The 144,179-nt window shown below is 39.7% G+C and overlaps 5 protein-coding genes across 11 annotated transcripts in view; 3 read left to right on the forward strand and 2 right to left on the reverse strand.

Annotated features, from left to right (window-relative positions):
- Positions 1–1,397: 1,397 nt before the first annotated feature.
- eef1a1l3 (eukaryotic translation elongation factor 1 alpha 1, like 3) lies at positions 1,398–3,196 on the forward strand (the record flags this gene model as incomplete). The annotated part of the gene is made up of 7 exons (XM_079260050.1): positions 1,398–1,541; positions 1,608–1,787; positions 1,881–2,177; positions 2,242–2,392; positions 2,460–2,716; positions 2,779–3,013; positions 3,087–3,196. The coding sequence occupies 7 exons, from the start codon at positions 1,398–1,400 to the stop codon at positions 3,194–3,196; spliced, it is 1,374 nt and encodes a 457-aa protein (XP_079116176.1).
- A 1,478-nt stretch (positions 3,197–4,674) lies between these two features.
- Positions 4,675–74,724, reverse strand: asap1b (ArfGAP with SH3 domain, ankyrin repeat and PH domain 1b). Of its 4 annotated transcripts, XM_079259559.1 has the most exons (29): positions 74,114–74,724; positions 52,768–52,840; positions 46,926–47,071; positions 43,439–43,513; positions 43,001–43,050; positions 42,695–42,824; positions 36,784–36,869; positions 35,314–35,389; positions 33,575–33,661; positions 32,593–32,693; positions 32,418–32,487; positions 28,184–28,271; positions 27,907–27,955; positions 21,553–21,719; positions 19,926–20,059; positions 19,626–19,717; positions 19,359–19,545; positions 16,530–16,615; positions 15,785–15,900; positions 15,624–15,691; positions 14,932–15,039; positions 13,917–14,145; positions 11,562–11,630; positions 10,855–11,016; positions 7,899–7,977; positions 7,688–7,752; positions 7,072–7,610; positions 6,113–6,235; positions 4,675–5,987 (listed from the first exon to the last, which is right to left on the reverse strand). In XM_079259559.1, the coding sequence occupies exons 1-29, from the start codon at positions 74,237–74,239 to the stop codon at positions 5,913–5,915; spliced, it is 3,456 nt and encodes a 1,151-aa protein (XP_079115685.1). In that variant the 5' UTR covers positions 74,240–74,724; the 3' UTR covers positions 4,675–5,912. The 4 variants fall into 4 exon arrangements, with proteins under 4 accessions (XP_079115685.1, XP_079115682.1, XP_079115683.1 ...); XM_079259556.1 differs by lacking the exon at positions 11,562–11,630; XM_079259557.1 differs by lacking the exon at positions 10,855–11,016.
- A 3,297-nt stretch (positions 74,725–78,021) lies between these two features.
- On the forward strand, positions 78,022–90,048 carry nfx1 (nuclear transcription factor, X-box binding 1). The gene is made up of 23 exons (XM_079259848.1): positions 78,022–78,222; positions 78,984–79,907; positions 80,156–80,317; positions 80,600–80,677; positions 80,830–80,935; positions 82,379–82,450; positions 82,578–82,717; positions 82,815–82,914; positions 82,993–83,210; positions 83,875–83,972; positions 84,061–84,091; positions 84,182–84,264; positions 85,475–85,583; positions 85,775–85,894; positions 85,976–86,055; positions 86,175–86,405; positions 86,819–86,892; positions 86,975–87,067; positions 87,290–87,427; positions 87,506–87,572; positions 89,291–89,436; positions 89,534–89,638; positions 89,776–90,048. The coding sequence occupies exons 1-23, from the start codon at positions 78,204–78,206 to the stop codon at positions 89,849–89,851; spliced, it is 3,270 nt and encodes a 1,089-aa protein (XP_079115974.1). The 5' UTR covers positions 78,022–78,203; the 3' UTR covers positions 89,852–90,048.
- Positions 90,049–105,512: 15,464 nt separating this feature from the next.
- On the forward strand, positions 105,513–136,246 carry smarcd3b (SWI/SNF related BAF chromatin remodeling complex subunit D3b). 4 transcript variants are annotated; one of them, XM_079259395.1, is made up of 14 exons: positions 105,513–105,788; positions 115,177–115,397; positions 120,287–120,376; positions 121,881–121,923; positions 123,500–123,622; positions 123,863–123,988; positions 124,666–124,761; positions 127,690–127,791; positions 128,029–128,190; positions 130,556–130,653; positions 130,926–131,061; positions 133,013–133,135; positions 133,741–133,842; positions 133,936–136,246. In XM_079259395.1, exons 1-14 carry the CDS (start codon positions 105,711–105,713, stop codon positions 133,987–133,989), a joined length of 1,554 nt encoding a protein of 517 aa, XP_079115521.1. In that variant the 5' UTR covers positions 105,513–105,710; the 3' UTR covers positions 133,990–136,246. The 4 variants fall into 4 exon arrangements, with proteins under 4 accessions (XP_079115521.1, XP_079115522.1, XP_079115523.1 ...); XM_079259396.1 differs by having other exon boundaries at positions 123,866–123,988; XM_079259397.1 differs by lacking the exon at positions 120,287–120,376.
- A 3,934-nt stretch (positions 136,247–140,180) lies between these two features.
- Positions 140,181–144,179, reverse strand: part of chpf2 (chondroitin polymerizing factor 2) — a 4,723-nt gene continuing 724 nt past the window's right edge. The window contains exons 1-4 of the mRNA XM_079260235.1: positions 143,689–144,179; positions 142,671–143,235; positions 142,367–142,549; positions 140,181–141,995 (exon numbers count right to left, since the gene is read on the reverse strand). The exon at positions 143,689–144,179 is cut by the window's right edge and continues 724 nt beyond it. Of these exons, the coding sequence (XP_079116361.1) occupies positions 140,724–141,995; positions 142,367–142,549; positions 142,671–143,235; positions 143,689–143,960 (2,292 nt within the window). The 5' untranslated portion in view covers positions 143,961–144,179 and the 3' untranslated portion in view covers positions 140,181–140,723. The remainder of the gene's footprint in view (positions 141,996–142,366; positions 142,550–142,670; positions 143,236–143,688) is intronic.

Below are 144,179 nucleotides of genomic sequence, written 5' to 3' on the forward strand. Positions count from 1 at the left end.
TAGTAGACTGGACATGGGCACCCCTGGTTTACACACTTACACAAGTTTAACACATCCTAGAGAGCAGTGTTTCTTAATGCAGGTCCTCAGGACCCATTGCCTAATTCAGATTAGTCAGCTTTCTAATCAAGTTCTTTGCAAGCTTGTTAACATGCATTCATTTAATACAGATGGGTTAAATTAAGGTTACCTCTAAAAGATGCAAGGCAGTGTATTTAAAGTAATCTGTCTTGGTCTTCACCTGTAATCAACCCATAATTTGAAATTATTTTTCATTCGAATATCCGTTTCATCCAATCATACACAGCTCATGACTGATTCTGTCTTTGATAAAGATTTTTGTTGTTGTTTTTGTGTAAATCCTTCTTGCTTTAGGCTATTTGTTAGAGTGGAGTCACATACAATGAGCTCATTCTTTTGTTTTTTACTTCAGTTTAAATTTCCTATTTATTTTAACGCACATTGTTTCCCTCTTTTTGAATTGGAAGCTTTCTGTGGTCCATCTGCATGTTGCCCTTCTGATACCTTCTTATTTAATTTTTACTTGCTGGCAGTGGGGAAAAAAACAGCTTTTTTCTTCTTTTTTTTTAACCACAATCTGAGATAAATTGCATTTGGAAATTACTAAACTTCCTTTCCATTGTTTCCATTAGCAGCTCTCTTGATGGGACCATGTTTTTTTAAATCATGTGCATCAGGACAAATAAGATCTCCAAGAACACTGGAAAAAATGGATTACTTTCAGCATGTTTTATAAAAACAGGATGTTGTGGTTTTGTTTCATATGTTATATTTTTCCTATGATCAGCTAAATGAACATCCCCAGCAGTGTTGATTCGCAATTTTTTTGACAGAGGTCATTTGTTTTAACTGCGCTACACAATTATGTCAGGTCTCCCTTTCTTTCAGTCATATCAAAATTTATAAAGAATCCAGAAACAAAAATAAAAAAACATGCTTTGCAACGATTACTGCTTTGTTTGATGAACACACACAGCCTGCTCATTAGGGTTAAAAGGCTTCCACCTTCAGATGGCACAGCTGGTTGTAATTTCAGATTATAAACTGATTCATGGTGGGAAAATACAGTTTAACTGCTGCTTGTTGATCAAAGTTCATAAGATAAAAGTGCAAAGAATTCCTAAAGCTTTTCTGCTTTTTACTCAGTTTTTAGACCTGATTACTGTTTAACAGTTGATTTTTAATAAATGACTGACCAAACCCAATAAAGCTTCAAGATGCTGCACACCTGTCTCCAGTTGTCTGTGACGCAGCCTATAAAGGCACTCCGAAGTGGCAGTGTTGGTCTATTTGATAGAAAAATACTGGAAAAACAAGTGTTAGGTTAGGGTTAGGTTGTATCTGGAAACTTGTTACTTAACAATCCATCTGTAACCATGGTGAAAGAGAAGACTCATGTTAATGTGGTCATTATTGGCCATGTTGACAGTGGTAAGTCCACCACTACTGGACATCTGGTCTACAAGTGTGGTGGTGTTGACCAGAGAAAACTGGAGAAGTTTGAAAAGGCTGCAGCTCAGGTAAGGAGGAAGTTTGTGTTGAAGGAAACTTGTAGTTGCACTGTAACTAAACTCTTGTTTTATCAGATGGGCAAAAGTTCTTTCAAGTTTGCCTGGGTCCTGGACAAACTAAAGGCTGAGAGGGAGCGAGGGATTACCATTGACATCTCTCTGCTGAAATTCAACACCCAAAAATACTCAATGACGATAATTGATGCTCCAGGCCACCGTGACTTCATCAAAAACATGATTACAGGAACATCACAGGTAAAGTGTATATTACTTTTTTTTTTTTTTTTTTTTTTTTTTTGTGTGTGTGTGTGTAGAAATCTTGTATTTTATAGTGCATGTCCTTTTCAGGCTGATGTTGCTATTTTGGTGGTCTCTGCGGCTAAAGGAGAGTATGAAGCCGGTGTGTCCAGAAGTGGTCAAACAAGAGAGCATGCCTTACTGGCTTACACTCTTGGTGTCAAACAAATCATTGTCTGTGTGAACAAGATGGATCTAACTGAACCACCTTACAGCCAGAAACGCTATGAAGAAGTAGTGCGGGGTGTGAGTGGGTTTCTGAAGAAGATTGGCTATGACCCCACAGCTGTGGCATTTGTCCCAATTTCTGGCTGGACAGGGGAGAACATGATCACTGCCACTCAGAAGGTAAAAATTTTAAAGCTTTAAATGATCCTGTTACAGAGCATGTTTAACTGTAATGTCTGCGCAGATGCCGTGGTACCAAGGCTGGAAGGTGAGACGAAGAGAAAGTATTGCGAGTGGGAAGACTTTACTTGAAGTTCTGGACTCTATTCACCCACCTATCCGCACCATCAACAAGCCTCTGCGATTACCTCTGCAGGATGTGTACAAAATTGGAGGCAAGTTGTGTTCATTAACTGACACTAGATTTGACAAGGACAAATGTTAATGGATGGTTTCTTGAAGGAGTTGGGACGGTACCAGTGGGCAAGATTGAAACTGGGGTCCTCAAACCTGGCATGATCCTGATGTTCTCCCCTGCCAAGCTGACTGCAGAAGTAAAGTCCATTGAGATGCACCACCAGGGGCTGCAGACGGCTCTGCCAGGACACAACGTCGGCTTCAACATCAAAAATGTATCTGTGAAGAACCTGCGGCGTGGGGATGTGGCTGGCAATGCCCAGCAGGATCCTCCCTCAGATGTCTGCAGCTTTGAGGCTCAGGTTTGTGCAACAAAGTGTTTTGTTTTTTGTTTTTTTTTTTGTTAAACTTTCTGATCTTTCAGGTAATCATCCTGAACCACCCAGGAAAGATTAAGACTGGTTATTCACCAGTCTTGGACTGCCATACCACCCATGTCACCTGCCGCTTTGCTGAGCTGAAGGAGAAGCTTGACCGCCGTACAGGCAAGAAACTGGAGGACCACCCACAGATCCTCATGTCTGGAGATGCTGCGACAGTTAAGCTGGTCCCTATTAAGCCCATGTGTGTGGAGAGCTTCTTCACGTACCCACCTTTAGGTAGAGTACAAACTCATTTAAGGGTTTTTCTCGCAATGTATCTTTTTGTAAGAAGTGTTTCTCGTGTCTGCAGGGCGTTTTGCAGCAAGAGACCTCAAGCAGACGGTTGCCGTGGGGGTTATCAAGTCTGTGGAAAAGGACCACGGGTCAAAGGCTCCACACAAAGCCCAAGTGTGTAAATAAGTTTAGTTCACAGTATTCTTGTAATGAAGGTAAAGTTTGTTTGGTAAGATTGAATTTTTGTGTTAAACAAAATCCTTATGTTGTATTTAAAGTGTATAATATTCCTGTGTTAATAGTTTGGAAGTTGTGGAATTTTTGGTTGAACTGAGTTTGTCAATAAAATCTATGTCTCAAACTTTTTTTTTTTTTTTCTTTTTGAAGGAATTTTGGATCAAATGCAGCTGTACAAAGAATGTCGTCTTAATACCCTTGCCTAAAATGTTTTTACTTTGCAGTTTGAAGAGCTTTTTTTTTTTTTTCTGTGCATATGGAAATTCAGGGTTTTACTTTTGATTATTTAGCTGGTAATTTCAGAACTAAATCTGTCAACCAACATTTACAGTAACACTTTAGCCTCCTTTTAAAATGGTGACTTGTGTAAATCTACATATTGCTTTCATCCATTCATGGATATTTAGTGTCAGACTGGTCCTGAGTTCTCTGGCCTTTAAGAGCCAGTGTCTTGCAGGTTGTTTCACTGCTTGCACTCTGAATTAATGGCTTGGATTGTGCAGAACCCAAAAACTAGGTGAACTCTGCTTGATTTGAATCTGGTGTGAAGCAGGAAAATGACTAATTTGTACAGCACTGGCCCTTGGACTGGAGCTGAACTTGGCTACTGGAAGAAAAATGCATAAACTATGGAACTTGCATGAGTTGAAGATTTGAGGAGCTGTTAACTTTTGATTTTTGTGAATTTATCAAAGTTGAACAGAGGAAACTGATGTTTCCTTAATTTCTTTTGCATGGACCTATACGATGCATGGTGGTACATTTAATCAATTTTGCTCCCAATATTTAACATTTCTCAATGAATTTCAGGATTGAAATAAAGTTCAGTTTAAAAGGCACCTTCTCAGTCATCCTGGCAATGGTAATCCTGAGTGCTTTAAGTCATTTAGACCCACTAACCAAAAGGCTTCTTCACTGAAGTTTTGCCTTGTAACAAAGAACAATTTGTTAGTCATGGTGACTGACTCATCTGACCTGCTGGATATGAATGACAAGCTGCTTCAGTCACTAAATTAAGTACAGATAAAAAGATCAAAACGAAGCCCAGGTTTGTAGCTTTATTTTTAGATTATCCATATTTGTGTGGAACCTATAATCAATATTCTCAAATGTCTCTACCTGAATTAAATGCTTATTTTAATCAGATCAATAAAATTTACAATTCTGTCCTAAAATTTGCTTTAATCAAAGTAGCATAAATGACTGCATATGTAAAGGATAAAGTTTCACCCTTCTTGGGTGTACTTGATGTAAAAATCCCTGTTTATCTCCAATAAACTTCTTGGGAATGACTTTAGCCTGTAATGGAGAGCGTTAGAAATTCTAAAGAGGCACCACAGTAATTCCTCTGAACTACAAATAAAAAAACAGCAGGCTCAGGATTTAAGTACAGCACTTTTAATGATACAATGGGTTGATGGGTTTGTTCCTTAACATGGGAAGAACTGCAAGTCAGTGAGGACCAGGCAAAAATACAGAGGCTCTCCAACCTTATACAAAGTCCATCCTTCATTTCTGGTTCACAGGCAAACCTGGAAATGTACTGAATCCAGTAACATGGAATGATATTACATGATTCAAACTAAAACAAATTTTTAAAAAAAGTTTCAAGCTCATGAGGTTTTACAAGACACTGAATTGTGAACACAGGTTGTTGTGAAACTTCTAGCCTGTCAGAGAATCAAGTTATTGCTAAGCTGTCCTCTTGAGTTTCCCATAATTGTGGCTAATAGTGGCTTCGACAACCGGATACCATTTTGTGGAGTCCTGTAAAATATTCATAGTGGCTCTGCAAACCCTGAGGTGAGCGTGTTTGAACGCAGCACTCCACTCATTTCCAGTCATTGTTACACCATGCACAGAAAAAGGTCAAAGGATTGTGGAGATGGCATTGAGTTTGCACACAGAGCACACATACAGTGAACAGTGTAACAAGGAGTAAATTAGTGACCTACAGTGAACCACAGGCTTTGATATTCCACCACACAGTAGCAGCAGGTTTCTATACGGTAAAACAATCATAATACGTGTACACACAAAGCAAGCAGAGAACAAGGAGTACATTTAATGAAAACTTTTCGTCTCGGGAAGATCAGTGAGAGACTCTTGCCTCTTCGGTCAACTATGGCGGTAAACAGGGATGCAAGACACAAATAATGACATGACCTACTTCACATTCTGTTTCATATTTGTCCTTTTTCCAGAAATATAAGATGATAATTACTCGAGGGCCAGTAAAATTAATACAGATAAAATTCAAACTCTACCACCCTGACGCTTTATCTGACAGGCAGAGAGTAATGGTACATGTTTTGTACAATAAAACATGTATATACACTCACACAAATATATATATTTACATACATATATACACAGGAACAGCATAAACATAGACTTTTAGGTAAGTGCTAGGGTTTTGAGAGTGGCTTCATCTCAGCCATGCTATAGGGTTAAGATAATACTGGTAGAGGAAGAATACACACATTCTTTGTACAGCATGGATGTGGCTTCCATGTCTAGATGAGCCGTCTTGGTTTGCTTCTTTGTTGCTTTTTTTTCTTTTTTCTTTAGGACGCTTGTCGTGTGACAAGGGGCGTTACTGTATGATAGGTATTTACACGACCTCCCGATTTAGGGAGAGACATAGTGCAAGTCTGTCTGGCTGTCAGTCACTCAGGATGTGCACAAAAGACATCGGGAACACCCCTTTTCTTTCCGGCTCTCCCTCAATGTGCCCGATCTGGAGGGAAAAAAAGGGAAACAAAGCATTTATGAAAAACTGCATCAAGTGTATTTCCTGTTTGTGGTGGATGAGTTCATTGCGAGAGATCCAACCAGTGGTAGAAATATTTAAAGCGGACTCACCCACCACTCCTGGTCCTCCTCCCCTGTAACTATGATCACCTCTCCTTCAACAAATGTAAGTTCATCATCGTTGTCAGCCTGGCAGTCGTAGATCGTTTTCACTCGACGGGCTTTATTCTTTCCCTGAAAACAGAGGAAAAAAAGATGTCAGATCAGCTTAAATTCTTTTAGCCTAAAAGTTAGAAATGTGTTGTTTTTTTTCTCTCTCTTTATGGTGTGTGCAGTTAGGATCTTCACAGTCAGACTGGTGATGAAATTACAGGTACAGTAAGAAAAGCCAACCTAGGAGCTAACAAGAAGGGAAAAAAATGTTCCTTTAAATCTAAAACAACTTTAATCAAAAAATTGTTTAGTTTAAGTTGAGCAAAAGCCGTACTGTAGACATTCATACTGCTGTGACTCCTGGTCAGTTTTTCAACACTGCAACTTGGGCTGTTCACATGAAACTGCTCTGTGTTTGAGCCTCTTTATTTAGATTGAAAACAATTAACTCCTCTAATGGCTCCATTAGCTTTGCGCACACAGACACACATACTCACACGCACAAAAAAATCCTCCTTAAGGAGCACTCGGATTGCTGTAAATGGCAGGTAGGACACTAGCGGCTAAGAAGAACTACACAAAACCTTAGTTCAATAAAAAAAATAAATAGATAAAAAAAAATCCCTGAAAAGTACAACCTTATTTTCTTATTAAATTCTGGTAAAAAAAAAAACATTCATAACAATTTCACCAACCATGTAAGTGGTACTACCTGAAAATATGAGAAGGTCCCGAAAGGATATTAACATGAATAAATCTTATTAATAAACTCCTATCAGGTATATTTGAGTCGGTGAAGAACTGATCGTGTTAAGTGTTTATTTTGTATTTGCTGCGTCTTATTGACACTGTAGTTAAATAAAACTGTTACTGTGTTAAAAGAAAATCTTTATGAACAAGAACAGGCATGTCCATACTGTGTTGATCTTCCTTGGGAGGGGCACAGGTGTCTCTGCAGTCCCCGTCGGGGTCCCATTTGTGTCCTCGGCAGGTTGTTGAGATGTGGTCGCGATGGTCGGCTGCTGATTAGGCGACGGCGAGTCTTGAGGCTGTGGCTGAGCTTGAGGTGGAGGCGGAGGCTGAGTTTGCGGCCTTGGCGTTGACTCTCCTGGAGGCGGCCTCGGACTGCCAGAATCAGCCGTCCCAGGTTTTGGGGGGATGTCTGCAAGATGAGGCTTGGGAGGGAGGTCCTTCAGGTGGGGTTTCGGGGGCAGGTCTCCAAGCTGAGGTTTAGGAGGGAGATCAGAGAGCTGTGGCTTCGGGGGAAGTTCTCCAGGTTTGGGGGGAAGTTCGGACACCTGTGGTTTTGGCGGCAGGTCACCCAGCTGAGACCTGTCTCCCAGAGGACCCTTCGGCGTGGTTTCAGTCGCTGGTGGGGACTTCTGGAAGACCTCTGGAGGAAGGCTGGGCTTATCCATAGATGGATGGTGTATGGTGTCAATCTTACGCAATGCCACTGCAGAGATAACCAGGAAGAAGCGTGTAAATAACCTCTTCCAACATCTTCAAGCAAAAATATGACAAAAACTGTACCTTTCTGAGGTAGTTTGGGTAGAACCCTTGGACCAAGTGTAGACTTTGTGTTGCTTGAAGTAGTGCTGCAAAAAGAATTTTATATATCAAGTAAAAAAAACAAAAAACACAACTTGTATGCTCTTCTCATTTAGACATTTTATGATGATGGGCACACACATTACAGCCAGAACAGGCTTCTGTAAGCACACAGAGCTCCTGTCTGTCATACCTTTGCTGTTGAGGAATGCCTTCAAACTTGTTGGAAACAGGAGACATCTTATTGACCGGAGGAGGGGTCGAGTCACTTCCTGAAATATTCATTTTAACGGCGACAAAAACATTACTTGACACCGTGTTCAGAAGGGTAATGGAGGAAATAATTTCATATAAATGTGGAAATAAATCAACATGCTGTGATGGTTAAATAAAACAATGAGGGAGGTGTAAATCTGGCTGAGCTCTCCATAAGCTTGTTATATTTGTGCTGGCATTTAATTAGTGGTTTGGTGTTCATGAACTGGTGGTACATTGCTCAAACACAACACAGGACAAATGATAATTAGTGGAAGTAAAATAAATCATTCAGGCTTGTTTTTCTATGTATTTGAATAATAACTAACTGCAAGTGCATTGTGGCAAGCGGATTTGTGGGGGAAAAAAGTAATAATAAAAAAATGAGAAATCTATCTTTCATCGTTTTTACAGCATGGTAGTCGCAGCAGCTTCCTCATGTCTTTATATTTTGCTCCAATCAGCCAGACTTTTTAAAAACTGATTAAAGTGGTCTTCATTGACAGTTCTGGGACATTGGTTGCCTTTTCACCAGTTTTTAAGAGGATATACTAGTTGTTTGTTGAACCTCTAAAACACTGACCTACGAATCACTCGAATACTAAAAAGACAACAAGCTCATGGAATAAACCAGTGATATGTCTACATTTATGAGACAACTTGGAAAAGATCTTTGGAAATTTTGTTAGGAGCAAACTCTTGTAAAGACACTATTTGTTTCCCTTTAGTTGCAGCTGGAGCCTAAAAATAGTGTTTTTGCCCCGTCAAGATTGCAGACGAGCTCTCAGCTGAAAACTCCTTAAAATTTTCAGCTGAGTCCTTAAAAATTTGAGTCAAGGTGGATCTGACCCATCTAGTGTCCACTGAAGCCTTATCAGAAATGGTCTCTATGGCAAGACGGCCGTAGTGAAGCCAAATGATGCAAGAACTGGATGGAAAAACAGTTTAATCAGATTGCTTAACGCTCCCCAGAGCTCAGGGGCCGTATTTATCAAACTTCTTAGAATTACTCCCAAGAACACAGCCAAGAGTAAAAATAATTTCCCGCTCAAAGCTACACTTGAAAATAACTTGTCAAGAGTCTCACTCACATTATTGATGAGCTGCACTGAACTTTAAGTGTTAGAGCACGGTTACGACAATTTCTAAGTGCCTGAATGTAATTGTAGATGACGTCACTTCAAAGTCCACTGTACTGATCACTCAATGGAACCACATATCTAAGAATATAGAAATATCTTCGAGAAATATCTCAGTGAATCATTGAATAGAAAATGAGAATGTATACTTTTTATTATACATTTTATATTTTTCCATAACAGAGGTCAGACCTGCTCTGTCCAAACCACAACATGTGATCAGCTACTTGGTGTCAGATTAGTGTTCAACTTCTTCCAAAACCCTTTTTGAACTTAAGAAGCTTGTTTTGTTTGTTGTAACCAATATTTGTTATCTTTTTAAGTCTTTTTAGTTCTGAATATATTGTAATAAATAATAAAATAAAATAAAATAAAATAAAATAAAATAAAACAAGACCTTCGTCCGCTCCTGGAACATAAGTGTACATCTCTCTATTGCCTCTGCCATCCTCTGCATAGAACTGGTAACCACTGAGGACACCTCTGCAGGTCTCTTAAATATTTGGAGGAGTAGGAGTGATTAGGAGTGATTCTTAGATTTGAAAAAGTAGATAAATAGCTTTTATTGTCAAATTTGAGAGTAGGATTAAATTCCATAAATTCTCAGCACTTAGATTAAATTAGTCCTCTACGATACTCTACGATAAATACGGCCCGAGAACTCAATACAAAAGGAAGAATAAATCTAAAGAAGAGTTTCACAATGTCCTTAAAGAAGTCTGGAAACTATTCCTGAAGACTACTTGAACATTTACAAGAAGGCTTGAGTGAGAGAGTTCAGGCTGTGCTGAAGAATAGAGATGGTCTGACTAAATACTGACCATTAAACTATAAACTGTAAACTGACTTGTAAAAACTCAGATATTGCATTATATTTTCTGTATCTATTAATGCTTTTACATGTTTTAATAAATCAATGTAGTTATTTTCCTTAAATAATTACACACACACACACACACACACACACACACACACACACACATATATATATATATATATATATATATATACATATATATATATATATATATATATATATACATATATATATATATATATATATATATATATATATACATATATATATATATATATATATATATATATATATATATATATATATATATATATATATATATATATATATATATATTAGTGTATACATATAAAAATATAAAAAGAGATGAGGTCTGGCTAGAAATATCTGCACATTATCTAAAGCTGAACTGAATTACTGTGATCTATTACCAATGAAATTAATTTCTTTAGTTGTTACTAGTAATTATAAGTGTTTGTTTTTTCAAGATCGTATGTTAATATTAATTAAGTATTATCATCATTAATATTACATGCAGCCTTACACATGTTTACAATGTTGTTAAAGTCATGTTGAAATCCTCAACTGCAAAAAAGACAAAAAGAGGAACGAAATTTGTATAAAGCTGTCAAATAGCACGGAATGATTTTTTTCCCCCCATTTTCAGACACTGTCTCATCAGATAATGTTTTGACAAAAAAAAAAGACAACCTCAGCCCACATTTAAGCTTTTTTTTGTAGCTTCAAGCCGAATGTCATGGTATTTACTATCAGAGAAAGTTTGCACATGGAGTTGTTACGTGGATAATGAATGAAGTTCTTGAGGAAAAAAAAAAGACAGACGTGGACTTTGAGTTGATAATATTTAGTCATTTTTGGAAAATCCTAATCCGCCTGAGGGAAACCAGCCCTACTGCAGTGGTGTGCTTGCGTCTCACCCCCGGTTAAGCCCCCTTTACTGTGTGGACTGTGAGAGAGCGGGCTGGGTGGGTCAGACAGGGTGCGTTTGTGTCCAGGAGGGGGGGGCGGAGGTCTCTTCTTGGACAGGGTGGAGCTGCCTCCTGGTGTGAGTGTGGAGGGAGGGCCAGGTGGGGGAGGAGCTGGAGGAGCGATACATAAGACACATGAGGTGATGAGGTCCATCCAAAAGAGAGTAAATAAACAAAAATCACTGCTGAAACTCAGAACACGGAGAGAAAAACGGACAATAAGAGACATGGAGGGAGAAAGAGTGGGGGTAGACAGAGTGCAAAAGTGAAAAGAGAAATGACTGAATAAATATGTCCGAAGTGTGAATGGAAATGTAAAAATAATGAAAACCTGCACTAGTTTGGGGTGCAGACATGTTTACTGGAAGGTTTATCTACCTGTGCTTACTTACTGTCCACAAATGTAGAAAAGAGTAAGATGAAATCGGATAAAAAAGAGAGCTCAGCCAGAGAGAAATCAGCTGTGGTTAAAAGTTTACAGCTCAGGGATGGCAGGACATCATTCCAGCAAGATTATTAAAAAAAAAAGGAGAAACAGCTAGCCTACGTGGTGCCGCAATCAGGCGAAAACTAACGCCACCGTCCTGCACATCTGAGCTGTAAAGGAGGAAACAACTGAAGGGTAAGGGGGGGAAAACATAAAACAAGATATTCACTGATGTATGGTCGGGTGCCAGCCAGAGTGGCGTAGTGCGAATGAGAGCCAAGGAATGCCAAGTGTGGAGCTGAAAGAATAGAGAAACAAAAAAAGAGAAAGAAAACAGAGCGAGATGAGGAGTGTGGGAGAGAATCTATAAGCATGTCGGTCTCATAAAGAGCTGCTCCCACACACTGGAAAAATAACAAGATGAAATCTTATCAGTGAAGAGCAAAGCAAAAAGAGCAAAATAGTGTGAAGCTGGCCCCGAGGAGCAAGCTCCTCAGCACCTGCTGAGAAGGAGCGCTGCTGTGGAGCATCTGAAGGGTAAGCATGTCGTCTGAAATGCATGTATGCTGTTTATCCTCTTATTCTGACAGTAAATCTTATTTTTACAAAAAAATCACACCAAACAATATTCTTGTTCCCAACAGCATAAATATATATAAAAAAAGTGCATGCAGACCAGATTAATAACATTCATAAATATTGGCTTCAGGTACCAAAGGGTTTAAACTGAGCTTTTGAGAGATTGTTCGGCTAGTATCTAAATTGAAATGTGTCTATGAAGCTTTACGCAAACGGAAAAGTGTATGCAGTGAAAGAGATACTTCATACCCAAATACTTTGTTGTCTTCCCACCTGCTTTCCAAAAATGGAAACATGAACAGAACTGTAAAGAAGTGGATGAAACATTTTGCCTACCTGCTCTAACATATGCTTTAAATGTTAGCTTCCTTCATCTATAACATGTCCTTTATTTCGGAGCCAAGTATAACCGGATTAGTTAACTTAATGATTTTGTTTGCTGCCTTACAAAGAGGCCTGTTCAAGGCTGGAACGTCTACTGTGAGGGAGCCAAAACGCTGACAGAGTCAGATTAAATTTAAAGCTAACATTAGCAGCAAAGTGCTGCTTTTCATTTGATTTTAGCACATTCATGCCTAAGCAACTTGAGCCAAACGTACTGATAGGCTGAAATTAAGTTAGTAAACTAGGATTTCTAAATCGATAACTCAGAAAATGTGGTCTGATCTTCAATTTTCTTTTACATAATTATGAACTTAATCAAAGAAATAAAACCAAAACTGTTGTATTTCTTGAACTTTCACTCATTGTGAGTGGCATGTGACACCTTAGGCCAGAATTCCTGATCTGGCAACCCAAAAGCATAAATTTATTTTTTAATTTATGCTAGCTTTGGGTCATGCTTTTAATCATGGATCATTAATGCCCTCAAAGTCTCCAGCTGAACGTTTAAAAACTATTGATACTCCTTTGTTAAATAAGAAGTTGTTGAGGTCCAGAAGTAGAAAAAGGTATCTTCAAATCATAATGCTCCTTCCACTATGTTTTTGAGTTAGGCTAAATTTCTAGCCCATAATAAAGCATTTTATCTTGTATCTCGTGTGAAAATTGGACACCGTTGCAGGACTTCAAAAAACTGCGTTTTTATCTGAAGGGTGGTCATTTTCCTCCTACTGTCCCTCCATAGCTCCCAAATAATTCACTCAAATTAGCTCCAAATTTCCTCTCCCATTTAGAAACAAAGACTTCACAGCTGCAGTGCTACAATGGAAATCTGGACAATCTTAGCACTTGCTACCAACGGTTTATTTGTTACATGCTCTCTTACACATTTCAGAGCTCTTGCTGAAGGAAAAATAGGATTTTAATGTTTAAATAATGGATGGAATGACATGTTGAAATGGATGCTGCAGCATTAGCAATATGTGGCATTTTCAATCATTTGTTAGATGACTGAAGTTGTTGCAGATCAGCAGAGGGAGGAGTGTTATTTTTAATTGCAATACTGCAGAGGCAGCACGCCCACAGTATCCTCTGTGTGTCTACACTGTGCTGAGACTAATGATAAAGTGTGTATCCAGCTTCCCTTTCACACGCCTGACTAACAAGTGCCACCCTGCCCTCTCCTGCGGCCATGTTTTCCTTAAGGTTTACTTTGTAAGCAATCTTAATGGCACCTACTTCCCACTCTCTGATCTGTGTGCTGACAAATTGCATACCACTGGCGGGTGTGTAAATGTGTGTGCGTAACAGAAACACTGACTGACAGCATTGGAAGGAAACTTTTCAGAAAAGGGATTACGAAGCATTCCTCTGCACCTAATTCTGTCCTGGACGCAATCAAACATTAGCGGACATAATGGAGTCAGTTTCACAGCTTATTTTCTCTCACATACTGTAGAGGAGACACACAATCTTTTGACCATTTTGCATTACCAGTTCATGTTTACACAATATTAGCAGAGAATGATCACCTTAATTGACCAATTATCGCTGTTATAAGCTGCTAAAATTGAATAAAGGCTGGAAAATGAAAGTAAAGGCTCTTGGAGCAGGTATGTCTGACCTTTGCCCTGGTTCCTGGGCGGCAGCGGCGGCCCATCAGCCACGGGGGAGGAGCTGAGGTCAGTGGAGGCGCTGTACATCTGGTTGGTGAAGGCGCTGTAAGAGAGACGCTGCTGCTTGTCCCTCTGGCTGATGAAGCCCGGCAGGGAGAGCTTGTCGTGGGGGGAGAGGCTGGAGGAGTGACAGAAGCTCTGAGGCCTCGGGGAGCGGTCTTTCTTGATGGGACTGGGCTGAAGAGGGACAGGATAAGGAAAGCATGAGACTGATCTGAGTCCGACGGATATGGAGAGCTGATACTGCGACATGACACACAGAACTTAAACAACTTGAATAAAGTCACGTTTGATTTAAAGTTTGAAAAGATGCCTCCTTTCCAAAAGAGTTATGTTTTGAAAATCTGTTTTGCATAAAAATGTATAAATCAAATACAACAAAAAAGCATAAAATTCAGAGAAAATGCCTGGATGTTTTCCAGTTTGGTCTTTCCCAAACGACTGCTCCAGACTTCTCAAGGTAACTCCAGGCTTTGCCTGATGATTAACAAATTTAACATACAAATTTAGTATTTCTATTAGGGCTGTAAAAATGAACAAATTACTGTAAAGAGATTAAACTCTTAGTGAATATAACATGTTAAATTTTTAACACAACGATGCATAAACATCAAAGTCACAGACAAAACAAATCACACAAACAGTGTTTACAAGGCATTCACCATTTTCCTTGAATCCACTGCAGACCATTAACTTGACAGTAAATGGTTCTTTGTCCCCTGCAGGGACATTATCAGGGACACTTACCTTATTGTGTAGCATAACAAAGCAAGATCTGCATCCACTACCTCATTTTTGCCACTTTTATGTATGATGGTCAGTAGTAAATGAGAAACTGCTCCATCACATCATATAAATGTAGCAAACAACAGATATAGCAAGACATGCTGGAAAAATATAAATATAAATTCCTAAAAAAGCACATAATCTAAACTTTGAGCTGTAGAAGAACTCAGCAAGCACCTTATCATCCAGGTCATCATCGCTCTCATCCATTTCCTCCAGTCTGAGGCTCCACTCGTACTCCACATGGATGTGAGGGTTGAACTTCCCTTCTGCAGCCTGCACAAGCTGACACATACAGATTAATCTTTTATCATCTATTTAAATTGGTAGAAGATGGTATCAAGGCAAATGACATACAAATACTTGCTGCATAAATAAATAAAGACAAACCAAAACTGCCTGAACAAAAAAACAGAGAAGTAGATGCAGAAGGTTACAGAAATATCATGAGCTGCAGATTAGTCTTTTTTTTTTCTGAATTTCAGTAATTATCCACTTTACAGAGTAGCCGTAGGGGAAAATATATGTGTGAATCCATTTATACATGAAATCATACAATGCATTTGTTTGAACCCTTTTGTCTGCTTGTTCACATTTGCGTTATTAACAAACACACACAAACGATTACTTCCACTTTGCTGTTCCTGTCGCCTGAGGCTGGAGTTAGACCTTTGACTGCCATCTAGTGTCCTCGCTAAACTGCAGAATAACAGCTCAACACATGCCAAATCAAACACAGTCCAAGCTCCAGAGTCTCTCATTTAATTCTTCTAACTCCTATGTATTTTCCTAGCTTGTGTTATTGTTTTAGACTCCTGATTATCTGCTGTGATGTCCAGCAGCTCCAAATGGTTGGTTCCTGCACTTACTGCCTCTTCACACTGAGTGTTCCTCAGTCGCCTGGCAACATCCAAGGCTGTCTCTCCATTCTGATTGGCTGAGGGGTGAGAAAGGATAATCAACAGTTATAGGGTGATGGTGTGCGTGCAGCCGACATAGAAGAGAGGACGAAACCTGACATGTGACTCACTGATGTCAGTGGCCGGCTTGCCCCTCAGGAGTAACTTGAGGCACTCGGGTTTTTCGTACATGCAGCAGTAATGGAGGGCGGTGTTTCCCCACTCCGTCTGCTTATCCAGGTTACCGCTGTGAGAGTGAGGGAAAAAAAAAAAAAAAAAATCACTAACGGGCAGGACACAGGTTGAATGCCTGAGGAGGTTTTCCATACACCTGCAGCGTTAGGTTAACATGTTATTAACCAGGAGATCAAGATTTAGTAAGAAAGAAAAGGTTCTCTTTCAAACAGTGATGAAAGGTGAGCCATTCTCACAAGATGTCTGACATTGTAATATATATATATATATATAAAACAAGACAAGGAACACATGCTTTTAAAATCAGTTACAGCAGACGAATAATCATTTCAAGGCGGAGCAGAACATTGTGTGAGCATGACTATTAATTAAAGGGTTCGACGTCTTCTGTGGCGGCAGTCTGCAGCTGGAGCAGTGGTGGGTAAACAATTGAAAAGAGAGGAATAAATTAAGGCAGAACGCAAGTGCTCGACCCATTTCTGTTTGCCTTGTGGGAATCCGAGTGGTGCAACGTTAAGCTTTCCTTTGCTTTATTGCAGACTCGTGCACAGAACAAGGACGTCTCGCAGCAGACAGATCAAATATGATGCGGTGTGCTTTCATAAAACCATGCTGCTAAACACACATTTCTTTTTTAAAAAAAACACAACAACAAAAACAATATGGCTCTTCAAACAGCACCTGTTCTGCACAAGGAAGTCCACCAAGTGCAGCGAGGTATGGTCAGCTGTCCGTACTGAGTAGTGCAGTGCTGTCTCTCCGGCTTCCTGCAGGGGGCCATCAAACACAGCAAAGTCAAGGCAAAGCACTGGGGAGCATCCATTCTGTATTCTGCTCTGTGTGTATGTGTGTGTGCGCGCGTGTATGTGTGTGTGTCTGTGTCTTTCAGCATTTAAACAAACAGCAGCAAACAAAATGGCTGCTAAAAATAACATTTCTGTAAGGATGATGCTGAGTTTTGGCCATTTTTTGGGTGACTGTGTGCTCCTATAGTGGAACTACATCTTACTGAAAAACACATGAAGGACAACGAGATGAAAAACATGGCAACAGTCGCGTTTCCTGCATATGCCACTGAATGTTATCTATAGGGTAGAGAATAGGCTTTATTTTATCAGGGCTCAACATCTTGGATCGAGGGGGTTCAGATGTCACTTTGCAGTCCTTCACATGTGCTGACAGCAGTAGATCAGATATCGGTGAGTCAGACTTCATAGTGCAGACAGCTGCAGCTACAGCAGCTCCCTCTGCCACCAAACCATATCCTATTTTATCCCTTTATTCTGCTGCAGCATTGTACACTTAATTTTTCATCACAGAACGACCATGTTCGCGTTATAAAACCCTGACCTATTTACGTCAGATTAAGTTTGATCGTGCGTGTTGTTTATGGCACGGTTTCCACCATCCACTGCTTGTTATTTAGCTTTCATTTATGCCTAAAGCGGTGCCACAAAAGGCACGGGAACAAAACAGATAAACAAGCAGCGCCACAAAATGCAAACCAGACAGATGAGCTGAACCACCACAGATGTTTCTATCCAAGTAAACATGGATTCAACACAGAGGATGGCCCACAATATGGCAGCAGTTTGCTGGCTATCACCACCTGCTGGTGATGCTATTTGGATGACTCAGAGTTTTCCAACAGTAACACCCATTTCTATCCTGCAACTGGCAGAAATGTGTTGCTCTGATGGAAGCACTGCATAGGATAGGACTGCCTAGGATAGGATCCTGTCATAGGCTCATTCTGTGATCTATGGAAAGATCCGAGTGTGCATTCAAATGTTGTACACCAGTGGTGTCTTACTCAAGCCTTCAGGAAACTTAGTCCTGTCAGGGTTTTTTTTTTTTGTTTGTTTTTGTCAATCCTAAGGGCTTGCTCATTTGTGTTTACTCATTTTGTCTGCCCTCTCTTGTTGTGTTTTATCAAGGTATCCTCAACAAAACACTTCAATTCAATTCAATTACTTTCAATTCAATTCAATTCAATTCCAATGCCACATGTGCATGAGATGGCATATTTTCACTTTTGTTGCAACTCTTATTACAATTTTCTAACTTGCAATAAACATATCAACAATAAATCAGATGATATGTGTTTTAAATATGTTTGAGTCATAATTTTACAACTTTTAAAACATGTATCTCCTGACAGTTTTTTATGCACATCTTTTTAGTGATGTTATTCTTGAACGAAATAACACAAAATTTTAAGCACGACCTGAGTTAACATTTCAAACTGTCACTTATCTCAGGAGGCTTACTTATTGGTTTTTACCAATTCTCTCGAAAAATAATTAAAGTGTCACATTCTTTTACTCTTGGTGTTTTTTATATGGAAGAACTGAAAAAAGTTATACAAAGTTATTTCTTTAAAATTGTCACTAATTCTCTTTTTTTATCAGGAATCACAAAATCCCATGGAGGTAAATAACCCAAGAGACGACAGTGTCCATCTTGGATGGTGTTCATCATCTTCTGTGTCCATCTTTTATCATTCAAGCCATACTTATTTTATCAACTTAATATTGAAACACTAATATTTCTTTATACTCTAATGATTTAAAATGTTTAATCACAAAAAACATATTCCATATTTTTCTCACAATTTGATGTAGCACTACTGAACTTTTTACATCCCTCTGTCAGGATGTGATGTTTCGTGTTCTCTTTAGTTCTAGATTCCTGTTTTATGTTTTATATACGGCTTGGTTTCTGTTCCTAGTTGCTGGATCATTGTGTGTTAGTTCAGTTTAGCCTCCTATGTCCTCTGTCTTTCAGTTCCTAGATTAAAACTTCTTAGTTCTACATCTCTGGCTCCCGTCTCCTGTATTTGGATCCGCACCTTATGACACCCTCAGCCCCCTAAATGAAAGCTACATGACCCATCTTGCATCTCGTCTCTTCTCTGAGCTCTATCTAGTAAAAGTCAAGTCCAGTGCTGACACTTATCATCTTTTTTGCTATGTCCCTTTCTTTTTTCTTTGTATCCCCTAACAATGTTGTCTTATGTATTTCTATTTGCTGAATCAGCCATGATGCAAATCTAAAACAGCCAGTGTGTTGAAATCCAGTTACTTGCATGTGATGTGGCACCGTAAAGCAAAATGCCACTGTAAAGTAATGCTCTGGGATTGAAAAATAAGCTGTGAAGTGTGGTTTCTCAGCCTTGGGATACTTCAAGGCAACAACGGCTCAAGGAATGTACATACTAAATGACCACTAAGAGTCCAAATATGAACAATTTTTAGAAACTTAAAATGGAAATCCTGAATATACTCCCAATTAATGAGGTAGAAAGTCTTGATGAACTATTTTTCACTTGACAAAAAAAAAAAAAAAAAAAGCCCTAATTTGATGATCTGTAAACTAAATCATGGATGTAATTCTCCTATTTAAAAATATATTATCCTTGTGATGACACATGCAGCTGTGTCTGTAGATCTGGTTTAATCAGATCCCTAAATCTATGTCAACACTTTCTGACTCAAGGGTCAGACTCACCGGTCCAGCCTCTGGTAGCGGCTCCATAAGCTCCACCCCTTCCGCGTACACCTGAAGTAGAGCCAGCAGGTCCCGAGTCTGGACTGCCTCAAACAGCTCGATCATCTTAGCAGCCGCTGACGTGCATGTCTTCCTAGCGTACTTGTGGTCCACATACTTAGCGTTGATGAACTCCTTCCTCACTGTCCTGAGGGCAGAAGTTTGGGATTTCAAAGTGTGTTTTTACAGAAGGTGGATGTTTGGGTGTGAAACTTGAAGAGCACTTACATGTCACTGGAGGGGGTTGGCTTTGGTGAAGGGGAGGGGAGGTTTCCCTCCATGATCTCATTGAAACTACTGTTCCCTATATTCTTGGCCAGCTGGGGGGGGAAAGAAAGAAACACGAGCATCAGTTAATGTTAAATTAACAAATCATGTGCTTGCAGAGGAAACCACATCTGCTCTTGAAGGTGCACTCCTGCTGGCCCAGCAGTCAATCTCTGCTTCCTCCTGTGTCCTCACTGCCTTTTCATTATTTCTAATACTTCACTTGAGACCAAGACGCTGCAGACCGTGTGTGTGACTCACCAAGAGTTCTGAGGTTCCTAACTTGTCCAGCTCCATGGACTGGATACGGGAAACGTGCACCCCCATCTCGCGGTGGATGCCAGAGCACTCGATGCAGGTGAGGATCCCTAGGTTGGTGGACAACCACTTAGGATCTGCAAACAAAGAGAAAATCTGTTTTGTTAAGCACACACCAGACTGAGTTTAATCTTATTGAGCAACTTGGATTTAGGTCGGGTAACACCGAGCGCTGCCAGGCCTTATTAGAGGGAACAGTAAGAAGTCAGTTTCATCGTGGATGAATGAAAAGAGGTGGGTGCAAGTAAGCTCTAATTCAAAACCCTCTTGCCCAACACACGAGTCCAGATTAAAAAATAAAGTGTATGCTAAACGCAAGGCTTTTATCTGAAGCATCAACTTGCTAGAGGTCACAAACTTGCACTACATGACGGAGTTGATTGCATAATCTGCTGAAAAGCAAAGGGCACAAGTGCTCCAACATGTACCAGAACTGTGTAGCAATGAAACACTGCATCCTTTAAACCACAGATATCAACCAGTTTCACTGCCTTATTTAACAACGTGGGAAAGCCTTAAAATTCGTTGTTTTGGCATCAAAATCACTGATGAAGCGAGTGGTTGGAGGTGGGCACTGTGAAGACAGCTTGGGCCTGTCCACACACTAGTTTAAACACCACAATGACCAGATGCAAGCTGCTGATAGGTCACAAAGTGAATGTTAAACATGTCGAGTTAATGTAGGGTGACCTGTGCATCTGCAAACTCTTACACAGGGACTTTATGGAAGATGTGATGGGGAGCTTCTTCTCAGACAGGAAGAAACAAAGTGACCCTTGAAGGTGAAAATCAATTATGTTAATTTTAAGCGCTGAGTAAAAGGAAACATGTCCAAGCTAGGCGTCATCACCTTGGAAAATATTCAGCAGGGACTTCAGGAATCAAACATTTCACATCTGGAACATGTGTTACACTGAAATATTTTAGGGATGCAGCAACACGATTACAGATGTGACAAATTACCTCCCCTCCCTGTAGATTGCAGGGGTCAGCAAAGCGTGTGTGACTTATGTAACAAAGTGATGTAATGATGTTGTTTCTCCAAGCCTAAAAAATGTTTTTTTTCCCCCGTAGAGCATAAAATCCTCCCTTCAGTCAGTCAGTGAGCGGCTGCGTGTGTTTTTGCAGACTAACTAGAAAGATTGTGTGTGTCTTTGTGCATGTAGATATTTGTGTGTTAGGTGTCAGAAGGCTTGGATGTCTATGGCACTCCTGAGTGCTGACTCTTTGCTTCCTAAAGCGGGGGAGGATCAGAACCGAGCTAAATGCTAACTGGGCTAATGCACACACATTTGCACACTTGTTTATTCAAGGCTGCTGGGGGATTTGCGGTGCAGCTTGTGCAGTATGCATCCCAGCGATGGACAAAGAGTTCAAGGCTTCTGTGACACTGCAAAGACATCAGGACTTGTGTTCAGCATTAAATAAAACATTTTCAACTATTGAACCACAGTACTGAGAGGAGGATGGCTGTCCCCCCCCCCCCGCGACAAGGTGAGGGATGACTAAGCAGAAAATAAATACTGCATGTTGTGCATTGAGTTTCTGTGGACAGCAGCAGTACACACACCTGCAGCTCCGCAGTCACAGCACACTTCGTTGCCCGGCATGCGCAGCACATCTTCTATGATGGCTTTAGTGAGGTCCTCCAATCCATCTTCTCCTCCGCTGCTCTGCTCGCCGCGAAAAGCCATGTTTAACGCCTCCTCTTTACTATTGGTCAGCACTGAGATCCAACTGCAAAACAAGACTCAGTCTATTTAAAATATATTGCTTAATAAATTCAATAATCAAAACATCAAAGGACACAGAGAAAGAAAAAAATGAATGGCAAATAAACAATCTGATGATTAAGACTTTAATTTATGCATTCATTAAGCATTTAAGCTCTACACTGAGAAGCCAATCAGAGTGATCTTTCTCAGGTGCACCGGGCATCTGACAGAGCTGATGTCACGCTACACCTCATTAGAAAAGGCTGACAGATGTTCATGATACTGGGTGCATATAAAGCCATTTGAAGACATCTTTAAAGCTCATTTTATTTATGCAACAGTTCAAAAATCCACCAAATAAAAAAAAGTCATCTAATCTTCAGAACTGAGAGGCATGGACGAATGAAGTGCTTGAATATGTGGAAATGACTGTCTAAGCTACAGCCCTCTGCTACACGCATAGAGAGATTTTGACTGCGCAATCATCCATTCCCTTTTTATGCTGTTTGTTCCAGTACAGAACTTATTCTAGCTCATGGTCACGGGAAAGCTGGAGCTTATTCCAGCAATTAGCCGATGAGACGTAGGTCACCAGTCCATCGCAAAGCCAACACAGAGAGACAACAAATCTGGAGAATTTACAGTGACGAATCAGCCGAACATGCATGTCTTTGGACTGAGGAAGGAAGTCTAAGTACCTGGAAAGAACCCATACATTCACGGGGAGAACATGCAAACCCCAACAGAAAGGTCATAGTTCAACCCTTTCCCAGGCAAAACTCAAACCGGTGACCTTCTCGCTGCCAGACCAGAATGCTAAGCCTTTATAGTCATAGCTATATAAACACGAAAAACATCAATATAGCGGCTACATAAAATTAAATAAAGACAGAAGGAAAATGAAAATTTTACTTTCAATTTTTCATGTTTAATACTAACAATTATTGATCCGTTTATCACATTTCTGTGACAGTTTATAAAAGTTTTCTGGTTTATTTTCTGCGAGAAGGCTGAACACATTGATGCACCGACATAAACAAACATCTGTGGTCATTAAAAAACATTCACACAGACAGGAAGCACTACAGCATCCTTTTAAACATGGCTTCCAGCAGTTCTTTACACAGCACAATCTGCTTCTGCAATCTATTCAATGCATCCACACTGACACACACGCCCACACAGACACACACACACACACACACACACACACACAAACTGGGCTTTACGAGGCTGACATCAGCATTTCCTCTGTCACTCAACCTCTCATGTAAAGGCAAAGACAAGACACAGAGTGGGCACATAAATGAGGTGTTAGATTATCTGTACATAGGTGTGAAAAACTTATTTGTGGGTATACACAAACTTAGCCAAATCAATTTTTTTTGTGCTGGTTTGGATTGTACCCAGCTGCAGAAGCTGGCTCTAGGGACGTGGAAAGTCACCTCTCTGGTGGGGAAGGAGCCTGAGCTTATGCGCGAGGTTGAGCGGTTCCGGCTAGATATAGTTGGACTCACCTCGACGCATGGCTTGGGCTCTGGAACCAGTACCCTCGAAAGGGGCTGGACTTTCTTCCACTCTGGAGTTGCTCATGGTGGGAGGCGCCGAGCAGGTGTGGGCATTCTCATCAGCCCCCAGCTTGGTGCCTGCACGTTGGGGTTTGCCCCGGTGGATGAAAGGGTAGTTTCCCTCCGCCTCCGGGTGGGGGGACGGGTCCTGACTGTTGTCTGTGCTTATGTGCCGAACAGCAGTTCAGAGTACCCACCCTTTCTGGAGTCCTTGGAGGGAGTGCTGGAGGGTGCTCCATCTGGGGACTCCATTGTTCTGCTGGGGGACTTCAATGCTCACGTGGGCAATGACAGTGAGACCTGGAGGGGAGTGATTGGGAGGCATGGTCCCCAACCTCTGAACCCAAATGGTGTTTTGTTATTGGACTTCTGTGCTCGTCATGGATTGTCCATAACGAACACCATGTTCCAACATAAGAGTGTCCATATGTACACCTGGCATCAGGATTCCCTGGGCCGCAGTTCGATGATCGATTTTTTAGTCGTATCGTCGGACCTGCGGCCACATGCCTTGGACACTCGGGTGAAGAGGGGGGCGGAGCTGTCAACTGATCACCACCTGGTGGTGAGTTGGCTCAGATGGTTGGGGAGGAAGCCGGTCAGAGCTGGCAGGCCCAAACGTGTTGTGAGGGTCTGCTGGGAACGTCTGGCTGAGTCCCCTGTCAGAGCGAGCTTCAACTCCCACCTTCAGCAGACCTTCGAACATGTCCCGAGGGAGGCGGGGGACATTGAGTCCGAATGGGCTGTGTTCCGTGCCTCTATTGCTGAGGCGGCCGGCCGGAGCTGTGGCTGTAAGGTCGTTGGTGCCTGTCGTGGCGGTAATCCCAGGACTCGTTGGTGGACACCAGCAGTGAGGGATGCCGTCAAGCTGAAGAAGGAGTCCTATCGGGCCTTCTTGGCCTGTGGGACTCTGGAGGCAGCTGATGGGTACCGGCGGGCTAAGCGGCATGCGGCTTCGGCTGTTGCCGAGGCAAAAACTCGGGCATGGGAGGAGTTTGGCGAGGCCATGCAGAAAGACTTCCGGATGGCTTCGAGGAGATTCTGGTCCACCATCCGGCGGCTCAGGAGGGGGAAGCAGTGCTCCATCAATACTGTGTACAGTGGAAGTGGGGAGCTGCTGACCTCAACTCGGGACGTAGTGGGTCGGTGGAAGGAATACTTCCAAGACCTCCTCAATCCTACCAACACGTCTTCCGATGAGGAAGCAGAGCTGGTGGACTCAGAGGTGGACTCTCCTATCTCTGGGGCTGAAGTCGCTGAGGTGGTCAAAAAGCTCCTTGACGGCAAGGCCCCGGGGGTGGATGAAATCTGCCCGGAGTTCCTTAAGGCTCTGGATGCTGTGGGGCTGTCCTGACTGACACGCCTGTGCAGCATCGCGTGGACATCGGGGGCAGTACCGCTGGATTGGCAGACTGGGGTGGTGGTCCCCCTTTTTAAGAAGGGGGACCGGAGGGTGTGTTCCAATTACAGGGGAATCACACTCCTCAGCCTCCCTGGTAAGGTCTATTCAGGGGTCCTGGAGAGGAGGGTCCGCCGGATAGTCGAATCCCGGACTGAGGAGGAGCAGTGTGGTTTTCGTCCTGGTCGCGGAACAGTGGACCAGCTCTATACCCTCTTTGGGGTCCTGGAGGGGGCATGGGAGTTTGCCCAACCAGTGTACATGTGTTTTGTGGACCTGGAGAAGGCATTCGACCGTGTCCCCCGGGGGCTACTGTGGGGGGTACTCCAGGAGTGTGGGGTCCCAGACCCCCTTGTACGAGCTACCCGGTCCCTGTACGACAGGTGTCAGAGCTTGGTCCGCATTGCCGGTAGTAAGTCGGATTCGTTTCCGGTGAGGGTTGGACTCCGCCAAGGCTGCCCTTTATCACCGATTCTGTTCATAACTTGTATGGACAGAATTTCTAGGCGCAGCCGAGGTGTTGAGGGGATCCGACTTGGTGGCCTCAGGATTGAGTCTCTGCTTTATGCGGATGACGTAGTTCTGTTGGCTCTCATCTGGTCGTGATCTCCAGCTCTTGCTTGAGCGATTCGCGGCCGAGTGTGAAGCGGCTGGGATGAGAATCAGCACCTCCAAATCTGAGACCATGGTCCTCAGCCGGAATAGGATGGATTGTCCTCTCCGGGTCGGGAGTGAGGTCTTGCCTCAAGTGGAACAGTTTAAATATCTCGGGGTCTTGTTTACGAGTGAGGGAAGGATGGAGCACGAGATCGACAGACGGATCGGTGCGGCGTCTGCAGTAATGCGGGCTCTGCGCCGGTCTGTCGTGGTGAAGAAGGAGCTGAGCCAGAAGGCGAAGCTCTCGATTTACCAGTCGATCTACGTTCCTACCCTCACCTATGGTCATGAGCTGTGGGTCGTGACCGAAAGAACGAGATCTCGTATACAGGCGGCTGAAATGGGTTTCCTCTGCAGGGTGGGCGGGCTCACCCTTAGAGATAGGGTGAGGAGCTCGGTCATCTGGGAGGGGCTCAGAGGAGAACCGCTGCTCCTCCGCATCGAGAGGAACCAGTTGAGGTGGCTCGGACATCTGGTCAGGATGCCTCCTGGACGCCTCCCTGGTGAGGTGTTCCAGGCACGTCCCTCTGGGAGGAGACCCCGGGGAAGACCCAGGACAGGCTGGAGGGATTATATCTCTCGGCTGGCCTGGGAACGCCTCGGGATCCCCCCCGCAGAGTTGGCAAATGTGGCTGGGGAGAGGGAAGTCTGGGCTTCCCTGCTTAGGCTGCTGCCCCCGCGACCCGACCCCGGATAAGTGGCAGAAGATGGATGGATGGATGGATGGTTTGGATTGTGCATTATAATACGCTTCCAGTAAATTGAAGAGACAGCTCCATAAAATGCTAAATATTTCAACAGGAATTTAATAATAAAAAAACCCCAAAAAAACCAAAAAGGAGCTGCTGCTGAAGTTAGAATTGCATGACAGATGCAGAAGCAAGCTGCATCTCAGAGCACAACATGTACACAGGGAAGCAGAGCGTTCAAGTAAGCAGGAATGACACAACTCTGACAAGGCTGGGACAAAGTTTCCATTATCTCAGTAGGTTTGTGGAGGGTTTTAGTCAAGAAAACCTGAAAATATTCAGGTTAAGGTTTGTGTGAGTCGAGCTGATTTGATTGTGATCCCAATCTTAATGGATCAAATGAAAGATTTTAGCTTGGAGCAAATTTATAAATGAAACCGTTTTTATTTATTTGGTCCAGTTATGTACAAAAAAGCCTAATAAAAAAATGTTTAAAATGTCCTCTATATATTTAGCTTTTCACTCATACTCAGTTTTTTCTTTTTTTACAGTGATATCTAACTACTTGCATGTACAAAGACTCCAATAAGGTCAAACATAAAATATAAAGATTTTAATGTGGTAAAATGAAATTCATAAAACTTCTTTATTCAGGTGGGCTATGATTTGAACAAAAGCTATTATAAGCCTTAAAGGTGGAGTATGCAAGATTTTTAATATTTTCACAATAAATTAACGAAAAAAAATAACTATAATCATAATTAGATAGTTTTTTAAAACATGTAGGTTCCAGTCTGTCCATATTTGATGTGTTATTAAATTACAAGTTTAATTAATGACCCTTCTTAAATGTTTGCCTACCAGTAAAAAAAAAAAGTTACTTTTGTCATTTGTCATTTAAAGTGTAGTAATAAATAAATGTAGATTAAAGGTGTAAGAAAATTCAAACAAATGATACATGTCATTAGTTACAGCTGACTAACTGAGTTTTCCATAGTAATAATTAATGGATCTTTCTGTACAACATCGATTGTGAATGTTGGAAAACTAACACTTTGAGAAGGTAGAAGGGGACGCTCTAAATATTCCAGAGTCACATTTTCGTAAAGCATACGGGGAGCACGATACAATATGTTAAAATGTTAACAAATATATCTGGATGCATTAGCAGTACAGTCAAGAGACTGAAAATTAACACATACATGGGCTCATTCTGACATTTTTAAATGTTAGGAAATGGTGCAGTAAAATATGCAATGTCTCAAAATGATTTCTGCACGTCTCCTTTAAGCTCCTTCACATCATGTCAAGAAAATTCCAAATATGCATGTCTGACAACAGTAAACAGAAATTTAGCCAATGTTTTGGATCGCTAATGAGGACATTAAAAATTCATTTAAAGCAATAAAAGCTATCTTACTTACAATTCACTACTACAGCTCTAAATTATATGCTAAACTACTAAGATGTCAGTTCAGTAAAAAGGTCCCAGAAACAAGTTGAAACAATTATTATATAAAATACTGACTGCTCTGATATCATAAGTGTGCGTTATGTGTGTACCTGCCAGCATGCAGTGAGTGTTCATAAGAATTTATTTCAGGTTGCAGTAACGTCAAGTTTTAGAGACCACAAATCCCACTGCTACCAACTCTTAGCAAGCGCTCTGCTTGTCACAGGATGCTGAAGCACGACAGCAATCACTAACCGAGACATCATTAATAAAGAAACAAGCACGTGAAAGCTCAAATATCTACAACTGTTTCTGGGTTTAGAAGAAAAGAGACAGATATGTAGATCATTTGGTGTTTGTAGTTTACCTTTGAAAACAATGACAGATCTGGATTACAATGAAGTGAAAAGAAGCAGAATGTGTTGGTATTTAGAAATACTCACATGACAAACTCTTGTTCATCTTCGGCTTGAAAGTGATATGTCCGGTTATCTTTGGGAAACGGAGAGTCAGACGTTTAGCATGCAAATATTTCATTTTGCATTTCATAATACTAGAAGCAGGAGCTGTTAGACAGTTAACTATACAGGCATGTCATGTGTCAGTCGGGTCATATGAAAAAACATGTTCTGCAACAGATCTGTTTTCCCTCAGGCTTTCTTAGAGCTCAAATCATGTGTACAACTGTACGAACATTAATAACATGTTTGTAAAACTTACGAGAAATAAGATCAAAGCACTTCCTGTCCTCACCACTTGGCTTCACCTGACAGGTGAGCAGGTTTAGTTTGACTGGCTGCCTGTTGGACTGGAAATAGAAAGAGAAAAAAAACAGGTTGCAGTGAACAAATTCAAACAGATTATATCAGCATATGTTACAACAATGCACATTACACACAGTGTATACATACATACATACATATATATATACATACATATATATATACATATACATTCATATATATATACATATATATACATATACATACATATATATATATATATATATATATATACACATACATATTATATATATCATCATTCTTTCCAGTTTTATTCAATTTCAAATACAAAAAACCCCATCCAGATGCCAACGTAATATTTTTAAACAGCTCATCTCCCACCTAAAATGCAAATGTATTCAAATTCTAGACAAAAAGACAGACATGATACTTTCTGAATCTACGTTTGATGAAGATGAGTTATGTTGCTTTTTACCCTCTGACATATAACTAGAAAAGCACTCTGAGAGCGCAAAACCAAGGGCCACAATTCTAAAAAATATTCCTGGATCCAAACAGTGATCCGGATCACCACCTAAATGAAATCAGTTCTTCCTTTTCACATTTCCAACAACTCCTGAAAATTTCATGAAAATCTGTGAATAACTTTTTGAGTTATCTTGAATACAAACAGATAAACACCAGTGAAAACATTTCCTTCTTAGTAATGAACAAATATTATGGTAATACCATAAGAATTAATAAAAACGGCCAAAACTTAAAGACCTAGACATGTAGAAGAGCTTCGGCTTCAGGCCAAGGTGGGAGTCATGTTTGTCTGTCTCTTAGCAACATAACTCAAAAAGTTATGGGTGGATTTTAACGATGTTTTCGAAAAATAATTTTCTAAATTCTCAGAAATTGAAGGAACAAGTGATTAGATTTGAGAGATGATCTGGATGACTGCCTAGACCCAATTTCTTTTTTAAAGGATTCTTTACGATGGAGAGATAATGTTGCCATTAGAGCTTCCAACCATAATCATGCCAATTATCACTGGGAAACAAAAAAACAAAAGACAATGGCTTGGAAGACGTCTGCGCTTCCTGAATGCTTCTAGTTTGGATTCTAAAATTACTGTTCTAGTTGATGGTGGCTTTGATTATTTCTTCATATGGTCACGTCCCAAAGTTATAGCAAAGATACAAAGTGAAGACAGTTTACTGTAGCTGACAAACACTTCGTGCTTCCACAGCAAGCTGGCCAATCAGAAGAATGCCAAGAAATCTTTAACAGGAGACAAAAATACTCTACTGTTTAAATGAGAAGTTTAACTGAGGGGATGCACACAGCGCTGATAAAGACAAAAAGACTTTTTCTCCTTACAATTAATAATAATAATATAATAATAATGATCGAATAAAAATTAAATGTAAAAAAAACTATGGTACTTTTTAAAAAAAAATTTTTATTGTTCATCAAATAATTTATGAAATCATTATAATGACACTGTTTCTTACTGAAAACGTGGCCATTACAGCTGTGGTGTTTTCTTTTAAATCCACTTAAAGGATATTTAAAACCATCTTTTTATAATTATTGTTCCAGTTGTCAAGAGCTCTATGTGGAGACACTCCCATTGAAAAAACTTGCCGGACTGTGTGCTGTAATAATGGGACCCAGTTGGCACACGTATACTGAGTGTTGTCTCGTGCCAGTGTCCGGGCAGAGGAGGGACCAGGGCATGTGCTAATGAAATGCTAACAGGCTGAGATGAGCTTTGGAGCAGGGCTGGCCTGCTGGCAACATGCCATGTCATCTAGAGTCACCTAGAGTTCAGCCGCCACAAAGGCTGAATGAGAAAAACTGAAGCACTTGGAAAGGTGGCAAACTGTTCTCTCATAGGACGTAATTATCCGAAGCTTCGGCATGGCTAGCACAAAGTCAGCCTGAGTCACCGGCTCACTGGTCACCAGTAGAAAAGAAAACATTTTATTTTTCCCCAAGATTCCCCCTTCCTCTGAGCTGTAGCAGAGAAGATGTGACAGACAACAGCTAAGTGAAGCCTCACCTCATGTTCACGCTTTATGAAAATTTAAAAAAAAAACAAAAAAACAGCAATAAAACTACACAGCCTCTGGTTACCATCAGTCATCATCACTATGGATGAGGATCTCTTCCCCTGCTGTGTTCCAGCTGGCAACTCCACCAGCTCGTCCAGCACGACTCACTGCCAATCCTCAACAGTATAAGTGACTAACCTTAAATTCAAACATTTACAATGAGCCTAAGAAAAGCAGCACACATTCAGAAACATTTACACCCACAGCTACTAAACTGGCATTACCTCACAAAGGAGTCAGACAAAGCTAATGCATCAAATATAATACGCAGATTACCGAAGGATTATAATGTGTCTAGCAGATCTCAGAGGCTGCACATCCGCATTCAGCTGCGATTTGCAACACTTGCTGTGACAGCATGCTAATGATCAGCTGATATTTACCAATTTCACTAGCCGAGCTCCACATGCTAGCATGCTAACATTTACTACTTAGCAGTAAACCAATGTAAAGCTGAAGTTGATGCAAACATGATGCTGACTCCATTACAACAAACTGTATCTGCATAAGTTGAGCTTTCTTCCTGCTATAAAAGCTACCTAGCTCTTAATCTAAAATTTGAAAAAAATACAAATGCAGATGTGCATTTATTCTTCTTTAACAAGACAAGACAGGAAAACACTGAATTTCTGTTTAGAGATTTACCAACTTGAACACCAAGAGAGATGGACGTTGTTTTGTTACATTAAAACGTATTTCAAATGCGGAAACTCTTTAGCAAACTAATACATTTTTGCCAATAGATAGTAATAATAGTACCAATGACCTATAAACATTTCACATGCAGACCACAGGTGGGTGTTACATTTCTCAAACTTCCCCTAAATGCCTTGAATGTAGGAAGTCCGTTGCTATGTATCAGAGTGAATTGTTTTTATTACAAAGAAAAGCAAAAGAAATGCAGAAACATAGAAATGGAGAATGTGTAAAATGAGCCAGATAATAAAAGGTTAAGCCTGTTTGAACTAAACTTACTGTTTAGTAGTAGATTCCTAACATAACTATGTCCTCTGTTTCGCACACGTTCTGAATATGCTTTTGGTGGTTTGAGGCGAAGTTACAATTTACAGGGGTTCTTTGAATCCTTTGGTCTTTATTTATTTGTAGTTTTACATTAAGCATATAAAAAAAAAAACATATTTAATTAAAAAACACTATCTGTCCTCATAAAGGGCGCTATTGATAAAATAAGTTGATTTAGCTTTAACTGATTTTTAATGTCTGCGATGGACTGGCGAGCTGTCCAGGGTGTACCCTGCCTGTCGCCCAAAGCCAGCTGGGATAGGCTCCAGCTTCGCGACCCTGAATTGGATTAAGCGGTTCAGAAAATGAATGAATGAATGAATGAATGAATGATTTTTAATGTTAGCATTAAAGATTCCTCTTAAACTGCATCTGTTTTTTCTGCAGTTCTATATTCCTTTGAATAAAGTTATTATCACTTGTGCTGTAATATTCATCTTAAAATAGTCTTGCTAACATACACAGAGATGACACAACAATATTTTTGACTGTTTTATTCAACAACATATGTCAGACTTGATTTTCCTAAATCTCTGAAAATACCCCTGAAACCAAATGTTTCCAATTTATTAAATCACCAATTGGATTTCCTGTTCATACTAAGCCACTCAGTTCAGTTGCTCTCTTTGTTCGAGTCTTTGCAGAAGGTTACCAGTCAATGGCCGACAATGTGACAGTATAAATGAAGACATGACTCCAGAGTTGGACTCCTGGAGCCCGCAGAGGAGAGAAGACGTCACCGAACTGCAGCTGCAGCACAAGGCTGAGGAGGACAAGGCCAAAAACGTGCCAGCTTATACGCTATACACACACACACACACACACACACACACACGCCATCTGAGATGAGTCACCGCAGCGCAGCATGCAGCAAGGGGGAGGGGAGGGGATTGGGAGGCATGGAAGGGAGGGGGGTGTTGCTATGGTAACCCATCTATGTCAATTCCACTCTGCTAGCCTGCAGATTGGAAAGGCCCAACACAACATCCATGCACAATGTTCTCCCTTTTGATCCACACAGTCACTCCTGTGGGTCAGTTAGTTCATTTGATGCTGTGTGTGTGCGTGTGTGTCTGTTATACTCACTGTGGCATGAGATATGGTGAGGATGCCACCCTTTACTGAGCACTGTCTCCTCTGCCACACCTTCCTCAGCCTATGAGGGAGGGGTCCAAAGATTATTGAACAGGTTGTCAAGTCTTCTTTCTCCGTTCTTTGTATATTAAAGTGACACCCCCCCCAAAAAATAATGGCTGCTTACCCATCACTCTTCTTCAGTAGGTATCCCTTCTTCTCACTTCCAAACTCCTTGTTTCCCTGCAGCTGATGCATGCTGTACCCTCCCTGCTTACTCTGCGAGTCCTGTGTGTGCCCACACAGACACAAAAAAATAACTTCAAACACTGAGCATTTGCAGAGAAGCAGCATGATCAAGATGTGCAACAGGGACACATACACTACAAACTTATTCTTCAACACCACTGTGAATGGGCTTTTGTTAGAAAAAAACAAAAAACAAAGTGAGAGTGCTAACAGGAAAAAAAAATGAAAGAAACAACCTCCACAAGGCATGCTTTGCAACACCCCTACAGGGCCAAACCACTCTACTTTCAACCACAGCATGCTCAACATGCAGCAGCACTTACTCTTCTAGACTTGATTCCAGACAAGCAGAAGGCAGAAGGGGGAGATAGAGGGAAGAGGTGTGAAAGATCTGGCTCAGGTTCAGGCGGTGGGTGTGAAAGAGTGTGTTGCCTGACCGTGTGCAATCAGAAAGTAGTGCTTGCTGTACTAACATGAACAGCTACAGAAAGTATAACTTACTTCATGCAAATAAGGAGACAGAGTGTGAACATGTGAACCGAGGGGGTGAAAATGAACTCACAAGTAGAGCAAGTTGTCTTTTAAGGGCATGTGTGTGTGTGTGTGTTTGTGTGTATAAGGAAGGGTCAGGCAGTGAGTGGTTCTCCACTGAGCAGCCAGTGAGGCACAACACTGGTTACCAGCAAAGCCTACCACACACTGGCTACCAGCATGGTACAGCACTGGGCACTCGCTCCGTGCTGCAGGAGACAAACTCCAACTTGGTAGTGGCCAGAGTGAGCAGAAGTGTTTAGTGAGGGGGGAAAGAAAAAAAAAAAAGTGAATGAAAGCTCTTGAAGCTGTTTTTAACTTGACGCAGCCCTTCTCTCTTTCTTTTGTTCCAAAGTTTTGCTCTGTTTGGCTGGATGTGACCTACATACCTCCTTCTGGTCCAGCTGGAGGGAGGACTTGATCAGATCTCGCAGGGCGGTCAGCTGCTTCTTCTCCTCATCCTGAGTTTGTTTGATCTGCGGAAAGAAGATGCGAGCTGTGTCTGCATGCAATTACAGCTTAGCACAGTTTACCAGATTCATAAATGGCTTTTTTACTTAACTGCTTTTGTTGAATTAGCTATTTAAAAAAACACAAAAAACTGTTGAAAATACCAGTGAGAACCGTCTGTCCTCAAGATCTGATTTCATAGAACAAATGATTTGTCCACAGAATAAATGTGGTTATACTTTCTGAGCTCATTTTATCTGTCAAAAGTCTGACTTTGAAAGACTTTGCTATTGTTTAAATCAACAGTATTTTATATCTGCAGCATTAAAATAAAAAAAGTTAAAGACAGACATCCTTATAAATGTACTGATATGTACATGCAATACATCAACTTTAACAGAGCACTAACAACTTTAACAGAGGCTGTTAAGTTGGCTATAAATCTGCTAAATTACATTTGTCAGAAGCAATTACCACACTGTAAGGATCATTTTTCTGACTAGTTGTTTCTTTCCGAAGTGTTGGATATGTGAGATTCTGATCCAACTTCAGTCAGTTTAGGTCTGAAACAGTCTGCCTCTGACAGGTTGCTCTGTTTGCTTTACTTGCCAATTCTAATGACGGCTTGCAGTGCATGCAAACATACTACAAAATAGTAATAATAGAATAATAAAAAATGTCATGAAGTTGGTTATTTAAGATAAACTTAAGAAAGGATGCCATATTGTTTACTTTAAGGTATTTTGGAGTCTTGTACGCTTCTTCGTATACTCCAAAATGCTGCAGTACCATTCACCATCTCCCTGAAAGCCTCCGTCACTTTAGGATTTCTCCCCTGAGAGGCTGAATCTGCTCTTTTTGGTCGACAGCTGGGTCAGATATTACACACTAAAAAAAAACTATGTTCAGTGGCTATAGCAAGACTTTTGTTCTAACTTTTTGTTTGTTTTGTTTTAACGTTTGTCGCATTGTCCATAAAGATTATTACGCAACAAGCATCACTGAGATGGTAATAAGTTAAGCTCCAGTCATCAACATGAGAAACTTAAATTGAGAGCCATTTTTGATTTATGTTTTCCTGACTTTTTCTCACAGCCTGAGCAACAGATGTTCAAACACCGAAAAGCAGATTTTTACTGAACAAAATAAACTATTTAACTTTTTGTTTTAAGGGCATGTCCAGGTGCCAACAATATGCTGACTTTTGGAAACCATAGTTTGTGAATGAGATTTAAAATCTTGTGTTTTTTATTTTGTTTTGAGAGTGTCAGTGTTGCTTTTATCTACTCTCAAAAAGTCTTCACAACATATATCAAAGTGGGTAAGTCAAGGCAATGCACTTCGACAGCATTATGTTAAGGTGGATTTTGCAGTTGGTTCAGGCTACACATGGAAGAAAAGAGGCAGACTGTGTATTTAATCTTGGACGGACACTGGTTGTTGTAGCCTGAACACAAGACAAGGAAGCTCCTTTTGGCTCAAGGAAAGTGTTAATCAAAAGTATCCTTGTTGGATTTATCAATAACAGTATCCATGTAATAAACAGGGGATATAACAACAAAATTAGTGGAATCTTTGGCAACTTATAGCTTTATATTTTGGTCCATCTGTCATTCTAATGAAAACCTAAATGACCGACTGGGAAGACCAAATGAAAAATTAAAAAATGACTATTTACATTGTAGAGATCAGCTGCCAGCTTTTCGATGTACTGCTTCAGCTTATCCGCCGTCTTCAAGCCATCTTGGAAGAAACTGGAGAACAGAGATGCATAACAAACACACTGGTTGATAATTCACTGACACACACAGCAGTCATTTATGCAAAGGGCTGCCTCAGAGATGTCATGTATGGCAATGAACTCCTCTTGGCCTTTATGAAGGTCACACAGATAGAAATGTGGGTAGTTTTATCTTTAATGTATAGCTCAGCTCCTTCTAGTACCTTTGGCACCTTTCGCTCTTGGCACTGAAACTGTATCTGGCCCAGCTCTTTGCAGATTTGCAGAGGTGTTTAGCACTTCCTGAAATCCATTACAAATCCGTCAGCGGTACACGCCTCGATGAAGCTCTGCAGCCGCAAATCACAGCTAATGACCTTCCTCTCTTTCTCTGCCCCTTGCCCGACACTCTCCTCTTCTTGGAACATACATCTTTCTTCCTCTAATCATTACCTTCTCTGCCACATCTCGTTTTCTTTCAATCACTGCATTGAGGATTCTACATCTCTCCTCCCACTCCACTCAGATGTGCTCGTAAAGCACTGCTGACCTTGCAAAGTGTCAGACGACACGGTTTAAGTGTTTGTATACTGCAGTTACGGAAAAGGATTCACCTCCCTTGACTTTTTGCACACTTTGCAACACATTTTCTTTTCAGACTTGCTAATGGGAAATCCAGTCCTTGACGAGCCGACGATTGGTCATGACAACCTTTAATTTGCCACTTTTCCTGCAGACATCCGGGAAGAGTAAATCATGTCAAAGTAAGAATAAACAGCCTCTAAAAGCTCTCAAAACAAACTAAACATAATTATCTCATTAACGCAAAGTGAGAAAACTACATAACCGTGACTGCTTATAAATATTCTGTTCATGCTTCATACAACCACAAATCACAACAGATCTAAAGTCATAGCAAACAAGACCATGTTTTGCATCTGTAAGTTTCTTAACTGAAGTGCTTCAGGCTGCGTGCAAATTGGATCCTTCTTCATACACTTTCCTCAAGCTTTCCATCCGGTGTCCTAATGCTTCTAATCCATCACCGCTGCAGCCTTTCTATCCGTCAAGGCCCAGGTTGAACAGATTAGCAGGGAAGTGTATTGTTTTGTCCCAGTGTTATGACAGGACGTAGCAACGCTGAAAGAAAAATCTGTCATCCTGTCACGGGCTGCTCCTAGCCGCAGTTCTGGCAAAGAGAGCGCCTGCGTTATTTACCCACCAAACCCCTCGGCTGTCAGAGCGGATCTGTATGATAACCTGTACAGAGTTATGAGAGCTATGCAACCAAACACCCCCAATCGTACGGGAGGAAAACTTCATCAAGTGCAGGAAAGAAGTTTTGGTGAAATATTTCTGAGTGGGTGTGAAGCACTCAGTAGGAGACAGTTGTACATTTTGAGTTATGGGTTTATGGTGGCTACTTACTTGCACTGTGCGTGGTAATACTTAATCAGGTTCTGCAGAAGGTCTACTCCTTTCTTGGTCTTGATCTCATTGACTTTGATCAGGTACTGTAAGAAGAAGAGGAAAGCAGAGTTCAGCTGTGGGTTGAAATTGAGGATAGTGTTAAAAGGATTTTTTGAGTTTAATGAGGTATAACTAGGCAGTGGAGTCACACAGACAGAAACAGCTCCTACTTTGCCACACACACTCATTAGGTAAGGCCTTTGCATTATGATAATCACATCTTACTGCACATATGCTTCATGAAGCCTTTGATGTGCAAGCCAACACTGTGCAAGTGGGGACCAGAATGATAAACACTTTTGAGGCTGCCTTGTGGAGCCTCAAAAGTGGCTCAAAAAAAAAAAAAAAAAGAAAAAAGAAAAAAGGCTCTTCGGAGCTGGAGTTTTTGAGTATGCATGCTCAGTCTGGGTGTCTGAGGATTTAAAACAAGTGGCTTTAGAAAGTACTTCCACCAAACGAACAACTAAAAGATAATCTTAACCAAATCCCACAGTGAGCCAGTCCGCACAGATACAAAGAGTCACAGTTAAAGACTACATTCAGCTCTGCAGTCAGGTTTAATCTATTCTCTGAAGCCTCCGACAGCCACAACTAGCTTCCATTTGCTACTCAGATCATGTGTGGATACATGCTAGTTAGCATACACATGAGTACTTGTCTGTGTGTGCACGTACGTGTGTACGCGCCCATGTGTGTGCCTTTGTCTGCCCCGCAGTGGGGTTTTTTTTTTTTTTTTTTTCTTTTGGGACGTGAGATTATCCACATTTTGTCTGAGGTTTGTGTGGGTTCAGTGTTGTGAACGCTTGAACCCTTTTGAGTGAATGAGTGGCGACGTTTGCGCTGCTGCCGCGTCTGTGCCGAGTATAATGCAGCCTGCTGAGCCCTGCCTTTCCACACTCCTCCGCTGGCAGCGTAGGATGAAAAGGGTGAGAGAGTGAGAGCATCCTGTAATCTGGTGATTGAGCAACATGGGGAGAGTGTAAGAGCACCAGAGTGCACACAGCGGAGAGAAACGAGGTTAAGTGGGATGAACAGATTGCACCACTGACTGCGGCACACAACAACAGCAGCAGTGTGTTCCCAGCATTAATGACTGTTGATTTATGATTGTCTGGTGTGATTATTTCACTTCAAATATGGACAAGTAACACAAATCATCTAGTCTAAGTTCATTTCAACAAATTAAGTTACAAAATTAAGGGAAATTTAAAAAAAAAATAAAAAAAAAGCAATGCAGAAATTAGGCTAACCAAGGGAATCATTTATTTGATAATTGAATATATTTTTCTCACTAAAATAAGAATTCTTTGAACTCTAACCTGCTATTTTTATTATTTGTGCAATACAGCCAACAGTAACTTTAAAAGCTGTTTTAACTTGAGTTTCAGATGAGCTGCAGGCTGATGATATATCTGGTTTCTTTACCTATACTGAACTGTCTGAAACAGAACATACATGCAAGCAAACAAGCATGTTAGCTTCTAGTTTTACTATCTTTGAAAGTTTTTCAGACAAATATACCCTTCAAGCTGGTTTAGAGAGATGGACTCAAAAACAATTAGCCAAAACCAGTAAGGCCTTTTTACACTGCTCTGGGGTGCTCATGCTCTACCGTGAAGTAATAGCAGAAGCACAAAACAGAAATTTAAAACCAAATCTGGAACAGAGGAAGCCAACAAAAGAGGAAGCCAGTGCTAATATGATGTGGGAGATATAAGTCGTTCTTGGCGTAAGTAGGAACCGGAGGCGGGTTGCGGAGCTGGATAAAGCAGTGACTGTTGAGAAAAATTTCTGAAATTATGCGAAAAGAAATCTGTTGCAAGAGCTGGTTCAGACTTGTTTTGATATTATTAAAACAATGCAGAGGAGTATATTTTGAACCAGCAGATAAATTTTATTACAATCTACAGCTTGTCTTGATCCTGACCCAGCCTCTTAATGAAATACAATATTCATTCCTAATGCTTTAAATGCTTAGTGCTGAAGGCAGTATTTCTTTGCATAGAAAAAAACTGAATGTTTCAAATGATACAACACAAACAGTTCGTAAATATAGCACATAATCCTGCAAGTAAAGATTTACCTTGAAGAATTTAGTAGAGTCAAAAATCAACCAGTCAAGTGAATACAGCAATCAATCAAATAAAGATGATGTATAAATCTTGTATGTTAAAACAGAATAAGTTTTACTACCATCATTTACAAGAAGACATCAGTCAGTTTAGAAGAGCAGGATTTGGAGAGGATGTGTACTGGGATGATGACACTTTAGCTAATCTGACAAACTATAAAAAGGTAAATTACATTTGGTGTAACCCATTTGAAGAAATCTAAATGTCTAATGGTGCAAAAAAAAACAAAACAAAAAAAAAACAGAAGAATTTGTTGAAATGAGAAACAAAATGTCTTAAAAGTAAAAGTCTGATACTATCTGTTGGTGAATGATAAAGGGGGAAAAAAAAGCTTACAACTATTTGTGCAAATTTAAAATTGCATCAGCAAATTTCACGTTTGTCATGTGGGAGGGCCAGTAAATGACAGACCCTTCGCCCTCCTGCTGACAAAAACTTACTCTCTTAAGAGTTTCAAGCTTTTAGTTTCATTTCAGCACCTTTGCTTAGTCGATATATATCAGCTCACAAGAAATCTAGAAACTTTCAGGAAAAACATCTGCATACCTCTCCCTCAATGGTGCCATTTGATTTCTCACTGTCTTTTTCTCTGACTGACTGAAGTGTGGAGGCAAAGAAAATTATAGTACAGATGTTGACATTATTTTATGTGGCTGATGACTTTGTTAGCTGAAGCTGTTGGGTTACAATTTTATTAGAAAATCAATCTTAATATGCTTTTGATAATGACTACCAGTTGACACACAGTCCATATGAAGCACTTTTCAGTCACAAGCTGGTCGACTGACTGCAGAAATATAAAGCTGTTTGGAGAATAACGACTTTATGGAAATTAAACAAACTGTGTGAGAACAGAGTCTAAGACAGAAACAAACAGATGTGAAGTATTTGGACAAAGCTATGCGATTAAGTTTCAAGCAGAAAACATCATAATGACATTTACCAATTCTTTTAAAGTATTTCTTAACATTTGTCCATTTAAAGTTGTGGGCATTGTGTGACAACCATGTTTTCCATCAAGTGGAACAAAACTTGTCAGGTCAAACTTGTGCTGGTTTTTCTTTTCTGGAGCAGATTAGCAACTACTGTTAGCACTATACAAGCTATCTTTTAACCTTTCCAGCTAGCACAAGGAAAAACATTGTTAGATAGAACATGATGAACTAATATTAAAGCTGGGGTAGGTAATGCTGGGGAGCAAGCAAGATGTGAAAGTAGCACCCTGTCTTGGCTCCTCCCCCTTTGGTTTTGCTCCTTGCATGATCCAAGGCTTTTTTCTTACCTCTGCCAAGGAGGTTATGTTTTTACCAGCATTTATCTGTCTGTTTTTGTACAAGATAACTGAAAAAGTTATGGATGGATTTTATTGAAATTTTCAGGAGTTGTTGAAGAAATTCTGTAAAAGAAGAACTGATTTAATTTCAGTGGTGATCCGGATCACCACTTGGTTCAAGAAACTTTTAAAGGCTGTGGCAGAGATCTGCGTTCTCCAGGTGCTTTTCCAACAATTTTCTCTTTTTTGGCTTTTTAGCTGGAGAAGGCAAATAAACCGACCCGGGTCGGGAAAATCCTTCTCACTACTTCGTATTTTCATCCTAGCACGCTGTTTATATGCAGGGTGTGGCTACCAGGTATGCACTGCGGGAGGGGGAGGGGGGAGAGCCGGGAGAAGAAGCTTACGAAATATAAGAAATGAACAACTTCAAATCAACCCAAGCGTTTCGATTGGTCATATTTTTTACAGATTTACAGTAAACTGAGGGGTCTAACTATATCTCTTAATGTTCATGATTACAAAAAGTACAGACTATTATCAGGACGAGGAACCACTTCACCCAGAGTAAAAAGAAAAAAAAAGTCTCTGAGTAAGATTACCCACCTCAGCTTTAAACTGTGGTAAAATTTATTTAAAATCTGGTTAGTGTTAATGTATTAAAAAACTATTGTTATTACACATTTTGCATGCTAAGATGCTAAACTGAGTAGTTTAGCAAAGTGAAAATTCATTCACAGCCTCACAGAGATGCTAACACTGCTAAATTTTTGTTTCTATCATTTTTACTCTGCAAGTGTAACAATGATCGATTTCAAGTCTTATTTGAAAACGTTGTTGGGGATTAAATCCAACTGTGTCATGCATGCAGACCTGAAGAATGTGGGCTAGAATATACTGGAGAATAGCACTGAGAGGAGGGCAGATTAGCAAGACGTGATACAAAGTGACTGCAGATAGTTTTGTAGTGAATAAGACAGACAACCAAAAGCAATGGTTCATTATGTAATATGAAAAACAAAAAAACCTTCCAGGATAAAACAGTGAACAAGACGTAGGCGTCACCGCCCACAACCAGAGAGGATTTTGGCAAAGCAGAGTGAGCTCTAACAGTTTGTTCTGATTCTCATGGGCACACAGAGAGCTCACATTTGTTTTACACTTAATTCTTGCCGTCTGATTTCTTAGAGCTCTGACTTAGTGCCCAACAGTCACACTGTGAAAAAAGCTTCACAGAGACAGGGGAACAGCTAAAAAAAACACTTCAGAATACAGATTAATATTTTGTACAAGCCAAAATATTGGATTTTTTCTGTCAAGCTTTTTGGGTTGGATTTTTATCCACATTTAATAAAATTATTAAGCAAATTAAGCACTTAAAAGTGTGCTTTTCTGATTAATTAAAGATGACAGAACTGCATCATTTCACAGAGTCTCAAAATAAAGCTACAGACATCTTAAAGCATGACTATAAAAAACAATTCAAGCTTAAATCCAGCATAGACACAACTAATACAGACTATAAATAGTGTAGGATTTTAAAAACTAAGTCTAAATAGTCTTTAAACTGGCCTGGTATTGATGCCGAGCCCTTTTTCACCCATATAACACCAAATTTGTTGGTTAACAATGCTATTTTAGGTAAAGTGGTATGACAATGACTCGACACAGCAGAAATGTGAAACTATAATTCATAAGCCACAGATTCAGGTAGATTAGCATCTGGCATTAGCACACAGACAAAAGCATCAATGCTTCATGCAAGACTTCACTTCATCTCTGTGTGCTGATCACTCCTCAAAATGCTCCATGGATATGATTACAATCTGATATTGACACATATAATCTACATCTGGATGATGAAACCCAATCAGTTTTATCAACACAGTTTTCTTAGAACTTACGTCAATGCTGCTAAATCTACATAAGCCAGGCAGCAGCTGGTGTTTTTGTTGATGATGATGATAATAATAATAATCATCATCATCATCATCATAATCATCATCACAACATTTACTTTATTAATTTTGATTGGAGAAAACAGCCCTTTTAACCTGCTAAGTGGATTTTTAACTCACAAATGAGGTCTCACATCAAGCTATAAAACAGGTTTAAGTGAGTTAGATCTGTGTTGGTTTTTTTCTTTACTTATGATTTTCATGTAAAGTATTCAGTCCTATGTTGGATAAATATTTAGTATTCAGCTATATGACATGGCTGGGCTGCTAAAATCTGATACCACGCAGTTTTTTTGCTGAATTGGCTGCACCTGTTTTTTAAAACTTTATCGTCCAGCTTGTCTTGTCCTGACATCTGACAAAGCAAGATGTTGGACATATATCACTGTGTACTGTCACATCTGACGGCAACTGGGGTGGAACTGAAGAAGAATCCGGTAATGCAGGCGCATCCTACCATGCCTTTCTTTATCCAGATGTTAAAAACCAGGTGTGTAATTCCTCACCTCACACATCTGAAGTTGAAATAAGCGTCTCTCCTTCTCCATCTCCTCTGCAATCTCAGCCCCAGTGATCTCGGTGCGGATCATCCCATGCTGCTTAGCATGCTCCCGCTTCTCCTTTTCTATCTTTGTACTGACATAGAAAAGAGGAAAAGTCACCTCTTGGTTTTACATTGAATGTGTTGTTCTGCATTGGGAGCTATAACTTCTGTGATGTCCCTGAAGGGTTCACACAATATTGCAGTACATCATCCCCTCTTTTGTACTCTAAATTAAGCTAACTAGTGTATTATGCAATCTTGCACTTACAACTTGGCCTCATAGTCCTTCCATGCTTTGTCAAAGGGCTTCTTTATGTCCTGCAGAGACACAGAAACAAGATTCAGCAAACTACAAAGAGGTCACTGTGAGGACAGAGTTATTTGTAGAGTATGAGCACGAGTGGAGACCCTGGATAATGCCTTATTTCACTCATAACTCACAGCCTGGATGCCCAGCTAGTGACCACGCCCATTCTCGTACCTCTAACATCGAAGGTTCATGACCCGGTTATTCGCCACTCGGCTTAAGCACAACACAAAATAAGTGTTTACATCTCGTAGATTTATAGTTTAAAAAGTAGGGTCTCCCCAATTCCCCCGACTGATTTGTAGCCGTCTTTATCGCAGGCACAAATGTTTAGAGACGTGCTGACAAGGCATCTGTTCCCAGAAGATTCCAGAGAGGGAAACACCATTTCACTCTTACCCCTTTCACGCCTTTCAAATCCCCCTTCAGCAGCGAGTCCAGGGTGAAGATCACATTGTGGCTGAGGCTCTGGAGCTGAAAGAAGAAACACAGGAGGAACACAGTTTTAATGAGGAAAGGAAACATCATCGATATGTCAAAACACACCATCATAGGTAAATGTCTGAGGAACTGTCAAATAAAACCATGAGGAGACAACACCCCTCAATGAGTTTATCTAAAAAAAAGAAAAAAAAACACGTCTGTGTGGAAAAAAGCTAATGGAGCTTGTCCGTCCCTGACTTTCCCAAGCTGAATATGAAAAAAATTAATGTATAAATCCTGCTGCTAAGACAAAGCGACAGCCATTTGAGCACTAAATATGTATTAATCCACAGCTTAAAGAAGTCCCCAATGAATGAACTATTTAATCTTTGACTTAAGGCTTTAAAAAAAAAAAAAAAACACAGAAAATGAAATTATGAATAAATATTAAATAATTTTTGGAACCAGCTGCAGCCAAAAAACTGACATATTGGCTGCAGTAACATGATGTTTTTTAATTTGGTATTAATAATTTGGAATTAAATCATTTGGTATTAAATAATTCAGAATTAACGTATCCTCCTCTGAGTTTACATGAAAATAATCATTCTGAATGAACGTTTACATGAAACACGTCTTTACTTAATTCCTCTTCGGAGCAAGTTAGGATGGTTTATGATTGGACAGAGGGTACAGGTGACATATGACGTATACTGCAAATAAACAGTTCGCTTCCCTCTTCTCTCAACTTGTAAAAAGTAAATAATAAGTACCAGGTTCGCCACTATGTCGATTATAATTTTAAGTACCAACTCAACACAAACATACTACTTTGCTTTTTAGCAGCGACTAAGAAGAAAACTACCGAACCCGGGAGGCAAAACAACGCTCATCATCGGGACGGCACAAGATAACGAGCATGCGCAGAACGACCGGAATTAACTTAGAGTGGAATTAAGGTTTACATGACAGAGGAATCAAATAGATCGGAATTAAAATGTGAATAAACCAGCCACTTACATCGGAATTAAGTTCAATTCCAAATAGACATTTGCATTAGGAATTAGGTGTTTACATGGCCATTTTTCATCAGTTTAAAGCAGAATTAACTTTTCTTAGGAATTAAAGAGGAATCAAAACTCCCTTGTAAATGTAGCCATTTTTATCACACAGTTAACTTATAACAGCAGTTGTTTAATAACAGGCACAGAGCGAGACCATCCATTAAACATCTGAGATAATTAGATGTAGCTGGCTGGAAATCAGCAGTAGTTAAATCACACTGAGACAAGGGTTTCAGTCATTAGGATTAGTTTCATGCTCTCCACACCTAAAGGTGGGACTGAGGTAGCAAACTGAGATTCATCTATGAGGCTGTGATAATAATATAATGTAAGATCTTATGTTTAAATCCCTGATTAAATAATACTGATAATCACACTTTTAATGTTTTGTTATTTGCAGCAGTAATACTCAGCACCCAAAGTAATAGAATGGAGTACATAAACATGCTTCAACAGTTTTAATCTGGAAGCCAAGCACAGCTTCAATCCATTTTGATTTATAGTCTACACAGAGTACAGGGGAAAGGGATCATGACTGTCTTCTTGTCATGATTAAACTCGTACGTCAGCATCCTTCCTGACAGAGTCAAGCAAAGCAGGCGTCACACACAAAAACATTAAAAACCAACAGCAAAGACAAAGATAACTCCACATCCATCTGTCACAATGTTCTTTTGTTTGAGTTCTATCCTGCAGCTAAACTCATTTCTGATGTGACCAAAATTACATTTGTGATGGTGAGTATTTAGTTTTTGCTCATGTGTTGCTATCTAGTTGTCAGTGTGTGAGGTGGTTAAGTAAAATAAACAGAGAGGCAACACATGTTGATGCATTAAAAAACAAGTTAAAGTCACATTGATCTAAGGTTGACAAATTTTTCTTGTTTAACTTTAAAAGGTGTAAACCATAATCAGAGTATTGATAAGAGACAGGAGCACTGAACAAAAACTGCTGCAGATAGGTGAAGGGACCTGTAGGGTCAGGTAATTATCCTGCTCCAAGCAAGCCTACATTACACATTGTTTGATCTTTTATTCATTTAAAAGTAGTGACTGGTATAGCTTTAAAGGTTGGGGTTTAGAGAATGAACACAGGGGGGAAAAATCTGCAGTTTTTGTAGGTAAAATGAGAAAAAAGGAAAATACTATTCAATTCAACTTTATTCAAATCTGAACAAATTAAGAGATTACTCCGGACAAGTCTATGAAAGAATTAGCAAAATCTTGACATGTCCTGCAGCTCCAGTTGCCACGGCTTTGCTCAGCAGCTCTAACCATTAGGATCAGCAAAGTCGTTTACAACAGTACTAAGCATTTAAGCCCATGTTGTTGATAGCCAAGTCCACACAGCCACACAGCAGCAGTCAAGGAAGTAAACAATGCTTAATGGGCACTAATGTGCTACTTAAGTGCCTGTCTTGCATATGGCTAACATTGGAATCAATCTTTCACTGGCCATCAGCCTCCGTGCTCTAACAGCCCGTCCTGGAAACTGCCCTGGTCTAGCCTTGCTTTCACTGACCACATGATTCTCAGAAATGAATAAACAGCAAAGAAGACACAGGAAAGCAGGTCAAATCTGTTAGTCCAAGCCTTGTGTTTTAGCTGATTGGACATGTAGGACATCTAGGACACGCTCTATTCATCAATACTCATTTGTCGCACATGCACATACCAGCTGCCCTCAGGGTGCAGCTATCGAAGTGTAAAAACTCAAAGTGAAAAAAAAAGACAAGCATCAAAAAGTGTGAGTAATGAAAAGAGATAAGGCCACTTTCCACACAATGTGTGCAGGTTGTGCTGACAGGTGAATGATTTGTGTAGGTTTCTGCCTGACGCTCGTGTTGCTGCCAAGTTAATTTATGGAGTTTAATTCTGCTGTCAGCGATGGGAAGAGAAGAAGAGAGTGGGCTCTGGCTTTTCTTACAACAACAAACACTCACAGTGGATTCAAACAGGACATTATTCAACAGAAACGCCAGGGGAAATCCAACGCATGCAGATAAGAGCCTGTCTGGAGGGAAAAAATAAAAAATTCAAGGCTCACAGGCAGATTTAGCTGCAGTCAGCGCTACTGTCCAACTGCGATGACAGTTTGGCTATGTAGGCGAGTTTCATGCAACTTTTAAAAAGGTTGGAGAATGATGAGGAAGACTCATTCAGCTCTACTGACGTCTGTTTCTACCCACACTTCACCTTTCACCTAATCTAATCCTAATCTCAACCTTAAACCCAAATCCTAAACCTCTTACACTGGTGAAGACAAGAAAAGGAAGCTGTGTAATGACAGTTTTCCTCTTACGATCCTTGTGATGATGACACCACCCCTCGAATCTAGAAAGATTCAACAGGAAATGCTCCCCGTCTCCAAGAGACTGATCTTATTCAAACAGGACTCACCAGGTTCTTGAGCAGGGCAGACAGCTCCTTAGTGAGGGAGGAGAACTTGACAAAAGCTGTTCCCAGATCAGGGTTGTCCCGACTGATGAAGTTGCTACCAAATTTGTCCAGAGCCTGAGCGTAGTTTTCCTCATTCTGGACATGGTCTGTGTTGGAAAGAGAGAAAGAAGCAAGACATTAACTTTATCCACCCTGAACTCTGTCCACATGACTAGCTTAGCTTATCCACAAGTACTGTAGCAAGCCTGTTGTTGCAAAGACCTTAGGATGTGCAAGTAAAGTGCTCCATCGAGAATAAGGAAGATGATACAGAAACAAAGGACTTAACTTGGTTTACAAATAAAGAAGTTGTCAGCGTATGGCAAGTCTGCACTCTTTAATTATTAGTCTTGCTAGTATAATACATGCAGAATGTTGCTTGACATGGTCTTGCTCAAAAGGGCAAAATTTTCTCTAAAAAAGCTTTGGATGGATAAAACCTAAATATAATTTTTTTGTTAGCTTGTTACGTTACTGTAATAAAGTTTTAATCTAAATTTGTAGCTGCATCTCCAATCTGAAGTGTATCACAGACTGATGTTTTTAACTTAATGAAACTGTCACTTGTTATTGAAGTGTTGAAATAAAAATAAAGAAGACTTATTAGATGTTTAGACTTTTGACAGCATTTGAAGATTTTCCTATCTGACTACTATTGTTAATAAATTTACAATGAGAAAAACAGACCTGTCTACGTTTCTGATACTGTTTCTTCCTCCTCTGTTAACATCATCTGACAAGCACAAACCTTCTGATACTTAAGCATTTATTGTCTTCTCCAGCTTCTAATGCTGTCTTCTTACAGTCAACCAATAATTCTATCATTGTAGACTTATGATAATACCTATGATAAAGGGGTTTGAGCATTGCAAACACATATTAGAGGAAGTAAACACACACACTTTGGGGCAGGACAGTCTATTGGCTTGCTTAAGGGCACTTTAGATATGACTGGTGTTAGAGCAGGACTGATCAATCACTGCTCCCAATCACATTTTGCCCCTCTTCCTCTTGCCTCTACCCTCCCAACACCCCAGAGGGAGGGTCAAAAGCCCAAAGCAGAATCAGTTATTCAGCCATGATGTCTGTTTTACAGAGATCTCTGAATTCCCTGAATATAGCGACCCCAAATGTCAATGCAATTCGGTGCTGAAGGCATTTTTACATGTTGAACCTTTTTTTGCCAACAAAGTCATTCACAGCAAGGAAAACCCTGAAGTTTATTTCTGAAACCCACAAGTCTTCTGGGATGCTGTTTCTAAGTGCCATCATTCTACAGAACAACTGAATGGTTTCCAATTAACCCAATTATATGTGGCATGTTCCTCTGGGTGTGTTTTTTCTTCCTCTTCAGCATTAGATGACTTGTTAACTCTAACTCAACTTCGAATTAAGTGTTTTGGGGGAAAAAACAACTTAGTTTTATCATTTGTTGGCTTAAATTATTTTTCAAATTATCGGATATGTGCTTGTTGTTCTATCTCACATCCTGATGAGGTGACTGACAATTGTCATCTATGGTGCACATTTTATATTTTTTTGTCAAAAACAAAGTATACCTAGTAGAACAACATCTAAAAGAGCTATTGAGAAACAGGCTGGGGACACTGCAGATATTTTTGGTAGGTTTCCATCTCTGTTGTCAGAAGTATAACAAATGGGAGTGGTTGGGAGTGTTGTTCACAATAATAGCAATGTGGCAGAAATACTCAAATTATCATGCAATGGAAATTTCCTTCATCTGAACAACAGTAGCAGAGTACTTGGCTTTTGACTTCCCACTCGAGCTTATCCAGACAGGCTTTTGTTTTAAGAATTGAGAAGACAAATGAGTCATCTTCATACAGTATAATTAATGTCAGAATAACAAGATGTCTGGTTCTCCCGGTGAGTTAAACTCTGCAGGAGCTGTAGCCATCTGCAAGTTCCCGATGGAGAAGGAGCGGAGGATGAAGGTGTTATGAGTGAAGCCAATTGTAGAAAAAGGACCTCAGAGGGAGGTCAGGCAAGAGAAACACTGCAGAGCTTCAAATCATTTGGATATTTCTGTAATATATATATATATATATTGCAACTCTGTCCAAAAATGGGTCACAGTCAGAATTTATTCTTTGAAGTTTCCATCTTTTCTTACATATCACTCACAGAATCAGACTAAACATGTGATGCGCTTTAAAATGTAATATTTTCTTTATTTGTATATATTTTCTTATCCTCTTTCTATATGAAAGAAGAAATAATTACTCATAACGTTTATTATTGACATGGCACTGTCTGACAGTATACTTTGTTTTCTCTCCCTCCTTTAGCTGCACTATATGGTCGTACCCGGTTGTTGTTTTTTTACCTGCCGCATTTTCCATTAATGTAGCTTTTGTAGCTCTTTGGGTCACAACAATGTAACGCTCTCAACCTCTATTGAAGTGAGCTTTCCAAGTTCTTGATTATAGCATGTAGGGCATTTAATAAAAGGAGCTTAACCACCAGAGGTAACCTGACTTGCCCATCCTGTATAATACTGTTCATCTGTAAACTCCATGGCTCCACTTTATACCTCTGCTTTTTTTAAAAGCAGAAATATAATCAGATCTTTTGTTCCTATTTGAAGAGATTAATGAAAAGATTTTAGCCCTGCCAACACCAAAGAAACATTGGTATTTATTTCTATCATGCTACAAATGGAACTGTAAAACTACAAAGTGACCTAGTATGTGTCTGTTATTAATAGATTAGAAAACATTGTATTTGTATACATTTTTACACGAGACTTTAATGTAAATAATTGTTATTCTGTCTAGTTGGTATGTGATGATTTTTGATCATTGGTGCAGTGTCGGTAGAGCAGACTATACAAAGCAGATGCTACAATCTGATCCTCTTATTACAATAAGCTTTTATAATCAATTTAATCAACTAGCTAATGCTGTGAGGTACACAGGTTTACACCAAACACTTTTAATTTATTGCCTTTTTTTCTCACTCACATATGAGTTTTGTCTACAAACAGCTTTTAAACAGCTACGAACAACATCTAAAACGTAGCAAGGCAGGAAACTGTTTGAGGGGAAACTTTTTCTCTGCTGCACCACTAAACCTGCATGCAGGAAAGCAGCTGCGTTGTCAGAGATGTTGAGAAGTGAAAATGGACAAGGACCGTTCAGAAAGTGAAGCATTAGCAGACATAGTTATAGTTGAACAAGATGCAACAGAAAAGGAGCTACTGTATATAACACATATGTAACATGCATGTATTTAACAACAGGAGGAAATGTTTTGCTATCATCTGCTTTAATTTAGCTTTCTGGCAGATTGGACCTTTGTATGTAGTTGCCACATTTTACAATTATAAACAATTTTCTTCTTTATTTTAGAGTAAAGTATTGATTTGTCATGCAAAAATGTTAAATGTCAACAGCAGAAGAGTTGTTTGATATAACCCTCAGATCTGCTAACATTTCTACAGCTGAACACATTGCACTGTATTCTGCTGTGGAAAACTACTGGTACTGTGTGACATGAAATTACACTGGAGCTTCTTACGGACCATGATAAAAGTCCAAAACCAGTTTTCTTCAAAACAATGTGAGTTTGTTTGTTTGCACTGGAAAGAGATAACTACTATCTGCCTGACAGTATTTATGTCTGGAGGGATGTATGTCTGCACGTTGGAAGGACTCCTGTCCTTCTCAGATCTGTCTAAAGTTCGTCCGTGCTTTACTTTTGCTTACACAAACGTCCCACTCTGGTTTCTATTTTGAGAGCAGATAAATCACTGTATCACTTTAATGAGATGCACTTAAACATACCAACAGCTTTAACTAGAAGCTACAGGTTTTACATACCAGATTTTTTAAAAAAAACTTTAAATATATGCTCAAAATAATAACTATACATTTATTTTACATCAGAAATGTGTAAACGACTAAATACTGTATGTCACATGATTTATTGGCTGGCAGTTCTACCTCACAGCAACATCTCGAAGCGATTTTTATGTATAACATCATCAGTCTTGCACTACACTGAACAAGAATTCTGGCCTATCCTACGCAATGTGTCCTCAGTTCATTGAGGTTTGCGGGAATTTATCAATTCACAGCTCTCTTACGGTGCCGCACCAAAGCATGTCAGGTAAAGTCGAGATCTAATTGTCGCAACATCTTGATTCTTTTAATTTTTTAGTCATTCAGTTTACCTCTACGGCAGGGGTGTTCAGTTCAGTTCTACAAGGGCCACAATCCAGCAGGTTTTGAATGTACTATCAGGTTCTGTAAAAAGACTCATTAATTTGAGGGATACATGGAAAACCTGCTGGATTGAATCCCTTCATAGGACCAAATTGAGTACCCCTGCCTTATTGCATAAACCACTTCCAGTCCAGCTTTAGCTGTCAGACAGATGGTGAAACTAACTGCAAGGTCTCTGAGTCTTGTTGTGCCAAAACAACACCATATTATCATCCCTCCACCACTGTACTTGACAAATGGCATACAGTGTTTCCACGGAAATGCTCCGTTTGGTTGTCTGTGCACGATCTCATCTGTCCAAAGGAAACTGATCCATAAGTCTTGTTTTGTTCAGACTTAACTTTAACAAACTTAAGTCGTACTGATGATCATTTTAAAAGGAAAAGGTTTTTTTTCTGCTACTTTTCCAAACAAGATATACTTGTTTGGGTTCTCTTTCAATATTTGTTTCAGCGTGTCATGTGATACACCCCCAGATGCTGTCCCCAAACGCCCTTTTTACATTACAGCAGTCCTGACTGGCAGACAGATGTGACGTCTGCTCCGGAGGTTAAGAATTTCCTCCAACTACAAGAGTATTGGTCTAACGCCTCTTCTTGCTCTCAGAAGCAACCCCACAGGCTAACAGGCTAGCATTACTGTTCTCAGAGCCAGCTAACCCCTCAGTCGCCGAACGCTAACCAGTACTGTACAGCTATCTGAAAAACCAGCTAAGCAAGCAGCAGACTGCTTTGTTTTTCATTGGAGCTCGGACTTTTCCTCACCAGGAAAAAAATAGACAAGCTACCGACAAAGTTTTGCACAAGTGAAAAACTGTAAAAAGAACAAAGAATAACAGCTGAATATTGAATTTCTTGTCTTTGTAGTGTATTTAATTGAACATAAATTCAAATAAGTTGCAAATCATTCTATCCTGTTTTCATTTACTTTATATACAATATCTCATTAAAATCGGGGTCGTATTTAATTAAAGATGCAGTAAGGGTGTAATAATTCTAATTCCTAACAAAGAGCAGATAGTTATTCATTATGTTCTGATATGCAAAACATTATAACTGGAAGAGGACGGACTTTCTTTAATCTCGACTGGAACTTATTAAAAAAATGTAATTTCCAGATGTTCCATCTGTTTTTACAAAAGGTTGTGTTTTGTTTCATCCTACAAAGTTAAAGCGAGACAGTGGGAAACTCTCTCTTTTCTATGGAGAACACACAAACATCTTAAACTGTCAATTTACAGGGAGGAGGCTGCTCTCAGAGGTATTCGGTGGAAAATTACTTAGAATCCATGTCGCAGCAACCAGCAAAACAAAGTCAGGTGTTGATTCCTGGGACAGCTTGGATACACACACATTCACTACACCATCTGTCCCACAAAAGGCTGCATTCCAAGCACCAACAAAATAAAAGGGATCCTCATTTTTATTACACACATCTGAGAAATCCTTGGATTTCCTCAAGAGATGCTTAATTGGAGATTTTTTTTTTCCAACATGCACACAAAGACAAGCCAGAAAACAGTCAGAGGGGAAGAATTTAGAAACACACTGTCTCACCTTGACCTGAACTGTAGATGGCCTTCACTGACTTCTTCACCTTCTGCAGGGAGGTTCGATCCTGGTCCAGCGCCTAGGAAAAGAGGAGTCTTTTAAAACATCTGAACATGTTCATGCTCAAGAGCATGATTTACACATTCACACCAAAAGGCAGCAAATCCAAGATAACACAGAAAACAAATATTTACTCAGTCATTCAAAGCATGAATACTCCTTAAAGCTAGAGAGCCCTCAAAGCAGTGCTCGACCTGACTAACGTAAATCACGACTTGAACGCTGCAGACTGATGCAGCAGAGTCTTTATGTTTCCACATGGGCAAAGTAAACAAGCTATTTTATCAGCACTGAGCTGTTTATTGTTGTAAAGCATTCAAACATGGCCGATGACCTCAGTTACAACACGTAAATTTCACTTTTTGCACTTAAAAATAATGCACAAAGCTTTGCACTGAGCCAAGGCATTAAAACAACCACCAATACAAACCAAAAGAATAAAAGCAAAGAATGGTATTGATCCTTTCAGTATGTTTGCTCATATAACTATTAATACACATCTAATGCCCATTTACAAAGATATTCAAAAAGAAATTAAGACAAGTCTGATTGAATGTGACCCTTGAATTGAATTGCAGATGAACACACAAAATGTGGCTTTACACCAGGAAAATTCATCATCATCATCCATTTGCAGGGAAAACTCATCGTGTGGCTGAATCACTCAGTTCACGCCCTGCCAGAGAAAATACCCACTACATCTAGAGTTACACCGCTTTCGTACACGCCTCATAACTCACACGTGCCTGTTAGAAATCACACGACAAACCGAATGCCCAACACTGATTAAAACTAAGCGCACGTCTAAATTTAACATTGTGAAAGTTGTGCTGAAATTTTGGATTTAACTTCCTTTTTTATCTTTAATCTTTGTTTGTTTACTACATGCCAGTAAGGTTTTCTGTAAATTTCCTTTTAAAACTTTGGAAACTTACAGTTTTTTGTTGTTTCTTTGTTTTCTTTTAATGTTAAAAAAATGTTATAAGTGCAATACTACACAAATAAGCACCGTGGTTCTTTTACAATAGCATATATGAGGGAAGAATCTTATCAAGTGAGCTGACTACCTCTGAAAAGAAGTCCAAGGTTTTATTGAGACTAAAGTTGTTTACATCAAGCTGAGAGTAATCAGGTTTATTTTCTCATCCTGGGGATTACTTTTAAAGCGTTTGAAGAGAAAATACTGGACATAAATTGGATCGTTTGTAATAAAATTAAGAGCTCCAAGAGAAAACAGACTGCCCCAAAAACTTATTTACTCTTAATTATATGATTTAACACAAATATAAACTTAAAGAGTTGTAAACGGTTTGCAATATTTGCTCTTACTCTTTTTTTTCTGTTAATAAAACCATCGAAAATGTTATTTCTTGTGGATTCCAATTGTTTTAAATTTCACACTACCTTCTGTATTTTTCTCTAATTTAAAAAAATAGTGTCCAGCCAAACTTTTTTAAAAAATCAATTCTGCAACAATCCTAAATTCACACCAAGCCTTTTACTTGCACATATAACACTGTTGTATCTTTCAAATATTTATGTTTAATCTTGTAAAAAACAAAAAATCCCAAATGTTCTAACACAGCACAGCACCTGTAATTAATTTTATAGTTAATTATTTACAAGTTGTATTTCCCAGTTGATCCATAAGGCAGTGTTGTAAAATAAAAGTCTGCTTTTTATTTGATGAGAAAACGTGGGAGTTTAGTGCCACATGCATGGAGTGCCAACAATGCTGAGATAATTTATTTATCCCCATTTCCCTCAGCAGTTAGAAAAACTACCTGGAGATGCTGAAAAACAACAGCATGAAAATCACCTCTCCCAGCCAACGCCATCATTCTGGTCGGCATCTATTAATGGTTCGTTTACTGCAGGAAAAGCTGAGGTAAGTGGAAGCCTTTTAATGGATGAACAACACAAATATACAAATATGCATTACCTGTTTCAGAGTATGTTAAAATGTATTGATGGCTTTCAGAATCATTTATTGTCAGTGCAAATATCCACTAACTTTAATGTCAGCAAATGAAACCATAACTCTGCCACGGTCACATATAATAAATGATAAACACATTAAAAAAAAAAAAAAAACTGTTACATCAAGGTCAGCTGGTGAAAAACAGAGGCTCACGTACACAACAATGACCTAATTAAATTTCACAACATAATTAAGCTGTCCTTGGCCTCCCTTGGACAGTTTTACATGGCTCTTCCCCAATTATGGCAACGTAGTTTGCCGCCGCAGGGTTCTCTCTACCGAGCCCTTTGATCCGCATGCATATGGGAACAGCCTGTGCTGCCCTACGTTGCCTCGTTATTCTGCTCCATGGTACAAACTTCAGCTCAAACAGGCTTGAGCCAAGATGAAAATACACCTACCTTAGCAATATTACAATTGCTGATGATATTTTCTGAAAAAAGTTATAAAAAAAAACTACTTGAAAGATGAAGGGGTTGCATATCCTGTAATCCCCTTTCCCCAGATGCTACCATATGGTGTTTATCAGTGACTTAACCTACTTTACTACAGAGAAGACTTCATGAGTGTGTACAGCATGTGCAAACAGCTTATTTGCTGTTGCACTGTCCTGCAGAAAGTATTTACTCACAATAGTCAATAAGACATGAGTGATGGTTGAGTTTCAGAGCGCAATCTAATCCCATCAGAGGTTGTTAATCACTGGAAGTACTCAGGTCACCACTGATGGCAGACTGGAATCATGGGCCAACACTGACACTATAAACAAGTAGGAACGAGGAAATTATTTTCCTGAGAAGATCAAATCACTGCCAGAGTCACCAGCAGGGTTAACGCACTTATTCACAAAGCCAGAATCAACGTTTGCCAACAGAAAGAGATGAAAGACAGTGAAGAAGAGGAAGTTGCAAACCAAAGTGCTCTTTGTCACGGACAATCCATCCCACTGGTTTGATGAGTCTACACGCAGACAGCAGCTCATTCTGCACAAAACTCATTCATATCTGCTGTCAAAAATAGCTCCTTTCAGTATTAGACTCTGCAACAACTCATCTGTGTGTGGCAAAACTACAGAACTACAAGGTGACTACAGTCCATTTTTAATAAAACTCCCACTTAATCTTAACTTTTTATGAAATATCACATCACTATCAACATAACTGACTTAATGGGACTGCACAGTAAAGTTAAAGTATATTATTATTTCAATTTCCACATGTACAATGTATTAGTAAAGGATGCATTACTTTTATTCTGTATTTGTACATGTTCTACAACTAACCAGCATGAACATGTGCAGAAGTGAAATACAAGCCTCAAAAATACATCCGAGATATAAAACATATATTTAGGTATTTTATAAAGTGCATGTTATATTGTCAGGATCTGATTTGTAGGCGACATTCATGATAACAATACTGTTGCAATATTGATTAGAAATTAAAAAAGGAGTAATAATAATAATAACAATCTCCCTTCTGATCATATCTCTTTAACAGCTATAAGTGGCATTGTGTGTCCCAAACCCAATGCAATATGGTAAATGGATGCACAACAGTCATTTCATGTTAACTCCACTCAGTCTCAGTTCCTAGACATTTAGTGTAACACTGCAACAGATTAGGTCCGCCATAACAGCTGACACATTCAGTAACAAGCCGTGTTTCCTCTCAAACTGCCCCTACAAGCCAAACCCCGCCCTGTGCCTCAGTCACGGTCAGAAGATCTGTGATTGTTCAGGGAGCTGTGGTGCTGATTAGGATGAAGAGCACAAAACAGAGTCTGAGCAGGCAGATTGACCTTTGGGGTGCTCATGTTGAGAGCAGCTGGCACCGCCTCTCATGGATTGCTTATAATCCACTCTGTCTGTGTCTCCTAATTTAATATGCAGCCTTCGTGCATGCACACACATACACACAGACACACACAAAGACTTTTTGCTGGAATTAGATGACAAAACCAATTATGTTTATTTAAAATCTAAATTACAATTTTCACACTTTTTTTTAGAGTTATACAACTTAATTGGATAAATTGTTTGTTAAATTGGTTTTCTCTCTAAGTTTTAAAGGGGAAAGGGGCCTTTTGGCACACACACTGAAAACCCTTGGCAACAAGCAAGAATGCGTCTAAACTCTGCTCTCCAAAAGGCCGAGTACGACTGAATATAATCAAAAGATTGTTTTATCTACTAGCAACCAATAGCAAGACCTCCACCCCCCCCTCAGCTCAGGCGAATTGCCAAGTGCTACAATGCCAAAGCATCTGCGGTCGCCTGTCTTTCCTCCCCTACGACAAGTGATACATATAAACGGCTATATGTTCAGTGGGAAAGTCAGGACATTTCACTCAGCCAGTGTGCTATTACACTAAAATAAAATAGCTATCTTGAAGAGCCATCTGTGCTGTGAAAGTCAACATGTGAATGCTGGTAAAGGGAAGTTTGTCAGAGATAGAGCCAAAGAGGTCAAGGGCAAACTTAAAGGAGGTGAAGGCTGGTGGTCATGCATGGTGACGCAGCATGAACAGATTTTATAAGCAGCAGGAGCACCGCAGTCAGATAGAATGTCCTCTACAGTTCAGAAATGATCAAAGAAGAGACAGGAAAGATGTTTTAGAGAAACATTCACCTTTAAAAAAAAGAAAGAAAATCCAGTCATCACATTTCCTACAACTGTGCAGCAGTTTATAGTATCAAAGCGAATGTGAAGCTTGTAGAAAAACTCTTAACACCCACTAACAAGCAGCTTTTCTCCTGGACAGGTAAAGGATTCAGTTGTATTCAGATCTCTGTCAAAATACTCTTGGCAATCACAAGTATTAATCAGACCAATATGCAGCTACATACAATTTTTTCTTTGAGGATGCTGCACTTGGGGTTGCAAATGTGGATTCTTTTTCAGCCATAACATCTCACACACTGATGCAATGAAATCAACAATGATTACAAATGAACACATGGTGGGTTAGTTGTCCATCTGAGGTTGCAACTACCTAATTTTAAGACTTGTTAAGAACTGATTATCCATTTTAGATGGAACGTCTTAATGAATGTAGCCATCTTCATTATTGTTTAGTTAAAATAAAGCGAACCAATGAAAAACAAAAAAGAAAGAAAATGCCTCTATGAAAGGAAAACTGTGACCACTGGCTGAAGAGGTTAACGGATCACACTTCCTGGCTCTCAAACACCACGCAAACACACACAGTCATGCCCAGAAGGTCAAAGCTTTGAGGGGAAACTGGTGGCTACAGTGACTGGGCATGACAGACGGGAGGCTGTCTCAGCTTTACGCTTCCTGCCCAAAGCCTTATCCTCCCTCAGCAGCCCTGCCGCTTCCCCTGCAGCCGTCCTTTGACGGGAAGCAGGAAGTGTCAGTGTCCTGTCCTGGGTCACCAGCACTCCATCTAATGACACCAACAGCTCTCTGCTGACAGCTGAGGAGCAAAAACAACACACTTTCTGGCTGTCTTTTCTCAAATTGCTCTTTGAACCACTCTCCTCTCTGTCCATGACATTTGTCATCACTTTGGTGGAAGGCAACACGGAGATGTGATCTAACCGCTTCGTGTGACAGCTCGACATTCTTCACCATTCTTCACAGAAGGCTGTCTGGAACTCAGAAGTGCCACTGTGGCAAATTTTACCCTTCAAACTACCAGAGCGGGCAGTCAGTTTCTCAGAATAGCTAAAATGCAAATTATTTCCTAGAAGAAGCAAACAGGAAAGGGCACAGTTATCAAAGGACTTCCCCTGGGTTCAGACACAGGGCCACCAGCTACTACAGGGGCATTTCTACAGAAAAATAAACAAAATAGATCATTATTTTTTAAAATTCTCCTTAAGATCTTAAAGTTTCATTTCTCCTTCCTTTTCTAAAACTTAGACATTTTCTTTATGGCCTACATTTCAAAACATCTACAATAATAACACACACCAAGATGAAGTGCATATGTTTAAGTATATCATAACAATAACTCCAGTCTTGTTTGTTTCACTTGTTAAGAATAACAAAATCGTATAAGACAACTGTGTTTGTCTCTGTGTTGGTTGAGTCTATGTGGCATGACTCAAGCAGGAAGGGTGGGGAGCCGATTTCATTGGCAGGAAACAAATGCACATCCCTTTCTCTGGGCCTGCAGCCGAAGAGGCTTTCAGCGTTCCAAGTGGAATGGGAAAAATGAGAGGACATAACATTTCAAAAAGCAGCTGAGGTCAGACAGGCCGTTTCTCGCACACAGACAGAAACAGAGTGATCCACCGCCAGTGGTTTTGGTAAAGAGGTGTATCAATAAGGCCGCATGACTGATGTAGTGTCTTGACATGGCAATGGGATAAAGTTAGACTTCAACTTTTTCAGAGTGATGAAGTCAGTGAGAATCCCAAGCATCAATCATTAGTTTCCAGATCAAGCTACTGAACTGCAACATATCACCTCACAGAAATCATTATACAGCTGAATGCGTCACATCTTGTGACTTTTGTACTTCTACCCAACTAATTTCTCTACATACAAGAAATGAAACTCGGAGTAAAATGTTTTGTCTCCAACACTACACCCTCTCTGTATTCCATTAGGGTAGGTTTTCCAGCAACAATACATTGATGCGTCACCTTTCTGTGGCCAACTCTCAGTTCCCATTTGTGGCAACCTCCCATTAGCACTTGAATGTCCCACAATGAAGCCCAAACCACAATGAACTCTCTGAAATCTCTGCTTTCAGCTGCTTTGCCATGCGATCATTGTGTTCCTTGGCAAAGAATAAAGTGGATTCTGTTTCAAATTAGTGATAATGTGACAAATTTAAGCCTTGAACTGAAATATTAAAAAAAATAAAAAATAAAATTAAAATGCAATGCTCCAGTTAATTGTTTGAGGCGATAAAAATTTGCATGGAATGTTGTTTATGGCCCACAAAACACAGAAGTCCCATCTGAAAGTCCTCTTTATTCTGGATCTCTGCTCAAACCAGTCTACTAACTTGGATTTATTTTTCAGCAAATATCAGGAAGAGAAAACAGCATTAGTCAGCGATTACTCCATTATGCTGCAGCCATTAGTCCCACTGTTTGCATCTTCCTGGTGACAGAAATGAGTTGCTCAGCTGCGAGCTCCTCTACATGGTGGATCAAGCCAACTTCCTGAGTTGCAAAGATGCTGCTGATCTCCAGAGACTCTGTGCAGGAACTAGCACGCATATGCACGGCCAGAGGAAAGTCAAACTGTGTGTGCAGCAGCATTACATTCACACATCTTTTGGCGACTTCCCTCCGCTATGCTCACTCTCACTCAGCCCACCACTTGTTTCGATTGATGCACATGTTTTCACAATCACGCCCACGCACTGCAGCCTTAGACTCACCTGCCATGAAACAAAATTGCATCTTTATCTGCATTGTGCTTAATAGACAGGAATTCATTATTCATGTGAAGTTGGATTATTCTACTATACCAGCTGTTGTGAGTTAGTTGGAGCTGAATATTAAAAACAATAACAGCTTGTATCCTCTTGCTGTTGGATTTTATATCCATAAGAAAACAACAGCAGCTGAGCAAAGAGGTTGTTTGCCTTCAGGTAAATCTAAATCTCAAGAGCCAGAAAACCACCATTTATTCAAGGCTGCAGAAAACCCTCACCAATGAATCCTCGGGTTATGGTTTTCATTGGCAACTGAGTCCATGAAAGGCTTGTTATTACCACATAAGAGTGCAACAAATGATAATTTTCACTATAAACCAATATTTCACATTGAACTGGTCTACAACAGTTCAAGGTAACAGATTTTAATTCAGCGTTTTGTAAAACATTCAAAGAGCCCAACTTATCAAATTTACTGTCACATATAAAGGTAAGCTGTAAAAGCTGGCTTTTATGTGCTATTTATACATGTTTTACACCTCTAAAACAGTCGCTCATAGTTACTTGAATGTCTTCCCTTAGTTACATCAACAGCTCCTTAGCGACTTTGGGAAACATACCTAAAGCTGCAATCTCCGTCTCCTGTCAATCTACTGTTGTCAAAAGGATTTAGAGGCTTTTAACTTCCAGTTCAAGAGAACAAAAATAAAACTGTTCCCCACAAACCTCAAAAATGTCAAACAAAACTAAATGTACAAACCAATTGATGATGGCGGACAAGATAACAAACCGCTGCAAAACAACACCGATATGGTTTCAGCTTGAATCTGACTTCCTGACACGGACTAAACTGAAACTAAAAGTTCACACTTGAACATGGAAACTGAACAGGCAGTTCTTCAGGAGCACAAAGATGTTCCTTCTCTACTTATTCAAGATCAGAATTTGACACCTTTATCTGCTGAAGCCTGCGTGATAAGAAAGCTATCTACAGCCACTCTTCACTTAAACATTCACTTGTTGCTGCTTAAGTGCAGTCGCTGAAGGATTTACTGAATCATCAAGATGTTTGGGCTTGAAAGTGAGTAATAATGGAAAGATTTTGACATTTTTCTGACAGGTTAAGGCAGTAGTTATCAAACTAGGGACCATCAAAAGGGGGACCCACTAGGCTGCAAATTGTATAGTTTTTGCACACTGTGTTACTGCATTTGTGAAAGTGAATCAATGATAAATTCAACCAGGATAACTGGGAAATCCTAGCTTATTCCCTTATCTCAGTTTCATGAAACAGCCGTCATAAGACAAAGAAAGGCTTGTTAATTACTTCAGAAATAACTGACTCAACTGTTGTAAAGAGTTGTGATACAAAAGCAGCATCCGTCTCGTCAAACTTCAGCGATAAGGTATAGTTTCCCAGTGTAAAAAGCCCCACTCTGTAGCAGAGGAACTAATACTTTCCTCCACCACTGATATGAGTGAAGTAATGAAGTAGCAGCCAATAATCTAAGAATACCAAACTATTTCTCTACCAAACAATAGTCTACTGTTTTTACTGTTATGTTCTTCACGCGTTTTATTAGGATGAAAGTACTTGTAAAAATTATGAATGTTTGAAGCCTACAAAGAATTATTGATATTTTTTATGTTTAACTAACCAAAATGAGCATTTATAAAACTATTTGGAAGAAATCGTATTGTAGACTAGAAAAAAAGGCAAAACCCAAAACTTGTCTTTGGTAACAATCCAGCAATGTGTTGGTCGTGTTGGTCCGACTAGAAAAATTATATGAATCTCTCAAATCTTTAATGGTTGATGGTTGATTATCAGCTGATAACTCTCTCAGCTCTTTGTCCTACCTTAGCAGCCACCGTTGTTGTAAACCTCACAGGCGTGCAGCCAAAGACTGTGCTGCTTTGATCAACCCCAAGCTATTAGATGCAACATTTTTCCAGCCTGTAAATAATGTTCTTATGCAAAAGTCAGACACGAATTTATGGCCAAAAAAAGAAAAAAAAAACATCACAGGAACAGATTCTGTAGATTTCCTAACAGGATTTTCTAGTTTTTCAGCACAACGGCCTCAAATTTCACACTTTATGGGACTCTGCTGGATGACAAACAAGCCGTTTCAAAACCACAGGTGTATCCACTCCCACAGACCATTTGGATGGTCAGATGCTCCAGTGACCAGACATACTGAGGAACAGAAATGTGTTCATGTCATGTCCAATACAAACTGTCTGTTATAAATGCATACTTTCATTCTGATTTACCAAATGACAAAAGACTGTATGTGACAGTTGTGGCCAGGGTGTGTTGTCACCAAAAACAAGAGCTGAACTTGTCCTCAGGGATCAATGTCTGTCCTGATGGTCTGAGTCATCCTGGCAGGCACATGGCCATTCTGTGAAAGGTAGCGCTCCAACTCCACATTGAACATCTAAATCAACTCTTTAGCTGCTGTTCCACACACACACACAAATATGCACAGTGCAGGGTCAAACACCATCAAAGCTCACAGACAGAGATGCACTGTTTACCCCTGAAGCCACAACAAGACAGCCAGTCGTCACAGGACAACACTGTCTCCTGGCTCTGTGAGCTAGTCCTTGAGAACAACAATGTTACCACTGATGTAACCATGAAGGAAGAAAAAAAAACAAGGAGTCAGGAGGAGGGAAAGGATCTGTGGGTGTTTTGTTGCCACTGAAATGCAAGCAGACACATACCAAAAAAAAAAAAGAACTGGTCACTGCATAAGGACAGCCTATCAAGGACAACATTTTACCTAGCAGACAGAGGCTTAGAAGAAAATACATACAAGTGGATGAATTTATTGTTTACAATTTGATAAGAGTGTCACAAATTCTAATGAAATAACATACATGCTAGTAGTTGCTCTTTGTAGAGACTGTCCACATCACATGTCCATAGTAGAGATGCATGACAATTCAAGCCCTAAGCATTTATATTTTTCTCTAAATATGTAATAAGTAATGGAGGAACCTGAACATCAATAGCTGCTCAAAAGTACATTAAATGCACAAATACTGGCCTGTTTGTAAAAAATGAAAAATGAAGGCAAATCCGAAGAGACTGAAATTTATGCAGAGGAAAAAATCATGATAAGTTCCAAATCCTACAGTATTTTATATCATATTTTGTGTTATTTCAGTCTGAATAAAAGTGACAGACCAGACTAGTTTGGCTAAAAATGGTATAAATCTATCAATATGCATGTGTATAACAAAGGCATTTTAATAATGATAACCTGGCCAATTTCATTTAACTAAAAGTTGTTCTGAACATGGTCAAATGCCTTGACTTGACATACAAACAACAGTGTTACAAAATACAACAATTAGTTATTAGTTATTAGTTACGATAGGACGCTATTCTCCGGCAGAGATTAATGGAGAGAAACTTTAACACCATCAATCCAGCTGCAGACAGTTGTGAACATTGACCCACTCCTCCTCATCTAAATGTAGGGGAACAGAGGAGGATCAGAAGCCAAAGGGGAATCTGGTCCACAGCTAATCCGCTGCCAGCTAATAGCCCTTGATGATATACGCAGTGCAGCTGTGAGAGGAAGGTAGGCCAACAGCTGCGGCCCACAGACTGATTATCAGATTTCAGCGACAGACAGCAAACAAGCCAACAAACAAGCTATACAACAGTCTCACCTCCTGCTGTGGGAGACGAAACACATTCATAAAACGGCCTGAATGTTTGTAAAGGAACACTGCCTTCTTTGGATGTTCTGCTATTTACTGCAATGCCATCTTTTAAGATTTAGCACATTCTTTATCAAGGTTTTCTATTAAATAATTCTTCCTAAAATTGTCAAATGAAGGGAACATCTGGTTATCAAACCAGTTTTATGGTGTTCATTAGACTGTCTATATATTCAAATATTGTTACAGCATCATAAAACTGCACAACTATAAAGTGAATGATGCCATTTTGGGAGTCCATTAAAGCAGCTGTATGTTACAAAGTTCAAGATAAAAATATTAGACAATAATGGACCTCTATGCACTAGCTCAGTTTATTTGAAACAAGCCATTTTTAGCTTCCGTCACTTTAAAATGCTCTCCCCTGATTGGCCAGTTTCTGAAAGCCTGCGGAGAAGTAAAAGTCGGTGCTTGTGAGCTGCACTGCTGCTCCTCATGGGTTGTTCTGTCCGTTAAACAGTACAAAGACAGTGTTTTGACAAAGTTGTGCCTTATTGGAAGAACATATCCCAGGATCTGTGCATGACTGTCATGCTAGTTGTGAAAAATAACAACAAAGCCACAAAAATATGTTTAACTAGTTTTACTCAAGTAAACCGACTTAGCCATGCAGGTAACCATTTTGAAATAAGCTGCAAATGTTTACAAGGTGGATTGATTCCAACTTAATCCCAGTACAAGATTGAGTCATCTCATCTGCAGAAAAGCTCAGATGACTGCAGTTGTGGGGTGTGTCAGCAGTGGACAAGAGAAGAGACAACTGGTCGATCACTTTGTGGCGTGTTGTGGGAACATTCGCCTCTTTAGTGAAGAAAATAAAAAAAAAAGATGGCTTGGAATTTGGGAGGAGTAGGAATAGTTTCCATCCTGGAAGAAGTGGATTACAGATCCCTAGATGTACACCTGGACAACAGAAAGTGCAAGGAAGTGAGGATTGCAAGCTAAGATTTTGTACATCTTCTAAAAGCCTGTGAGGAAGAGGAATCTGTTGTACGTGCATCAGAACCAGTGACTCAACAAAACAAAACATACTGGTGAAGAAGGCTGGCTCTGAGCTGGGTGCTGCTCAGTACTGTGCTACTAGTGCTGAAAGGAGGAGTAAATACATTAGGGAGGACGTTACTAAAAGGAAGTAAAACAGTTTGAAATTTAGTCCTGAAGACTGACAGTTCAGTCGTCAGGACTAAATGAATACAAGGCGTATTCAGACAACTCAGTGCATTTCATGAGGATGTCAGCACAAGCTTTGATAAATCCAGCAATATTTCAGTCGGTTGCCAGGCAACATAACCCATCATCAACATTCTCAATTCATTTTTAGCCAAGGATTCCAGTTTTTGACTGATCTCAGCCATTCTATCCTACATCTTCGTCTTCAGAAGACGTCTTCTGCTGTTGTAGCTTCTGTGTGTCCTAGAGCTGGGAACTGGCAACTGATCATGGTGCCCAATGCAACACTAGTATGAACACCAACTGGGAACAATGGTCTGGCTTCAGCTTTTTTTTTTTTTTTTCCTTCTTTACTGATATATCAGTAACAGAATCCAGTCTTTTTCTGCAGATTGTGTCAACAGTTTGCAATTGAGAACCACTATTTTTTGGTTCCCGTTGTGAACATTTTATGTGTCAAACCAACTTCTTTTTAGTGTGAATGAGTCAGACGGTCCAAAGTTAGGTTTGGGAACTGGCCCCGAGCCACACCTGCCTGGTGTGAAGGCCCAGATATTGATTATTTGCTCGGTAATCATTAGTCGTGTTATACCCAATAATTATACTGCAATACTGATATAATTACCCCTAAAGGAAGGTTTAAACATAATTAAATTCAAAACCAGTAGAATTTTTTTTTCCTTTAACTGGATTGAAACTTTAGAAATAACAAGAATCGTTCTGACTTTTGCTTCCTAAGTTCAATTCACGATTGATTCTTATTCAAAATTATTCTTGATTCCGTTCAAAGGTTTTAGGTCTTAAACTGAATCCTTCTCACCAACAACTCAGTGTGAGCGTTATGAATTTTTTTTTTTCTCGTCACAATGAGCCACACCACCAGATGAAACTTGTGGCTTTCTTATTACATTATTATTCTTATTCCCCTTTTTCATTTTTTTCTCTCTGGCACCCAAATAGACTTTGATTAAGTTGGCCAACCCCTCTTTTTTTTTTTTTTTTTTTTACTAAATTACTTAAACATATTTAGAGATTTTATGAGCTAAAGTTAAATTAAGCAATGAATGTTGTGCTTTTACCATAAAAAAGAGGTCATTTTACCTAAAGAGGCTAACAAAGAGTTACACTTGAAGTATAAGACTTTAATGGATAACATGAGAGGTTTGTGCAACTAATTTAATTTAATTAAGTACTATACTACAGACTAGGGCTGGGCGATATGACGATATATATCATTTGGACGATAGAAAATGTCTACCGTTTCATATGAGGCTCTATCGCTTAAGCCATGATAAGGTGCTTAACTGCAGTATTCTACGTCAAGATGCGCTTTACGGCATGCACGCTGCAATATAAAAACAAACATGGAGAAAGATGGTAGCAGACGTGTTTCAGAGCAGGATAATACAATGAAAGATGACCAGCCAACCAAAACTGATGAGCTTTTTCATAAAAGAGGAGAAATTTCTGTTGCATGGATGCAGTTTGGATATAAAAAGACCGACATGGAACTGACAACAAACTAGCTCACAGTCCCAACAACGGACTCCAACACAACTACCGGTAACTCTTTTTGGGACCTGCGCAAGAATTAGGACAAAGAATACAGAGTAAAGAATAGAGTCAACGAGCAAAAGAAGCTAAAGCAGCATCTAGTGGTGGCGAAAGCGCTCATAATAAACTCTAGACGTAAACCCTGCAACAGGCATTTACCCGTGAAACGCCATACGGCCATAGTTCCCGCAGATGGAAGGAGATCGCTGCTGCCGTTTCCAAGCACATCTGACACATAGCTAATACAAAATTACACAAACAATTTTATATTGTTATGTATATTGTTATGGGGATATAAAATTAGCTGTATCAGGATATGAGATTTTGGTCATATCACCCAGCCCTACTAGAGACCTTTCTGGCTCAAAGTAAGCTATTTGTAACAAAAACTATGTGTATGAGATTGTATTTTAAGAAAATGTCTGAATCAAATCCACAAATACGTTAGATTTACCATTCAGCTGAGTATTCATCACCATAGACGTGGCTTCTGGTTACTGGTAGAAAACACCATGGCATCGCCTGCTTACTCAGCACTGCACATTAAAAATTAAGAAATGTCCTTTTTTGTTTGTTTATTTTGTGCTTTAATTGAATTAAGATGTGAAGCAATTATGCCAAGGGACAAAAAATGCTCCCCGTCGCTGTGATTCACTGAATTTAGAGACATGAGGGACAGATGATGAATAAAAAGCCATAACTTCATTAATAATTTAAGCTGACACAGCTGTGCTCTTCAGCTGCAAATGTTGCAGAAAGGAGCCTTAAATAGCCGGCACTCAAATTTGTTATGTAAAGCCAAGAATGATAAAAACTCATCCTGTCCTTCTGAATTATTAACCGCCTCCTGGCTTCTTCCTGGTGGGGAAAATCGACATGTCCAAATATAGAACCAAACCAAATGAGGACACTAAGGAAATTTTTAAAACAAAGATAATGTCAGGTGAAACAACAATAATCATCCAATTTGTGAATTCAATGTCAATTTTTAACAAATACAGAATAAAGATGTCCAGTCTTTGAAAAAGCTCGACATTTAAATGAAAGAGACGTGCATGTGATGCATCCAAAATCCCTGCTTTATGACATTAAGTTTGGAAACTTTCCAACAAAGAATAGTCGAAAAAGCTACAAACGCTGTACTAATCTCGTATCAGTGCTGCCATTGTTGCAGCCAAGTGCCTGCTGTTGGACTGCATGTCACATGTAACGGGGCAGAAGCCTCACATGACAGCGTGTCATCGAGGATATGGCCTCAGGTGCTGCTGGGTTTTCAGAACGAACACTGACGGCTAGTAGAATAAATCCAGAGTGTTTCACTCCCTGCTCTGCCTCTGGACTGAAGAACAGAAAAACAACACTTTTGTGAACATAAACACAAGGCGGATTTATTAATGAGTACCCGCTGGATGTTTCATTGTCAACAAATGCTGCTTTGGTGTTTACTTTCAGCAATTTTTACCAAGCCAAAGTGTGAATCAAAAAAGTGTTAGAGATAAGAAATGCCTACGTAGCAGGCATTTCCTATCTCATCTTGTCAAGCTGTGGCTCAAAGTCGGGGGGGTCCTTTTGATAAATGGAGACAGTGGTTTTACTGCACTTCAGCTAAATTTGCCTCTGACTTTCTTCGCTCTCCTCTTTCAAAGAAACATACCTGCTGATAAGACCAGGAAGGCAGGGGGGTATTTTTAACAGTGTACACTACGATTTAGTTGTGTACCAGGTGCAGACTATAGTTGCTTTACAATCAAGTTGCATCAAGGACATTCAGAGAATCTTCATGAATGACCTTCACTCCAGTCTCATGGATGCATTTGCATCACAGGATTAAATAATACTGCAGATTACTGAGCCAGGGGGAACAATCAGGGAACAAAGCACCACCTCATCTGATGGTAAACAGATGCACATATATGAAGACTGTTGCACAACCACCTGCTGCAGTGTTAGCAGGCCTTGCTGAATGAAAACAGAAAAACCAGAAGGTTATACACATCTCAATAAAAATAAAATATCTGGGGAGGCATAAAAAGCAGCGATTGCATATTTGGCTTTAAGACATGGAGGGGAGATCTGAAACACTGGTTTAACAGTGCTAAAAGGTAACATTAACCATCAGGACCAGTAACGTTGCTGCAAACAGTCATATGTATCCAGTTTTAAACTCAGAAATATGAGGAAGTTTTTATATCATCAGGGTGGAGCTGTAAAGTTTTAAGACTTGATTTGTAACCCAGTCATATGACCAGATCCTCCAGTCTGAACATCGAGAGAGAAATCACATTTAAATCACGCAAACTGACTGCACTGTAACTACAAAGAAAAGATCTGAGGGATTATTTTATCTGTATCTTTTACATTTTAATATCCACTTCAAATTCAAGAAATGTATCTTAAACTATTTGATTACAAGTGTTGTGTGTGTGGCCGGTTAATTCTTTAAGTGGAAAGAGAGACAAACCATCATAATTCATGTTAGAAGTCATGAGTTGGAGTTCTGGTGGGTTTGATGGGCAACAACACAGCATTCCTATTAAGCCTCATTAACGGTAGCGTGTAGGTATCCATCTGCATCAATCTCAGCCTGCGCAAAGTCAAGGATTTGGAGTATCCAGCCAGTGGTGATGGGCTTCTGTGCAGCCCTTCAAAATCATAATAGCTTGCAGCTTTTGGAAATTATGCATCACAAAGGTCAAATGCTGATTTGTTGAGAGTTAGCTTGGGCCCAAAAGGACAGGAAACAACTCGTTTAATAACAAAAGGGGGAAAAAAAGCCAAATATTATAAAGAATGAATTAGGAAGGTTGAAAAACAACACTAAAGTATGACAAAAAAGTCAACAAATCGGATTTGCTCATTATGACTTCTGTGTTTCCACAACAGAACAAAGCTAAAAGCTAAAGTAGCATCAGCGTAACCAAGAGCATCACACAGCTCAGATTGTTCCACATATTTCTGAAACTGCTTGCAAGACGCAGAAAAAAATCATAACATACATGTGAAGGTCCTACACAGAAAAGGTTCAAAGCCACATCCAAGCTCTCAGACATCCATTCATCCATCCATTTCTTAACAGCTTAGTCTAATTCAGGGTCGATGGAAGCCGGATCCTATCCCAACAATCACTGGACGAGAGGCAGGGTACACCTTGAACAGGTCGCCAGTCCATCACAGAACCAGCTGTCAGACAGCAAACGTTACAGGCACCTTCTTTGTAGATCCATACAATGATCCACCAACAGAAACAGGCAGACTGATTTTACTGAACCAGCGAGATCTTCGCCAAACCCTGCTGGAGGTTTTTCATGTGTTAAACATGCAACACAGAGGAAGAAGAAGAATACACTGAAAATAAGCAGCCTACTGGCAGGCTTACACTAGCCACCGACCTCCTGCCTGTCACAGACGAAAGGACTCGAATCTGTGGCTTTTCCAACCTCCTGCAAAGCGCTACAGGAAAAGTTAAATGTCACCGAAGCTTACAGCACCAGAAGTGAATGCTCTCTCTGCCTAAATGGCTTTCTGTAGCATTAATTATTTAAACTCTTTTCAGCCTCAAATCTTCTTGAGTTCCTCTGTACTTGGACTTTGACAGTATTTTACTAGACTTCATTTCCCTCACTGTTTATATGCATTACTCACATTAGGAAGCAGAACACGAGTCACCGACTTTCTACACGACCAAATGGGCAACAAATCTTCACGAGATCATATAAAATGTCATTCTGTAAATAAACGATGACGCTTTAAAAACTCTATGAATGGCAGGGATGTCATCAAGACTTGTACAGTGCGTGACGACTTGAGGCGATGACTACACACTCCAATGTAAACACGCAGTGGTTTGGAAAAAAATCCCTCATTCATTTGTTGGCTTTTTTTTTTCTTCAAACTTATGACAGCATCAAAGTCTTAAGTGCTGCAACTAAAAGGGCTGTTATGTAAAAGTAAAAAAAAAAAAAAAATATATATATATATATATATATATATATATATATATATATATATATATATATATAAAAAGCTGCTGCCTTTTAGGTCAAACGCAGCCTTGCTTGAATCGAGTGACTGTGAAAGTCAACATTTTTCTGGTCCAGCCCATGTGATGCGGTGTAAGAGGCATGCTCAAAGGAATGCCAATGCAGTGAGGGTTTCCCTTCTATTGCTGCTTTGCCTCTGTGCGGTTCAGGAAAACAAACCCAGTGACGTAAAGTGCCATCTGTGGGGTAGAGGGACAGACAATGCATGCCACTCAAGGGAAATACAAGTGCCTGCTGCTAATATTAACTTACATTAGAGAGAATCTGGAAAAAAAAAAAACAAAGCAGGAGAGCCTCAGAATAAGAACCTGCCACGTTTCTGTGGAGGCTGACGTGAGATTTGATGTTTCAGCTGTTAAATAAATAAACACAATCTGATCAGCAGTAGTTTTCAGCAGTTTAGTTTATTTTTCTCGCTCTTTGGGGTAAATTTAACAGCGCTAATGAATATTACATGTGCAGACTGTGCAGAACAGGAGAAAAGCTTCACATTTACATTTCTTCTAAGGCTGCGACTAATGAAGGCCTTTATTGCCAATTCATTCCCCAGTTGGACAAAGAAAAATAACACCTTCTCCTGAAACAGCAGATTTCATCCCACCTTGAAAAAACAAACCATTAAGAAAAAAGAAAAAAAAATCAATAATAAAAAAAAAAAAATTAGTTTTAATTGTGTCATTTAGAAATATAAAAAATTTAAATAAAAAATAATAAAATAATTTTTTCAAAAATTTAAATAAATAAAAATAAATAATTTTGTCATTTACTTTACAATTAAATGCAATGGAAAATGAATGATTTGCAGCAACTTTCTCAGCCATTGAAAAAAATAAATGTTTTCCTTTTATTCCTTTTTATAGTAAAGGAACCAACTAACCCTACTGATCGGTCAACAAGATTCCTAGATCAAAATTGCTGTGTCCTTTTTTTGCAATAGAAGATTCAACTGGGATAGCATTTGAGAAACTCCAAGCTTTAATGCTAATGAAAGCAGAACTAGTAGGCTGAATCTCAAGCATTGGACAAAGAAATGGGAACCTCAAACTTCCCCAGCAGAACATTGGAGCTCCACAACCAGCTCGACTGCCAAGCGCGCTGTGGGATACGGAGTGTGATCAACAGCACGGCAATACACGCTTTGCTCTAAAGATGACAGCTTAAATAAAAGCCAGACACATCAGCCAGCTTCCGGTCTGCCACCCACACAGCAAACACACACACACACACACACACACACACACACACACACACACACACACACACACACACACACACACACACACACACAATGCCCCCGTCTCCTTTGTCTCAAGCAGCAAGGCAGGAAGGTTATTTTTAAAACTTAATCTCTCCATCTGGCTGCTCTTTGTTTTGCACATTTCTGCGATGATCCAAGTAGAAACAGTCAACATCTCTGAGTGCTCCGGAGAGAAGTTTTCAGAGGTGGAGCCTTTCGAGTTGTGAATGCCATCGTGTCATTCACATGCATCAATACTTAATGTGAAGTGCTGAATGAAGATCATCCGATGCCGCAACATCTATTTTTTTTTCCCCTCACTGCGCCTCCTGATGACTCAGTGGAATCACACAGAGAATGACAACTCTCCTGCAGGGTCAGATCTCCCCCTCAGGTTACAGTATGAAATATTCACAGCGTACCTTTGCATAATTTACCTCGTCAACATACCAAGGAAGTAAGCTGGAGAAAATAAATGGTGAATGCTTCGGGTTTGAGGACAACTGCTATTAAATTCAGTAAAAGAGACTCTGCTGTAGCAGTACTCAGTTATGACATTAGGCTGGTTGTCTAAGACTGTGGGTGTATCCCAGTCTGAGCGCCCCAACAGACTAACTCTCTTCAGCAGGAACTTTCAAGAGCATCTTGTCTGTGTTTAAACACTGAAGAGGATGTTGCTCACTCTTTGGTGCCTATATAATAGTCTTCCTCGTCATGTGATCCCTGCAAAAATTCCAGAGTGGCTACTGAAGCCCAGCGCACATGGCGGCCCTCTCCAACAGATGTTTTTCGTTTGTGCTGCAGCAGTCTCTTGGATCAGGGGCACAGAGCCAGGGAGGTGATTCATGATGCGAGCCTTTTTCTTGTTACAGTCAGCAGACACAAAGTGTGCTCCATGTTGAGAATAAACACAGCCCTGGCTCTGCTTTGCTAGATTTTCTACTGTTATGATATAATAAACTTGTAAAGGACTAAAGTTGGAAGAGATGCAGAGCACAGACTGCATGTTTTAGTTTGTTTCTGTGTTAAAAGGAAGAATTGGGCCTGGTTCTTTCCCTTGCAAAACCTCTCTCTGGTTGCTGTCCTGCTCATTTGAAAGGCTTACACGGCATTCGACACAGTTGCGTATTCAGATAAACTCAATTAAGTCATCCTGATGCAGCACAAATGGAAAGATGGGTGTCAGATTCAAAGCTCCTACTTTACATGACAGATTACACTAAATGCTGCAAGCCTGAAGTCATTCATGTCTGCAGGTGAATGTGTTTCAAGCTCGGAAATGAGGTCACATTTTTGGCATTAGCAGACAACAGTGAAGGTGTGCAGTCCCCTGGTTTGATACTCCATTTAATCATGGCAGAAGGGATGCCAGCAGCAGGGAAGGTGGGAACCACAGAAGCGCGCCATAACCAATCTACCTGACCTGATTACACTGCCCCCGGTGTGACTTTCTTTTTAAGTTTTTTTTTTTAGAATAATAAAATCTGTGTATGCACCAAGGCCTGCGTGAAGGTTAACGTCATATCTGTTTACCAGTGACTAAAAAGGGATTTTTTTCTGTCACACACAGACACACAAACACACACACACACATAAACTGCTTCAGCCTGGCACCACACTCTCAAGCCCTGAGTTATGTAATAGTGAACACAGAGAGCTGCAGGCCTGAGTGCACATCCTTCTATTCCCTGCACTCATCCAACAAAGCCACCCACCCCCACTATTATTACACCACATATCTAGCGAGAAAGACAAGCAAGATTCCCTCAGATAGCACACCATAATAGTGTCCATCCACACTGACCATGGCTCTGAGTCTTAATTCTTTTCATAAATTGCTCTTTTTTTAATTAAATTTTGCACAAAACAGTGTATGCAACATGGGAAAAAAAACTACTTTAAAGCAACAGGTGCAATTATTGCATATCTCTAAGGCGCTGGTGTGCAACATAAAATGGATTTGCAGCCTCTAGGGTGATTCTGAAAGGCTGTCAACCATCACCAGTTTCATTTAATGCAGCCTCTGCTGTACATGCAGCACGCTACATCCATATCGAAACAAGGTTGGATTGTCTTTATAGTTTTTTTTAATTATACTAATTATATGGGGTTTGTTTCCTCTTTTTTTGCGAGGGGAGGGGGTGTTTAAATAAGGGGTTATCGTGCATCCATCCATTCGTCCTTTGAGGGCTGACACCGTAGCCTTACCTCCTCCAGCACATTCACTGTATTCCTGCAGCTCTGCAGTCGGGTGGTGAAGCTGGATGTTGTCGGGGAATTGTAATCCTCTGTTGTCTCCAAGAGAAACTCCGACACCGATATTTGATCCGGCATCCTTTAATGGGAGGGGGGGGGGGGGGGATGCCCAGAGAAGGGTTGGCGATGAATGTTCAGAAAGACAAAACCATGTAAGATTTAAAAATAGAAAGCAAGGGGGGGGGGGGGAGTCTGGCGCGAGTCGATGGAAAGCAGAGCCGATTTTTCCCAACAAAACTGTGTAAAACTATCGGGATGATTTAGACGTGTCTTCTTCTCCGGTGACTTCTCAAATGACTTCACTGTTCTCCAGGGGGAGGATGAATTTAGCTAAATATCTGCAGGCTGTGTCCCCTCGGCGAGTGTTTTCCTTCGGAGGATGTCTAAAAGAGACACATTTATAAATAGTGTCACTCCGCGTCTAACTAAACCTTGGACGAGAAACCGCCGTGAAGAATAGCGGATGCCCTCATTATGCTCTACAGATGTGCAATAAGCCGCTTGTCGTCAAAACAGCGCACCGTTGCCAGCCACCGTCGGAAATTTATCATAGTCCAGGGTCTGTCGAGGTGGTCTGGAATTGCAGCGGGGTTTGGTCCTTTTTTCTTCAGCGGTAGTTTGCGGTTTTTAAGAAAGCTAAACGCTGCCGCAGACACATTCGCTGCCACTCTCTCCTGCTCGGCCGCGCTCAGAGCTGAGGAGAGGCGGAGTCAAGTTTTCAGCAACAAGATGTGTGGTATCCGGTAAAGATTTTCAGCATAAAAGGGCTAGAGCGTTGCGCTGCAATATGTCTTTCTGTTCATAAATTATTTGATCTACAATCTAGTTCTACAAAAAAACCCAAGTCATTTTTTTTCCATTTTGGTTGTAATCATCTTTACAAGGAAGATAATTCAATCTAACTGTATTCATTTACTACACTCATTAAAATATTTTTTTTAAAAACTTTTTGACTTTTGTCAATTAAATACCCCACTTTTATCACTTAAATTAATATTTGTCATACATCTCCAAAATTATAAATAAGATATTTTTCATCACAAAGCAACCTGATTATTTTGTCGTTTTATTTTGAAAAGTAAACCCAGTGTTTCCTTCATTTCGTGTCGTCTCACACCATCTTTACGCAGTCCTCTCCCACCCACCTCGTCTGCTTGACGGGGACAAGGAGCCCCTGCGCGCATGCGTGATCTGGATTCTGCGACTGCGGAGTAATCCGTTTGACTGTATGCCCGCAACAAAAACAATGATTTATAGAAAATAAACATTTTAGCGACAGTTTGACGCTTAGTAACAGTAAAAGGTGCTATTTCAACATTTTCTAGCTACATAGCTACTCATATTTTCATCTGTCTGCTTTCAAACCAACAAAAGTTTTTTTTTTTTTTTTTTATTATGATGGACATGTAATCTCTAGTTCACATAGTTGAAATGTTCATATGGAGTGTTTTAGAAAGTAACATTAACTACAGTGTATATGTTAAAAGCTGCAGGTGTCCCCTGGTTGTCTTTGGGTGTATCTAAATTAATTTCTTTTTTCTTGTTTCTGTTTAGTCTCTTTAAAACGTTATTTTTTCTAGGAATTTATAATCAGACAGCTGCCCATGAATAATATGTACAATGTATGTAATACTATATGTATATTTAAAATAGGCTACAATGCACATGCAGAACTCGCCAAATGTAACATAATCTTCTTTTCCGTCAATGAAAGTACTGAGACTTATTAACGCCCAGCAAAGGCAGGGCGTTAATAATACCATGCTGTTTTTTGTTTTGTTTGTTTGTTTTTAGTTTATTAAAGAATTTGGTTAATCACACTCAACCAAACACAGTTAAAGAGTAGCTTATTAATAGCCGTTTTTATTCACTGCCAGATATTCTCACTTCCTTTTCTATGAATGCATGAATGCAATATTTTAATAGACCACGACTTTCCATACTGGGTTGTGTGGTAAATACATAGAAATATAGAGGATGTGGAGATAGAGGAAAACTCTGTTGTACAAACTAAAACATAAAGCGCCACCTTGTGGTCTTTCCTGTTTTTTTAAGAGATGGATGTACTGAAACTAGGATCAGAGAAGTCCATCTCATTAAAATAATATAGATTAGGGACAAAATATTTTGATTAATAGCTGCTTATTATTATCATTTATATAAAATATTATCATAAATAACAGTTAAACTGTTGGGATACAATTAAAAAAATGTCATATCAACATGTCAACAATTGAATCTGAAAAATGAAGTATTTTATATATACATATATATATATATATATATATATATATATATATATATATATATATATATATATATATATATATATATATATATATATATATATATATATATATATATAGCATTGTGTTTCATAGAAGGATGACACAGGCACATGTTTATGATTTTCCAAATCATTCCTTCCAACATCAAACTGCAAGTGTATTGAGACAAAGGAAATTGATTTTAGCTGATTTGAGAGTCAAATGTCTTCCCATTTTTATCTGGTTTTATGATCAATGGTTCAGCATAGTCTTCTTTACATTGTTCATTTGATCATTCATCACATATTGTCCGTGCATGACAGGCTTGCAGACAGTCTCCTTCAGCACCCAGACTATTTTACTGCAGAGCCATTCTGCCATAATAGTCTACATGCAGATTGTGGTAATAAATTACACATTCCTAAACAATTATCTGAATAGCAACATCTTTTGGAAGAAAATCTGTATAAATGGTGGACCATTAATCTTGCTTGGATGGCTAAGCTCATGCCATGGCATATACACTAACCCAACGAGATGTATGCACCCCAAATTCTTTATAATTTGTAGATTCACCCATCTACTGTCAAATATCACATTGGTTTTAATAGAAAATATGTGGTGAATATAACTTAATTTTAGTCTAGTTGTTAGTCATACTAGCAGTTTCCTATGATGTGGTTCATTTCAAACTACAAATTAGAGGCATTTCTTGTATAAAACTTTGCACTTTAATTTTCTGAGCTTAGTAACAGTGAAAATTACTGGTACCCATTATTTTTTAATTTTTTATTTGTTTGTTTATTTATTTAATTATTAATTTGAGCAACAATTAAAGTGCCACCAAATGTTTTCAACTGATTTCAGTAAAAGGTCAAGCAAATTAGAAATAAACTATCACATCATTTCTATCAAATAAAATGTCTCAAAATTTCTCCTTTTGTGTTTTCTTTTATGTTCTTGTTTATCTCTGTTGTGACGAATAACAAAGAGTTAATTAGGAATTAATGAAATGTTCATCAGTAATCCACCTTTCATCATAGTTTCAGTGTATAGACATGTTATTGACTAAAAATACAGTTTGCTGAATGTTGAATGATGATGAAAATGAATCATTAGTTGTTCTTTTTGGTTGCTGATGTGACTAATTGCTATAATTACTTGGCATCCCAGTAGGGTCAAAACTTAAAAGTAAAGGGATGACACTTGCTTTTAGCAATATATACTCTCCAAAAGCCACAATCTCCTTGGTGAAGGTAGTAAGTGGTAGTAATGACTCAAGCAGGTTTACTTCCATAAATATTTGATCAAACATAGTCACAGAAAACTTTGCTCCACTAAACTGTAGACCAGGCAGTTACAATATTCAAGTACTTTATAGAATTCTACTGTTTCATTCATTCATTCATTCATCCATTCATTCATTCATTCATTCATTCATTCATTCATTCATTCATTCATTCATTGTAACACAAAGCTACACAAATGAACATACTCTTGTATGCATTTTATTTTGATAATAGTGACCGGAAGTTCCGGTTTTGATCAAGGTTAGCTTGATGGTGTTACCCAAGTTAGCCGGGAGCTAGCTCATGTTAGAAGTGGTGTTGAAGACAGGGGGGAATTATTATCGCTTCTCGGAGAATTCCTATCAGATTTTACAATCAGGGCATAGGTGAAAAAGTTAACACTACCTCTGAGCGTCTGGGTACGCTTGCCATCTCTCTTAAAACAGCGTGCTGTCGTCAGGAGAAGCATCAAACAGTTTAAAGTGAATGGCTGAGGGCCCCTCAGGTAACCATTTTACTACTTAAATAGTTTTAGTTACTTACAAGTTGCCAAAATAGCTTTTCTGTTTTTGAAATAAATGAATGATTAAGATAGCCAGTTAAACGTAGTTGGCTATAACCAAAATTAGCACCACATATTGTAATGCTAGTTGTCTTAGCAAGCTAACATTAGCCAACAATAAAAACAACTTTTAGCTGAAATGATCTATGATAAAAGATCTCTATCGTTATGTCATCAAGATCAGGCTGCAACCTACGTGACAACATGTGACAGTGAACTTTGAATCCTAACTACACGCCTGACCAAGGATAATATAGCAAGAGCTAAAGTGGTGCACTCACAAGTTTTTATCATTTAAACTTATTACTATAGTCTAGATGCCATTTCTTTTTATAGTTTTATGTTTTCTATCCACCTTACAGCTACTGACACTGAATCACGAATAAAATGAATGAGAAAACAACAATAACACTTCATTTTTACCTTTCTACAGTTAAGTGTTGCATATTTTTACTATCATTGCATTTAATTGTTCTCATTGGCCTCAAACCTAAAGTTATTCATCTCTCATATCTACTTGGTTACCTTTTGTAATTTATTGTATATGGGTAAAGGTCTGTTTATCTAGAAACTTTGACATTGTTTTGGTCCAGCTTGAACATTGAGCTCGCCATATGAATTGCACCCACATTGAGTACAGCTGTGCTGTGATTTTACTGACGTTGCTGGATTGTAACTCTGTACCTTTTTTTTACTCTTTCTAGACCCACCTGACCTTAATTCAGATGAGACCTCACAACAGAAACCACTTCAGCACAAATCTAGAGCAGCACGGGCCAGGCAAAATCATGACAGAAACCTGAGTAATAATAGCTATGATACATCCCAACAATATGGAAATTTCAATCAGGGCTTTAGACACTCATTTGGTAATTATAATTCAAATTATGCAGAGTATCACCATCCTATTCCCCAAGGAGAAGATGTAGCAAGAAGAAGAGGTAGAGGTAGAGGAAGGCGAGAAGGGAATAGAGGTTTAAATGGAGGTCCTGGAGGCTCAGGCCCCTGGTGGCAGAGACCTGGCGGTGACTTTGGCCAGTATGGTGAAAGCAACAGATATTCAGGTGGTTACCAGTCAGGTGCACAACCTGTGGGTGGGGCTGATGGGCCCAGCTGGCGGAGAGAAAGTATGAACCAGGATTTGGAACAGATTGGTAAAGAGCTGGATGCTCAGGTTAAAAAATCTAGAAACTTTGATCAGAGGCAAAGGAAAAGAGAGCAAAGTGATCATTTAAAGGAGAGCAACCCGACAGTCACGGGCCACAGGTCACATGGTACCAAAGGAGAAAATTCTTCTTGGGAGACCGCAGAAAGATCTCACCAGGTCAAGTCGAGCATCAGAGCTCAGCATGATCACCAGAGAAAACACACTGATGTGAAGCGACGACAAGGACCAATCAAACCACTTAAACCTACGTCAAAGGAAATGGGCTCTGACAGGGGTACGGCTAGCCAGGAGGACTCTGACCAGGGCAGATCATCTGAGGATTCTGCATCTAAAGCTGGACGAGGCTCAGGACCACCTACACAGTTTCAGGGAAAAGGAGGGAGAAGAACAAACCATCAAAACCACAAGCCAGGCCAGGGGAGGTGGGACAAGATGCCCAAGAGTAAAGAGACACAGACAGGTGACTGATGTCACATGTTTCTGTTATTTAGCCTTATTACTATGTAAGTGACTCTGAATTAGATGCAGCAAGATGTTTTTCTATTTACTTTACTGTTATTTGTGAGAACGTTAAAATGGAAGTGTGGATGTGAAAAGAGTTAAGCAGCAAATAATTCTTCTGAACCACACTGGTTTAGTCTGGGTTAAGTACTGTTGTTCCTCTGGATCGCTGCTGTTTTCCGAGCCCTTGGTCTCTTGTCTCCACAGGGTGTCTGATTGAACAGCTGTCCGAAGAGAAGTACGAGTGCATGGTGTGCTGTGATGTCATTCGGGTCATGGCCCCGGTGTGGAGCTGCCAAAGCTGCTTCCATGTTTTTCACCTGAACTGCATCAAGAAATGGGCTCGATCTCCGGCTTCACAGGCAGACGGTACGGTGGCGAAACACAATGCACATTTACTGTGTGTTACTTCGTGTCTGTTGTGCATTTTCAGCACAGTGCGTCCTCACAGCATAACAAGCTGTATAATACCTGGTATCTACGCGACACAGAGACAATCACTGTGGCTCTTTTGATCATTTCTGCTTTTTCAAAAGTGTTTTTTGTGTGTTTTAAATAGACTTCCACTAAGTGGATATGTGATTGTTTGATACAAATGACAAATATAATACACTTTTATTTATGTTAAGAAAAAGCATGAACCTGTTTCAGATTCAGCTGAAGGTTGGCGTTGTCCAGCCTGCCAGAATGTTGCAATGAAACACCCAACAACCTACGCTTGCTTCTGTGGTGAGTGTTTGCTTCATTCATGCACATAAATGCAGCCCACAACTTTTACTTCTTCTCTGTTTTTTTTTTATGGTAATCTGTTAGAGGATGAAATCAAGTTATTTTCTTGTGATTCCTCAGCGATTCAGGATTGTTCCTCTTTTTATTTCCAGGTAAAGTGACAAACCCCGAGTGGCAGCGCAGTGAGATTCCCCACAGTTGTGGTGACATGTGTGGCAAGAAGAGGAGTGGAGTGGACTGCAAACACCCCTGTAACATGTGAGCCATGTGTGCAGAGGAAATCTGGTTCTGGGTTTGTTTTACAGTGTTTTAGCTGTAAATATCGGATTTGTCAAAAGTCGTTGAGAGATCCGCCGAGCAGCTTGTTGGATACAGAACGGAGCACCACGTTGCCAGTTAAATTATTTTCTTAGGTTTTTTTTTTTTTTTTTTTTTAAATTTAAGTAAATGATTTTCTCATCTGGAAAGTTGCTGGTTTACTTTGATGTAATGATTAAAACCCGAGACTGTTTTTCCCGAAAAAATAGTTTTTGTTTTTTTCTCTTAAGATATTTAGTTATTGCTTTTTAATTAATTTATTTAAAGAAAATTTAGAAATCAAAAATGAATATTTCAGAGTTTAAACTTTATGATTTTATCATAATTACTGGCTAACTCTTGATGTTTGTATTATTATTATTATTATTATTATTATCATTATTATTATTATTATTATTATTGTGATTATGATTATTTATTATTTTTTCTTTTTTGAGAAAATAATAATAGTTCATGTCTTGAAAATATTGACATTAACTGTGCTGTGCTTTAGTATGGGAAGGCTGTAAACTAAAGCGTTGGTAGATTCCTGGCCTCCCTGGACTGTGTACTAAAGTGGCCTTTAGTGAGACAATGAACCCCATAAGGTCTCAGACGTGTCCATTAGGGTCTGAATGTTGTGTGGTTGTTAAAGTGCGTAGCGTAAGTCCACTGAAGTGCTGTATGAATGTGAAGTTGATCAGGTTAATGCGACTTTTTGTGTTAAAGCCGTTTGAGTGGTCAAAAAGGACTAGATAATGATTTACACATACAGTTTGTTATTTGAAAGATAAAAGCCAACTGTTGTCTCAAATGAGAAAAGTAATGTTAAAAATAATAAGTACAGTTCTCGGTAGGTGAGGGATAGAAAATCTGTGAATACTGGTCATAATGAAGAAAAACTAAATGAATCATTTGTGTTAATATTTAAAGCATAATTGCCATGATTGTTTTTTTAAAATAATTGCTAACAGGCTAGCTGTAACACAGCCTTTCTTGTTATGTGATTTATTTGTCAGAAAGTACTTGACATAAAAATACTTTAGCGGTGCATCTTAACTAGGATATAACTTCAATATGAGTGAGTAAAAGACAGAAAAGGTGGGTGCATCTGGCAACCTGAAGTAAAAGTTTCTATGACTGTTTGACGAAGTTAGCTTTTGGACTGTTTTTCTTTCCCGCTGCGGTCGGTCAGCCCAGCAGGTTAGAGCAGACTGTCTTCTTGGTCTAAAACAAGATACTCAATGCGAGACAAGTTTATTTGCTACACAGGAAATGATGAACTCAAGAATCTCCACAAAATGGCTTATTTGTCAAATTTGAGCCACATACCTCCAAATTGTTTAAAAACACATACAAACTTTGAATTTGCTTCAGACCTAAACTTTCTGTGTTTCTCCTCAGCTTATGTCACCCCGGACCTTGTCCTCAGTGTCCTGCCTTTGTAACAAAGTCCTGCATCTGCGGGAGGACAAGGTGCTTATCCTGACATCTTCATCATGCTTTTATTTCTGTCACTTCCATGATGTTTAGGCACTTCATCAGCCTCCTTTTTTACCTTCTGTTTTCCTTCTTTAATATTGACCGAACCATCTCCTTGTAGTCAGCCGATGCGCTGCGGCCAGGCGACGGTGCTCCAGTGTGATAAAGTGTGTGGGGCTTTACTCAACTGTGCTGAACACACCTGCATGCAGGTGTGCCACAGTGGGGCATGCCAGCCCTGCCAGCTGGAAGTTCAGCAGGGTGAGTCTCACAATGGCAGAAGCATGCTGTAAAAACATTGAGTTGACATCAAGTATTTAAGCTCATCAGTTTGTTTTCTGTGTGTGTGCGTGTGTAGTTTGCTACTGTGGTGTAACTGCTCGTAAAGTTTTGTGTGGCACAGATCAAGAGGGATTTGATGGTTCAGGACATTTCTCCTGTCAGAAACATTGTGGAAAGTGAGTCATCACACAAGATCACACAGACTGTTTCATTTAGACAACTCCCTTCATGACCCGACTCTGCTCTCTGTTCAGGATGTTGGATTGTGAAGCTCACCAGTGCCAGCTGGTGTGCCATCGCGGACCTTGCCAGCCGTGCCCACGCTCGCCAAGCCTGGTGAAGACCTGCCCCTGTGGTCAGACCCCACTGAGCAAACTGCTGGAGCTGGGATACTCTGAAAGACAAAGCTGCTCTGATCCCATCCCATCCTGCGGGAAGACGTGCAACAAACCTCTACCGTGTGGCTCCAGCGGTAAGGACCGATTTTATCTCGTTCATGAGACGCTTTGTGTTGCCTGGACTTGATCTGTCACTGATACAGATCCTTGAATACCTAATAAAACTGAATTCTCACAAAACCGTGCGACCGGTTAGGAATAAGAACTGATTCTCGCCCCAAAGATGTCAGAAAACGATGTGAAATTGGTAAAGCTGTTCAGCACAATGTCGAAATTACCCAATAGAGAGGCTGTTCTCTGACCTGGACTGAGTTCGACAGAGTAGTTCAGCCAAACAAATGCTTTGTTCAGTCATGGAATTCTAGAGAGCTCCTGGAATCACGAAGAAAAGCAGATGCAGTCGAAATGAAAGTCAGCAAATCTCATAATATTTGTCTATATTTAAAGACTTCATGCTGTTTCCTCATGTCTTGTTAAGCCACGTTTTTAGCCCGCAGGCTTCACAGCTACTTGCTACATGATGAAAAAATGTGGAACGCCAAATAAACAAAGATCAAAAGTTTCTCTTTTATTTGTAACAACCTGTTGGATTGTATTTACGTCTTTGTTTTTAAAAGAACTATATTGATGTCTACCCCGTGGCCCATTGTGTGTGTTCACAAACAGGATGCGAGTTATCCTGAACCCACGGGCATTGTTCTACGTTTGTAAGGAGATTACGATCTTTTGCCGTTTCAGACATCATTCATTTGTGTGACAATTTGTGCCACGAGGGCAGCTGCGGGCCGTGCTCTCTGACCTCCACGATAAGGTGCCGATGCGGCTCCAACACTAAGGTGGGAGGAAATATTGGCACAACGTTGACATTTTGTTTCTCTTAACCACAAACATTTGAAGGTGTTGTATTTCTTTTCTGTATTTCAGGAGGTTCCATGTGCAGAAATCCAAAAAGAAGGTGAGCTTTTCAACACCAAGGTTGAATTAATCACATGTGACATCTCTAATACCTGACCTGTTGTCTTGTTTAACACCTGTCACTTTCCAGATGAGCTTGTGTTCACATGCGAAAGACGTTGTAGCAAGAAACGCTCCTGTGGCCGACACAAGTGTGGCGAGCTTTGCTGTGTGGTGAGTGTTCATGAAATCCGACTCTGTGATGGATCATTACAGTCTATGATATGTTGAGGTAAAATATCTTTATTGGAATACATTCCCTAGTTCTTTGATTTTCTCCTTTTAGAGGAGTATAAAGCTTTCCATCTCCAGTAATTGGACTTGAAATTCAACTGTAAAAACATAAAACCCACTAGAGAGAGCACCTTGTGATTTGTAATGGTTCTTTTAGTTTTTTTTTTTTTTTGAGTGAAACACTGAGAGGTCCAATAATGTTAGCCTGAATTTGTAAATGATCTTTCTAAAAATCCTGATTAAAGCCAGAAATATAAATGCAGCAGAGATTAACAGGAGCAGTGAAGGCGCAAACGTGCACAATATGTAAAACCTGGTTATTTTTAATCTTTTTTTTTTTTTTTGTAATTGTTTTTGTATGCCAGATTATTTCAAGCCCTTTTTCGGCTGTTTGGATGGACTGTGGAAATTGAATGGCCATCTCTTTATTCAAACTAAAAGAGAAAGGACTTTCTTTCATCTTTCATTCCTTTTTCATTCCTCTTAATCAAACTCGGGGTCTCTGGAGTCTTTGTCTTTGTCTGGCCCTTGGTCGCCAGACTTTCGTTCTTTTCCTTATGAAAATTGCCCATCAGTCAAAATAGGTGTGCAGCATATTTACACTAGTGCTTTTATTCAATTCAACTTTATTTATATAGCGTCAAATCACGGCAATGCCATCTCAAGACGCTTTACAGACAGAGGGGAAAACATAATGAAGGCCAATTCATAACAGCCTATATAAGGAAACCAACAGATTGAGTTACTTTTATTCAAAGTATTTCTGACTTAGGTGGATGTAAGTTTAGGATGTATAAGCCCACTCTTACCAGGTGATGGTCACAGAAGTATCTCCATGTTTTTCTTCAGCAACTCACATTTAATGTCATTTTAATTGTAGATTTTTCTGTCTTTGAGTCTTTAGTCTGAGATCTTTACTATATTTTTTCTTAGACATGTATCAAACTCACACTTTCTTGACAGTCCAGTTTGTAAATACTTGTAATGTGTTCATTTCCATACTTCATTCTGTCCTCCACCAGCTAGACTTCAGCTTTTCCTTTTTACTTTTTGTGCAACAATGACACTGAGTTTGCATTTCGCCCTGCATCCTATAAGGGAGACCATTCATAATGCCATTACTGTTGTTTTTTTGTCTCCATCCATCCAGAATGTGGAGCACAAGTGCCCCATGATCTGCGGCTACAAGCTCAGCTGTGGCCTCCACCGCTGCCAGGAGCCTTGTCACCGTGGAAACTGTCCGCCTTGCTGGCAGTCCAGTGAGTCCTGCAGTCATTTTATTCATGAGCCAAATCTCTCAGGGACTACATAGTTGGGGTGTCCTTGAAAAAAGATCTAATTTAAGGTTTATGCGTCACCTTTGGTTTCATTTTTATGTCTTTGTGGTATTGTGTTTGGCACCGAGTTACTAAGTAGCTTAAATCCAGTGTGTCGCCACTCTTCTTGGCAGGTTTTGATGAGCTGACGTGTCACTGTGGACTCAGTGTGTTATACCCACCCATTGCCTGTGGAACCAAACCACCAGAGTGCAAAAACCTGTGTACAAGAAGACACGAGTGCGACCACCAAGGTAGGATGTGGTGATGCCAGTTCAAACTGAAGCCATGCACAGTAACCTTAATGCCGTTTCTTTTATTTTCTTCTGATTTAGTGTTTCACAACTGCCACAGTGAAGACAAGTGTCCACCCTGCACATACCTCACTCAGAAATGGTGCATGGGAAGACATGAAGTAATGCCCCAAAGCTCATAAATGCACAGAATTTGTTCCTGTCTTACTCTTTTTTTTTTTTTCTTTTTTTTTTGGTAAATCCCTACAATAAATTTTTTTTTTTTTCTTCTTTGACTCAGCAACGTAGCAACATTCCCTGCCACCTGCAAGACATTTCATGTGGCCTGACATGTAACAAGATGCTGCCATGTGAATTGCATCGCTGTAAACGGCTCTGCCACCGTGAAGAGTGCCTGCCAGAAGGCATCTGCCAGCAGCCCTGCACCCTGCCTCGTCCAGACTGCGGCCACCCATGCGCCGCTCCTTGTCATAAAGGCAGCAGCTGCCCACGAACAACCTGCACAGCCAAGGTACAACGCACCGCCACAGAAAACAGCTGGATGCTCAGTGGCTGAAAAGCAGGCGACAAAACTTGTGCAGATGGTCTCTTCATGGGTTCAAAGGGAATTAGCTTTGCATGTTTTCCCTCCTTGAAAAGTCCCACCTCACTGTAATAACTCATATCCCTCATGATATATATATTTTCAGTCTGTCGCTCCATTTTAGAGCCTTGCTGGGTGTATCCTGTGTTCCTTATTTTTCTATGGACGCTTCCAGACACTGTTTAACTATCAGAAATGTTTAACTTGAATGAAATAACATGCAAGTAGCAGCTTTTTGAAACTCAAGTTTAACAAATGAGATCTTTCACAGCCGCAGCAGTTGCTCCCAACATCTCAGTCAAACTTTCAAACAAAGCAACATGCTTGTACGTCATTCACAGGTGGCGCTGCAGTGCGACTGTGGTCGAAGAAAAGAAACTGTCGCCTGCACAGAAGCTGCCAGTTCATATCAGAGGTTAGCTCTGCTCTCTGTCTGTAGTTTCTGTTTTACTTCTTGTGCATTTTGGTTGGGATATCGTTGTGTTGTCTCTCTGCAGATATGCAGCCATCGCCATGGCTAGTAAACTCTCTGACGGAGACTCTATGGACATCGGCCCACTCCTCACCAAGAAGGAGCTAAAACAGACCAGGTAGAGAGGAAAGTAGGGGATTAGGGATTAAGAGCCAAAATGGTAAAAATTGTGATGTTAATGTTTGCTGGGAGAGGTTTTAATGCTTTAACCTCAAGCCTGGTCATGATGCAGGTGATGAACCCATAGATTATATCATTCAGTCAATTTACAATTGTTCTAAAAACAAACAAGGTTTTATGCCATTCTGCCTAAGAAGCATGGTTTTTCAATGTTTTTCAGGCTCGAATGTGATCAGGAGTGTGCGACTTTGGAGAGAAACAGGCGTTTGGCTGAGGCATTGCAGATAGACTCCTCTTCTGACCCTTTCAATGTTCGCTCAACCTCTGTGTACAGTGACAGCCTTAAAGAGGATGCCAGGTCTGACTCTTATTCCTCTTAACATCTACCAAGACTCCCCACAGAATGAAATGAAATTTTATTCCGCTTGTCTTTCAGAAAAGACCTGAAGTTTGTCACAGAAGTGGAAAAAGAGATCAAGAACATTGTTGAGCTTGCCAGTAAGGTGCGTTGGTTACTTGAAAATATTTTTCCCGGCTTTGTGGTCAAAATAAATATGTTGGCTAACAACTGTGGTGTGCCCTCTAATGGTTGTTATGGGAACTCGCTACTTTTGGGCTATATTTCATAACCAAGGTTTGCAAGAATGAGGTACGGCAATAACTTGAAGAACTGGAACATGTCTAAATGCATGATATGTGGTATCGTGTTTGGGCTCGGCTGCTGGGTGGTGTGGTGGTTTGCACCACAGCCTCACAGTAAGAAGGTCGCTGGTAAGAGCCATGGCTCAGGAGACATGTATGTCTCCTGTCTCAGCAGGTCTCCCTGGCCGGGAGTAGCAGTTCCTGTTGTCTGTTGTCTTTCTGTCCTCTTCCCCCCACACAGCAGAGGCAGATGGCTGCCTGTCCTGAGCCGGGTTCTGCCGGAGGTTTCCTTCCTGTTAAAAGGGAGTTTTTTCCTTCCCACTGTTGCCAGTGTGCTTGCTCAGGATGGGAGATTGAGTTGGACTCAACTCAATCTGTTGGTTTCCTTATATAGGCTGTTATGAATTGGCCTTCATTATGTTTTCCACTCTGTCTGTAAAGCGTCTTGAGATGGCATTGCCGTGATTTGACGCTATATAAATAAAGTTGAATTGAATTGGCTTGGGAGGGTTTGAAATGCGGCCTTTCTGTGTGGAGTTTGCATGTTCTCCTATTGTGTGTGTGTGTGTGTGTCTGTGTGTGTGTGTTGCTTTCCTACTTCGTCTCACCATTCACAGACATCCATATTAGGTTACATATATAGGCTTCTCTTTTAAATGAGACTGCATGTTTAAATGGGAGTACCCTTATAAATAATGGTTAAATAAGATATGTAAATGTACTGCAGGACACTCCTCAACCAGCTACTGAACTCTCAGTCTGTGTGTTTACACCTGACATGTAGAAGTTAGTATTGTCTCATTTAGCTTCTGTAACGTTATGAGTCTTAAACTCTACTTAGATTTTAGATGTTTCAGATATTTTATGACTTTTGTATTTGTCACATTACGCTGTGGCATTAACTTCAGCATCTTTTTCATTTTGGATTTATTTAATATTCTCCTTTTTTTGTCTTCCTCCTTAATTATATATACCAGTGCTACATATTGTCCTTTGTCTTGGTTTGTTGTGTTTTGTTTTTTGTTTATCTGTTTCCAATGAAACATCAGATCAGAACAACTTTTGGATCTCTACCCACAGCCTACACCATCCTCAGGTTACTTTTTGACCCAGTTACTAAACATTCAGCTTTATTTAAACTGGAACCAGTTGTGGTTGCTGGGTCAATAAAACTTCTCTAGTTATTGTTTCAGAAGACCACCCACACAAGGAATAGTAACGTTGCTGTTAACTGTTAAAAGATGGTGCTGAATGTTATTTTGTTTCCTATCAGTCATGACTACACTTTTATGTGAGCTAAATGAAGGAAACTTCTTTTAAACCATTTGGGTGCAATTATTGTTAATCACCTAATAACATGTAAACAGAAGACAGAAAGATGGAAAAGCAGCTAATTCTTCTGGGAAGAATTTGACCATGTTGTCAAAAACAGGCTACACATACGCAACAAGCTGAAACGTAAATAGATGCCCTGACATACTCCTGCGTGCACCTTAACCTGCTGCTTTAACACCCTTCACACTTCCATGTAGACTAGACATGAATAAATTTAATTATTATATGTTACTTATGTGTGTAGGGAAAGCAGCCAAAAAGAAGCCACTGTTTCCCGCCTATGAACAGAGAACATCGGAAGATCATCCACGAGCTGGCCGAGGTCTACGGCGTGGAGAGCGTGAGCTACGATAGCGAGCCCAAACGCAACGTGGTCATAACGGCCTACAAGTATTTATCTGTTTCCAGTTATAGAAACGCTCGTATCATAAATGAAAGTACTGATTGTGGATACGAGGATGTGCATGTTTATCTGTCGTGTTCACAGAGGGAAGTCGGCCTGCCCAAATTCAACCCTGACTTCACTGATAGAACGAGAGACGACTACCAGGGCCCCCCCTCCCATCGCTCATGTCAAACAGCACAGTAGCAAGTAAGACTTCCTTTACAGTTCCAGACTCTGCTCTCTGTCTGATTTATTTCATTCAGACTTCTTTAAGTAAGAAGAAGGTACATCTGTTGTAATCTAACACTTACGCATGTTAATTTTCTCTTTTTCATTCCTGTAAGGCCTGCGAGTGGAAGCACCTGGTCGAAGATGGTTAAAGAGGAGCCTGTGATAGATTATTTTGATGTGCAGGACTGAAAAAGAGAGGAGCCTAAAACAACACACCACAGGATCAGCAAAAAGCCCCAAGACTGCTTTTTTCCAGTTGGATTAATCTTAATCTAAAGTTTATTTGTCAGGCTTCATTATAAAAATAAATTTGTTTGGAAACACAGGAAAGATGTTCTCGTCCCCTGAGAGAATGTGTCACATTGAATTGATATTAAAGTTGATTCAGACTCCTGTGTATTCTTTGATTCCCTTGTACACAATTTAATAGAAATGTAAAAATCAACTGTGAAATTTGCACACTTTCAAAATACAGTTGCTACGGTTAACATCTCTGTTTGGTTTAAGGCTCATATAAAAGTATTTCATGCAGTTTTCAGGCTTTGAATATGTTGTTTCTGCTGGTGCTGTGCCAAACAGGTGGGCAGGAGGGCTGCAAAGAGGAAAGAAAGCTTTGTTTCAAACTCATCCATGACCCAGATGTGGTGCTGTACTTTATGAAGACTCCCCCACTGGAGAAAATAAAAATATTTTTAGGTCAGGTTGGCCTGATACTGACTTGCTCAAGGACACTTAAGCAAGGATGTTGGGTCTCATTCTCCAGCTAAGGCACCATTTTAATGATCATCCTGCAGAGTTGTCTGTGCTGAAGTTCAGCATGTGTGCCCCCCCCCCCCCCCCCCCCCCCCCCACAACACAATACAATTTGAACAATCACGGATTGTCATTCAGTATTCACCCTTCCTGTTTACCAAGTTTTATTTAATGGTTTCATTGTGTGTCATTTCTGGATATGACATGATAAAATGTTTGACACGTTGGTGATCAATGAAATTTCTAGATTTTTAATGTCTGTAAAATATTTGACCAAACTTCACCAAAGTTTTGCCTTCAGATCCCATGAAGGGGACTAATTACAAGTAAAATCCCTTTTTTTTTTCACAGAAAGTTCAAGGTTTTGAGCTTCTAAGACTTCCTAGCCCTCATTTTGGTCTCGACTCTCCACAGATTCTGACTCTGTCACTGTATTAATTTTGATCCCTATAACCACTTCATTAACTCTGTATTTCACATCGCAGGCTTGTTGGAAAAGCCAGGGCTGACCAAGGCCAACATTTCCTGCTAACTATGTTTTACTCCCCAATCTTTATGTACTCCTCTCAAAGATCATCCAAAATTCAAGGATTATCTGAAAGGCCATGCAAATGAGATTTAGCAATACCAACATCTCACAGCAGAGACTCTCACTGTGGCTCAACAACACTGCTCCCATGGATACCGAGGAAGACTTGCTCTTCTAAGACAAGAACAAAAAATCTCACCTTAACAGAGAATATTATGTGGTTTGAGACAGAAATTCATTTCCTTCCAATACAGCTTTTACAATGACAAATGCTAGTTATGGATTATTTTGTAATAAAAATCATTTTGATCTCTTGGATATATAAAGAAAATAGTAAAGAAAAGTTTAATTCAATACAACAGGAGCCAGAGAACACCAATCTAGTAGTATCTTCTTTTAGTGAATTATAATTGTCAAACTGAAATGAATCAAGAAAAAAAACCCACTATGTCTTTGTTTCGTGAAGGGAAAAAAGACAGTCTTCAAAGAGATGTGTCCTTGAACAGAGTGAACGTTCCAACTAAATTATAAACCAAATTCTACAGCTTAACTGGTCCAGAAATGACCTGAGAGAGAAGAGCAACATTTTGATATGGGTCAGAGTCCAGACCTTATTTTCTCTGAAATTTGTGTGAACAAAGAAAAAAATAAGATAAAATGAGAAAAACATGGAAACGTTCAATCTTAAAAATATGAAAATTGCCACTGAAGAAGAATGGTGCAGAAAACAGTGGAAAGATGACAAATCCTTTTTCTTCTAGCTGTTATTACGTTCTTTTAATTAGGATTTGTGGCTGCAAACAAAACGTAATACCTTTTGAGTTTACATTTTCATTGAATTGTGTCTAATTCCAGTCAGGATTTATTTTCATCTGGGACACATCTGTCATTCAGTACAACACATTTGTCACTATCAAATAAAGCCTTTATACAACGTATATAATATTTTGCATGGGTATAAATTAATTGGGGATTGACTATGTTAATGCTAAGGAACTGATCATTATATATCATGGGTCTGTAGTGGTTGTGATAGGATATTTATGCCAATTTAAAGTCATCCATTTGATGCCCCCAGCAAGTTGCAGTAGAGCTTTTTTATGTCTACTGTTTGCTTCTGATTATTTTACAGATAGGTTTAAATAAAGTCTGAGAAACTAAAAGTAAAAAGTTATTAAATGCAGGTGGACAACAAATTATTTACACCATGTAATAAATGGTTGCAGTAAAATGAATAGATGCAATCACATTGCAAAAATGTATTGTCTTTAACTTGTTTTGTATTATTAACAAAACCTTATGAACCCTTTATAAATGGTTCTTATAAGTGGCATAGTTGTATAGTTGCTTGCTTTTTAGAGGTGCTGTTCTTTGTTGCTGAAGTGAACAGTGTTTCTTTGTTCTTTCACTTGGGCGACTATTTTTAAAACATTTGCAGTAGGTGGAGGATAACCTGAAGTCAGCACCTCACTCTGCTTTGTTGAAACCTTAGATTTTAACAGCCAGCAGTCCCCCCCCCACCCCCCTATATAAAAAAAAAACTGCTCATGGGGATAATTTGATGACACTCCCTGCCACTGGTAATTTTTCATTATACCGACTCTCCAGCAGAGACCGCGCCTGCGCTCCTGCTCCCTTCCGAACAAGGCTTCACCAATCCTGGCTCTGGCTCCATCCCCGGCTCGGCGTCCCACAGGCCAGCGCTAATAAGTCGCTTAGCTGTCCAGTAATGGGGGAGTGATAGGGAAACGCTGCTGTGTGAAAGCCGTGAGGAAGTTGAGTGGAAGCTCCACACCGCGCCGGACCGGACCGCTCCAAAGACACAGACATATTCTACAGTTGCTGCTGTTGAGTAGCCTGAAAAGCGCATAGTGATGGAGAGAAAGGTATGGATGCTTATGCTACCTTGTTGTACATTAGCACATTTGTTTTATTCCACACCACTTTGCCTCGCAGAGTCTCCTGTTCTCGTGTAGCCGCATTCACCATTAAAACTATTCTTTATATTGTCTGTCCACCCTGTAGGCGCGTTGCCAGCCGGATTAGTGCGCACTGGAGTTTTCTCCCCGTCTAGCTGTAATTTATTGTGCGTCTAGAGGAAAAGGGGGGAGAAAAAAAAAAAAACCACTGCCGGGATTAATTTCTACTTCGCGCCGAATTTACAATTATCCAAGTGCTGATATTTGCATACTGTACAATGTTGCAGATAGTATATTGAACAAAGAGTGAGATGTGAACATTACAGTGGGCTGTAGGCTTCAGTAGCTCTCTCTCAGCCTGTTTGCATCATCACACACAACACAGTGTATAGTTGCAGCACCTCACCCCTCCACCTCCCACCCCTCCCCGTTTTGCAGCCGACGCAGACACCGGCGCGGCTTGTTAACCTTGACTGGTGTGGGAAACAGACACTTGAGGAGCAATCGACGGGATGCACGGTGGATCCCTGCCGAGAGAGAGGCCACCATCCTCTCACTCCTCTACGCATGCCTTTCATTTGTTACCCCCAGCTCGCTCCTCCGCCCTGCCTCGCTTTGCTCAGGCTGCACTCTGTTAGAAAAAATAAAAAAGAAAGAAAGATGTGAACGCAGGGTTGATGGTGCCCCACAAGTGAGTTTTAGATCTTGCAGGAAAAGTTTCAGTGCTGATTTGCTGGCAGGCTTTGCTGCACTCAGCAGCAGGAAAGGAATTTGGGGGGGTATACAGTTGAAGCCAGATCTACTTCTGCTGATTCAGAAGAAAATCTCATTTTTTTATGTTTCAGCTGCAGTCAGCAACCTTTTCACATCAGCTCTCTCTAAATCAGTTTTTCCCCTGTCTTTAAGAAATTTACATAAGATTTTAAGAAGGAAAAAAACCTCCAATGGTGTTTTGTTCTTTCAAAGCTACTGCTATCACTTATTTAGCCTATGCTAACAATATTTTTATGTACATAAAGCTACAACCATCTGCCTGCTAGTTTAGCATCCCTAGCTAGCTAGGCTAGCCAAACTTGAGTAGCCAACCTAGCTAACCGCTTCATCACCAACATATATATCTATATCTTTAAATCTATATCGATATATATATATATATATATATATATATATATATATATATATATATATATATATATATATATATATATAAAGTGTACAAATATTTTTTATTTTTTCCTCATTCAGTCTCTTTGTAGAGTACTCAGAAAGCTCCAGATACATTTTTTGCCACTACCTGAATGCAGCATTGCTTTATAAGTACGTGCCACTGCCAAATTCTCATATTTATGCTTCTAGCTAAATGGGTGCAAGCTAAATCTGAGATGATGGGCAGCAGAAGTTTGCTACTTTAGACTGAGAACCTGCAATTAACATCTGTTGCTCTGCAACACTGTTATTAATGACGCACATGTGTGCAGTTGTTTTAGATTGCCTTGTATTCACCTTTACACACAGTGCCAGCTGTAACTTTGATAGTCTTAGGCATACTAATGAATAATTAAAATCATCCATGAAAAATGATGAGATATGTCACAAAAGAACTGTCTAAGACTTGACTCGCATACCCATCAGGTAGTCTAAGGTCAGTCACAGCTACAAGCATTAGGGTTACCTGTGTTAGCACGTTTTTGGTGCACTCTACAGTGAAAAAAAAGTTTTAGGTGAAATTTAATCTGTACTGAGAATGACTGTCTTGTAGTGAACTATAGGCTGTAGTAAATAGTTGAGTAGTGACTGTTTTAACTACTCGAATATAACACACCAAACCTACTTTGTTGGGGGGGGGTGGCTTACCTTTATGTGAGAATAAATTAAAATACTTTTTTAATTGCTGGAAGGGAAGTTATAATGTAGTAATGTAATTTTTTGTTTGTTTTATCTAGCCAGAAATACTTAAACATCAATCACATTGTTCCGGAGGGAAATAGCTGCTGGGAGGAGTGACATCCTATACCTAAATCTTTTGAAGTTATATGAAGAAGCCTCTGACTGAACGCACTTGGGTCTCACTTTAGTGTGTTTTGTCGAAGGTGTGAAGAATTATCCATTATATTTAGCAACTTTTGCAGCATTGTTCTGTGAACAGTCAGCTCCAGGGGCTCCAGATCAAGCCCGAGCACAGAGCCAGCCCTCTCAGTCTCTTAAAATAACAATGAAAACTCACTGCTAACATTTCAATGTTTTTCTTTAGCATGGCATGTCCAAGTTTAAAAACACCACAGAACCTTGTCCTTTTCGTTTTCTGCTGACTTTATCGTCTTGATCTGCTTAAACAGAATTAAAGCAGTGTATATTCTGCAGCGTCATCTTCAGGAAAACACACAATACTGCTAATAATAATGGTAATTATGATGCAACCTGTTAGCCTGGTCTGGTGTTACCAGTGCAAGTATGAACAGCCCAGCTTGGCTATGTTCTAAAGGTTTGTACATACTCTACAAGAACAGAGACATTTGTTCTCTCTCCCATCTTGAGAAATGACCAGGCCTTAAATGTACAGGTATACATCCTTAGTTTCTCCTATTAGCCTTCAAGCCATTAGCTTAGTGACATTATTTCTTATTTCAATCATCTTGGCTCAAAGCTAAGTGCCTGCTAGTTGTAGCTACACATGCCGGTCCAGACATAAAATGAAAATGGCTGGTGAAGCATCCAGAGCATCTCTAGTGCCGGCTGTAAAGTTGAGATGGATGAAATGCCTTTACGGATCAGAAGATTGGAGCTTTTGCTTGTATATTGAGCTAATCTGCTGGGACAATCCCTTCCTGCAAAAACAAAACAAATAGCTTCGATTGGATCAGCAGCACAAAAGCCGAATACTTCGAAGAAACACAAAAATGAAGACAACAAAGAACAAGCTTCATCTTTGTTCTTGGCACAGAGGTATTTCCACAGTTGTCTAGTATAATTATGTATGATGCTTCAGAAGATGCTGGCACATAAACGAAATATTGCTATGAAAGATAATTATGAAACTATGGAGATAGTAGCACTGAGTACAGGTAAATAACTATTGTCATGGTATTTTTAACATATTCTGATGAATTACGGATTAGATTTAGTTATTGATGACATGCAAGGCTTTTCTTAAAGCATAAGTTGTTCACTGTAAATGTGTGAATTCTCTCCACTGTATCTCTTCTCCTTGCTCTTGTTTCATGCGCTGCATCAGTGAGTTATAGGAAAAGTTGGTGACTCAGCTGCTTGCTGATTTCAGAGAGCGCTATCAGATGTGCTTTATGATCATGCTCTATATGAAAACACCGGCATTTGAATGCAGTTTGTCAACAGGATATGTTGCATAACCACTAGTATATTAGAGAGCTCCAGATTGCATGCAGAGCTGCTCAAAGATTTGGTGTCTGAGATGTAATTCCATTTATATTTTCCATATACATCACACTGGAAGAAGGTTTGACTCTAAATTTGAGTATTTGGCCCCTTACAGGCATCTTTATGAAAAAGTGGGACTAAAAGAGCAGTTTTAAACAGCAGTCTTCTCTAACCTAGATGCTGGCACAGATATTCCCCTCAGTATAAAGAAAGGAGAAGAGTCCTATTAGTATGCAATGTGCCATCACTGCTTCTGAGGTCTGATAGAGGATCAGCTCCTTTTACAGTCTGCTGAACGCTTGACCTGGCTTTTTAAGGAAAGATGCAGACACACACACACACACACACACACACACACATACAGAAACACACCAGTCACTTTGTTCAGTCATGTTTAAGATTTAATTTGGGAGACTTATCAGGGTCACTCAGTGTTTCATTCAGCGGATGGTTTCACCTCCTGAGTTTCTCATAAGTTTGTCTGACTTGTGTTTCACACTGTGCATCCGCCAGAGGCGAGTCCGATTAGACAGACTGGAAACTGAACACATTTTAGCTTTGTTTCCTAAATAGTTGGTCACCCAATTAAATGTTCCCTGGCTTTGTGTTTCGTGTTATTTTCAGGGATAAATAGACAATGGAGCACTTCCTTTTTTGGCTAGCGAGGAATGTGTTGGCTGAATGGCTGTTGCTGCAGAAACAAATTACAGTAAAACCTAGATTCCATGCTTTTTACATCTTGTAAATAAAATTTACAGATTAGTGAAATAATCTACAAACTAATCAGTAATGTAACTATAACATGTATCTTTATCTGGCCAGCTTTGAGCAGTTTATACTGAGTTTCCATTGTCACTTTCATGGATAGTATCTGTGCAGTTGCAGTGCTGCAATGCTGTGTTACACATTGACATAAGCTGTCCACAGCCCCAACAGTGATGATGGATTTTATACAACATACTAGTTGTAAACAGTATTCACTCATGGCTCTGTAAGCCTCCCCCGTACTTTTTATGGTAATATTATGGCTGTTTATCATTTTAAATGGAGCGCTTTCTAACCTAATTTCCGATGCCAGCCTACAGCCAACGGCACCAACAGATTAAAGCAGTGTTTTTAATCACCATAATCTCACCTGCAGCCCCACTGTGTCCTACCTGTGTTTTCCTTTTAGGTATGTAACTTGTTTTGCTCCCATTTATTATGTACATAATGACATTTGTGCTTTTAGCTCTGAGACAAACAGTCTGGGTCCAAATGGTCCCTCCGTGTAAAGTGCAGCTGGGTGACCCATTTAAAAAAGTGCCATTCAATACAGTGTTGTGCACTGTATTGAGTTTAGTGGGGCTGAACATTTGAAGCTGGCTCCAATATGTGTGCAGATTAATAGAAATGGATTTAATTATGTATCAGTGGTGTAGAAAACAACAAAAATGTTATAGAAAAAAATGTAAAATCATGTTGTGTGGTTTTACCTGAAATAGTGCTTTCATGTGGCCTGCATTTAATGGCTATTTTGTCAATCATTAAGCCTTTTGCTATTTTGTCATCATTGTATTAATTTTTAGTTTTGTCCTCAGAAAAATAAGAACAGTACCCTAATATTACCAAAAATACAAATGTATGTATACATATATATATATATATATATATATATATATATATATATATATATATATATATATATATATATATATATATATATATATATATATATGTATGTATTAGGGGTCGGAAAATGGAATAAAAAAATCAAATATAGGGATTTTATGCTTTACAATTTTAGAATCGATTATTTTGTTGAAAGAAATCTTTTTTTTTCTTTCAAATAAATAAAAGAAATCCATTTTAAATTTTTTGTCATTGCTATTGTTTTAATTGATCTTTTTACATGTCTTCTTGGGCATTATAGCAGCAGAATGACATTCTGGCTACTGTGTTTTTTCCTCATTGAAATCAAGACAAATGACTAGCAAAAAAAAAAAAATTGTACATTTTTTCTATTTTTAATATAAAAATATCAGCAATATTGAAGAATTGCAATTTAAATTGAATCAGCACTTAAAAAAATACACACGCACACATACACACACATATATATATATGTGTATATACATATGTATATATGTATATATATATATATATATATATATATATATATATATATATATATATATATATATATATATATATATATATATATTTATATATGTGTGTGTGTGTGTGTATTTGGTATTGTGTGGCAACATCTATTGTCAAAGTTAAGGCTATTCTTTTTTTTTTGTTTGTTTTGCAACATTACTTTTTATTCATCTGAATTGACCCTGGTTTTAAATATCAAACACCTGCAATCACCGTAACTTAAAACTCATCATCCAACAGTTTTGGTCCTATTTCTGAACCCATACTGGGTTCATCAGAGACACCAAAAACAGCTTTCATACCTCACATCTGACTTACCATAATGCAATGTGAATCTATTTGTTGCTGTTTCACAGTAGGTATTTCCATTTTGTGTTTCACCGTTACATGTAAAGCCACAGAGACTAGCATTGATTTTTCTCAAAATAAATACCTGTCAGACAGCGCAGACTTAGAAGGTCAGATAAACTAAATAAATAAATAGATAAAAATAACATTTATCCTTTTTTTTTTTCTCGCCTTTTTTTGTGTCTTCCAACCCAAAGAGGTTACTTATATTTGAACACATGTTTCCAGAGCTACAAGAGGGCAAACAAAAAGTTCACTCATAATATCAGTTATGTCAACATTTTGTACTACTTTAAATGTTTCCCATTTTCTTGCAAACAAAAATATCCTCAGAGCTGCAACCAAGATTTTTTTTAAAAGACACAATGATCAGATGATTTTAAAAAAGTGCTTTTTTTTTTATTGTACATGTAGTTCCTTACAAACACAAACAGAGGCTTCATGCTTAAATATTTTGTTACACACAGAAGTATTTGAGTAAAAACTAACAAGGAAGCTTTTTGTATTTCTGTCATCATCATCATCATTTCCATCTCGTCTTCTATCTCAGCCTTGCTCGTAGCAACCCTGTCCTCGTTCTGTCGTCTCTGTGTCCGATCCAGCACGGCCAGAGCGGTGCTGAAAGATCAGGGCTAACGCCAGACCTTGATGCAGAGTAGGAGAGAAGGGGGAGAGGGAGGCACGGGGTGAAAGGAGACTGTGTGGAACCAGAAAGATTGAACAGCAAAGAAATTACTCACAACATCCTGCCAGATTTATTTTTCATTCTGTGGGATTTTATTCATAGTTGGGTTGTGTTTTTTTGTATATTTTCGTCTGATCGAATCCTGACGACCTCGCATGAGGAGCTGACGAACAAAGCAACATCGAGACAAACCGTTTTCTCTTAAAAACTTCCTTTTAGTTTTACAGATTCAGCTCAGTTGTTCATGTCTCATTTCACCAGCTGCTGCTCCACTTCTCAAGTTGCTAAAGTCGGCGTTGCTTTCATTCAATTGGCTGTTGGCTTTGAACGCAGAGCAGATTATCCCGTTGCCTTGGCTACAGCAAACAGGAAATGCCCCAAGGCAGGTAATGCTTCAGGCTTGCCCCAGTGTACTGTTTGTCGCTCGCGGGGAAAACTTGGCTCTTTATTGTTGCCTCATCTTTCCATCTGCTCCTACAATGGCTCCTCTTTATAGAGCGACCGGAGCAGCCGAGGAGCTGAGCCATAAACGTTGCCTGGATAAAGGTGCTTTGTCCAGAACAGCCCCTGAAATCCAAGGTCAACCCCAAACGCCTTATCTGCAGCTTCTTGGGTTAGGTGTTTATAATGCCTTCACAACAAAATCATCCAAGGGAACAGTGCTGCTTTGTGAAAAAACCCTTTTTTCACCTGTTTTCTAAAAGCATATTATACTGAATCACTTTGATCACAGAATATCAGCAGATGTCCCTCTATTGTCAGCCGTCATGGGAGACTTTTTTCTCTTTCTTCACAGGTTCCTCTTCACTGCATATGCCCAGCTTGGAGAAATCAGTACTGAAATGTACTTCTCCTTTCCTTAATCCCCCCCTCTGTGAAGGTGCAGGTCGTGCTTTTGTAGAGTCCCTTTGATGGGGTCTTATGGCTATTGAGTTCCTCTGCAAGAACTCTGGCCTTTAAGCAGCTTGAGCAGTTTTTTTTTCTGTAGCTCTTAAACTGTGGAGAGAGAAGTGAGGGGCCCAGCAGTGGGAGAGAATCAGATTTTCTTCATGCCCTCAGTACAGTCCATGTTCCCCTTAGTGCACCCCATCTGTCTGTGACAATAATGTTGACGAGGGCAGGTTCATGGTTTCTGGTATGTAAACGTTGCCACTGGGAACTGCACGTTATTCGTCAGAGCTCATATAAAATTCTGCTCTTTCCATGTCCTCTCCTTCTGCTTTTTCTCTTTGTGAATTTTGGAAATCATTGCAGATAGCAGGGCCAAACCACTCCACAGTATTGCATTTCTCTTCTGTTTTTCTTTCAGCGTGTTAATATCGCACAGCATTTTCAGTCAAACTGAGCAAAAAAAAAAAAAAAAAAAACAGTCTATACAAATCATAAACTTAATTAAATTCTTTATTGTAATGTGGCAACCCTTTTGGAATCTGACTCTTACCAACCTTTGTTGCTGACATACCTTAAACATCTTAAGAAAACAATACTTTTAAACCACGTCACGCCAGATTCACTTACCTTACAGGAGTATTTATTTCTGCTTGAGGTTTAAAATGGACGAGGCTCATCTGAAGAAAAGTGGTGCAGCATAACAGCAATAGTAAAATTAGTCTGATGGCACTTGTCTGGAGTTTTTTTTTGGGGGGGGGGTTGTTTTTGCTCATGCTACCAGTGTTAAAATTTTAATGAGCTTAAATCGAACCTACACAACCTGATGAGGCAGATTATCCTCAGGTTTTAGGCATTCGGCTCATAATACACAGCAGTAATTTTGTTCAAGCTCCAGCTTAGTTTTTTTCTTCCCCCTCGTAAATAACAGAGATCTGTCTGTTGAAAAGTGAAGATGCCATTTCCACTGGGATTTAAGAAATAAAGAACCCTGTTATTTCTTTCACTAACTATTGAACTTGATACATGCACCACAGCTCTATATAGCTTAATTAAAAAGGTTTTAAAAAAGAACAAATGTTGTCTTGAAGGCCTCTAAAAATGTCCACATGTACAGTCGAGCTATTTGTCCATTTTCTCATTTTATTAGAAAACCCCAACCATTAAGAAATTCTACTTGACACAACAATGGATTGAACAAAAAATATATTGAAATTCTTTTTTGTTTGTTTGCCACATTTTATCCTTTGACTCTATATGTCCTCAGAGAATTACAGTAAATCTAAGTTGTCTAACTTTCCAATAATATCTGATCAAATTATATGAATAAAAAAAAACAAATGTGTGTTTTGTGGCTTTGTAACTGAATTATATATGATTATAAATGCGGCAACTGGAGATTTTAGATGTTCAGACTGAAATTCCAGCTGTAAACTTGGCTCCAACCGATACACAACTCACCAGATACTTTCCAGTTCTTGCACCTCAGACGACAGATCTGGTCAGGATAACTAAACTGTGATACTAAGATGGGATAAACAGTGTAACTAATGTAACTAATGTGATTATATGTTCATTTTATAAGTCATTTTTCATGCAAAAATGTAATGACATCTACTTTTCTGTCATTGGTAATGACGTTTTCTTTTCACTGAACTTTTTTATTATTATTATTTAAGCAGTAGTATAAATAACTTATATTTGGTAAAGTGGTTTGAGTGAAATTAAGTGTCCAATGTTTCACACAAATTCTCCATAAATGTGTCAGATGTTCGTACAGATGCAGGTCAGTATTAATTAGAAAATCCATTAGACTCTTTTTTTTTTTTTTTTTTTTTTTTTTTTAACTCTGCTGTACTGCGGTGAGGGGCTCTTTGTCCCCCTCACATGGCCAGAGGCAGAAATGAAATCCCAGAAATATCTGTAAATATAACTATTCATTTGATTATAATCTTAAAATAAGCAATTTAGGTATTAAACTCATATTACTTTTTGCATACCCTTTCATTAGTCACTACTTTGCTGTGCATTGTGGAGACACACTGAATATGGGTTCATCCTCCTCATCATTCAGCACTTCCCTGCCTGCTTCTCTGCTCCCCCTGCTGGCCATTAATAATACTGCTGCAGTTCCCTTACCCCCCCCCCCCCCCCCCCCCCCCCCCCCCCCCCCCCGTAAGCACCCCCTACCCCCCTGTCTGCTTCACTCTGGGACATTACCATTTGGTGAGACTGACTGGCTTTGGTGAAGAAGATGATGGGGGTCCGGTAGGGGGTACTCCTCCGCTCGGCGTTCCCTTTTAGAATTGCCTAGGCTGCTGGATCTCTTTGTTATCACTGAACACCCACGTGTCGTTGCTGGAGAAACGGGAGATTGGCACAATCTCTGGATCTGCATAGATAAGCTTGGCAAGTTGGGCCTTTGACCTTGCAGGAAATTGAGAAGCACCCTGTATGATGAATAAATGTTCAGCCAATGCCACGGGTTATGTAATGCAAGGTTAATCTGACTTCAGGTAGAACTGATTATCTAGTGATTTTTGATGGCATGGAGAGTATGGATGTTTTAATGGGGCTTTAAATCAGTTTTTCAGTAAAGTAAGGGCTGCTCAAAAGCCTCAATGACACGCAGCAGTACATTCATCTTGACAGCAGGTGTCACCACCAAGCAAACTAAAGCTACTGGAAGGGGCCAGTCTTTAAACTGATTTTAGTATTGAGAGCTCTGAAGGTAGTTTGATGGACAAATGTTTAGGTTTTTCTATCATCTCTCCTTTTCTGACTTGTCAATTTGTAATTCTAAATTTTCAACCTGATAATGAAGTATTTGATCAAACAAAACATGCTTGGGTTTTGTTAAAATGACTTTTAAAGGTCATGACCTTTGAACTAAAAGGTAGCATAGTGAACTGTTCTCTTTACCTTTGTTTTCACCTTTGACATCACAGACTTCACTTAATGTAAAGACCTGCCACGTTGAGAGTCTCATGTGTTTCTTTAGCACAGGACTTCTTACCTTCCTGTACCAATAAACCACATTCCAGGGATGTGAAGGACCAAAGACCCACGGCACTGACTTCACACATCTTGACAACCCTGAAGAAACTCATCCTGGAACAGCATTTATAGTCATGGTCAGTCCATTTCTGGATCCTTTACAAAAAAAACCTAGTGACCCAGTCTAAGAGTTGAGGACACCATCGTCTGCGAGGGTCATATTTTTGCCCATTGTCAGCGCATTGAACTTCATCCGGCATGGAGGAGAAGCTGACAGCGAAGCAGGTGGTGTCCCCTTGTTTAGTACCTAACAGGCCAACCACAGTATTTGTCTGGAAGGATGATCAGCAGTACTCGAGCCCTACAATAGACTGTACTCTCTCCTTCTTATTCACCTACTACACCACAACCCTCTAAAACTACCATGTGTAGAAGCTTTAGAAGAACTCTGCAGTACCTGGCTTTATCAGAGAGGGTGATGAGGGGGAGAACAGGTATGTGGTGGACAACTTTGTCACCTAGCATGTAGGCGTATTTAGATACAAATATCTTGATGAACACACTAATATTAAACTAGATTGGACAAAGACCACCGATGTCACCCACAGGGACAGCCAAAGCCACCCCCTCTATTTTCTGAAGTGGCCAAAGCCTTTCGACATGTGGAATGATGCTGAGGACTTTAGTGAGTCTGTGTTAGCCAGTCTATCCTTCACTGTTTCATGTGATGTACATAGAAGTGTACACATTGTATGCGTTCATATCAAACAACCATTTTCACTCCTTAGCATGTTGCTACGGCTTGTTAATTCATTTCTATTTTTACTTCTTTGTATCTCTTATGGAGCACTGTCACCTAAGAATTTCCCCTTGGGGATATTAATAAAACATTTCTGAATCTGAATGATAGATTAACCTTTTGGAGGATAGTTCCTTCCTCTTCCTGGTTCAAGACTTTGTTGGGTTTTTTTTTCTTTTCACACCGGCTAAACAGTGGAAGAGGAAACAATAACAGTGACAATTTGCCATGATGTGCCACAAAGCCGAGTCCCCTTTGAATCCGCCCCACTTCACCTCCTTTGTCATTCAAATAACCTCATGAATATTTCACTCCTCCGATCTGACGGCTGGAGGAGAGTGAGGGTTTGGGGTAGGAGCAGACTTGAAAGAGTCATAATCTTTATTGTGGTGTGTTTTTTACTCGGTGTAATGACCTGTGAGTGGACCGAAGCTTGTGCTTGTGACATTGGAGCATGGCACAATTTAAAGATCACAGCCCAAAAGAACATTCAGTGTGTGTGTAATTCACTTGTCTTTTCTTCATTCCTTCTGTCCTTGAGGAGATTATATGTATTTTTTTTTAACCTTTTAAGAGGGTCTCGGCATTGTGCATTTGGTAACTTTTCAGAAAGCAGCCTGTAAGAAAAAGCAGCAGAAATTATTTGTGTCAAGTTACACAGTCACCTTCCTGTGCTGGCTGGCCTGTTTGTTTGTCATTACACTGTAGCCAAAGCCAGAATGTAGCCCCTGGGCCGACAACTGGGTGAAAGGTAAAAAGCTAATGATTCAAATAGAGGAAATGTTTGTAACCTAGGAATGGACCTCTGCAAGAGAAACACAGGAAATGAAGGTGCTCTTGACGTGGCCTTTTCCTTTAGTTAAGTGGATTCAAAGCACATTTTCTTGCCAGCTGTGATCTACAAGACGAGTAAAAATCCCCCGACTCAAGAGGCTTTATCACCATAATCTTTGCATCATAACTCCATCGTATGTAGTGATTGATGTGTGTACAGATGTGTTAATGATATGCGGTGTGGCCCCTTTAAGAGCCTTATTTCCTTTTTTGAGAATGAGCCCAGACCCAGAGCTGTGTGTGTGTGCGCTGACCGTGGCCTCTGGGTTGGTCATCGGCGGGGAAGCTGTAGTGCAGAATGGCTGACTGACTCTAACCTCCTCAGCCCCCGTTTAGACCAAGCAGCAGCCTCGCCGCGCCGCATGCCCTTATCAACCAATGGAATGCAACAGCTGTGTGGGGGAGCTTAAGGGTGGGCTGGCTGAAACCCCCTTGCCAGACCCCCGCATGGTTCCCCCCCCCCCCCCCCCTTCTGCCTCCCCTCCACCTCCAAGCAAGCAAGCGACTCCTGAAAGGCAGCTCAACTAAAAAGTGAGCTAGACACAGTGAGAGACTCGGCAGGGCTGCTGCACATTCAAAATAGAGGGAGAGGGAGGGAAGAGAGAGAGAAGGAGAGTGAGGGACAGACAGTGCTGAAAAGGAGAGCACAAAGAGAAGGAAAGTGGAGCAGGGGAGGGGAACAGGAGGCTGGGTGAAGGGAGAGGGAAAGACAAAAGAAGGAGAGGGGAGACATAGCAGGGTGAACGGTGGGGACTGAGCAAATGGCTACGGAGGAGACGGCGGGGGGAGCCAGGAAAGCCACCAAGAGCAAACTGTTTGAGTTCCTGGTCCATGGAGTGGTGAGTGGCGCTGTCCGTCATTCCTGTGAAGGGTGCTGGGCTCTGGCATGCATCTGCGTGTGCGTCTGTGTCTGTGTGTGTTTGTGTGTGTGCATGAGTCGGCGCAGCAGCGGCGGTCTGTGTGTGAGAGATAGCTGGGTAAAGCTGGCCATGTGAAGGTTATTTCCAGCCCCCTGGATCCCAGCCTGCCAGGAGATGGCTGGAGAGAGCAAGAAGTGGAGCAGCGTGGATGGATGGGGCTGAGCGGGAGAAGGATGTGGAGCACAGGATTTGAACACATCCACTCAGAAAGCTGGATAATTGTGGAAAGAGAAGCTCAGCAGCAAAAAAAAAAAAAGCAGCCAGCTCCCCCTTTGGCTAACAGAGGAGCACACTGAGCATGCTTCCCTGGGAGTCACAGACAGAGAGGGGAAATGACGAGTCCACTGAAAACAAGTCAGAGTAGCCTTCCAGGCTGCATGCTTTTTGGTTGATGGAAGGATTTGAACCTGTAAGGTCAGGAGACGAGAGGATGTAGTATCGTAGATGGAGCATGGAGCCGCGGCAGGCTGTCAATCCTGGAAAACGTGCAGAACAATTAGCTCATTCATGTGAAGCTAGCACGAAATGTCAAGCCAAGTGTTGCTGCTGGTTAAAGGTTAGGAAACTATTACCATAACCCTCACAGCAGCCCAGTAACGGCAGCACATGGAGTAGAGAGGGGTTTGTTTTGGTGAAAAGCATGCAAATCTTCATCTGTGTCCCTTCACTGCTGGAACTTCAGCACATTTAATTGTGTCAATAAACTGGTAATTTCTGGCAGTGTTGAAGCCATGCGCTTGTGACCTTTTATTCACATTAGTTGAATATTTCTCAGTAAAGTCAGATATATTTGTAACCTCTTTATTACTATATCTGCCAGTTTGTGGTTGCATAAATTGATCTGTCATTACCCCAAAAAAAGGTCAAAGTGAAACCTTCAGATGTCTTAATTTAAACAGAAAAAGAAGACATGCATTGTTCAATATTTATGGCAAAAAAAAGCTTTTCTAACTGGGCAAAATAAAATTAGAAATAAAAACATTTTTGATTTTAAATTTATTACAACCAAACAATTCTTATTAACTGCTGATATGGACCTATGTGTCTGGAATAAAGAATAAAGTATTAACTATTAAATTTGCCAATACTTATTCTATTAGTGATCTATTTGACAGACCGTTTCAGATAAAACATGTTTTCCTTTTACCCACCATATGTCCAAATAAAAAAGATAAAAAGTCGCAGGAAATAAGAGGAAATATATTCAAAGAGAAGCATAAAATGAAATATTTAACAACTTAATTCTAAAAAAAAATGAGACAAACATGGTGTAAAGGTTAAAATATAAGTTACAATAATTCTAAATCATAAATCAATCATATTTATAATCATCTGGCAGCAACTTGAAAGGGTTCAGGCTCATGAACACATTTGATGTCTCAATTTACAGGTTTAAGAATATTCTTCTAATAAATGTGATTACATTGACTTTTATTCCAGTTTGAACACTTTTGATGATGACATTAGCAGGCGAAAGACATTTTATTGTATAATTTGTATTGTTAAATAGTAATTTTAAGTTTTAATTTGCGCAAACATTGAAGAAGCTCTCACAAAATCCCCGAGTTTGACAACCCTAAACTCTCATTCACTCTCATTCAAATTGAAAGGGAGTGAAACAATCATTATGAATATTAGTTATGCATCTTTTTGAATATTTATGATATGTGAATAACATCATTTTAAGTACAAGGTCTCTGATTGTAGCCCCTCAATTGTGACAATGTGCTGATTTCTATCCTGGATTATTAAATATTTCTAGTTAAAAAGTTTTAAATGACTGTGGTTTTCCTCTTATTGCGACCTCTACACTAATCAAACATCATGTCAAAAAGACGAGATAGCATGAGCTTGTCAAATCATAAAATCCCACGATTTGTCCGACTGGGTTCTGGTTTTAGATGTAACTCTGTTTTAATCAGTGTTGATGCAGGGCGTGGTGACACCGGTTAGATTTATACACCGCAACACGATGAGGTGTTGTCTATATGACAGGAGCGGTCATTACAGGGGCTTCAGTGCCAAATCCCCGCGCTCAGAGACACACTTAGGAAACAATGGCCCAGGTGATTGATGAGCCAGATGAGTGTGTCCTCTCAACAGACCAATTAACCTTGATGAGGCTCTGGTTGCTCCAAGCCAAATATTTCCCTCTGCTTATTTTCTCTCTCATGCCTGCTTCTCCCCTCTGTCTTCCCTTCCCTCCCCCCCCCCTGCTCCTCCGTTTGAAGATGGAAAAGTCTTGATGTAATAGTTGTGGCAGGTTTTTTTGGTGTGTGTGTGTGTGTGTGTGTGTGTGTGTGTGCTGCAGAAAGGAGAAATATTTATACTATGGGGTATGGGGGTGATTTGGTGCAGTTTATTAGCTTGCGGCAAGCAGTGACGTTTTCTTTCCTTTCACAGGCGAGTCGAGCAAAAAAGAATGTTTTTTGATGCAGAAAACACATTTTTATATGGTTCACATACATAAAGCACATATAGAAACACAGAGCACATAGTTGCAGCTTCTGAAGGTCGTAGTGTTCCAGCCTCCCAGCAGCAGCACTTGGCTGAGCTCTGGCTCGAGGACTGATGGGTAGGCTGAGGTTTCTTCCTTCGTTTCCCTCATTATCTGCCTTACCTGCCCCCAGCTGCCTCCTGGTTGTGTGTGTGTGTGTGTGCATGTATGTGGAGGTCGGCGAGGGCCACAGTGAAGGGAAAAGTCTTCCAGCACTCTCCGTGGGAAACCCTGATAAGCCAAAACATAAAATGACACAATGTAGACACGTCACCTGAAACATTGATCAATGATACTTTAAACAAAAGCTTCCTTGTGATTATTAAGTGAAGATCTTTAATATTGGTCAGTTTCATGGTTTGAGCGGACTCCACTGGTCATCTTTGGCTTTATTGGTTTTTTTTTCTTTCATAAAAGAATGAGGTGTAACTTGACAAAACATTTTACTGGATGCAGAAATTTTCCATCCAATGCTATAAGGATCAAAATGTATTGTTAGCGCTCTAAAGAATCTGTGAAATTAGGTTTTTTTTTCAATAATTTTTTGAGATATATTAAATAAAGATGGTATTAGTTCTCTTGTCTGCATGGATGTAGCCCAGTCTCACCAGAAAACACGCGATAGATGTGTTTGTCAACACGATGTGAGATTGTTACGTGTCCTGGGTTGTTGTTGGTCATGAGGGGTATTGTGACCCATTTAAAATGCATTTTTATAACATATAGACTTAAACAAATATTTCTAATGACAGGCAGATCTTTTTAACTCCCACTCCTAATCATAAATGGATGGGAGTGAATTAGAAAAGTAAGGAATGGCTAATTAGAGGGGAAGAAGAAAAGTATGACTTTGGAGAATATTGTCTTGAACTTGTGATCTGTCACAATCAGTGGATTAGCATTTCCCTCCCCTCTTTCCTCGTGTTTGTGGCCAAACGAACTTTATTAAGATGTGGAAATTGGGCATCGCTACGTAAGACTAAGTCGAGTTACAGAATGTTGAGGAAGAGACAAAGCTAAACTTGAGCTGCGTTTGGTAAGTTACAGAAGATTTAAATAACTATTTAGGAGGGAGGGAAATGTACTCCTCATCTGCTGTAGTAAAGGGATAGCTCAAAATAAGCAAAGTCAACAAAAAAAGGAACTAGAAAAGCATTCAGTGCAGACATCTGCTAAGCAGCTCATTTCCACCCATCCCATGATTTCCACCCTCTGTTATAGTCCTATATTCATTTTATATCCATACACTGTTAGATTCTTAGATTCACTGCTAATGAATATGCAGTGTCTTTGCTATATTATGATGTTTGTTTCATGTTTATATCTTAATTTCTACTCATGCAGTAATAAAAATTCCAAAGATCTCTTATCCTGTTCTGGATCGTAGTATTATGGGCATCCTCATCTGTCTGTGATATCTTGTAAAATCTATTGGGAACTTTATCTCTATCTTTTGGCCAAGCATCCTGACCATTTACTGTAGAGTTAAATGCATGAATTAATTAACTTTATTAATATCACAGTGGAGAAATATGTACTGAAAACGTCCCTATCTTGCAATGATGAAGAATACATTAAAAAAAAAAAAAAAAAAAAACTGAATACAGGTGGTGATTCAAAATCACCCCCAAAATTGACTAAAATCTAATATAGACCAAGACCCTTTCGAAAAACTAAGATCATAATAATCCGTTAAGTCATTTTGAGTAAAGTTGCTAGCAGACAGACAGACAAATACAGACTGGCAAAAAACAAAAGGTCATAAACAATGTTTTAAAAATGGCAGATGAGTACATAAAACAGGTTTATAAAAAATTTATATAAATTTTGAATAAAAGGTGCTAAATGTGTGTTTAAGTATGCAAGAAAAACAAACAACCAAACCTCCAAAACAGAAGTATTAATGTAAATGACAGAAAAAACGCTAGTTCTTTAACATTTCCTAACTAGTTTGTGCTCTCACTCCTTCACTTCCAGTTTTGTTAAATAGAGAATGATGTCCATTAATATAGAGTGAAATAGATGAAGAAGGTGATGCTTTATGCTTTTTGGCAGAACTGTGACTGATAAGCGTGTGCACCTTACTCCTAATGTCTGATTTTCATTCATTCATTCATTCATTCATTCATTCATTATCCTAACTGCTTAGTTCGATGAAGGGTCACGGGGAAGCTGGAGATTATCCCAGCAGTCTTTGGTCGAAAGGCGGGGTACACCCTGGACTCACCAGCCCATCCCAGTAATATCTGATTTTAAAATAAGCACAAAATAATAAAAACAATAAATACGAGATGTGAAACAAAACTGAGTAATGTTTATATGTCTGATTTTTAATAACCTGACTGGTGATGTATAAGTTATAACATGAAAAACTATTAAATGACATTTGGCCCTTCTTATAAGCAGAGGTGGATATGTATGGTTGAAAAATGGATTTCTAATATAAAGATATATTAGTCAGAAAACACAGATAGTTGGTATACACTGAAAAGCCAGATCGAAGGCTTCTGCCTCCCCCTGCCTCATTTGAAGGTTACCTTTGACTAGAGCTGCGATGCCTGTTGGATTAATTAATCTGAATCTGATTAATTGCTTCCCTCTTTTAGAAAAAAGTCTAATATGAGCTTCTTTTTTTTTTTAAACTCTTCTTTTTTTTTTTTTTTTTTAAAAAGGAAAACATATCTTCTAATTAGATAAATAAAAATTTCAGACATTTATTTAACAGTTTAATATCATATTATGAACAAAATTGTTATTTAAAATGTAAAAGGAGGTAATTAATTTATTAGTCAGCATCACAATAACTTCTACATGAACATGCATAGGATGAAAATCTGGAAGAAATCTTTAAATGAAACTATGACTGAAGACAGAAATGCTCATTTTCTTGAATAAACTGAATTTACCTTCCTGTGTAAAGCAAACATACTGCATGGCAACACACTGAAACACAAGCGAGGTCATTTATATTTTTTTTACTTGACTGTGATTTGAAGATCTTCTGAAACAAGTCAGGGCACACTGAGGGAACCTCGCTCTCAGATTTCAGTGCTCTCATCGAAGCCTTTGTGGGACCATGTAACAACATTCAGATTCATCCAGTGTGTTTAGTACTGTTACTGTGTGGGTTAAGTTTGGCCTCTTCAAATCCCTCCAGCTTTCCCAGAGATGCCAACACACTTCTCAGATATCCGTCCACATGGCAGATTCGATTCCTGCCTGACTGGCTGGCAAAGCTCCGGGCAGAGTGTTGGAGCCAGTTCAGCAGGTCAGATTATAGAGTATGGCTCATTGTGTGTGTGTGTGTGTGTGTATGTGTGTGGATATACATTATCCAGCTATGGTTTTTCTCTGTTACTGTTATCAGGACGGCTCAAATTCTCCAGACTGGTCAGATGTCTGTTACTGTTGATCTTCGGTAGGAAATAGGAAAGCAAAGAGGTCTTTTAAGACTCCACAAGGCGACAACATTAGAGCAGGAGGAGGCGCGGACCATATGTTGTTTTATCCTCTCTGTTTGGAGACCCTCTCAGTTGCTGTGACCCCCCCCCCCCCCCCCCCCCTTAAAAATCCCCTCCCCCTCATCCAACAAACTTCAGGCCAGAGTGACAGCAACGCCTGCTCGGGCCTCTTGTCCCGTCATCGCTGTTCCGTCCATTTAAAAAGGCGCATATCTTGTCCATCATAGTTTATCTGATGCTATCATAGTTTGCTTTGAGAGAGCGAATGTTCATGTGAATACAAACGTGGTTTATTCGCCATTAAAGATTGAGTCTGCTCATCATCAGTTTTCTAGTGATTTTGTTTGCTCTCAATGTGTTTGTGGACAGTCTAAAGATCACTTTGGACATGTGTATGTACGTGCAGTAAATCACATTACGAGTGCTGAATGTTGGAAAAAAAGAAGCATATATGTTTGGATTATTCATTTGTCCTTTTTCCTCAACTTTTAGCCAGTTTTTATGTGTTGTAGCTGCAACTGCAGTGCAGAAGATCGGCACACAATGTTTATTTCGCTTAACAGCTAACTTTTTTTTTTTTGCCATGCAACTCCCATTTATTAACATTATCATTACTGCACAAATAATACCAAACAAACAATTAGGTGCTTAATAGATATGCATTTGTATTACTTTTGCTGTTTTTTCAATCTCCTCATTCCATTTTAAATGCCACATTGCAAACTCTATTGTGAGGATTAAATATAATGCTGTGTTGGTTATTTTAGATAATAGACAGGTGGCGAGGAACAGAGTCACAGCATATCTGAAAAGTGACAGGCAATTTCATATTTTTGGTTCAGTTCGTGCTCACATTGCAGGCTACGGTGGTTTTATTTACAGCACGGTTTATAACACAGAAACAAGAGCTTTTTTATTTAAAGTAACAATATTTATTGAAAAATAATTTCTTAACTAGTTTAGTAACTAGATTTAGTTAGTTAGAAGCAAAACCTTTCAATTCAGAAAAACATGATCTATTGTGTCATGCAAACTTAACATTAACATAAATTATGAAATTGAAATGCAGCAGAAGCTAACAGTGAATGGGTTCAGATATAATTAATGTACTGTGCATTCTGCTGTCCTGTGCATGTTTAGACCTTCAAAACATAAAATACAGAAATATACCTGGATTAGAGTTTGTAACTTAAGATTTGTCAAATTCTCACATCTGCCTTTGCTAGTAAATATATGTCATAGAAAATTATAGAAAAAATACATCATGTGAGTGTGATACCAAACAAGAGAAAGGAGCTGTATCGAATCTATGTCATTAAATTGTAATGTTCTTTTTTATGATGATAATTGAAGAATTAACCGCTTAACACATTAATCTATTGACAATTATAAAAAAAAAAAACTAAAAAAAAAAAAAGGAAGAAATGAGGTGGAAAGAAAAAAATGCAGGAATAAAATACAATTAAATGTTAAATACATGAATAACAATGAATAAATTAAGAAAAGGGTTATCAGTTACAAATAAACAGATAAAAAATTACTTAGATAAATAAAAATTCAAAAGGTCCAGATGTGGTTTATTGCCTGTTTACAGCAGTAGGTGTGAAGGAGTTAAACAAAATGCTTAAAGCAGCTGTATTTTGTCATAGTATTATGAATGTCTGGTCCAGAAAACACACACACACACACACACACACACACACACACAAAGGTCACGTTCACAGCATGCACATAACTCTCTGGAGACACTCCCAACATTTTACAAATTTAAAACTTATCATTTTGCCTCTTCACAGCTGTCTTTGGTCGTCCACAGTGGTGATGAAGTTTGAATCGCTGTCCATTGTTCAGTGAACTACAGAGCGTCGCTTGTAAAGGAAGTCAATCAGAACAGCAGGTGGTGGCTTTAGATAGTCTGCTGTTTTTCCCTCCATTGTAATTTTTCAGGCTTTGCATTGTGCATGATTTTACTAACTCAAATTGAAATGTCATGCAGCAAATTTAGTATTAAGAGGGGTTTTGGGAAGCAGCTGCAGTAGCAGTGGCATTAAATGTACAAATATATTAAAACACTTTTTTTGTTAGTTTTTAAAATGTAGCATTCATTTTCATATCAGAAGCTAATCACAAAACCAGTTATTGACAGGAGGTGACAGAAACTGTAAAAATTCAGCGACTGATTATCATTGAAAAGAATTGTGGATTAAAGAACCTTGAAAAAGGAATCGAGGAAGTTTGTGAAGCAGAAATGGGAAACATGTCCCTTCCATGTCCAGTTATAGCTGTTGACCGTCTTGCTTCCCAAATGTTTAGAACAGAAGAGCTAATGCAACACAGCAGTAATATTTTAATTTTCTTATAAGTCCTGCTTCTCTTAGTCCTGCTTTTAATGAAGATATCAGATCAGAATATTGCTGAAAGCATTTTTTAAAGCGGGACTTTAATCACAGAGAAGTAGAGGATCAGATTTCCTCCGTTCTTCAAGTTAAAATGATTTTAATTAGAGGATCCTCAGTATGTTTTGCTGTAGTCCCTCAGAAACAGTGGGAGGTCGGCTGTTTTGGATGGAGTCATGCATTTTTCTTTCTTCCACAAAAACCAATGCTTTCTTTTAGACAATAAACCAAGGCGGGAGGCAGCTGTTGCCATGTGAGTGACAAGAACAGGTGAGATTCCACCCAGTTGTTCCCAGGCGTCAGGAAGGGAGTGTAGTGCCAGTGTTTGCATTACTCTCTAGGAGGTGTGTGTGTGTTTGAGTGTGTGTTTGAGAGAGTTTGAATGCCGTTTGTAAACCTGAGTTTTGTTTTAGAGTTCAAAAGAAAGCAAGACAAAAGCAAGACGTCTGCGATTGTTCTCCGTACAGTTTCTTCTTCTAGCAAAGTATTCAAACATGACAGATCGCTGCTCTAAATGCCGTGTGTACGACTGCAACAATATTCCTCGCACCCACGCCAACAATTTTCCTTTTATGGCTGAAAAGTTGCCCATTTCATGTCGCTCTAACAAGAACAAGTTCCAGTTTAATCCTCATGCTTGTGACCCAAGATGTAAACATTTTAACAGAGAAATCATGTAAACTGATGTCACAAACTTGTGCAAAGCCACCATTTGATGACTATAAGATAAGATGGCGAAAGGTAGAAATTGTGGGAAGTTTTGGGCATATTGATGAGCCCAGCTGTAAAAGCCGAATTTTTTTTTTTTTTCTTCGTTTCTTGATCTGACGTTTCCTTAGTGTTTATTTTTGGAAACACCGAGTTGTGGTGATAATAAACCAGATAAAACAAAAAATCTTTTTTTTTTTCTTTGTTAAGTATACATGAACTCTCTTTTTCTGCTTTCCCAACAGCGTCCTGGCATGCCGTCTGGAGCGAGGATGCCCCACCAGGGTGCTCCCATGGGGCCCCCTGGTCCCCCATACGGTGGGAGTCCGGCAGTGCGACCCGGCCTGCCCTCCCCGGTGATGGAGACCAGTCGTAAAAGGCCTGCCCCCTCCCAACAGGTCCAGCAGCAGCAGCAGCAGCAGCAACAGCAGCAGCAGCAGCAGGCCGTCCAGAACCGCGCCAGGAAGTGAGTCTGAATCCAGTCCACGTTCTGCTCCAACCAAAAACACAGCATGTCTGCACCGCTTAACATGTCTGCTTTGTGATGTACAAGTGCAAAAAGAGAACTAAAACAGTGACTGCACCCTCCATCAGCCATTTTTAGTCCTGACTAATCACTGTACCAGATTTCTTCTTCTTTTATTTTTGGTCAAGGGTGGTTTTGGTGAATATGACCCCTAGCAAGCAGTTGGAACTGCATCAGGTTGTTCAGACAGTTTGGCCCGCTTGGGTAAAATGCAGTGTGAAAGCAAACCAAAGAACACAAAGGTGTGAAATCTTGGGTACAGGATCATAACATCTCCACCTTAAAGACATAAACTAGAAGGTTTATGAGCAAAATAAATTGAGGGTGATGAACAGATACCCACGCTGGCCAACTAAGCCTTAGATAAGGTACAGGTGAAAAAGCTGACTGCACTCTTTTTTAATCTCAAGATGGTACTTTTGCACAGGTAATGCCCACCACATGGTGATGAATTGAAAGGAGAGCCAAAACCACAGTGGGGTTATGGTCTATGTACCAACAAGCCACACTTCACTGTGTTGGAGTTCCATTAAACAAGCTAGAGTTTCTTTCTCAATAGTGGAAGAGTTAAGGTATTGTCAGCTAAACTTCAGGGAGACGTAACAACCAGAATAATCCGCTCCATCATTACCTTCCTGCAGCACGACAGCACCAGCTCCCGCAGCATTGCTATCAAGCCTGAGTTTGAAAGCCTGAGTCAGGTCTAGAGCAAAGAGTACAGACGCATGACTCAACCATGGTTTCACATTTTCAAAGACACGTTGAGGTCTCAGGAGTGCACAAGAAATGTGGTTTTGGACTGAGTAAGCTGGTTAGTGGGAAAACAACAGTGTTAGAAATGTCTATAATAGCTAGCCATTCAGAGAAAGCAGGGCAGGGCCTTTCTGGTTGAAGGAGCTGTAAAAGCAGTGATAGCAATGACTTTTGCTTCATCGAGGTGCATTTTTCTCTGACCCATTTGTCTACTTAAGTGGGTGACTGTAACCTTTTGAAAGTCACACATGGATAGATTTAAAGTAAACGAAGCTTCTGCAAGTCATGTGGACACTTGTTTGAGGATTGCTGAATGTTTATCTCGTGAGGAGGGGATAGACGGTGATTCCATTTGAGTATTCGCTGCAGTCAGACGTCCACAGAAAAGAACATGAACAAGGTTTTGAAATATGGTAACTGCATTGCACATACTACAAGCCGTGACCATGTGCTGTAAGAGATGATCTGGACTAACAGATGTGGAGCTTTCTGAAGCCCGTTCAGGAAGAACCTTCGAGTTTCCCCATAAGCAAGTCCAACTTTTATATACAGGGCATAAACCAATCACACCCTCACAGCCTTCATCGTAAGGCAGAGGGTAGGAATCAGTAATCATAATAGTATTAACTTTACAGAAGTCCGCTTTAAAACAAAGAGAAGCAACAGGTTTCAGTCAAGACCACTCTTATAATCACAGACGAGGAACTACAGAGCCACTCCATTCATCCTATCACCTGTTAGCAACCACACAAATTTAGAATATCCAAAACAAACCCACACACAGGTATGTGGCTGTAACTTCTCTGTACTGGTATGGATAAAAACGTGTCACGTTTGCTATATTGTACAATAAGGGATGATAAGTGCAACCTTACAAATTCCTTATTTTATATATAAATATAAATTAGAAAAAAACTAATAAGGCAAAAATATAATTTACAATTTTTCTGAAATGATTAGTAGCTTAAATAGTATGTTTGAACAGCATGTAATGATTAATAGGTTGTTACTGAATAATCTTTAGTCTGTTTTCCAATGTCTGCCTAGATGAGTTTTTAGTAAGATGCAACTATCAATGTGATTAATAATAAAGCCAAGTGCCCATCTGTCTGGGAGGTGATAGGATAAGGAAATATTCTGTTGTAATTTTTTGTGGTAGTTATTGCTATATGAGTTTTTATGAAGAAAAAAACATATATTCACCATTTAATGCTATTTAAATAGTGGAGATTGTTGCCTTTTTCTTTCATGTTATAATGATTGAATGTTGTTTTTTAATTGTGATTTTTGGTCACATGCGACATAAAATTTCATGATTTGGTTTGAAGTATTCAAATTTGACCAATTCTAAAAAAAGGATAAATAAAAGAATAAGAGCGAGAGAATAGACATGGACAGTGGATCTGCAATGTGCGTATTTTTCATAACATCCTTTTTGACAGTCTCCTAAATCAGATCTGAAAAATCACACTGATGTGAAGTGAAACTATAACCTTTGTGTGTCTCTCTTCAGCTGCCATTTCTACTTTTCTTTCCACTTTTCCTGCCTTCACATCGCCTCTCAACCACTTCTTGCATCTCTTGCCTTGCTCACTGCTTTGCTCTTCCACTCTTCCCATCACTGCCATGCCTGACTGTTTGAACTATGCATCTTCTGCGTGATTTTAGTCTTAATTTCCATCACAGCAGACATGTGGCCTCCACACAGCTATCTGCAAATGCCCATGCTCTAGCTCATTGTTACGCTATCCCCATCCCAGACACATAAACACACACAGGCAGGGAGTAGCTGGATGTCTATAAGGAGACAAGTGTGTGGCAGGTATGGTCATTAGGGAGGCGATCGATATGCACACTCAGTGGACCTCTCTGTTTCATTCTCTTACTATCTGCAGCACGATTGATCCACTTACAATTAAGCTGGCTTGTCGAACAGGTCAGAGGAAATGTTGTCTTGCGTCGGGGGCTCAACCCCCAGAGCAGCCCGTCTGGCTGCGGTGGCTCTGATCGATGATCCAGGGTGACCCATCCAGGTGTCTGCCTCGTTTGCTCTCTGTCTCTTTGTGAGACCGTGTGTCCTCTGGCAAACAGGTTGCTGCTTCAGTCGCTCCATCCAGCTCAGAGCCCCACGCTGCTGCCAGCTGAGGGCGGGCCACCTGTGTTTGCAGTGTCATTGAGACCTTATGGTCCCAGCTACTCTCTGCAGAGCAAACGCTGTCCTATACGCAAGCAGCCACTATAAATAGCAAAACATTCCGGTTTGCTTTGCATAAAGTGGCATAAATATTTAACCTGGTGTCCTAGAAAGTCCCTCGTAAGCTTTTTGAAAAACATAATAATATTTGTACTAGATTTTAATGAGTGATAATTGTGCCTTGTGTCAGGGAAAAGACAAAAAAAAAAAGACTAAATGGGCTTTAGAAATTTATTCATTTGCAAAGGTGGTGCCAAGCAGAAATGATTGTCTTCACACCAGTTTTTTTCATTACTGTTTAATTAAACTTAAACAATTAATTACTTGTCACATCTTGGCTTGTGTCTTTGTCTCAGAAAGGTTGAGAATGAAATATTCAAATGATTGTATTTTTAAAAGCAATTGAGGATATTGCAGATGCTGTCAGTAAAAAAAAAAAGTCACGTCACGTGAGGTTAATGAGGTGAAAGAATGTGGTTCTTATCAATAATTTCTTGAATGAATTTAACCTTTTGTTTTCCTCAGAACTGCTCCAATACACAGTAATCATTTTTTAAAATATGGATGCTTATTATGATATGGTGATTCTGAACTAAGCCTGGTGAAACATTGTCGATCTCTTAAATTTGTTGGTTCTTGAAATATTTATGAACCTCATATAAAAATTTAGGTCTACAGGAAAACATGTACTTCCCTCGATGTTTGTGCATTTTATTTTTACTGTTGAATACAAGTTTAGTCACAGAATATCAATGTTCTTTGTTATGAAATGTATTCCTTTATTTGTAGAGAAACTCTGTACCTCCTTCTAAATGTATTCTTACATTTACAAGTTATTTTTAAACTTTTTTCAAGCATAAATAAGTAATAAGTCAAATAATACCTGTATTTAAATTTGAATTAGCCTGTTTTTTTTGCAAATATTGAACAAAATATCCAAGAGTTCTCATCAGTCTGCCTGCATATCAAGTTTTCCAAAGATTCCACAGTCATATATATACGCCATTTAATGTTTTCTTTTTTCTTTTTGCCCATCAGTTCTCCTAAACTGTGTCCAAAACCAGCGTTTTAGTTGCTTTCTGTGATCTGGCACATCATCTGAATGTTCTTTGTAGTCCAGCTTCAGCCAAAAACATTTTGGTTATATTCTTAGTATTTTATCAGCCATGAAAACCTGAAGTGCCGTTTTTGCAACCGATTTCAGTTTCTGTCCTGTAAAAACTAAAGGATTTATTTATGTAAATGCAAATACCATCACTATATCTGATACGTTAGGACAATTAAGGTTGCAGGGGAACTCTGCACATTTTTAAACAAGTTTCTAAGAAGCCATGGTGCTGACTTGTCTGTTCATGAGTATTTTTTTCTGCAGTGATAATGCTTGGAGAAGTTTGTGATTTTATTAAATTATGCATGGTATATTCACCTGCACCATTACTGCATCAAACCAACATCAATATATGCAACACAGAGCCATCCTGAGCTGAAGCTGCTATGTAACCTCAGGGTGTCTAGATCCGTCAGGTTCAGTGTGTCCCTTATCAGTGTATTGTCTGTGTCAGTGTGTGAAGCATGATTGTTTTGGTTAGCTGAGAAACATTGTTGACTGAGTGTGTCCCTCAGATGAGCAGGATACCTCCCAGATCCTCTGCTGCACTTGTGTGCCTGCATTTACATAGTTACACACCCATCACAGTGCCTGGCCTTGTCTGAGTTGTAGAGTTTGCACCTACTAACAGACCCTTGAACTTAACACACATCCAACTCACACAAGCAGCCAAGACCACCAGGTGTTTCCCCGTTACATCAAACTTGCTGCCAGTGAGTGTGTGTCTCGCGACAACTCTAATCGGACAACCTTCAAATCCTCACCAATTCTTAGGAAGCCAGTTGGATTCCCCGGAGCCAATGAGATGCCGACGAGGCAGATGGACATGAGAGAGCCCCAATCAGATCCCACGCTCGGATCAAAGTAGGAGTTTATTCTGCTGCATGTCCATTTTTCTTTCGTTTGATGACTCTGGCCTATTAAAACTTTCAACTGAGTCCAGCATCCCCATGAATGAACTTTTTTTTTTTTTTGGCCCAAACATACATGCAGGCTAACAGGCCTCTTCTTAAAAACTGTAGTGGTGCATGCTTTGGGCTGGAGCATGGCATGATGGGAACAAATTTGTACAACTAGAGCAGAAAATATAGCAAAATTCAGTTTTAAGGCACAATACAAACTAGTTTAGTTTTTCCCTTTTGAGTCCTGGATCCTTCAGTTGTCCTTGCAGCGGGCTTGTTTCAGTATTTGGCATGCTGATGTAACGTAGTGCTTCATAGAGCATTGAAGTGCTCTGTGACAAAATATTTCCTCTACACTGCAAAAAAACAAACAAAATAAGATTTAAAAAAAAACAACACAATTTAGAAACATGAACATTTTTCTGTAGTGTCAGATTTGCAGTTGGGGTTGGATGATATGTATCGCCACTGTTGAGTGCAGAGTAGACTGTAGATCTTATAGTTACACAAGAGATGAATAAGAATAAATTTAGGTGCAGATTAATTTTTCTTCATTTCAGATAAAAATGAGTTAATATCCATTTATTTAAATCAGATTAATCATATCCTGGCAGTTTATATTTACTTTCAGCATAAGCGGTTTTCATGTTTGCATATAACTCTTAGCAAAAGGGTCCAGTGATGATACTACATAATGAACTGCTGGTTTTATTTACATGGGAACTAATTTAAATTCAAAGTTTATACTGTAAATCTTAAATTAAATAAATAGGTTGAAATAATCCTGATATGAGCTTTTCTAATTTGCTCTTTTTGCAGTGTAGTGCCACCTACTTGTTTTGTGTAATGGCGGTGCAGGATAAAACTACTTGCATGAACTGACATGGGGGGATGAACATGTAATAGGTGTTCACAGATGTTCATTAAAAAAAGACATTTCAGTCAATGGCACAAAGTTAGCACGGATTTTATTGTTTCAAGTCCCACTGGGGTAAGTATATGACAAACATGACAGACAAATGTTCACACTCACCAGTACATGCCTGGAATTTATGAATCAAATGCATCTTCCTTGATGAAAATATTAAAAGTCTCTGCATTCATGAAAAGCCTTTAAACACACATCTTGTTACCCTCTGAGTCACATAGCAGTGATTCTGCCTTGTGTGTGTGCATGAGTGTGGTGAATATGTCATGCAAAAGATGTGTGATGGGACACTTTTTTGGCTGTTAGAGGCTCTCATTCTCCAGGTGGACTGCTGCATCTCAGAGAACACACAAACACTGGAGTGCATAAGCGTACACACACACGCACATACACGCACACGCACAAACACAGCTGGGATGCTGGGGTGCTGGATATGGCCCAGCATTTTAGCAGATGGCCTGGGTGCTACGCTATCAGTCACCATAGTAACATGCTCCCTTTTTCCTCTTTCTCTCTGTCTTTCTCTCCCTGTCTCTAGTGCTAAGAGAAGGAAAATGGCAGACAAGATTCTTCCGCAAAGGGTGAGGCTGCATATTTTTACCTTTGTTGTTCTGTTTTTTTCTCTGTGTTTTTTTTATCTTTTGTGTGCAGAGCAGAAAAATCCTGGTTGTTTTTTTTTTTTTTCATGTTCGGGGTTCTTGGAAGACGCTGAGGGCCAGAAGATTATTTGTTATTTCCAAATGAGAAGAGAGAGATTGAGGAGTGCGATCAGAAGATTTTAGAGGTTTATTTAGGGTTTTATTCTGTTATTTGTTGACGGCTCACTGATTTAAATTCAGTCAGCGGGAAATAGCAGAGATGCAACCACAAATAGTACTGAAAGAGACAGAAGAATCACCATGTTGCCACAGGTGAGTCTGAACAGACTGAGATTGTGATTTTTATCTACTGGTCTCAGTTTGCAGCTGTGCAGCACCCAATCACCTCGCCCCGTCCTGACTGGCACACATGAGGATGTAAAGGTCTGGAGACTGTGAGCTCATGTCTTATCCTCTGAAATTACCCAGACATGGAGATAGCAGCAGCCATGGCCACTATACAACAATGAGTCAGGCACAGGGAATGTCTGCCACACTCCTCTGTCAGCTCAGCACCTCTGGCCGGTGAAAGGCAGGGAGAGACACAGATAGAGAAGGAATGAGAAGGAACAATGAAAGTAAGAGGGAGCGTAAGTGGTGAACTGGAGGAGTGTATGTGTGTGTGCACAGTCTGGTAAGCAGCAGCCCTTGATGCGCCGAAGACTTTCATCCGTATGGTAATGTTTGAGCCTTGGCTGGTCGACTGCACGGTCTGCATCTAATTTTGATACCTCAGTGTCCTGAGCATGGTGTGGACCAGCACTTTAATGATGGACAATATTGAACAAAGTGTATGCTTTTTAAGACACCACGGGATCAGTTTTTGCCCAAAAGAAAATTCTGAGCAAAAGGACCCACCGACCCACTAGCAGAAATGTCGGTTCAAGTTTATGCTGTGTCTATTTGATTTAGTTCATTTTTTTAAATTTATTTATTTATTTTCTATGTTCATTTTGTCATTTTTTCTTAAATGTAAATAACTAAAAAAAAGAAAGAAAAAAACATAGGGAGTTTATTAACCCTAGAGCTTCAATTTGTATGGTCCAAAAAATAAATTAATGCTAGCTCTATTTAGCTAGCACTGCCTAAACCACAACACAAACTATATTAGCTTATCATTTATTTTACTTCCAGACACAGAATTGTTTGTTAATGTTAGCAATTAATGTAACCAATGCCATTTTGTTGGCTAATGTTATTATCTAACTGTTTTAGCTTAATCTTTGATCCAATTAGGTTGTTAGCATCCTCTTATGAGCAGCTATTAAGCTAACTTTATTCATTAGGTAAAAAAAAGTGGCTTTTTTGCTCCATTAGCAGCTCTTAAACTGTAACGCAAATCAAAGAGGAAAAAACATAATTGAAAAAGGTGCCAACATGTCCTTGAATAAAAGATAGCAGACCAACCAGCACCAGAAGAGACAGAATATTTGTTTAAGCCCATTTGTGTTAATTAATTATGAAAAACTGTATTCTTAACTTTCTCTCTTAACATTAAGTTTCTGTTTCTGGTGAGCAGATCCGTGAGCTGGTCCCAGAGTCTCAGGCCTACATGGATCTGCTGGCTTTTGAGCGCAAACTAGACCAGACTATCATGCGTAAACGAGTGGACATCCAGGAGGCACTGAAGAGACCAATGAAGGTAATAATAAGAAATAAACCCTCGTTGGGAACCAATGCATCCTGCTGATCTCCATGTGTCGGTCCAAAATGCCATGGAGTCCGAAAAGGCCAGCAGTGTTGTTTACCTCAATTTTCCAATTTAGTATTTCTCACTTTTCTGGCCAATCTCTGAATCTACTGGGTGCACCTTTACCTCTCTTTGTGATTTTTTTTTTACATTTTCTATTAAACTGTGGTGTTTGTTGTGCCCTTGTGCCAGCAGCAAAAGCGTAAACTGAGGCTCTACATTTCAAACACCTTTAACCCAGCTAGACCTGATGCTGATGACTCAGATGGCAGCATTGCATCATGGGAGCTGCGGGTAGAAGGGAAATTGCTGGATGATGTGAGTGGTGTTTTCTGCTGTATTCATGTCTGTTTCCTTTAACACACTCAAACCATATTGCACAGAAAGTGTCAATCTAATTAATAAAAAAAATGTTTTCTGTTATAGTATTACACTGCTGGGATGTAGGTTTATTTCATGTCTGGCAGATGAATATGTGTGTCAAATGGCTGCTTGTCCTTTAAAAGAAATAACTGAGGTTTTAATCTTCCTGTTTAGTACGAGTGGGCTGGTCTTTGATCTCGGAGCCACTCTGGGCCGTATTTGGCCCACAGTCATGCAATGATTTGCTCAAACAACGTTGGCCAGAAATGTTTTGGCTGGCTTAAGGTGTAAAAGGAATGGCTGATGAAACAAGTGTTTAAATATAAAAGTGATTTGCTTTGTGCGGCTCTGATATATTCAGGAAAGCGGTCATTTCACAGAAGGGCAAACCATTGAAGTTGCACAAACCACAAAAAATTTCAGGTGAAGCTCGAAGGAAATAGACCCCAAGAATATCTGTTGTCTCATTTTCCTTTGGGCCTCACGCAGTCGCTTGTGGGTTTCTAATGAGTAATGATGCTGTAAGATAAGACATGAGACAAGCGCATTTGCAGATCTGCATACGAATGTTTGATGTGCATTCAGCCGACCCTTGTCATTATTTGTCCACCTTTTGTTTGTATGTTTTCCAGCCAGGGAAGCAGAAGAAGAAGTTCTCTTCATTTTTTAAGAGCCTGGTGATCGAGCTGGACAAAGACCTGTACGGTCCAGACAACCACCTGGTTGAGGTCAGCACAAACAGCTTTTTTGCCCCTTGCACAGAGGAAGAGTCTCATTTTAGAACCACACACATGCATCATCTGATCATTGTTTTTTCTACACATTAATTACAGAAAAGTCAGGTTTTTCAGCAATGTGAAGAGCTCTTGAGCTTAACGTAGTAACAGCACCTTCGAATATCATCACCATCACTTGCATTTTACAATTTCAGCAACTCTTAACAAAATGGCACTGCCAAAAATTAAAGATTAAAAAAATCTACACATTTAGAAAATGAATCATCCTAAAAAAAAAAAAAGAAAAAAGTCTTTTGGTTGTCAGACACTCAACCTTGTAGCCTTTAAAAGAGACTCAAAAAGTGCAAGCAGTGAGTTTTCGTGTTGAAAGAACTACCGCAAAAATCTAAATCATGCAACTTCTTATTAAACGTTTTACTGTTGTTAACTTCCATTCGTGTCCTTGTACCTAGTGTGGTTGAACAACAAACAAGAAGCTCACATGTTCATCCTGTCCGCTCACACCTTTGAAAAACGATCTCATCGGTGCTTTTCGTGGCCTGTCAAACTGAAACTGAAGACATTTTCCATGACAGACATTTAGATATATCATAGCAAGAGAAGCCTGACCTGCAGTGACATTATGGACACTTTTCATGAAAGATGAGGCAAAATGTATGCTGTGGTAACAAACACTGTTTTTATTTCACATTTAAAATCACGATCAAAGGAGAAAACTGTTGTTAGTTAATGGGAAAGCCGACACAACTCACATGTCCGTTCTTTAAATTAAACACAGAGAGAAGGTGGTCGGTCTGACAATGACGTTGCCAAAAGAGACTCAAGGAAGTCAAGAAATAGTTTAGCACAAAAAAAGTCCCCTGAAACCACAGATTATTATTGCATATCAAGAAAAAAAGCCTTCTGGGTGTACTGTCAGCATAGAGGAAGAAAACAATTTTACTTTTGTAAATGTGAATGAAGCACAAACATCCATGTGACTGTTCACAAGAAAACTTAGAAACAGATCAGTTCACAAACAGAACCAGACAGATATCAGAAGAGCAGTAATATTGCCCTTCAAATCATGATCGTTGTCACAAGATCTGGCAAAGAGCAAGTAGAAAGCGTGTGAGAGCAGGTCCAATATTTAAAGGCTTCTCTACAGTCCAAAATATGGAGTAAATATAGCGAATGCTGCAAAATTAAAAAAAACAAAACAAAACACGGGAACTGAACAGTGTCGTTATGTCCATGAAAAAAATGTCTACTTCCTGCATTACACGTTTTAAGTCCCATTCTTGCTGGATAGCAGGCTGATTTATTCTTCATAGTCCCTGGAACATGTTCAACACCTGTATTATCAATTATTATGCTGTAGTAGCAAAACAATTTGCATTCAGTAATCACCAGTAACCACGTTATAACCATTAATTAACGCTTGGCTAATTGTCCAAATGTCAATCTGTTTAACAAATTGTACTGTAGCTGTAAACTCACTCTTCACCCCATCTGGACAACATTCACAGCCTGACAGCATGTTTTCTCAACACTTTATTACATAGCAATAAGGAGCTTCTCTAATTAACCAGTGAATTAAATGTTCCAGTCATGCAGTCAGGGTCAATAACAGTCTCATTGAATAAAACGTATTATTCTATCTTGTGTGGCTAAACCTTGAGTTTTAATCATAAAAACTAGCCTTGTTAGTTCCTTTTTTTGTCCCTATTGAATAAATGCTAAATACAACAGATTGAGAGAGTGGACTGCCCTTTCTCTTCTTTAATAAACCGTTTTTACATAAGAGGAGGGGCCTTTTAAATTTTATACATACAAGGTTGTTTAAACATGCAGATGGAGAAAATGGACACTTAGAAACAAACCGCAGCTACCCTTCACTGTGCACCTCCACAAAAATGCACTGAGATTAAAAAAAATCCACTTCACGAGTTTCAGCATGGAAATCATGACTTCTCAAGGTTCCTCTTTTTAAGAGGGTATTTTATCCTGGCACACAGGTGCTTCTCTTTGAATGCGTTTTAATCAAAAGAATACCTTGAGATGCAATCTCTGCTTAAACTGTCCTGCATGATTCAGACTCCGGTTGAAGGAAAACATAACTCTTTACTGCGCGTCAATTTGATGCGATGAAGGGAGTTTTTTGTGTCTCCCCCCCCCCCCCCCCCCCCCCCCCCCCCCACCAACCCATTTCTGAATGGTTGCGATATGCGTCTAACATTGTTTTCCAACTAACTGTGTTGATTGTGTGTCTTTGATGTTCAGCCTCACAGTTAAACTTTTGTTGTCTTTGTTGTTTTGGCATACCGAGCACGGCTGATGTGTCTATACCGTACACTTTACCCTATATACAGCTCTGTCTAGGTAAAAAATCCTGGACTCTGAAATGATTTACTTAGTCTGTCTGAGATTCCATGGTTTCTTTTAAACAACAGTAAAAGTTGAAGGTAAATTGTGTGAACAGAAATGAAGTACGAGTGAATGAAGTCTTTCTTGTCCGCAGTACTGTAACGGTGAGGCTGATCATGGAGTAGAACATGCTAAACTCGTGCACACATAGGCGTAGGAAAAGTCAGAGGAATGTTATACTGTCTAGGATCTATCCATCAATAGTCACAAATGTTTGTACATAACTAACAGAAATCTGTTTTATTATTCCTGATGCATGAACAAGCAGAGACCTTTTCTGTGCGTAGTGTGTAACATTTAGTGAATTTATTTAGAAAAAAATTGTCCTAATAATCATTATAATGTTTTCATTTGTACACTTATTAGTTAAGTCAACATATTTTATAGCATAAATGGTGCAAACCTCTTAATTGGTGCATTTAAATGTGAACTCGCACTTCAAAACGAGCTTTAAAAGCAAAGAAATGCAGCAGCTTCCTTCTGATCATGCGGGATTCCTACTTGTTCTTTCAGTGGCATCGCACGCCCACCACACAGGAGACAGATGGCTTTCAGGTGAAGCGGCCAGGAGACGTGAGCGTACGCTGCACTCTGCTGCTGATGCTGGACTACCAGGTGAGGGCGTTAAGCTAGTACCGCACACAAGTCGAATCATATGTTAGAAATGTGTGGCCAAGTCTGAGCGTGAAATCAGTGGTGACAACCTGCAGGCCTCCTGTCGCTGATAACTGCTAGCTTACAGAAAACCTCCAGTGTATTTCAGACTGTCTCGAACCTGAAATCAGTTTCCAGGATGGTTTAATTTGATCATGATGTAAGATGTGTTGTAACGCGATTACGCCGTCTTCACAGCCTCCTCAGTTCAAGCTGGACCCTCGGCTGGCTCGCCTGCTTGGCATTCACACTCAGACTCGCTCCTGCATCATCCAGGCCCTCTGGCAGTACGTGAAGACTAATAAGCTGCAGGACTCACATGACAAGGAGTACATCAACTGTGACAAGTACTTCCAACAGGTGCAAGACTCTTCATCAGCTGCAGACTGTCACAGAAAATATGAGTTTACACCAGAAACTCACTGTGTTATTATATATGTGGCAAATACTAATTTAATTTAATTTAATTTAATTTAATTTAATTTAATTTAATTTAATTTAATTTAATTTAATTTAATTTAATTTAATTTAATAGAAAAACAGCTTTTTGATAAGAACAAGCGTTTGGGGTTTTTGTTTTTTGTTTTTTTTTAACAATTTGGGAATTATTTTTATGGATATAATCTAAATGCAAACTAACTTGCTGCTCACACAAGCAAGACACACACCTAACATTTTAAAACTGCAGTAATTAGAAAGTCTGATCTGATTTAATTAATTAACAGAGAAATGAGTCATTAGGCAAGTACCATTTATTTTTGATCTGAAATGACTCTTACCTCAAGAACTGACTAAACTCTTAGTGTTAACAAGGTGTTGGAGGCGTTCTTCAGAGATTTTGCTTCATTTTGGCCTGATAGTGTCACAGTTGCTGCGAATTTGGTGACTTTATGTTAACCGTAGCCTGAGTTTCCTGTTCTTAGCTGACAGGAGTGGCACTCGATGTAGTCGTTTGCTGATGTCCATCTGTTTCAAGGTTGGACATGTTGTCTGTTCAGAGATGATATTCTGCATACTATGGTTGTAACCAGCGATTAACTGATTACCAGAGATTGTCTTTCTATCAGACAGCCGCTGCTCACTGGATATTTTCTCTTTTCATATCATTCTCTGTAAACAATAAAGATGGTTGTGTGTGAAAATCCCAATAGACCAACATCCATACCACTTTCATAGTCACTTGAATCCCTTTCTTCCTCATTCTGATTCTGGGTTTGAGCTTTAGCAAGTTGTCTTTACCATGTCTACATGTCTAAATGCATTGCATTACTGTCATGTGATTGGCTGACTAGCTTTTTGTGTTTACAAGCGATTAAACAGGTGACTGCATGAACTCACATGAAATGTGTATTTATGTCCAGTCTTGGATAAACGTGAAAAGTGCTTCAAACAGAACCACGTAGTATTTTTGGGCAGTTTATTGAACACAGAGGTTTAATGTTGCTCAGCACCTCGCTAGATGCTCCTGTTTCTGTAGGTCAGCAGCTGCACTTGTGATTTGGGCCACAGTTGATGAGTTATCCCGTATCATAGCAAGAATTATCATAAAAAGTAAAAGGGTAGAAAAATAAGGGTAAAAGGACCCTTCCCACCTGGTATAGATGTTTTATGCTTTTAAAGTCAGGTCTTCTAGCAGGAATCTGAGAGCATGACATATCTGTTGTCAGGATAGCGTTCCCTTTAGAGAGATCTCTGACTGCTGGGCTCATGCCTGCTGACCTTTGTCTGATAGATACTTTATTCATCTCATAAGAAATCTTGGTATTTATTGTGGCTCAACATCCAGATGTGGACCAATTGGAACATATTTTCTCTGCCAGTTCCAGATGTGAGTAGATGCCTATGGGGGAAGTTGTCTGAATATCTTATCGTAGTGTGAGTTCACTAATTCTGGTCATCATTTGACAATCAAATTGTGGCCGCATAATTGTTTTCGTGCATTAAGAAACATTGTCAGTATTCAGTGCACTGGTTACCTCCAGCTCATGGTAGCAATCAAAGATTGTGTGAATTTTGCAGCCACTGTTGTGCTCCTCCATCCCTCAGGCAGAACTGCACAGCAAACAGACATGTTTAATAATGGAAACTGGTACAAAACATTGTTTGTCACTTCCTCCACAGATGCAAATTAAAACTTTACTTGTAAAGAAAACAAAGAGCTCAGGGGTTAAAATTATTTAAGATGAACCGACGTGAAATGAGAAGTAGCCCAGATGCCTGACAGAAAAAATTTCTTTTTGGAAATTACAAATCCTGCCCCCTCCAGGTTAGATTAAAAAAAAGGGTTAAAAAAAACAGCATCCACAATGGTGCAACTGGGTTCTGAGCAGCATATGTTGCCATCTAGATGATGTGTTTTTCAGAGTTGTCTTGTTAATATTCGCAAGATAGCTCCAAAGCCAATTCCAAAATGTAAAACAAGTGGTTAAGTTGGTCTGTCTTTGATGAGATCATCTGCTCCGTCGTGACAAAATAAATATGAAAAAAGGGAAGTGCAAAATATCTTTGGACAGCTGAAATCATTAATCAAGCAAAAATAGTAAGACCCAAAAAAATTCTTTATTTCTAAAAAGAATTTCAGTCATCAAATTCCTAAACTTTTAAAACAACATAATTAGATTTATATGGTATTTAAATGATTCGGTAATCATTGCAAGTTTCTCTTATTTATGTTTCTCCTAACTTTTGTCATTCTCGCCTGCCCTGTGTTTTCCTTCTGCTACAGATTTTTGACTGCCCTCGGCTGAAGTTCTCTGAGATCCCTCAGCGCCTCACCAACCTCCTGCTGCCCCCCGACCCCATTGTCATCAACCATGTTATCAGGTACATACTCTCTCTTTACTATAGATAGTACGCATCCACATCAGGCAGCACACGTCAACACACAAGTGACAAAAAAGTAGACCAAATAGCTTCGTGTATATGTTGTATTTGTAGAAAAAGATTTGCTACGTACACTTCTGTGTTCTTGCAAGGTAGAAGACATGGTTTTCTGAGGATTTACTGAAAGCTCTCCCTTTCGATTCTGAAAGCTTGTCTCCCTTGCCGCTTCTCCATAAATTTACTTTTTTCTCTCTCTTTTTCATCTCTCTCAGCGTGGACCCCAACGACCAGAAGAAGACGGCATGCTACGACATCGACGTGGAGGTGGAAGACCCCCTGAAGAGCCAGATGAGCAGCTTCCTTCTTTCCACGGCAAACCAGCAGGAAATCGCCTCACTAGACAACAAGGTGAGCTCGTCACTGAGCATGCCCTCTGAATCCAGCCTTTGATGCGGCGCACCCCACGGCTCGCTCAATGTCACACCGAGGTGATGAAACATGGGAGGAAGATTTTTTCATTGGATATAATTCAGTGTGGGAGCTGCTTTATGGCAGCAGTCTGCGTGAATTTCACACCTGATTGTGTTAAATGTTGAAACTGTTAAAGTTTGACTAAGATTCATGTCTCACGGACGCATTGGAACTGTTTAGTTGAAGTTGCTGCAGTGAATGAGCAGGAAGAAAAGGACAAATAACAAAATGTGCAACTTTTATTACTTCATGTTTTCACCAGATTACATTAGCACGATGACAGAGATGTACGCATCCAATTACTTTTGGTCCTGAAAAAGTAAAGAGGCTCTTATTTCCTTATTTAGGCTCTTATTTATTTTAACAGTTAAAGCGTTTTTTGTTTTTTAGCACACAGAAAAAGCCAAAAGTCTGCATTTTAGTCCAATCTTAGTTGTTGAAGGCAAAACTAGAATAAATAATGTGTTTTGTTACTTTTCAACTGAAGAGACACTTTCTATGAAATGGGGACTTTTCCAGGGTGTTTCCCCAGACCCTCTCATAGTATTTATTCATAAAACATCCCTTCTAAAAGTTTTACTTCTGAGAACACCCAGGCTTGCAGTGATGAACATTTCTAGTTAGTTGAGTATTTCTCTTTTTGTCCCACTTTTCTAACATTTAATCATCATAGCTCCAAAAAATTCTCCCAAATTAATATTTTTACCACTTTTTCTAACCATTCATTCATTATCCTAACCGCTTAGTCCAATGAAGGGTCACTGGGAAGCTGGAGCCTATCCCAGCAGTCTTTTGGCAAAAGGCAGGGTACACCCTGGACAGCTTGCCAGTCCATCGCAGGGCCTTCTTGGAACCACTATGTGCAAAATTTGACCATTCACCAAGTTCTACAGAGCTAAAAATGACATCATGGATAAATACCAGCAAAACATAGCAAGAATCATTTATGACTGATTATTTCCCAGCATATACGTTCAAAGGCAGAAATTAAAAACCCACAACCTGTAGAAATGCATGGCTTAAGCAGATTTTGAATGAATGCAGCTGGTTTCACTGCTGTGTTTATGTTCTGCAGTTAGCCCTGCAGCAACAACACAGCAGTGTGTTGGCTTGTTGTAGTTGTCAGCTGACTTCATTTGCTTACATTTCCCTGCATATATAAAAAGCTCCTGGGCATTAAAGTACTGGATATTTGGTCAAAATGTTTCTTTGTTAGATTAAAAATGTTTTGACACTACATTCATTTTTATCAGTTAAACTTCTCAAAAGAAATACAAGTAACATACAAGTAAGTTTTCTAGTTATTATTAAAAAACACAACTGAATAAAAGAGCTTATATAACTGATCACCTAATATGACCTGGAGCTATTTATGTAGCAGAAAGGTGATGAATTGGTGGATTCATTCATTCATTCATTCATTTTCTGAACCGCTTATTCCAATTCAGGGTTGCGGGGAAGCTGGAGCCTATCCCAGCTGGCTTTGGGCGACAGGCAGGGTACACCCTGGACAGCTCGCCAGTCCATCGCAGGGCCTTGGTGGATTCAAAACCTTTTAAATAAGAAATGAATTCTCATTGGTGTTGTAGGTCCTGAAAAAATATCTCTATACTCCTAATTTCTTTCAGATTTAGTCTTTTTAGGGGATTATTGGAAAAAAAAAATTAATGCCAGGTTATAAACAGCGACGTATGATACTTTTCAGTCACATCACATCAGACTCATTTCATCATTATGAAATTAGGTCCTTTAAACCTGATTTCGCAGTATTAGCCAATCAGGCTGTCTTGCTCAACCTTCCTGCTTGAGCTTTCTGAAACAACACAAAGTCATGACTTTCCAGAGATCAGCTTCTTGTATATTGACGTTAACATCTGTTATTTTTCAGATCCATGAGACCATCGAGTCCATCAACCAGCTGAAGATCCAGAGGGACTTCATGCTCAGCTTCTCCAGAGATCCCAAGGGCTACATTCAGGACTGGCTCAAATCCCAAAGCCGAGACCTTAAGGTTCAGCTGTAATATTTCTGCATTCACACACATTGTTTTCATTCCTCCGGTAGCTTAGGGTCAAGTCTTTTGCACATGTGAGTGTTAGGTAAAGGCCGGAAACTACAACGCAGGAGGATCAGTCAGGATTTATACCAGTGAAATGATGTGCAGATAGAGAGGGGTGGTGTGATGCTTTCAAAAATTTTATACCCTTTATCACCCTTTTGAAGACACAAGTTACTACTTGGTGCCTTCATAAATTCTACATTGTACTTCATTCATGCATTCATTCATTCATTTTCTGAACCGCTTAATCCAATTCAGGGTCGCGGGGAAGCTGGAGCCTATCCCAGCTGGCTTTGGGCGACAGGCAGGGTACACCCTGAACAGCTCGCCAGTCCATTGCAGGGCTACATTGTACTTATTGCGTGTAAATATATTAAAAAAGGGGACCAAATAAAACCATCAAGGTTCTGCTAGCGCCCTCTAGAGGCTACATTTTGACACTTTTTGATCAGCTCATATTCTCAGTACCTGGTGTAAATTTCTGGCAAATGTGTATCTAACATAAATACGATTTATGTTTGACACCAAACGCTGACTGTACTTTTCACTGGTGGCAGTTAATGACAGACGTAGTGGGGAACCCTGAGGAAGAGAGGAGGGCGGCGTTTTACCACGAACCCTGGTCCCAGGAGGCCGTCAGCCGTTATTTCTACTGCAAGGTAAAGAAGCAGCGCCTCGGTGTCTTTAACAAACCCGCTGCCTCCTTCCTACCACACATGGTTTTACTTCTTCTCGTCTCCTCCCCACGACAGATCCAGCAGAGGAGACAGGAGCTGGAACAGGCTTTAGCGGTCCGCAACACCTAAGAAGAAGCACCTCCTGGATTTCTGCATCTGATTTCAGAGCGATGTGTGTCTGTATGTGTGTGTGCGTGTGTGTGGATGTGTGAGACCATCACTGAAGTGTAGTGAAATGTTAACTCTTGAAAAGTATTAACTAAACTAAAAGAAGTGTTCATTCAGTTTCTGATCAGTGTTTTTGACTTTAAACGAGGAGGTTTTCACACAACAGCCACCATGTGCGTATGAGAGCCGGAGCTTAATGTGTCCACTTCATGCGTCCCCCTTTGGACCATAAAGACTTCATTGTTAAAAATCTGTTGTTCGTCAGTTGCTCTGCTTTGTAAATATATCACAAGAAAAGGACAAATCTTCAACTATCTACTCACACACACCTGTTTCTGGACTCAAACGTTTCATGAAGTGGAACAGTGTTAATGTCAGTTTTCACATTGCTCCTCCGATGTGTTCACCAAGTCATCAATGATTTTTATTGTGTATTATGTGATTTGAAGTGTGAATGTGCATTGTTATCTGTTTAGAGTGTTTCTGCAAAGTTAATTAAGAACACCAGCAAAGCTGAGATTACAGTGTGGCACACTGACTGGCTGCAGAGGTGTAGATTTCCTTCATTGTCACTTTAAATCAGTAACAAAACCTCCAACGTGTCTCTTTCACCAGAAAACCAGACTTCTGAACTGAAGTACAACCACATTATCTGCTCTGTGTCTGTTCATAGTGGTGTTGAAATGAAGGAGAATACAAGTGTTAAAGATCATAACTGTCTTAATTGCAAAAAGAGAAAAAAAAACCCATTGCTCTACGTGTCAGGCCTCATCACTCATTGCCTCCTTTTTTGTGTTCAGAAGGTGTTACCAAAGGCTGCAACAAGAAAAAGAGAACATGAACACTGAAGTAGAAGCAACAAAGAACAGAGCTTAGAAAACATCTGATCAGTAATTTCTCCCAATAACCACTTAAGCTCTGGGTTTTGGGCTCTTTGTTCCATTTCTACTTTTTATTCATGTTCTTCACATAAAAAAAGACTTTTTTCCTTTGTAGAGATGTGAATGTAAATATCTCTTTGACACCTTTAAAGGGCCAGTTGTACAGTATACGACAGATGATCTGTGTGTTTGCTTTTTATTTGTTTTTGAGAGGAGATCCATGTTGCAGTACGACAGCTCCATGAGTTTTTAATTAGTAGAGCAGGAATGTCAGTGTTCCTCTGTGTGCTGTCTTGGCTTTGGGGTGGTTTATTTTAGGTCCATCCCTTGTCTGTCGTGGGAGCTGCAACAAAGTTGACCCCCCCGCCCCACCCTCACTTTCGTTCTCAGTAGCTGTAACACAATATAATCTGCACCAATGTCATTTTTTTAAATGACACTTGACTTGTATGTATATGTTGTACTGTCAGATGGAGATTTTTTTCCCAGCAGTTTCTAGATCGGAACCTTTTGGGGGTTTCTTTGCACTGTGCTGTAACTCTGTCGGGACTCTCTTCGTCATGGGTGAGCCCCCTTTTTATTATCGCAGCGTCCATGAAAAGTGATTTCACAATGACCTATGCATGCTCCATGATGGAAATGGATACATCTGATGAGACAGTATCTGTAAATATAAAAAAGCAGGCATAGCAGTGTGTGTGACGAGCGCAGGACTCAGCACATTTGTTGAAATGCCTTCTGGAAACTGTTTGCCAAAAATGACATGCTCAACCAGCAACTAAATGTAGATGTGATTTTTTTTTTTTTTTTTTTTTTTTTTTTAAGAGCTGTGTTTTTATTACAAAGTTATATTAACTGCACTCTGTAGAGGAGAAACAGTAGTCATATGTAGTATCTTGGTTGTGTGTCTGACCTGGGGTGATTTTTCTTTGAATGGCCGGGGCGTTCATATTGTTGTCACTGACTCATCAGCCCCCTCATGTGGAGGAAACTAGAGTTGCAACTCCTCAGCAATGAGCATCTTGGTAATCAGTTTTTCATTACTACCGTGTCTTCTGTTACTAAATCCTCACATATGTTGAAATGTTTGTCTAAATCTGTGCATGTGTTTCTGAAGAGTGGGAGCTGCTCTTTTTCTCTGTTTACACTGAGGGTCACCAATTGGAGATTATAGTATACACAATAATACTGTATATCTAAAAAAAGAAAAGAAAAAAGGGGTTCGGTGATTATGTCCTACAGATAACACAATAAAAGAAAGAAAAGGGAAAACAGCTGTGACACTGCAAGACAGCATGGATGTAAATAAAGAAGCGCTTGCCAAAGTTTGTAAATGCCATGATATCTGATGCCTCTTTTGTTCATCTTTGCGTGTAATTACTGTGTAGCAATGACTGATTTTATCTCTTGTCATGATTTGTCCTCTGCTGAAAAAAAATAATTACTTATTAAACTCGACATACACTTTATTAGGTACACCTGATCAATTATTTGTTAGCACAGCCAATCATATGACAGCTACTCCATGTACTTTTGTAAGTAAACACAGTCAAGACAACATTCAAATGAGAACATCTAATGTGGAAAAAGGGACAGTTAAGTGAGAGTTTCAACACACAATGTTCTCTTAGGCATTATGTTATGACCACAGTGTGCCATCTTTTGATGGCTACTTCCAGCAGGTTAATGCACTATCTCACAAAGTTAAGATAGCATCAAACTGGTTTCTTGAACATGACAGAACATAGCAAAGGTCACCAGTCACCAATAGATCATCTCTGGGATGTGGTTTAACAAGAGATTCTCATCATGAAGTCAATAGATCTGCAGCAACTGTGTTACATCGGCATGTCAACATTGAATCAAATCTTGTCATGTTTTTGCCACCCTGATCTCCTGGCGCTCATCATTGGTTACTCGATCCACCTGCTGGCTTCCTAATTGCCTCTGCTACCTCATTCAGTTCACCTGGTTTCCTTTTCTCTCACTGCCTACTTAAGCTCCCTCCAATCCCTCCTTTTCTGCCAGATAATAATCAGACCTATGTCTAGTTTTGTTCCAGCGGTCTACGGATTGATCCTCAGTTGCCGACCTTCTGCTTTATGCCCCTGGATTACCCTCCTTGCCTTGCCCTCGACGGACACCGCAACTTTTCGGATCTTCTGGTTACCGACCCTGCCTGTCTTTGGATCTCTGAGCCTTGTCGTTGCCTGGACGAGTATTTTGCCATCCTGTTTACCTCCCAGCTGTTGCCTGGTTTCTTCTGCAGACCACTCCCCTGGACTGATCTTCTGTTCATACTCCTCCACCAATAAACTGGTCATTTGTCCAGAACTCCCTGTGTGTGGCTGTATTAAGGATCCTCAGGGTAACTCATTACAAATCTCTTGAACAATGTTTCCAACACCTTGTTGAATCCATGCCTCCCAAGAATTACGTCAGTAGTGAAACAAAAGGACCAGTGCCAGAAGGACGTACGTAATAAAGTGACTGATGAGTCTGCAGTGCTAAAAGCTGCATAACGGTAATGTTTTACTTGACATTTCTTTAACAATAAATGAAATTAATTGTTGTAAAGAAGCCCATTGAATTCAGCACGTTTCTAAAGCAACTGCGTAGATGTCATAGTATGATTTAAATCCAGGTTAAAATCTCATTGAGCAATTTAGTGCTGAATTCAAAATCAATTCTCATTTTTTTCCATCTTTTCTTTTAATGTAAGAATGTGATTATTCCAACCATTTGTTCAACAATAGTATATGGTATGAAAAGCAACATAGAATTATTTACCTATTGTTTTGATCATAGATGGTAGATATGTAGTGTAGCCTAATATTGTAACACTCAGTCATATTAAGATTTTATGGACACTGTTGCTCAGTAAATCAGCAGTATTAAGAGAGTAGAGATTGGCAGACACTGCGATTTGGCCAAACTATGTCAATTATTTTAAGAGGCTAACAATTTTTATGTATTTCAAGGAAGAATTTGTCAAATACTGGAACCCACAAATAAGTAAGAAATATTATTTTTGTTGCTGTAAAAAAATACACATTACAAATTTAAAAGTTAAAAAATAATGTGGTTTAATAATGTAAACAATAAATGTTCCAATCTTTAAAATAAATAACATTTCTGTTCATTATAATGGTTGTATTCCACATAAATACATTTCCAGTTATTTCAACCTGAAATGAATCCTGTTGAATATAAAATATTAACTTTTTGGGGAAAGATTCTTTAAAAAAAAAAAAAAAAGGTCTTCTGGTCTTTTGTATACCCTTTCATTAAAGAAAAGACTGAATTTACAACAGTCACTCAAATAACTGAAGACTTAAAGGAACAATAACTAAAAATTTGCAAAAATATAATTTAGTAATATAAGACACTGTTTTTTCATTTAATTGAGTTGAAGGAAGAAAGACAAAAAAAAAAAAAAAAAAAAAATTGGTCCCGGACAATTCAGAGCACCTTTCTGTTGAACAGTGGGACAAAATATCTGTCAACAGGTGCAGAAGTCTGACTGAGATGAACAGAAAACACTTGACTGTAGTGGAAACATTAAAGGATTGATCAACAAAATTTTAGTTTATGAGTGAGGTAATATGTAAAAAATTATCTTATTTGTTTGCTTTTTAAAAAAAAAAAATTCTATTGAACCAGAATTAGAAAATAATGATTTTCATTCAAATTTTATTTATTACTTTAGTCAATTTCAGCTTATTTTACAGGCAGCTGTTTATTTCCTTCTTTAATGAAAGTGTATGAATAAATATGAGCACAACTGGATCAGGTGAGAGCTGGGATACACCTTGGATGGGTCTGTAGACCATAACAACCATGTATGTTCACACACACTGAAGGTCAGTTCAGTTTATCACCAGTCAATCTAACAGGCTGGTTTTGGACTGTGTGAGGAAGCCGGAGGGCCTGGAAACAACTTCCACATCCACGGGGCAGAACTCCAGTCAAACACTTGCAGTTACACCTTTTCTCCAGCCTGTGATAAACATCCTTAAATAAATGTTCACATATGAACCAGTCCTGAAATGTTAGACATGTTTCTGGAGTAATGATGCGTGAAACTTTCTGCAGACCTAGTCCAGTTGAGATTTAGATTAAAATAGTTTCTGTAATGCATGTTCTTCTTATTTAGTCCAATTTTATCCAATTAACTCAGTAACCTCAATAATTACCTGCTTACTAGATCCAAGTGCAGAGAAAAAATAAAGCGTTATGTCGCTACAGACATGCCTGCACTGGATTTTCCAAGCAGACTGTGTAAGTTGAGACGTAAAAATATTCTCATGGTTTTGTTTTACAACAGCTTCATGATTATTGCTATCAAACGACACTTTTATACAGATTCTGCAGGGCGGTAAGAGTTCTTCTACTGGTACAGGATTTCTGCTGCGAGCTGGGTGATCATAAAAATGGCTACGCAGGCCTGCACTAAAAGAACACTTATACTCTGCACCAGCATGTGTTGATTTTGAGCTCCAACTCATCAGCGGGTTACATTTTTTTGCATGAGCAAGCCGTTCTGCAGAGGTGGCAGACAGGCATTTTATTGTTCAGTGGAAGCAGGTGGAGCCCTTCCTTTCCACTGTGAATGGCAGCAGTGCTGTAACACAGATTGCAGCCCCGCTCCCACCTTAGAAAGAGTCTCTTTCACTTTACTGCTGCACTATTCTCTCGAGGAGCCCCCAAACTTCTACCATGGAGGCATCTATGGGGGGAGGGAGGTTAAGGCGCCTCAGTGCAATCTTCTCAACCCGTCAGTGAAGAGGGGCATTCAGTGTCGCTGTCAGTGTTAACCACCTACACTGGGACACACCTTGGCTACGTAAGCACAGCCCCCCTGCCCACCCCCTCTGGGCACTGGGTTCACTTCTCTCCCCATGGTCATATGTCTGCAGAACATGAAGCTGAAACTCAGAGAGGCCCGGGTAGGGGAGGAGATTTTCTGACTTAATATGAGGAGATTATTGAGGCAGGGTGGGCTGCTTTTCTGGGCGCTGCAGTACAACATTTAATGGAGTAATGGGGTAATGGAGATGCAGAACTCTGACTTTTATGCACCCCATCAAGACCAATCACAAATGTTTCTGCCATATTGATGGTTGTTCAGTTCAGCCAAGCAAATGACACCTCCAAGAATAAGTGATTAAGCATGCTGCAAAAAGATCCCACAGCTTCTAAACAGACTAAAACAAACACCATTACATACTCTGATTAGTATGAATAAAGAAACAACTCGGAGCATAAATATCTCTTTTTATTACCTCTTAAAAAAGAACATATCTTAAAGAAAAGGCAGCCGATGGCTCCAGCTTGTTCTCAGTATTATTTTTTCACCTCTTCGCAAAGGAAGACTTATGGCTCAAGTATTTTTAACATTTAATTAATAAAGGCCTTTGTTCATGTTACATCAGACAAATCTTAAAAATAGTGAATATAAATACTGTCACTCACCTTCTGTGAGAAAAACATCAATGGCAGGAATAAAAGTAACAGCTCCTCCTTATGTCTATTCAGGGAGTGACGCCTCCATGACTCATTACTCATCACTGTCTAGACATTACACACGTAAAGTTACGGATTCGTAAGTCAAAAGTTCTCGTACCAAGCAGGGAGATTGTTCAGCTGCGGGATGCAGATGAATCAGCACTAAGTGACATCTTTCTACCCTTTACCAGGGTAAGAATTTCAGTTTCTGGATCAAGTTTGAATTCACCTTTATGTGGTTAAGTACATTTCAGTCCAAGCAGTTTTTGAGGTTTCAGCACAACCAAAGCTCCACAGACTTATTCTCTATGTGCTGTTGGCCTGTTCCTGCTCAAACAGAGCCATAGCTAGATGCGAACGCGACCCCAGACTCTCCAGGTTGCTGAGGACGCACCGGTGGTAGATGTCCTCGCTGAACCGAGGGTTGCACGCTCGTCGAATGTACTTCTGAATCAGCGCGGGCTCCACTGCTCTGAAAACATGTAAGCCTGAGTAGCGTACAAAGATGTCATAAACGTCCATGCTTTCCAGGAGCTCCTCGTTGTCCAAAATGTCTGCGGCCATTTTGGTCCGGGCGCTCATGTAGTCCGCGTTATAAAAGCAAGCCTCGTCAAAGACGTGCCGGTCAAAGTGGCCGTCTCGCAGCGACTCGGAAGCAAACGAGGAGGAGGCGGAAGGCTGCTGGTCGCGGTAGATCACAGCGGGGTTGTACTCTTGGAAGTGGATGGGAAAGAAAACCTGCCAGCTGCTAATGGCATTCATTCTACAGCGGTTTAGGAAGTCGGCGTTGACCTCCGTCCAAACGCTTGCCAGGAAAAATAGAGTGTCTACGGGATGTTTCTTAGAGATGATGTCCATCAGCTTAACTTGTGAAGGCACCTCAGTCTTCACGCTAATCCATGGGATCTTAACGTCTCCGTAGCGTTTCTCCACTTCTCCAATCATAGCCTTTATGCCAGCGAACACGTCAGTCTGACTGACTCGCTGCGCATCGAAGGGATCGTATATGAAAAGGAAGGTCAATAAAACGTTATCATGGGTATCCAAGGTGTTCATCACATACATGTCAAGGAAGTTCCCAACATAGTCTTGGTCTTGAGCAGTGACAGGCAGGATGACCTGCACCCGCGTTGCCTCTGTCACATAAGGCATGGGAATAATTTCAACAGCACTAAGAGGTCGCAACAAGTTGACCCGCTTGGCAATGACCTGACTATGACCTTTCTGGGTGAAAGCCTCCAGGGCGAGGTCCAGTATGTACTCCATACCACGTGTGGGATCAAAGCGTCGGTAGCCGTTAAGTAGTCGCCGCTTGCGGAAGCGAAGCTGAGGCTGGTAGCGCTCATTCAGGCGCTCCACTGCAATCTCTAGTATTGCAGTGACATCAGCTCGGTCAGCCCCTCTCATCTCACATTTGGGGGAGCTGTCGATGCAGGAGTAAATATGCTCCTCTGTGAAGTAATCCCAGTTTATGACTTCAAAGCGGGTTTTGGGTTTGAAGGGAGGGTTGATTCCTATAGGCCACGTTACTCCAGCCTTACCCTCCGGTGTCAGGTCACTCAGGTTGCTGATCTGCATCTGATGAGCATACACACACACAGAAACAAAACTGATAAATATAAAAATCAAAGCCCAAAAGGAGCCTCATGTTATGTTTCAAGCCAAATGGATCAAGTAGTTGTATGCAACTTGTCTTCTCATACAGATCATGCTGATAACTACATGACAACTGAATTCATGTCCTGACAAAATACCCAACTCCTCATCTTTCTTGCTTTTATAAATATTCTATCAGAGCTGCAATATTATCATAAATATTTTATGTGTCAGGAGTTTTCGTGGGTGAGGTGGAAGTGAAAACAAATGGCATACTTTCAATCTGATTAGATATTAAACATGGATAAAACTGTATATCTAAGAGATGTTGAGAAAAAAAATGTGTTTCAAACCTGCAGCTGTTGAATCTGCTGGTAGGTCCATTCAAGCTCAATGTGGCTGAAGCGTCTGTGTAGCCGGTACATGAGATTGGGTTCTGATACAGGATGGACTGTAAAGGCGTTTTTAAACTGGATGCTGTCTTCACGCTCTGGATCTGCGTTTTTTCCAAGCTCAAAGTAACGGTATGTCATCTCCTGTGGGCCAAAGAATGTTTAGACAATGAAATTAAATATTAAGAAAGTGGATATTTTTCTCAATTAAGTATATAAAAAGGCACTGAGCCAGTGTTTTTGGTGCGTCTGTCTGTGCTGTTACCTGGTGCACTTCCACGCAACTCAGACCAAGGTAGTCAATAATGCAGCGGCCCAGCCACTCATCAGGTCTCACACTGAGGATGTCATTACGGCAGGTATCAAGATGAGGCTGCAGGCGGGCCAACAGACTACGGGACAGCAGGTAGCCGTAGCCCCCGTGACAGTAACGTGCTTTCTCCTCGCCTCCAATGAACTCCTCCGCCCTGCCCATGTAAAGGTCCTGGCCTGCACTGAGGTGGCCCACGAGCTCTGAAAGACGATCTGCCTGCATATAAGTATCATCCTGGGCTAACAGGAACCAGTCGTAGTCTGAGCCATAATGCTGATGTAAGTGGCGCACTGTTTCATACATGAGCCACACCGGTCGATCGTCACCATGGGCAACCACTGTCATCCCATGAGGCACCTTGGGGCTGCGTAGGCCCGTGAAGAAAAAGGTGCGGTGGAAGTGGTGGGCAACTGTGCGGTTCACAGCCACAGCAAGAGTGTTGAGGTTGGCCCGTGAGGTGAGTACACCCACCAGCAGTTTCTCTCTGATGCCCAACTCAGTGTGTATATATCGAGTTCTGGAGAACAGAAAAGCATTGGAAATAATGAGACCAACTAAAAACAAGCAGTGCAAATTTTAACTAGATTTTTATTCATGTTAAAGCAAACTAATAGTTACTGTCTTTTTTTTTAGATAGGTCGGTTTCATACCATAGATGAATAAAAGGATAGATATATTTAAAAAAGGGTCGGACTAGTCAAATACCCCATGCATCATGGATTGCCGCAATGGAGAGTTAAATATCAGACTTACAAATAGAGAAATCATTTATGTAAATCACCAGATTTCTAATTTTCTTCTGTATTAAAGAAAATCTGATCAGATATAGTAATGCATCTATAACAAATCTGGTACTGAATGTAACAAAGACTCAGTTGCTGCACTTTTTATTTTTTTACTGAAAGCTCTTTTTATATAAAAGTTGGTCTTTTAAACCCCCTAAAACAGTGACAAATCCCACCTTCTTTACCTTAGGACTTTCTTGTGTGGCTTGTTTGGGTCTTTGTGATATGGGACTATGCGTGGCTGGACGTCTTCATCTCCTGCTCCATCTCTGGTGTCTCTTAAGGCATCACCTCTGCCCAGAAAGAGCCTACCTTTGGCCAGCTCATCTCCACAAGGGTCATCCGTATCCCCTTGTGTCCACGACACCATTAAAAGGCTGAGGCTGCATCCCAGAGACAGTCCCAGGATCAGGGGTAAAGCAGGCCTGAACAGGGCCAGAAACGACGAGAGACGCATATTTGGCAGTTATGAGCTACACTGAATAAGGAAGAAGAAATGGCAGCGCTCGATGGGCCACAACTTCTTTCACAACTTAACGCATTTTCACATGTGATTTAGCAAAATGTCCAATGGAAATAGGTTTGCTTAAGTGCAAAGAAAGTTCCCTTTAACCACTTATTTCTCAATTCCATTTGACATTATACGTTTCTAACACATAAAGGGACTATTTCGATC

The sequence above is a fragment of the Telmatherina bonti genome (genome assembly GCF_933228915.1).
Source record: "Telmatherina bonti genome assembly, chromosome: 20".
Lineage (NCBI taxonomy): Eukaryota > Metazoa > Chordata > Actinopteri > Atheriniformes > Telmatherinidae > Telmatherina > Telmatherina bonti.

What these genes read in the sequence shown, in the direction of transcription:
- asap1b (XM_079259559.1), bottom strand. Translation starts at nt 74,239, where the DNA reads ATGCCGGATCAAATATCGGTGTCGGAGTTTCTCTTGGAGACAACAGAG. An exon ending in CTGCCCTGCTCAAGAACCTG is followed by an intron (nt 43,514 to 46,925) that starts GTGAGTCCTGTT and finishes TTCTTCTTTCAG; the next exon opens with CTCCAGAGCCTCAGCCACAA. An exon ending in TATTACCACGCACAGTGCAA is followed by an intron (nt 35,390 to 36,783) that starts GTAAGTAGCCAC and finishes TCTGTTCTCCAG; the next exon opens with TTTCTTCCAAGATGGCTTGA.
- nfx1 (XM_079259848.1), top strand. An exon ending in TCTACCGTGTGGCTCCAGCG is followed by an intron (nt 83,211 to 83,874) that starts GTAAGGACCGAT and finishes TTGCCGTTTCAG; the next exon opens with ACATCATTCATTTGTGTGAC. An exon ending in GATGCGGCTCCAACACTAAG is followed by an intron (nt 83,973 to 84,060) that starts GTGGGAGGAAAT and finishes TCTGTATTTCAG; the next exon opens with GAGGTTCCATGTGCAGAAAT.
- smarcd3b (XM_079259395.1), top strand. Translation starts at nt 105,711, where the DNA reads ATGGCTACGGAGGAGACGGCGGGGGGAGCCAGGAAAGCCACCAAGAGC. An exon ending in AAGGGAAATTGCTGGATGAT is followed by an intron (nt 123,989 to 124,665) that starts GTGAGTGGTGTT and finishes TATGTTTTCCAG; the next exon opens with CCAGGGAAGCAGAAGAAGAA. An exon ending in GTCATCAACCATGTTATCAG is followed by an intron (nt 130,654 to 130,925) that starts GTACATACTCTC and finishes CATCTCTCTCAG; the next exon opens with CGTGGACCCCAACGACCAGA.